Source organism: Melitaea cinxia, chromosome 3, assembly GCF_905220565.1.
Source record: "Melitaea cinxia chromosome 3, ilMelCinx1.1, whole genome shotgun sequence".
NCBI lineage: Eukaryota > Metazoa > Arthropoda > Insecta > Lepidoptera > Nymphalidae > Melitaea > Melitaea cinxia.
In genome coordinates, this window is record NC_059396.1 from 12065508 (window position 1) to 12187403 (window position 121896).

At 33.4% G+C, this 121896-nt stretch overlaps 7 protein-coding genes and 1 long non-coding RNA gene across 9 annotated transcripts; 3 read left to right on the plus strand and 5 right to left on the minus strand.

The window, feature by feature from the left end:
- Positions 1-10139: 10139 nt before the first annotated feature.
- On the minus strand, positions 10140-18101 carry LOC123669483 (5'-AMP-activated protein kinase subunit gamma-2-like). 2 transcript variants are annotated; one of them, XM_045603091.1, is made up of 2 exons: positions 17676-18101; positions 10140-12480 (listed from the first exon to the last, which is right to left on the minus strand). In XM_045603091.1, exon 2 carries the CDS (start codon positions 12406-12408, stop codon positions 10354-10356), a length of 2055 nt encoding a protein of 684 aa, XP_045459047.1. In that variant the 5' UTR covers positions 12409-12480; positions 17676-18101; the 3' UTR covers positions 10140-10353. The 2 variants fall into 2 exon arrangements, with proteins under 2 accessions (XP_045459047.1, XP_045459048.1); XM_045603092.1 differs by lacking the exon at positions 17676-18101 and adding an exon at positions 13286-13482.
- An 11964-nt stretch (positions 18102-30065) lies between these two features.
- Positions 30066-45445, plus strand: LOC123669174 (probable nuclear hormone receptor HR38). The gene is made up of 4 exons (XM_045602804.1): positions 30066-30165; positions 43070-43146; positions 43425-44856; positions 45089-45445. The coding sequence occupies exons 1-4, from the start codon at positions 30066-30068 to the stop codon at positions 45346-45348; spliced, it is 1869 nt and encodes a 622-aa protein (XP_045458760.1). The 3' UTR covers positions 45349-45445.
- A 3671-nt stretch (positions 45446-49116) lies between these two features.
- Positions 49117-52412, minus strand: LOC123669175. The gene is made up of 2 exons (XR_006745703.1): positions 52366-52412; positions 49117-49426 (listed from the first exon to the last, which is right to left on the minus strand). It is a non-coding gene; the product is annotated as an uncharacterized LOC123669175 (long non-coding RNA).
- A 1115-nt stretch (positions 52413-53527) lies between these two features.
- Positions 53528-57611, plus strand: LOC123669484 (vacuolar protein sorting-associated protein 52 homolog). Its single transcript, XM_045603093.1, has 7 exons — positions 53528-53779; positions 53854-53999; positions 54480-55047; positions 55514-55669; positions 55896-56014; positions 56419-56542; positions 56651-57611. Exons 1-7 carry the CDS (start codon positions 53528-53530, stop codon positions 57278-57280), a joined length of 1995 nt encoding a protein of 664 aa, XP_045459049.1. The 3' UTR covers positions 57281-57611.
- On the minus strand, positions 57607-74200 carry LOC123667575. Its single transcript, XM_045601458.1, has 13 exons — positions 74039-74200; positions 73746-73813; positions 73356-73494; positions 67931-68032; positions 65390-65555; positions 64972-65144; positions 62414-62452; positions 62303-62339; positions 59749-62208; positions 58998-59528; positions 58725-58904; positions 58214-58465; positions 57607-58022 (listed from the first exon to the last, which is right to left on the minus strand). Exons 1-13 carry the CDS (start codon positions 74108-74110, stop codon positions 57826-57828), a joined length of 4416 nt encoding a protein of 1471 aa, XP_045457414.1. The 5' UTR covers positions 74111-74200; the 3' UTR covers positions 57607-57825.
- A 10332-nt stretch (positions 74201-84532) lies between these two features.
- LOC123669176 (BTB/POZ domain-containing protein 6-B-like) lies at positions 84533-87366 on the plus strand. The gene is made up of 2 exons (XM_045602805.1): positions 84533-84652; positions 85946-87366. The coding sequence occupies exon 2, from the start codon at positions 85958-85960 to the stop codon at positions 87287-87289; it is 1332 nt and encodes a 443-aa protein (XP_045458761.1). The 5' UTR covers positions 84533-84652; positions 85946-85957; the 3' UTR covers positions 87290-87366.
- Positions 87367-91590: 4224 nt separating this feature from the next.
- Positions 91591-106666, minus strand: LOC123667587 (spermine oxidase-like). Its single transcript, XM_045601467.1, has 2 exons — positions 106494-106666; positions 91591-92896 (listed from the first exon to the last, which is right to left on the minus strand). The coding sequence occupies exons 1-2, from the start codon at positions 106568-106570 to the stop codon at positions 91591-91593; spliced, it is 1383 nt and encodes a 460-aa protein (XP_045457423.1). The 5' UTR covers positions 106571-106666.
- Positions 106667-115081: 8415 nt separating this feature from the next.
- Positions 115082-120711, minus strand: LOC123669485 (aromatic-L-amino-acid decarboxylase). The gene is made up of 5 exons (XM_045603094.1): positions 120449-120711; positions 119042-119276; positions 117386-117635; positions 117089-117237; positions 115082-116808 (listed from the first exon to the last, which is right to left on the minus strand). The coding sequence occupies exons 1-5, from the start codon at positions 120526-120528 to the stop codon at positions 116092-116094; spliced, it is 1431 nt and encodes a 476-aa protein (XP_045459050.1). The 5' UTR covers positions 120529-120711; the 3' UTR covers positions 115082-116091.
- Positions 120712-121896: the final 1185 nt, after the last annotated feature.

Consider the following 121896-nt stretch of genomic DNA (forward strand, 5'->3'; position numbering starts at 1 on the left):
TTATTTGCTCGTCGTTCGTAGGCAATAAAATACAATTTAATGCGTTAAATTCATATTTGATCATAACTACAAGTACCTATGTGATCTTGTAATATTACTTAAAAATCTATGCAGTGTATTAACAACTGTTACTTTTATGCGTCGACCACGAAACATCAACAGACTAAACAAGACTAACTACCGATGTGTAGGCAGAATTGTCTCACAATCACGTGACAACCTTCCATATTTATTTTGCCAGTGTCAAGTGACTGGTTTCACACGAGTGGGCCGCTTCTTACTCGTTTGTCAATTTGAATAGAATCAACAGTACATTACTACCTACTATCACAACACACTTGAGCTCTAATTCTTTTGAAAATTATACTATTAGGTCGAAGAAAAGGTTCATTCGTATTTTATATAGGAATTCGATTTTTAAATAAAAACAAGGTATGATTTTACAAAATTTATTTATATGAATTATTGGAACGAAGTTCCTTATGGCAGGCTTGATATTTGGCTGGGCGACCGAACTGAGAAAAGTGTGAGACTACAACCGTAAGAAAAATATATAACGGCAGTGACGTATCAGTCACACAACTGTATAATATAACGTATGTTAAACCGAACTCATTTAACATTAACGCTATAATTATTTGGTGTTTTTTTGGTAAAATAATGAATCAAAATAGCTATCGTTGGGGTGTAGTGTCTATTTGTATATTTCTTTTTTTTAGAAGTCTCCTAAAATTTGATAGTGTAATAGTAAAGTGACACAAAGAGCAAATGAATGAACAATACTAATAAGCCATAGATGAGAGTAAGGTTCATTTTATATTCAAATATTGTTGTAATTATTTCAAAACATGATAATATATTGAATATTTTTGTTAATAATTAAGCAGAGGTACAGAATTATGAAAAAAATAATAATCGAGCATCTTTATAAAAGGCAAAGTAATTTTATATTAAATGGGATAGCGTTAAAAGTGTTCAGGGTGAAATTGATATTCAGAAATATTCATAATATCAAATAAAACCTTTACAAAAAAACACTACTATAAAAGACCAAACAACAAAATTAAAAAAAAATCAAGAACTAAAAAATGTATAATAAAATTAAACATTTTTTTTTTCAAATTGTGTTGCTTCTATACTATCCAAAGGAACTTTGTTCCTACCTGGTGTCCCATGACACCACATAATTTATATATATATGGAGGTAGGAGGAGGAGTAGGATATATATATATATATATATATATATATATATATATATCCTACTAGTATTATAAACGCGAAAATTTATATATATGGATTTACACTACCTAGAGAATTCTGAGGAGACCGATTCAGGTGGAAATCTGATGGTGCAAGATCATGATCGTGATGATCTACATGCTGAATGCATTAAGACTTCCCAGTCACTCTCTCAATTTTTGTTGAGTGACTTAAGACATAATTATGTGTTCGGGCGTTGTCATAATGAAAGATCACACAAACGTACAACTGTTGACAATAGAAATCCGAATCGATGGTTTTGCTCGGCGGCAAAAGCTCATAATGAATCCCCCAAACGCCCTTCCAATCCCACCATACACTTCCTTACAGTGTGTCAACCTCTTTCTCTCAGAGTCTGTGCAACTTGACCGACCTTTGAATACGATCTCTTTCGTACTTTCCTAGATGATCCATTTTTCATCACCAGTGATCAATCTGTTCAAAAATGGTTCGATATAATTACATCTTAAGAAAAAATCGCAAATAAGTATACGGCTCCATCAGGTTGTTTCAGTGAATTCATATGGCAGCCATATATCCATATATATTTTTTTATAGCTAGCCTTTTTCAAATATATATAGAAACTGTTTTATGGTCAATTCTCAGATCTTCAGATATATCGTAACTAGTCAAATGTCGATCTAGCTCCACTTTTTGGAAAATGTCGTCATGTTTATCCGTAACTAGGTGACCAGAAATAAATGCATGTTCGACATCAAAATTTTCTGACTGAAAACACTTAAAGCAATTTTGTGCTACTTTTACTGTCACTACATTAGATCCATAAACGTCACAATTTTTTTCGCGGCTTGAATCGAATTTTTCTCTTTTTTAAAGTAAAACTTTAAAATGTACCGAATTTCTTCATTGAATTCACCCATTTTGGCAGATAGAAAAACAATTGAAAAGTAGAGGGAAACTGTTTTTTACTTTTTAGTTTCATCTTTAAAATATAACTCTTTCGTGGTATCAAAACCAGCTAGTTACTAACAATATAAACAAAAAGATTTTATAGAAATACGAAAAGACTTCTTCTCCGACGTATTATATTAACAGTAGATGTCAAAATCCAGTGTTTCAAATTAACCAACCTGACTCATATACAGCTGAGTCGATACAGTAATCCACTCTGCCTTAAAATGCAACCTTGAGACATAGTGGTTTGTTCCGGGTTTGGTCCTGTGCCCACAACCGGTCGCTGCGTCTCTGTCGTACAAGCTGCACTCATAAAATTGTCTACACATGATAAACAACTTTTAACTTTATAATTATACAAATCTGCCTTTAAAAGATGTTAAAAAGTTTAGAGACTTATTAGTGTGTTTTTATTGTATTGTAACTAAAAATATCTGTACGAAAATTGTACTTGGCTAACTTATTAAATAGATTGTTAGCTATTTTTAAAAAATATTAAAAATAAAATAAAAATAATTTACTACAAATAGGCATTGTGGTATAAACTATTGTATTCTGTATTATCTTTATAGCTGTGTATTTGACTTAATTTCACAGAAAATGAATCTTGGTAAGTTGAACTCAATAACTCCATCTCATCCGGAACTAATAGTTCCATCTTTATTTTAATTTCCGATTCATTCTATGTCTAGAATATAGAACTAATTGACTTTTATTTAGGTATTAAAATTTAGTTAGATAACCTTACCGAGAAAATGCTTAAATGTGCTAACAACTATTTCATGTAGCTTTTATGGAGTAAGTAAATAAATAAAGAGATAAATGTTCCTAAAACAAATATAGAAAACAACGAATTATAAATTACATTCCTATCAGCAGCAGAAGCCAGAATTGTTATTTATTTTAAACAAAAGTTAGCACTTTGGTCACATTTACAATAAAAAAAATACTTTGTTATTAACTTATTGACACTACAACTATCGTTAATAAGCCCAACAAGCTGACGTGATTACGATCTATTCAAGAGCAGATGCATTGGTCTGACAACTTCATGCCTGATATTTACGTAGAAAATATTTAATTTTTTTTTAGTTAACTATTTAAACACTATTTATTACCTATATTATTTTTATTGAAAAGAGACTTCTTAAGTTATCTGTTAAGAATCTTAAACTTTTACCTTGTCTGTTTAATTCAATCATAATTTTAGCATAAATGTATTTTTAATCGATATTTCCCATTTGTTGTTGAGGATTAGGACGAACCCTTCAATCCGTTATGATGATTCTAAGTGTCAATTACGTATATAAAGAATATAGAAAAAAAATCTAAAATGCTATGTATAACGTTTGCTACTTTCTATTTTGAAAAGGAGCACAAGGAATTACATAACCAACATAGTTTTTAAGAATTATTGTAACTGACATTTAAATACATATTTTACTTCAGCCTATCGCATTCACTGCTGGACATATACCTCCCCAAGTTCGCGGCAAACTCTGACTGGCGTGAACTCGTGTGTTTTGCCCATATTCACCACGCTGAGCAATCGGGTTGGTGACCGCAGGGCTGGCTTTGTCGTACCGAAGACAATGCTGTCCGTCTTCGGCCTGTGTATTTCAAAGTCAGCAGTTGGGTGGTTATCCCGGCATCGGTCGGCTTCTTAAGTTCCAAGGTGGTAGTGGAACTGTGTTATCCCTTAGTCGCATCCTACGACACCCACGGGAAGAGGGGGGCGAGTTTATATAAAACGCTTACTGTCTTTTGAGATTTTGGCATATAATTTTACTATCTTTTATCATTTTTATGACCCTTAGAGTAAAATAAAATTTATATCATATTTTTTTAATTTTAATTGATGTACCGCTATAAAATCCGAAAACGTTGTTTCATTAAAAGTAACATTTATTTATTTTACAGAATTTTATGCAATAAGCATAAAATTCTGGACAATTAAATATGACTTATTCTAAGTTGACACCAAAATATTAATAAATAAAACAAAACAAAATTATAAAATTAGGTAGGTACAACATTAAACTCGAGTGAAAAAGGCGACGTTCTGACGCGTCAATCGGTGCCATGATACTCCAATTTATGCAGACTACCTGCTTTTTTATATATAACTAGGTCAGCAACCAAGCGTACGGCTCACCTGATCAACACCAGAAGTGTCGCAAGCGCGTTGCTGACTGTATCCCCAATTCCCCCAGGAAATCTGATCACCTTACTCATGAACAGGAATACAACACTGCTTGAAAACAGTATTTATTAGCTGTGATCTTCTGTAAGGTCGACGTACTGCTTCAGTCGGGCTGCTCCATATTTTGAATAGGCAATTTCCTGCTGTGCCCTGCTTCACTTAAACTTGCTTGTTTAACACCGACCAAAATGATTCATTGATTAATATTTAATTCAATTGTAGGTACCTAACATGTTTGTTTCATTCACTATTATCATTTATTACAAAAACGGAATTCCTTTTTTTGGTCGATGATTTTTTTTAAACTTAAGTTGAATCATACTAGTCCATCATTAGTTCACTACTTACACAATTACTTTAAAAAAAATTTTGAAATACAAACAGTAGCTATTAGTACCTACTTTAATGCAGTCCAAATAAGTAAAAAATATTATATTACACATATACATTTGCTGTATAACGTTAGTATCTTAAGTCATCGCGATTGTCCTTGTAAATAATTTAACAGGTTTCTGCACCAACTTGTTGTCCGTTTCAAGTTCCGAAACAACAAACGAATCTCATATAAGTAATATTTTGATGCAGTCGTCGACAACTCGAACAAACTGTTGTTGAAAAACAATCCTTGAGACAAAGAAATAAGGAAAACGCTTCTTGCGTGGAAGCCTCAATAAAAATTCATTAATCATATATACAAAAATGTATGCAAAAAAGCTCTCATCATGGTCATATTGACGATTTGGTTGTGTTTACTTTATCTTATGACTGCCTGTGATTTCGTCTGGACATTGTAAAGCTAGTTAACTTGTTAATTAAACTTCAAAATGAACAGATATATATTCTTATAAATACAGCCTTTTTATGCATCGCACATAACACATTGAACACCTCTGTCTATATAATTATGTCCACTGAACTTATAAAACTACGAGTATAATTTATTTTTAGCTTGTTTGTAAATATAATAAACTTAAACTCACAATATACCCTAAAGTCTATGCAACAAATTAAATTACGTAATGAGTTATATATTTTAAAACCAAATTAAAAACATCTGTATGGCCAATACAACTGACAAACATTTTTATTGCCCATACAGATGTTTGACGTGGTCTGGGTGTTTGTGCAGTCCTTGTAGGTGTCCCCACCGTGCCCCGGAGAGCACATTAAGCCGTCGGTCCCGGTTGTTATCATGTACTGATACTGATAGCGATCGTTACTCATAAATATATATAGATAGGGAATACATCCGTCGACCCGCAATTGAACAGCGTGGTGAATTAAGCTCTAATCCTTCTCCTACACGAGGAAAAAGGCCTATGCCCAGTTGTGTGATATACAGACTGAAGCGTGTTTTACAGATTGTATGCTTATTGTTTTATCTAAAATAACAAAACATAGGTACTGGATATGTACAAAACACATTTTTAAAGTATATGCAAATATTTTAAAACCTGTTAACGCCATACAAAGGCTGGCCTATTTGCAATATCTTTATTGCTGTTTATAATTTTTAACCGGCTTCAAAAAAGAGGAGGTTACTCAGTTCAACCGTATATATATATATATATATATATATATATATATATATATATATATATATATATAAAGGTCACTCATCACGAAATCTACGAAACTATAACTTAATATAACTTTTAGATAGAGTCACGAAGCTGCGTGCGTTACGCTATTCCATGGCATATATTTACGGAGAACCATATTAAAAACTAAATCGCATGCATTATATTTTAAACATATTTACACTACAATACTATATTATTACTACATTATTTGATACCACAATTCTGACGAATTCAAAGAAACATTTTGTTCGACGCGACGCGTAGTTCACGCGGACGTAGTCGCGGGCAACAGTTAGTGTATTATAAAACAAAGTCACCAAAAGTGTATGTGGGCGTTTCCCTCAAAATTTACTGAACGGATTTTTCGGACTGAAGGTTTACGGAACGGCTAAGCCGATTTCGATGAGAGTTGCTCTGGAAGTTTCCTTTAACTTTGTGACACACTGATTTCAACGCGGGCGAAGCAGCGGGCACAGCTAGTCTAATATATAAAATTCTCGTTTTGCGGTTTTTGTAGTTAAACTCTTTCGAAACGACTCGACCGATACTCATGAAATTTTGTGTGCATATCGAGTAGGTCTGAGAATCGAACAACATCTATTTTTCATTCCCCTCAGTTATAGAGGGGGGGGGGGCGTTAAGAAGGTTAATAAAATATCGCACTACTGGGCATAGGCCTCTTTCTCCATGTAGGAGAAGGATCAGAGCTTAATCCACCACGCTGCTCCAATGCGGGTTGGCGGATATATATTCCCTACTACAAGTAACGATCGCTATCAGGTGTACATGATAACATCCGGGACCGACAGCTTAACTTACTCTTCGAGGCACGGTGGAGAAACCCACAAGGACTGCACAAACACCCAGACCACGGCAAACACCTGTATGGCCAATACAAATGTTTGTCATGTGCGGGGATCGAACCCGCATATATGGCAAAACAACGTTTACGGGGTCAACTAGTATATATATATATATATATTAATGTTATGTTCGGGGATAACTTCGTCGTTTATGAACCGATTTTGATAATTCTTTTTTGTTGGAAAGGAGATATCCTAAGTATGATACCATGATACGGAAACCAGGACCTGATGATGGGATCCCAGGAACTTTTTTCTTGGTGTACTGATTTTGATGATTTCTAATTTAATCGAATGCCGATGTTTTTATCATGTGGTCACATTTAAATTTCATCGAGATCTGATTCCAAATTTTGGAATAATCATTAATAATGCGTATTTACTTGACTATTTTTTCGTCTACCTAGGTTGTATTACTTGTCGATGTAATTGAAGTCGTTTTTTTTTTCGTTTTCCAGCAAATACTATATCTAACAATAAAAAGAATTTTTAAAAGAATCTTACGATTAATTATAATGATTAGGCGCATAAAAAATAGCTTATTTATTCATAACTCCCATTATGAGCCTGCAGAAATTTATATCGTACGAAATAATTATTACTTGCAAAATGAGCGTAAAAGTTTTTCATCACTTTAGCCTATTGCATATGGCGTGGCTATATGGCTGTATTCTTTACTGCCGTAGCCACGCAGCTTATTTATTTATTTATTTATACTTTATTACACACTTACAAATAAGTACATGAAAAAGAAACAAAAAAAATATACGGAATAAAGTGCAAAGGCGGTCTTATCACTGATAGTGATGTCTTACAGACAACCTGTCTATAAAGGTAACATTTGTAGCAAATAACAGGCACACGGTGCAATTTATTAAATACATAGTATAAGATTCATATATACAGTATATACAATACCCCAAAAACTATATGCCCATATACAGAAACGTACACACACACACATTTACATAATAATATAAATTAAAAAAATAATTACATACATATATAATACGAGTACATAAACAAATAGTTATTAACTAAAAATCTATACATAGAAATAAAATTTGAGCGTCTGTTTGTAATATTAAAATAATCGCTTTTTACTAAATGCTTGTATGGATGTATACACGGCACATATACCAAAATAACATTATTTACAATTTTTGTCTGTTTGTCTGTCTATCTGTTTGTTCCGGCTAATCTCTGAAACTGCTGGGCCGATTTTAACGTCACTTTCTCTGGCAGATAGCTGATGTAATAAAGAGTAACTTAGGTTACTTATATTTTAGAAATTTATTGATAATATGACTGCGAACTGAAAAATAACTTTTTTTATTAAATTCCACGCGGACGAAGTCACGGTCACAACTAGTAATGTATAAATAGCATACAAATAATTGATGACATGTCGATACATAATATTTTTTGACACGTCGTTTAAAAATACCTATCGACTCCACTTGGCGAATGTCTCGCAGGAGGGCCACAGCTTCCACAGTTTTACAGCTTTAACATAAAAAGATTCACTGTAACATAGACTATGGGATATAGGATGTTTGAGTTTTTGTCGACTCGAGATCGAAGATTTAACGTACTAGGGACGTCCGAGCCAAGAAAAGTAAAGCATTTTTTAGTTATGGGGGATTACTGGGATGGAAATGGATATAATAGAGAAAAGATGGAAGATATAAGTTACGGCGTTCTTTTCTTTTAAGCCAGTTAAGCTGTGCTCGATAATTTGAGATACGATCGTACTTTCTCAAACCAAATATGACTCTGATAAATTGATGATCATGTTTTGAAGGCGTTCAAGTTTATTAAGGAGAGTTTCAGATATCACATCAGAATAGCAGACATCAGCATAATCAATGATAGGGAAAAGAAGTGTGACGTGTGACATATATTTTGTGACATCTCAGCAACTTGGGAGTCTCGAAGAAAGTGTGCTGTCTAGAATAAGACATAGATTTTTAATACTGTCACTACTAATTCTAATTTCGAGCCATTAAAACAGACTAGAGGAAGACGAGAAACATTCACTTAAGATAGCTTTATAGAATTACATATTAAGGAAATTTGCGCCTTACTAGGATTTCATAAAAAAATAACACGTATATGATATGTATTTAAGATCAGATTTCAATCTTAAAGGACTTATTATTATTGTTATTTACACCAAGAACATATAATTGCAACACCCCTGCTGAAAATTCAAAATACAAAACGATGATTTGTATGGGAAGTTATTGTAAACTATTGGCACTGGAATATTTAATTTTTTGAATTATAACGTTTAATTAATGTTCGGCTGGAACATATAGTTGAATGTTTGAAAACGTTTGTTTCGTTAACTTATTTTTATTTTGTTTATTTTTAATACTAGTAAAATTTTGCTCAAAGATCCACGATAATAATTTATAAAATTCTTAAAAGTTTGATAATATGGAGATATAAAAAATTTAATTGTTTAAAAATAAATTTACTTAAATATCACTTCACACACTCACTTCAGCCTATCCCAGTCCACTGCTAAATATAGGTCTCCTCAACTTCACGCCAGACATTATGGCGCGAACTCGATGTATTTTACCCATAGTCACTACGCTGGGCATTTGGGTTGGTGGCCGCAGGGCTGGCTTGGTCGCACCGAAGACGCTGCTGCCCGTCTGCGGACTGTGTATTTCAAAGCCAGCAGTTTGATGGTTATCCCACCATCGGTCGGCTTTATACGTTCCAAGGTGATAGTGGAACTTTGTTATCCCTTAGTCGCCTCTTACGACACCCACGCGGAGAGAGGGGTTGGCTATATTCTGCTAGCTATAACTGCCGGCAACACACAGCGCCCGTAACCAACCAGACATATTAAATACAGAATTTAAATTATATGCTACCATTTTAAAGAAAAGTTTTGAGTGTATCAATAATATAATAATAATAATAATAATATCAATACTAATGTCGACTGCCACGACAGTGTAACAAGTTGTTTTCTGAGATTGATCTTTTTTCCACATCTAGAATTTCCTTTAAAAGGGCTGTAATAGAGAAATTTACTAGCACGTATGAATAATCTACAGTCACTTATCCATACCCACACCCACTTACATACAAATATTGACCATGTATATTTTACATTTTATATATTTATCATTTTGATTGTAACTGTGTTTTACTACCTCACCTCAACTTTGTCTACCTTAAAATAATGTAAAATCAGAAATTGGCTTTTGTTTGGATTTTCTGTATTGGTTTAAGAAACATAAAATGTAGCTGTGGATTTTTGGACAAATAAATAAATAATAAAAAACAAATGCAAGTGCTGCTAAAATACTTTATTAGTTTTCTTTAGCGATATATCAATATGGGTTAAACAATAAATAAGGCATTCATGTGGTGTCGATGCTACTATTAACAGTAAGTTATTTTACAGTATCATAAATTTTATTACAAGCAGAAAGCACATCTGAGATTAATACACTAATTGTATTTATATCTTTGGAATTATATTTAACTACGAATCATCATTTTTAATCTATATTTGATTGAGATTGTGGAATTTCAGCTGAATCTATATTATCACTAATATCCGTATCAGCTTTTGGACTAGTATCTTTTACTTCAGTCTCCAATTCACTTGTCGTTGCTACTTTAATATCATCAGCAGATTCATTGGACTCACAAATAGCTTCATTTGCCTCAGGTACATTTTGCGCTCTTATATCGGGTACAGTAAGAGTTATGACTTCATTTTCACTTTCTTTTAATGATTCGGGAACTTTATTTTCTTCCAATGGCCTAAATATTTCTTGGAGTGATGAAACTTTTTTCTCTACAGGAATAATCCTATTCAAATAAACTAAAATATCTGACAGAGAAACTATTCCTACTAACTTATCATCCTTATTTACTAACAATAGTCGATGACTTTCCGTTCTAACAATAATTTCCAAGGCCTCATATAAAGTAATACTTGACAAACATTTTTGTAGTTTTTCGTACCAGTCTTTCTTTTTGTTTCGTACTTCACCTATCGTTAACGATAAATTCAAATACAATTTTTCACTCACTAAATTTAATACTTCGTATTTAGCGTAAACATTTATAAGAACACCATTTTCATCTAAAATGGGCAAAGCTGAAATATCTTTCTCTAATAATAGTTGAAAAGCTTCTTTAATACTTGTATTATCAGTAACAGAAATAATTTCTTTGTATGTACCTATATTTAAATCGAGCAATTTTTTATGAAAAAATGTTAATTCTGGAAATTCATTTAGATAAACGAACAAGAACCGTAATATTCTTTTATGCGATAATATATATAACACGTCTCCCGATAGAGGATCGATCATTAAAAGGCGATGAACTCTATTTTTATTTAATAAGTTAATGGCATCGTGAAGTGATTGATCGGGACTAACACTACATAATGGTTTACGTGTAGGCCCTAACATCTTTTTCCAATTATGGAGCGTATGTTTTTCTAAATCATCCATTGACGAATTTTCTTTTTCAAAGTGTAACAAAATTCTAATAAAATCAGAGACAGTTATCATTCCTACAAGTAATTTTTTATTAGCATCCCACAACGGAGCTGATCGAATGCCATGGGATACCAAAGTAGGAAAAGTTTTTCTAACAGGAAATTGAGTGTCAAATATTATAACTTTTGCAGATTTAGGGAGAATTTCATAACACTTATGGTACTTGAAAAAATTCAAAAGAAGCCTTGTTTTGTCTCTACCGCCTAATGATATTTGAACAATAGATAAATAGGGGTCGTATTTCGGTAGCCCCCGAACTTCTCTAAACAATTGTTTAGCTTGTACAGGATCTAAGGAAGCATATGAATTTTTATGATAAGTCGGCGATGTTGTTCCTATTGAGGAACGACGTATTTGTTTTGTGTTCTTTTTCTTAACAGTTTCAGATGAATTCTGATCTACCTGAGGATGAGGCTTACTTCTGAAAATATCCATTACTCTTGTAATAGGGCTAGATTTTCTCGAAGAAACTCCCGTAACAGTATAATAATACTTTTTATGAGACTCCTTAGGGTCTTGTACATTTTGTTCCTCTTTTGAGGTTTCAGGAGCTTCTGCCGATTTAGTAGTCCCACCTAAAGCGCCTTTAACAGTCTGTATTACGGATTGATGTTTCTTAGAATCACTTTTCCTTCTTATTCGAAATATATCAAAAATAGAACTCCTTGGACTAGTTGATGTTCCGTGAAAAGTTTCGTATTCCTTTTTGTTCACAATTTCCCTATCTGTACTTGACGGCCTCGATGAATCGGCAGCTTTTTCCTTAAAGATTGACCTGACATGAGGTCGGGATTCGACACCACGTGTTCCAAAATGTATGGTATGGACATTACTTTGATGTACGTTTTCAGAGGGAACATTTTGGTCTTCTGAAGTTGATAAAGTGGTGACTACGAATTTTTTTCTTTCACCAACAACCGTCTGACTTTCATTCTGTAATTCAAGTTGATTTTTTTTCTTTTTATTTCTGTCTTTAGACTTTCCATGCTTGCTAGTGGATTCCGAAGACGCAGCTTCGTTTTCCAATATAGGATCCATGTTGATTTAATATTTATTTAAGTATTTAAATATATTACATAAACCATAATCCAGAAGCATCAATGATGTTACCTGTAATGAAAAAAAAATGCCATGAAAAAGGTGTTGATATTCTAGAGAAACTTGATAGTAGGAGATCCGAACTAAAGACGAACTTCACCACTGTGAAGCCTGTACAAAATGCAAACGTTGGGTTGTCTTTTATTTTTCTGACATAAATACTAGGTTGGTAGGTATAATCCGATATATTGGTATATAGTGATACTTGTTATTTTTAACCACATATTTGTCATCAACTATCTTATATAGTGAAACATAGGAATGTCATATCTTATTATACCTTCGTGAGCGTTTGACCTGTCTTCATACTGTCGGTTGGTATTTAATTTATTCTTTATAGTCATCGGTGCATATTTCAATAACAATATTTTTTTCAATTTTGAATTCACTATAGCCTGGCCAGGAATTTTTCAGCCAACTCTTTCGCGATACGCTTTTAACATACCAAAGTAGATGTAAAATGATTTTTATCCATTAAACAGATGATGGGTAAAGATCGTGTCTAGTACGAAACTTAAACTGATATGCACAATAAACTAAAATTAGAACTAATTTTCAAGGTAACGCGGTTGCTAAGCAACGCTGAGGTTTAATGCGTCAATTAAATGAACCACTACCGAATTGCCACTTCAAGAATAAAGCAACTATGATAATCTGATAATCGAACCCAGTTATATTTTAAAACAAAACTATACATTTAAATTCATGAACAAATTGTAACATTCATTGAATCACATGTGATAACCGGTCAACTAATCAATACTCGAATGAGGGTGGTGAGCCAAACACGCCACGATTACGTAAACACTTTACGTACCTGTTATAAATTCACACAATTTGTTCAAAAACATTGTAACAAAGGAACCAAACTATTAACGAAATTAGAAACATATAAGATGTATTAAAATAAAATTATTTTAAGTAACATCGCGTATAATTCACGGCGACTGTGAATGAACCGCCATATTGTTATTTGGCTGGAGAGCCGCGCGCCATCTGCTGACGGGTGGTGCAAAGATAGGGGAGTATATTTTGGACATTGGCAATGAAAAGCTCTGGTAATGCATTGTGCTCTTTAAATTTATTCATAGATGTCATTACAAACTTTAAAACATTTATGTTACAAATGTTGAACAATTTAAGTATTTTTGTAGTTTTCACATTGTCTCATAATTATAAGAATTTTCTTTTTTTGTTTCTCGATATCTCTTATGATTTTATATTGGTCCACTTTCTAGTGCTAACGTGGTAACGTGAGTGCTGTACTGTACTGTAAATAGTCTGATTTGCTTCTAAGCATTGTTTCTTACTAATTTTGAAATATATGAATAGGTATGTATATTATGTCCAGTACTTTTAGAGTTTCTTACAAAAAAGAAACATACTTTTTTATTTATAATATTAAATATTAGCCTACAAAACTAAGTGTTTAAGTACAGTCATATTATTAAATACTAGACTTTATTTTGAAAATAGAACACTCTTTTTGAAAAAAAAAGTAAATTAGTGAGTGATTTAAGAAATTTTATAAAAAGAAAATATTAATAAAAAAGCAACATGGTTATCTAAATTTAGACAGAATTTGCGTATCACGCATGCGTAAATATGATGACGTTATATTTCGTCACAAATCCGTGACGAGTTAATGTAGGAGCATCATACAAACGATGACGTCATATAGAAATGAGGGCTATCTGCGATCAATACTCTCCCGACGTTAATAATATTGAGTCCATGACGCTCGATTAATAGCGTCAGGGGAGTAGAAACGGCCTTTCAATCAACTACGGGTCGATAAATCACGTGTTAGAACTATTCGCACTATGCACTATTGCAAATTTTAAATACACAGGTCAATCGCTCACGAAGGAATAGTAAGATGTGAACTTCCTATGTTCCTATGTTCCAAAAGATTGTTGATAACCCGTGATAGATAAATAATTTTTTTTCATTTTTTTACGCTATTGTTATTACTGTACCTCCTACGTTTTTGGGATGAAGGCCGAATGTTGTACTTCTACCGTACGCATTTACTACATCGCTTACCATAAACCTCCATATTTGATACTAATAAACAACATCTAGTTTAATTAGAATATGTCTATTGATATACACAACACCGTTACAACACCGTATACAAACTGATTATTCTATCACCCATATGTTCCGTATAATAAAAAAATATATATATTACTAGTATTGTAACGCAAATCATGTTAAAATTCGCTTATTTATTAATTTCATATATTTTTATAGTTCTTTTAAATCATAAAAACGCTAGTTTCTTCAATTTAACAGTATTCAAACCCATAACCACAAAAGACTTGTAACATTCTTTCAATACATTTCATTACATATGATTGATGGTAAACAAAAGCAGTTATATTAACATAATTATATTCTGTCTTGTTACCAGCGTTGCAAAAGCTACCGATTTATTGGTAGATCTACCGATTTTGGCCCTTGTCTACCGATACACCGATTTAGCAGTGCTATCTACCGAATTTTTGAATTTTCTAAAAAGAAAGGTAAAATAATATTCTTAATACGGTAACAATAAAAGAAAACGGTAACACAAAATCAATGCACGGGGACTTCCCGAAATTCTTCCCACGACGTCGAATATGACCGTTCAAATCCGCGGTGTGTTAAAACAAATTGTACTAACACGTCATATAATAGAGTTTATTATTGTCTGGTGAGTATACAAGGGAAAATCCCTGAAGATAGCTTTCTTCGGGTTTGTTTCTTGAATTAGGTATAGGATTAGTGATGGATTATTTTTGGATTATATCGATGGATTAGGATTAGTATTCGGATTCATTATTGACATGGGAAGATTCAATTCGCATTTAACAAATTAAATGTAGTTGCGAAATTTTGTGAAGTGTTAAGCGAATTCATCGCTAATTTATACTTCTTTCACGGCAATGTGCTATTCTATTGCACCCACGGGAAGTCGGGAATACTAATAATCTGTTTCATTATTAGCAATTTTAGCAGTTGCTGCGAAGAATGAAATTATGCAATTATTATCTTTGATTTGTTTGTAATTATGATGCTTGTATGGACTACTTCTATAATTAATGTTTCTTAGTGATAAAACGTATACGCTTTTGAGTACTTTCTTTTTCTGTAATGTAAAATAAATATAATTATAAATGGTACAAAAGTTTGCACGCCGTTTAAGGTAGATTATATGAGACATTCTAACTAATAACACCTTATGTATTAACTATATTCATGCAAATAAAGAATTTGCTTTAATTTAACGGAACAAATTTAAATAAATGAACGCATTATTGACTTAAAATACTTTTGTTTTACTCCGAGTAAAAATCTACCGATTTCTACCGATTTTTCGGAGCCAAATATACCGATTTTTTATTTTACACTTTTGCAACACTGCTTGTTACAGCTTAATATATACCTATTTAATACTTTTAAACAAGCAATTTTAGTATATCTATATATGTATACGTGAAGAAAAAAAAATGTGTACCTTTTTTTACGGAAATTGCGTGGACGAGGAGTATGAAATTATTAATATTATTGTTAGTCCGAAGATTGATAAATTTTAAAAAAGGATCTTAAAAGGACCACTGGGCGATCATTAGTATGTATAAAATCTGAATCTCGGAAACGGCACCAACGATTTTCATGAACTTTAGTATGCAGGGGGTTTCGGGGACGGTAAATGGATCTAGCTAGGATTCATTTTTAGAAAATTTCGTTTTATCCCTATTTTTAGCTTTTAAAAAAAATTGGCTACAATATCATTAGAATACGAACGTTTCGCATTTGTCTATAAAATCGTAATAGCTCAGGTGGGAAATCGGCCCGTCGGGACCGACCAAGAAGATCCCGGTTCAAATCCTCATGTCTCCAGATCGATTATTTTTCCCTCTTTTTTTCTAATTTCACTCGTAATTTTTTATTTAAGTAACCATTTCTAATTTTTTTATTATGTCAGTAAGATCGAAAAATATTTTTAATATTTTATTATTGTGTAGGTAATTCCTATTTAAATATGATTTCCGAAAAACACGATTTACTAAAAATACCGAGCTAAGCTCGGTCACCCAACTGCCTACTAACATTAAATTCGAGAAAAGTAGATTAGGATTCTTTACATTAGTTTAGGTACTTTAACCTGTATACTAGAGGTACTTGTATTGAAGATAAATTATTACTCTGTTAAAAACGGCGCCGTCAGTTCGTCTGTTGTCAAAAAGAGATAAAATCGTCTGGAACTTTAAAACTAATGTACACAGCTGGTCATTCTAAAATCGCAGCTCATAACTACTTAATCCTGACATCTCTTAGGTAGCTACTTATCTTCGAAGCTGTTGGTGATAAGATGAAATTTATTTTTCTATCGTTGTAATAAACTTGAATAAATTAGTTTTGAGTGGAAAGATAAACCAGACATTATAGTTTATTTACGGAAATAATTTTTCAAAATTTTAACATGCATTTATTGAAACAAAAAAAATGTCCTTTTTTAAGTCATTATGATAAAAAAAAATTTAATTCGTAATTTAAAGTTCCAACATTATATTTTAATCCTTCGCACGTATAATCTAATCTTTGATTTCGAAGTAATAACGTAAAGATATCGGTTGTTTAGGCAATTATTCTTTGCCCTCAATCCTCTTACATACATATTATTAATTATTGAGGTCAGAAATGTATGGACAGGCGTAATAATTACAAAAAGTAAGGCATTTTAACATTCGCTGAATAACATGCGTTATTATTTTGTATAATAATGGCTTTAACAGATTTCAATCGTTTTGAATAGAAGTAGATAAGCGCTTTGAAAATAATGATGAATCAGCTGATATAAGACCGGGAATTACACGAAGGTCAGATATATTTAGTTTTTACAAATATGACAAATAAATGAGCTCAGTAAAGTGAAATGCAATTATTCGTTAAATATATTTTATAGTTTATATATTTTATACCTAGTACATTTTAATCATTTTGTTTTATTATACGATTTTTTTTAATTGTTAGTATTAGGTACAAAATATGGTATAATAAACATAATACCAGAAAATGTGTAACTTGTTTTATAAGCTGAATATACTTATTCATTATATCTAATTCTAAAATGATAACGCAAACGCCTTCATCACAAAGCAAAACATAACCTCAAAATGTACCATCTCGTTCGTTTGTGGTTACGTATATATACTTACAATAGTGATCATTCCGAACCCCTTTCGCAAAGACTATTTATGAACACTTCACGCACACATTCAGTTGATACATGCATATTGCACCAGTCCGAGCAATAGACCTGTTCGAGTGTGATTATAATTATTATAACACTAGTTCCTATTTCACACAGCGGATGCGCGGTTGATGTATAACATTGCCACTGGGTTAGTAATAGTCGAAAGCACTGTTTTATCAGTAAGGACCGCCATACCCAATTAGTATAATTTACAATCGCACTCAATGTTCAGACATGCGCTGACGGCATCGAAACAAGCTAGTCGCGTTCACGTAATAATTCTCTCGCGGGCCGCTGATGCCGCTGCGTTCGCGCTCAAATATGAGGCGTACGCACACAACGATCTCGCTCGTATATGAACTACAAACATCCTGACGAACGATATTATCGTGCAGTAGGTGCGTATCAAATATAAATGACGCGAATAAGTTGGTTTACCTTTGCGTGATATAGACTAATAATTATAGTAATTAAAAATAATAATCAATATTAATGAAAAATGTCCTTACTTATCGTATTTTATTCGCAAAGTAAATATTACTATTTTAATGTAATTAAAATCAGTGTATTATTTTAAATATAAAATTGTTCAATATAATTTCTTCCGCATTTACGAAAATAAACTTTCGTTGCCGATGTATTAACTATTTAATTAACTATTATTATTAATCTAAAAATACACGTATTGTATTTACACTATTTAGATACAAATAAATACTAAAGAGTGTCATCATATCAGTCAATTATTTGCCATTTTATACCTAGTTTATTTATTAAGTGAGTCGGTAACGTGCAGTGGGTGTATCTATCATGTAGTATCTACCTACATAACCTACATTCACATTATTTTACTGAGCAAAAAAATATATTTAATATTTATAATAACAATACCTAAACAAATATTTCTTTAACAACCCAACATTATATGTTTATCAATTCTACTGTGTTACGATGTTTTCTTCACATAATTATACCAAAATATTCATTCCTAGGTACTACGTGTGTTGAATATTACATAAACATGTATATTACATACATATGTAACATGCAACTGTAAGACATATTATTTTGAGGATATTGAAATTTCTAAAAAATGAAGTTTTATAATAATTTTGACACGAAACTCGTTTTTGAATTTTAATCAGATGCATCAGTATGAATACAATTAGAAGTCGATGTGCCGGGAGACCAGCGATATTAGCTAATCGGGCAGGCTAGGCTAACCATTCTGTCGTAGAAAGGAGTACTGCTGATAACTTCCTGTTCAATTATATTAAATTGCAAATACTAGACATGCGAACGTACCTTAACTACTTATTAGGTATAGTTTTATGGTTTTTGACTGAAAATTTTGTTGACATAAAATTAATAATAACATATAGGAATAATAAATATCACGTCACGTAAAATTTTACCATTTTGGACCCCTCCCTCCCCTTCTCCCCCCTAACAAATATTACGTTACAACAGTTTGAAACCCCTCTGAATTATATTTTTATGTGTATTTAACAATTAATTAATAGGCTTCTAAGTACGTTATGAGATTCTATTATCATGAAAAATATTTAAGTAGTGACAAGCTATGATAAAAATAAATGAATGTAAAGTAAAACACTTTTTGAAGTAAAACTTCTTTACGCACGCTTGACTTGGGGAGTAAGCTGGTAAATGCATGAAGAGAGTGTTACGAAAACTGTGATCAGGTGAGGCGAACGGAAATTGAGAGGGAGATATAAGTTTGATGGAGCTAAACGAACGCATACTTCTACAGCAGTATAGAAAAGTATCCGGTGAAAGATAATTACATGATTAAGTAATGTTTAAAGGATGCAAATTAAACAAATAAACATACCATCGCAAAGTTCTTTTATTAGACAATCACAAGATATTATTCAAAAACTTTTCACAACTATTCATAATTACTTATAACAAAAAGAAATGCGTATTTCATGATCATTTTTTCATCTACTTACATTTATCTCGCCGACGTTATTTGAAATCGTTTTTTTTTTTACACAATTATATATAATTTTTAAAAATATCCTTCTCGAGTTCAAGCTTTAAGTAATCATGAGCCTAGTAGTCCAGTACGAAGTTGAGGACAGACTCCGAACACGCGGGGTCGCAGTGAGATCTAAAGATATACCTATGACAAGTGAACCTATAGACATCGAATTCTTAGTGATAGTTTTCTGTTACCTATGGGTATGAATCATTAAAACATTCCCTAAGAATATTTCTTTTAAATTACGTTCAAACATATACGTAAATGAATGGCTTGAAAATTCTGTTAGCATATTTCAATACAAAAAGTGACTTTCGGATAAACTTAACTGTATACATATGTATGCCTTCAAACACCTGACGTATTAAAAGTGTCAAGTCGAAGATTTTGTACTTTTTAACCGACTTCCAAAAAAGGAGGAGGTTCTCAATTCGACTGTATTTTTTTTTTTTTTTTTTTTTTTTTTTTTTTTTTTTTATGTATGTTACATCAGAACTTTTGCCCGTGTGGACCGATTTCGACAAATTTTGTTTTAATCGAAAGGTTTTGTGTGCCAATTGGTCCCATTTAAATTTATTTGAGATCTAACAACTACTTTTCGAGTTATATCTAATAATGCGTTTTTACTTGACGCTTTTTTCGTCGACCTACGTTGTATTATACCGCATAACTTTCTACTGGATGTACCGATTTTGATAATTCTTTTTTTGTTGGAAAGAGGATATCTCTAGTTTGGTACCATGATAACGAAACTAGGATCTGATGATGGGATCCCAGAGAAATCGAGGGAAACTCTCGAAAATCCGCAATAACTTTTTACTGGGTGTACCGATTTTAATAATTTTTAATTTAATCGAAAGCTGATGTTTGTCATGTGGTCACATATAAATTTTAATGAGATCTGATAACTACTTTTTGAGTAATCTTTGATAACGCGTAGTTACTTGACTATTTTGTCGTCGATCTACGTTGTATTACTCGTCGATGTAATTGAAGTCGGTTTTTTTTTCGTTTGCGAGCAAACACAATTATATTTAAAGGTATTCGAAATTATTTCAATTCACAAAAAACTAACTTTTCGTTTTAGCTAAGACAAGTCGAATGTCGTAATTTTACCCGCCTTCTGTTTTTTGTCGGAGCAGTTCTGCTTCTATAGGCTATAAACGTTAAGAGCCATTTCACAATTTTACGCTCTGCAAGTTTAGGTAAATTTGGTCGCATCGCGCGAGTCGTACGAGCCGCGCGATCTTTGTGCTAGTACGTATAGTGTGACAACTAAAAGACCATCGTGATCATTTTCTGATGCATAATAAAAATTATAACTATGGTATAAAATGTTTTTTACATAATTAATTTGTTAAAAATTTCAAGTATGTTATATAACAACAGTCAATAAATTTAAAATAAAATTAAAAAAATCAATTTTATGAAACAATTTTTTTAAATTGATTTAGTTTTTTCAGTTTACGAATGAATCTAATATTTACGATATGAATAAAAAAGCATTTAATGACATCGACACCGACAAACATATTAATTAACAAATAACAAGACAAACAGATTGAAATGCCTATTTGTATTGATAGTGTGAGAAAAGAAAATTAAATTATACATTTGTTTACAGAAATTATCATTATATTATTTTACAGTCATTTTCGTAATATGTTTATTTTATTTATATTTTATTATGAAAGTATCAAATGCGTTTTATCCGCTATAACAACAGGCGCTTGGCGCGTGTGAGCGAAAGAGACGGCTGCGCAGAATTTGGCGTGGACCTTACCTCTAAGAGCGCTAGCGCTCGACTGATTTACCGGGCTTGATGCGTGGCAATATATACTATCTTTTTATTATTTAATATAAAATGTATTAAAAATAATTACATCTTTTAATTATTTTTTTTGTATTCCTTAATGATGTAAGTTTACTTTGATGAAGATAGTTCGTTAAAATTTCTTAGTTTTCTAAGAGAAATATCGCTTTTAAAATTGTACTTATTTGGAAAATATTCGTAACTTTAAATTTTTTTTATCGTTTAATAGAGATACAAATGGAATAAAAATCTATGATAGTGGACAACAAAATTATATTCCACATATTATGATATTTTTTTAAAATGGTTTCAACGTAGAGGTTATTGAAAAGTAGGACTTCAAAATATACATTGCGACCGTTTACCCAGGGAGGAGGCTGATGAAAAGGTTAATAATTTTATACACATAATATAAATCAAAATTCTGATCTGACTATGGACTACAACAAAGGGTGCTCTATTATATTTCAAGAATATAAATTACATTATTGCATCCAACACTGAGATTAACGACGTCAAAATATTACAATTTCGCGGATTGTTACCGATTTTTGTGAAATGGCTCTTAAATCGTAATCTAATTAATTACTTACAAATATTAGAAATTAAAATTCTAATAAACTGAGTCGTAATAACTTATTGCATATTTTATTTATTCTGCAACACTACTAGCGTCTAGTGTTTGTAATACTATTGTATAACGGCAATCTCCAAGCTTTGATGGATGAGCAAGACTTTTGTCGGCGAGACGGCGTAGCGATGGCATCGATTATAAGTAAAATTAGAATAACTGGACGTGTGCCCGCTGAGCGAGCAACAAATAGTACTAGGGCATGCGACCAATCGTAACAGCCATAAATATATGCAACGCGCTGAATGCGGATACACCGCGAAAGAAACAACCCTCTTTAGCTAAAATTATATAAAATATTTACTTAATTTAAATTACTGACAATGATAAAAAAAATAAGTTTAACAAACATTTAAATAAGTTCTGAACCCTTCTTAACCTGATCAAAATCCCTTAGATATAGAAAATTAAAGTTTGCAAAATTGATGTTCTGCGTTGAACTAAAGTAGATCATTGCAAAAAAGTACCAAATTTTATTCTATTAATTATATTTATCTTGAGCTTTCATGACACCTGCATATCTTCTAAACCATAATATTCCAATATATGTTGAACTCCAAATATGCAGAAGCACAGCGATCGATTCAGCCTGTAACAGCCCACTGCTAGGCATAGACCTCTTTCTCAATGTAGGAGAAGGCTTGGAGCTTAATCCTTCACGCTGCTCCATGGCAGGTTGGGGGATATGTTCCCGACTATGAGTAATGATCGCTATCACATATTTATTATAACAACCGACTGCTTTACACGCTCTCCGAGCACGGTGGGGAAACCCACAAGGAGGGCATCCAAACCGGAAAGAAATAGTTGTACAAATACAAATATCCTTCCCAAGCAGGAACCGAGCCCGTCAGCCAAACCGTCATTGTTTTATGCGACTACATGCACCACTACACCAAAACCACAATGAATTAGCTCCAAAGGAGATGTTCTGTAGAAGTACAATGATAACCATACACACCGGTATCAATAGCTTAATTAAGGGTACTAGAGTTATAAATAGCATGTTTTTTTTTTTCGAATTTAATCAAACTATACAAGCGCACTTTAACACTTTTAAGAATTACTTTAACTATTAAGTTTATTAAATAACACCCCTAAAAAGTCTAGTCACTAAAATTTATTCAAGTACCTTAATATTATTACCTACTTCATAGTTGATTTTAATGTTCATAATGTATAATTTATGATATAATAAATCCGTATCTTTTATGACACAATCAATAAATAATAAACTACGAGTAAGTGAAAGTGTCAGCACCGGAGCTTTAGTAGCGGAACAGATACACCAAAGGCACACATTTATTGATTGTTAACTTGAAAATCTGCAATTGAATAGTATTTTATTAGAAGCCGTAAATATGATAAATGTTAACCTATACTTAACCTTCATAGATTTGTAGTAAAATATTGATTTAGATTATAGATTTTTTATAATATAGATTAAGAATGACATGATAGGTAGCAATATCCAAATATTTAAAATTAATTGTCTTTGTAGTTATGGGTCGTTTGAGACAATTAATTTTTAATATTCACAATAACAAACATTTTTGCTGGTTAAAATATAATCTTATTCCTGAAAAATATTTTAAAAATAAAATAAATAAGTGTTTTATTGTGGTAATATGTGTGTGTAATTCTATATATTTATTTATATGTAAAATTAATGTTTTCAATTTTATGTGTTTAAGGCCTGGAAAAGAACAACCTTCGCATGCTCTATCAAAGAATTGGCAGCCCAACAAAATCGCTGATCCCAAAACTCATGTCTCATGAGTTAATATAGTTTTGTTACACCAAAATCAAAAAATTTATCACTACGTAGAACCAAAGACTTAAATATTTAGGTATAAATGATAGACCAAATTGCTTTAGTATTGTTAATAAGAGTTAACGGTGTGCTTGTCTTAGAAGTCAAGTTGTATAAATGAATAATTGTGTTTGCTAGCAAACGAAAAAAAAACCGACTTCAATTACATCGACAAGTAATACAACGTAGGTAGACGAAAAAATAGTCAAGTAAATACGCATTATCAAAGACTACTCCAAAATTCATCAGATCTCGATGAAATTTAAATGTGACCACATGACAAACATCGGCTTTCGATTAAATTAAAAATCATTAAAATCGGTACACCCAGTAAAAAGTTATACGGATTGTCGAGAGTTTCCCTCGATATCTCTGGGATCCCATCATCAGATCCTGGTTTCCTTATCATGGTACCAAACTAGGGATATCTCCTTTCCAACAAAAAAAGAATTATCAAAATTGGTACATAAACGACGGAGTTATCCCCGAACATAACTTAAAAAATATTATACGGCCGAAGTGAGTAACCTCCTCCTTTTTTTGAAGTCGGTTAAATAGATAAGTGGGTTTAGTAGGTATGGCTTTCATATTGGATATATGACTGAGTTTATAATGTAATGATAGTTTTAAAAAAGGAACTGTTAATTTTCTTGCCGACGCTTATCTTTAGAATCTGATTTCCTATAAACCTATTTTATAAAAAAAATTTACTTCCATTTAGATCCCAGTGAGAAATAAGAAATCTAGAATTTTAAATAAACTAGCAATACCCTTGCGAATAATTCGCACTAAATAAGTAAAAAAATTACCGACCGTCAGTCATGTTGACGTTGTTTCAAAATTAAAGCCGTCCTATATATAATTTTAATAATTAATTAATTTACAAAAACAAAAGCAATCATTTTTTTTTTTTTGTTGTGGATGCCGGTAGAGTAAGAAATTATCTATAAAATATATAATTTATGTGAAGTAATTGTGAGGTTTTTCTCTAGAAAAGGAGGTAAACATCTTAAACTTAGCGTATCAATATATAAGATTTAGAACCCAACGGATAAAAGTTTATTTTATTCTTTTTAACTATCAAATTACACTATATTCATGTCATATTTCTATTCGTAATTGTGAATTAAATATTGTAAGTAGTTTCTTAATTGAGGCGAAACTGTCCAGTCGTAATTTATGTGGGTAGAGTGATACAGGTCTACTCTTATGTTTAGGATAAACATAATCCACAACCGTTGAAATTGGCCCTTTTTCGATGACGCAAAAAAAATTATATTTATTAAGTAAATAAATTATAAATTTACTTATTAAAACTCTTATTTCAATATAAGATAACATTTTCTTATAATCAAAAGATAGCAATATAAACAAGCTTATGTAAGCCACAGGCTGGAATTGCCAGGTTATAAGTATAAAATGTTTTAATGTAACTATTTTATAACTAGATAAGTTTATGTGAAATTTATGACGTAGGGAAATAAAAACCTTAACCTCACAGATGACCACAATTCACTATTCAGTAATACTGCTCTCAAATAATGTTTGTTCTTTCCCCACCTCATAGAACAAGCCGTCAGTTCTTGTTGTTACCCAATAATGATCGCTATTTCATCACTTCAGCCTATCGTAGTCCACTGCTGGACATAGGCCTCCACAATTTCGCGCCAAAAATGGCGTGAACTCATGTGTGTTGTCCATAGTCACCACGTTGTTATTGAGGATTGGGACGAACCCTTCAATCCGTTATGATGATTCTAAGTGTCAATTACGAAATCAAAACATAGAAAAAAATCTAAAATGCAGTGAATAATGTATGCTAGATTCGTTGGTGGCAAACTCTGACTGGCGTGAACTCGTGTGTTTTGCCCATAGTCACCACGCTGGGCATTCGGGTTGGTGACCGCAGGGCTGGCTTTGTCGCACCGAAGACGCCGGTGCCCGTCTTCGGCCTGTGTATTTCAAAGCCAGCAGTTAGAGGGCTAACCCGCCACCGATCGGCTTTTTAAATTCGAAAAAGTTGAACTGTGTTATTCCTTAGTTGCCTCTTACGACACCTACCGAAAGAGAGAGTGGCTATATTCTTTACTGCCGTATCCACAAAGCAGAATCGCTATTAATCGCTATTTATAATATGTTAACCCGCAGTATGGATTACACACCAACCCTTCTTTTGTATAAGAATAGAAACTTTTGCTTAGTAGTATATATCTAGTAATGATATATTTTTGAAGTTTAGCGACGTAAGGCCCGAGGTATGACAAAAATATTCGAGGTGAAATTGTGTGAAACAATAACGCTAACCTGCCATGAGAAACCTGCCCATTTTACCACACAACGTCTTTTTCGAGAGAGACATAAATATATTTTTAAATATGACGGTAATTATTCTTAAAGACTAAGCTGCAGTCGCGTATCGAAGCTAACACACACTTTTTTTATTTATTATATTATATTTGTACGCGACTATTATGAGACGAAAATTATATCAAATGAAGTAGGTACATCATCGGGAATGCCTGCTTACGTACTCATATCAACGACGAGGAGACGCAATAGGTTTGACGAGTTTTCCGACGCGTAGGCGTTGCTTTAACACATCGATAGCTCTACATTACGCTTGCCTACGTAATAATCGATTCTATATACATCACTTTATATAACTGGCAGGATACGTAAAAGCTAACGGTTACATCTTGATTATAAAAATGTTGCTTTAATATTCTTTTTACAATTATAAAGTGCACTTTTACCAGTTTTTTTTATGTAAACAGCCTGGACTACTGCTTACTTAAGTTAAAACTATAAACCTATTCATAATTCATATAAAAAAACAAATCTTCATTCATATACTTTTTTTGACGTCTACTAATTGGTTCCATTTTTGCAAGGTAAAAAAAAACACCTCGAACTTATAAAAAATACTTAAGAAAAATATTTATAGAAATAAGCTTATAATAGTATAAAGTTTCTTCGTATTTTATATATAAATTATAAATTCAAGGTAAGATTTACATTATTAATTACAATATATACATATATTCCATTTTTTTCGATAACTAACCGCCATCTCCTACTCGGATTAGGTACAGGATTCCGTTGCTGTAGAAATTTTAGGACTTCTCATTAAAAAACTGCGACAAGTAGTTTTGACAGTCCTCTCTTCATGTTAACTTTACACTACCTAAAAAATTATAAAGAGACCGAAACAGATGGAAATCTGAGGGTGCAAGATCGAAGGTACATGATGAATACATTAAAACTTCCCAGTCAAACTCTCTCAATTTTTGTTGAGTTTTTTTTTTTTTTTTATGTCACTAGGTCGGCAAACAAGCGTACGGCTCACCTGATGGTAAGCGATTACCGTAGCTTATAGACGTCTGCAACAGCAAAAGCATCGCAAGCGCGTTACCGACCCAATCCCCAATCCTCCCAAGAGCTCTGGTCACCTTACTTACCAACAGGAACACAATACTGCTTGAAAACAGTATTATTTTGCTGTGATCTTCTGTAAGGTCGAGGTACTACCCCAGTCGGGCTGCTCCATATTTTGAGCAGGAAAATCCTGCTGTGCCCTACCTCAGTTAAAGTGCCCTACCTCAGTTAAGACAGCGGCTTAAGACATATGAGACGGGCGTTGTCGTGATGAAAGACCACGTTTTCTTTTGATAAATTTTGTCCGCTTATTCTCAATTTCTTGGTTAAGCCTCATCAGCTGTTGACAGTAGAAATACGAATCAATAGTTTTGCCCGGCGGTAAAAGCTCATGATGAATGATGCCCTTTAAATACCACCTTATTTAATTGATGACTAGCCCGTCGGCGCAGTTTGTAGTGGCCCTGCTTTCTGTTCCGCGGGCTGAGGGTTGGATTTCCGCCTAAGTTTGAGTGTAATATTTGTATTTATATATTTATATATGTATTATTTGTACGATTATTTATCAAAAAAATATACAGCTATACCAGTCGGCTGTTACCTGTAACACAAGCATTGAGTTGCTTACTATAGGAACAGACGACCGTGTGTGTATGTTAAAGATATTTATTTATATTTAATGTCAACCCGGGTTTCGCGATAATCTGTGCAGTTTGACCGACCTTTGATCACGATCTCTTTCGTAAGTTTTATCCACTTTTCATCACCAGTAATCAATCTTTTCAAAAATGGTTCCATATCATTACGTCTTCAGAGATAATCGTAAGTGAGTACACGGTCCATTAGGTTTCTTTCAGTGAGTTTATGTGACACCCATATATCGAGTTTTTTTGTATAGCCAGTAACTTTCAAATGGGTCAAAACTGTTTTGTGGTGCTGTTAGAGTAGAAATTAAACCTTAAATATAAAACGTTCGTTTATTTTACCTGATACAATATTAGGAACTCGTCTATTCAACAAAGTGGAACTGGGTCGGGTGACTAGTGATGAGAGTAAACTGAAATAGCATACTAGTGCATTCGATCTGGCGCTGCTAGCCGCCCTATAGATATCCTGGTGTGACGATTGGTGCAATCAATGCGGAAGCGAGAATGAGAGCGGGATGCGACACTCGTCACCGCTGCATTTGTCTATCGATGTGTTGAAACTAGTACATATATTATTATTCAAATTATATCTAGACTTAAAAAAATCTTTTTTTGGGTTCAATAGCATATATTTCACTATAGAGTAACATGGAAAAGTGTTGTATTATTACATTAAAATGTTTCTTTCCTCAATAAAAAGATAAGACTGTATTGTATTTTAAAGTTCATTTATATGTATTTCTGTTTAACAACTACTACTCTAACTGTTTTAATTACAAATATGAAATATGTAGGTACCGTTTTTATCATGAGTGCCGAAATTCACTAATAGACAACTCCCTCGTCTCGTTATGTATTGTTTTAGAAATAGTTATAACGTACTCAAACTTAATCTATATATAAAAATTAATGTTTGTCTGTATATCCTTTATTATAGAATCGTAAACTATACAGTTTATGACATCTGATTATGTCGTGATCTTGAGCAAAGTGTTGTGAACTAACACACAAAGGTTTCTGGGTTGGTAGGACCAAAAAAAATAAAAAATAAAGCGTAGCAACGCGCGCAGGGTACAGCTAGTTTCGAAATAAAACCGAACAAATCTTGACAACTTATCTGAACAGAATTTACTTTTTATAAAGTACTAAATTAAATAAAACAATGATCGATATGTTTGACATATTTTGACGCTTTGTTGTTTTAATATAAGAAACGAGCAAATGATTTATTATAATAAAAATTTCTTTACGCACGCTTGACTTGGGGAGTGTTACGAAAAGTGTGATCCGGTGAATATCGAGCTACATTTCGTATCTCATCATAGCTAGTTACATTTCGTATATCTAGACACAGTGCAGGTATATTATGCAGGCCTATTGCTAAATAAGTTTTACTTCAGTCGTGTGGTCTAAGGCACACTCGTTTTTTTTTATTATTGTAAATCAACAACGAATTGTAAATAAAAGTGGTAAATTAATAAATTTAAGTAAGATACCTTAAAATAAAAACATGTTTTTACAACTTACTTTATTATTTATTGGAAGTACAGTTATCTACTACAAAAGTTTTTACATAGCCATATATAAGCTTCACAGCGTATTAAAGTAACTCCAACAATAATTAAAACAGTTTAAGTACTCTTAATTTTATCGCAAATAAAAAGTTTACATAATAATTAGAAAAATGAGCCCCAATATTGACCGCGAAAAACGAGACAGATGAGAAGCCTGCGAACGCAGCGGGTAGCAACGATACCAGTGGCGACAGCGGCGCGGACGTACGAAAGCTCCGCTCCGTACTAGCGATGCCGTTAGCGCAGGTTCGGGCGGGCGGCGAGGCACGAGGCGGCGGGCGGGCTGTGGGAGGTACCGTTAGTGACGTCACTACTATGACGTCGCAGTTGTGACGTCAGGCGGCGCGATATAGCCACCAGCCTCGGCGGCGGCGGCCTCAGTATCGCACCGCCCGTCCGCTAGAGCGTACTTCCGCGCGCTCCTTTACAACTATCTCTACTACCGACTGCCTGTGAGTGAGTGCGCGTGCAGTGAGTGCAATGTGCTCGGCCGCATGAGGATCCTGCTAAGCGAACTAGGACTGTCTGGCGCGTGCCTCGGTCTGACCCTGGAGTCGCGCGCCGCTTCCCTGGATCCTGACAAGCCAGCGCCAGGTCAGCGCCCGCACGACGATACGCGTCCTTCCATTTCTGTGTTTATTTTCGCTTTCGTTGTGTAGAACCTCTGGGTGTTTAGACTTTATGTGGAACTGTCGTGACGATGGCCATCGGCTAGAATGCGAGGTGCGTTGCTGACGCCCTCCAGCCAACACTGTGGCCTTAGACAATTCCTTAACACACGTATGTACCTTTTATGTTTTTTTTTTTTTTATTTGCTGCATTATTTTCTTTTTGTGTTTTCTAATTGGTTTCACAAGTTTTACCAATATTTTTTTATTTTTTATTTATTTCATTTAAAAAATTATTTTTTTGCAAATAGGCTTTTTAAAAGATACCTTATCCAAAAAATTGTCCTGAAATACTCAACCTACAAAAACTAAATATTCAGCCCTAAAATAAATGTAGTTAATGATAAAAATAAAAGTATATTTTATTAAATCAATTACAATATGCCCACTTAAATGTAAACAAAGATAGTTTACAGTTCAGCTCACCGTTACCTACTGACCCATAAGTACCGTGCAACCTATTTGTAACCTAAAGTTCTTATTGACAGAAGCTCGATTAATCTTATAACTAATCTATAACGATTTTTTTTCTATAACGACCCTTTTTGCGTAAAAATAAAGTAGACATTTTATTACTTTGTTTTAAATATAAGAAATAAACGATTTATCTTGTCCGAAAATATAGTAACTTTATAAGGAAACTGTACAAAACTTTGATAAAACACATGTATACCTATCAAATTTTTTTCGGAAAAATTGAATGATCCGAATATCTGATGCTATGTATTTCAATAAAAAATTTGTTAAATAAAGGTTTTACCATATTAGTGGTAAATTCGATCTACGATTTTTAATAAGGAAATTTTTCGTAACTTAATCACATATCATTAAGACGCAAATAAAAAATATCTGCATGTATTTTTTTCCGATCGATATTTATTTGATTTTAAGGTCATTCATGACATAAATGCTCAATTAACACGACTGTTAACTAATATTCACACATATTTATAAGCATTTTTATCTTAAGCATATACATATAAACTATTCTCTTTTGTACACACTTCCTTATTATAAATTACCTAACAACAAGAGGTGCGTATATTACAGACGTATATTACAAATAAGTATTATACAAAAGTCAATATTTATATAGACAAAAAGTAAACGTTCATAACAGAATTAATTTTATCGAAAAACGTCTCATAGTGGGTGAAATATGTGCCCTCTTTTAAGTTGGTATAGCCGACAATTGTAGATTAACAATAATCATTTAATATATGTGTTCTATGAAATATTTCCAATAAACATTGTTGCCAAATATATAATCAATTTAGTTAAGTTTATCTTAGGTTCTATCGTTTAAATGTAATCCCTGCCTAATGATTAAAAGATATAATTTAAAAATAATACAAACATTAATATTAAGCGATGATTCAAATATTAATAGAATCTGAAAGCGTTAAAGGTTCGAGTAGTCGTCTTAAACTAATATTAAGAAAATGTTGTAATTTTCAAATAGTTATCTTGACAAGAAGCAATTTAATGAAACTTCTAGTGAGTATGGCGAAATTAATATTGTTTTTGTTATGCTCGCGGCAAGTTAGGTAATGCTAGTATAATATGGGATGCTTGTGTCGCGATCGCCTCCGGTTTGGAGCCGTCGGCCTCAGCCGAGTTGCCTTCCACTTGCCCAATAGGTTGTCGCAACCGGCAGACGTTGCACCTGCCAATAAGATGTGCCTCTGCAAATTTTCAATGGACATTTCATTCCACAATCTCATTGTGTCTCTAAATGCTTACAAACTTCTAGCATTCTCATACTTTTACTGTTCTCTAGCCCAAGTAAGTGATAAACGATTATGACCACTAAACAAACACCGATTTCCGGGAGATTCCGCGCCTCACAGCATCACTTTCACTTTTGTTATCACTCGATAACTAGTGGACATAAAAGGCATTATACATATTAGATGACTTAGCATATGGATTAAGTGGTTCTAAAAAATAAGAAAAAAAATCGATTCGACGAGAATATATAACTAATTTATGTCCGTCTAACGAATACGTTTGGGGCCAGAATGCAAATTTAATGACAAAACGTGGTTTTATCATTGCTATATTTGGTAGCATAAGCTTTGTACCAAGATTAAATATCTGAATGGTAGTGATTTCGTTTATCGCATTCTATAAGGGTAAGGATACGATGATAAGGCACGCTATCACCCGTCAGCTGTAGTGACGTAAGGGCTCAATAAAATCGCTCTCCCGCTGACGTCACGCTCGCACCACCCCAGGGAAAACTATCATAGCTTATTGTATTGAATCTGAAAACGCATTAAGGTTTCGTATAGATAAATAAAATACGTAACTGCTTAACTATTTCGTATTTAATAAAAACGTGCAAAATGTAATATCAATCTATATCCTTAATAAAAATAATTAAGTGCAATGGGTATGTTTATAACAATACTATAACTTACAAACAATATTCTAATATCTCAAAATACGGTACTCTGTCAAAATAATTTTTATAGTTATTCTAAGAGTAGAGCGGTATCAGTTATGACAATAGTTTTTGACTCATAATAAATTTCGTCCTAAAATAACTTTTAATAACACATATCATGTTGTCAATTTTATATCTGTGAAATACTCTTAATTATGTCAATTTATTAGCACAAAAAGAATTAAACATTATGTTATTAGGAATGTCAACGTATGAGTGATCTATCAAATGTACCTATATTAAAATAATCTTTTATAAGTACATATTTTATGTAATACTTAACGTAATCGTTTATTTCTTTTTACTTTCATTAATCAGTAACTTGCAGTTTCATTAAGTTAGTATACCTAAACAAAAAAAAATGCGCCAATTTATAGCGGCATATTTTTAGCCACATGCTTAGACTTGCTCTAACGCTTTTTGAGGCGGAATTACGTCACACCGTCTAAAAATACACGGGTGGTGTGGGAAAACAGCAGTGAGAGGGTGTCGAGGCTCGGTCCCTCGGCCTCGGCCTCCGCATCGAGCACCACCCGTGACGTCACAAGCTCGTTACGTCACGCATCGACCCGCGCCCCGTTTCAAGGACGCCCTTGGTTACCGGCTGCCGACTTCCTTTAACTTGTTACTACTTATTAAAACATTTAGTTCGCTAGACATTAGAACTTTCGGTAACGTAAATTTATTTACGACTACATATGTGAAACTGCGTAGCTATTTTTAAAGTTTGAACTTAAACAAAAATTACTAAAATGTTTGTCGATTTAAACTAAGTAAAGAGATACGTTATAATTATTCTTACTGTGTCAAAATTTAACAGGTTAAGTATATTGAAATAATCATCAAGTGGCTCGTAAGTTCGTAACAGACATAACTATACATATAATCAGAATTTAAAAAATGTCAAGTAACACTTGTAACACCAAACTTAATTTTAAATTTTAAATAATTTGTTAAGATATAATTTTAAATAAGTATTTATATTAACCTAATCGACGGAGGATGAATGTTTGATAAAAGTCAAATAAATAAATATATAGGCGCAGGCCAAAAATAATTATACGAATCATAATAAATAATACACAGCAATTTGCATTTACTACTGGTCGCCTAGTGGTCAAAATTCGACCATAATTAATTTAAATTATAAGTTTAACATTATTAAGGTTCTATTGTCAAAGACTATACTTCTACAATAATAAACAAAAGAGTACCTATATATGCGTGTGTGGGACAAATACGTAGTAGTGTGTGTGATGTTTTTTTTTTTAAATATTGATTTATGTATTTTTTATGCATACTTTAAAATAAATTAGCATTCTGCACTCCTGTTCTATATAAACTATAAGTGTGCGAAAATTCATACTCCTCCGTTCGCGCAATTTTTGTAAAAATGGGTACAAAGTTTTTACTTCAAGAATTAATATTTAGATATTTATCGTAAAACGTATTGCGTTATTCATTTTCGGAATGAAGTCAAGAAATTGTACAAAACAAGTTTCCTCTTATCACGTTCTTAGATGATTAGACACATACACGTAAATAAATTCAAATTTATTCTTCCACGGTATTATAATGTTCTTAAATATCCACTCATAGCGGCGGCAAGTCTGACATCAAGGTCGCTATTAATAAAGCTTGATATAATATATTTAACGTTTTATTAAATATTTGAACATTATTTTTATTATATGCAATATACTGTAATTGATTTAATTTTATAAATAGTTATTATTGAATTATTTTCGTAGCTTATAATAATGAATACAATCAAATAAAATATTATGTATGTATAACAATTATATGCCATAATAATACATTTATTAATAATTCATAATTGTGTTTGCTCGCAAACGAAAAAAAACCGACTTCAATTACATCGACAAGTAATACAACGTAGATCGACTAAAAAATAGTCAAGTAACTACGCGTTATCAAAGATTACTCAAAAAGTGGTTATTAGATCTCGATAAAATTTATATATGACCACACGATAAACATCAGCTTTCGATTAATTAAAAATTATCAAAATCGGTACACCCAGTAAAAAGTTATGCGGATTTTCGAGAGTTTCCCCTCGATTTGTCTGAGTTTCCATCGTTAGATCCTGGTTTCCTTATCATGTTACCAAACTAGGTATATCTCCTTTCCAACAAAAAAAGAATTATCAAACTCGGTACATTCAGTAAAAAGTTATACGGTATGATACAACATAGGTCGACGAAAAAAGCGTCAAGTAAAAACGCATTATTAGATATAACTCGAAAAGTAGTTGTTAGATCTCAAATAAATTTAAATGGGACCAAATGACACACACCGCTTTTCGATTAAAAAAATAATTGTCGAAATCGGGCCACCCAGTCAAAAGTTCTGAAGTAACATACATAAAAAAAATTTGAACCAAAAATAAGTCTCAAAGAATGTGTACGTTACGTAAAAAAGTAATTCAATAATATTAATATATAAAATTAAATAATTATGTTTTTACGCTAACCACATTACATGGTTTTTTATTAAGTGGCGCCGCAAATACAAACCTGTAGGTACTCGTATAATTTTACAATACCGCTTGTACCGATTCGACTGATTTCTAACAGGTTTTGTATGATAATTACTATAACTAAATCTGAATGTAAATAAAACCTATTTCGTTAGTTGAACTTGGGATAATCTCAATGTGTTAAAAATAATTGTCAAAAAACAAATCTGAATTAAGATGTACACAGAATATGCAGTTAATAAAAATAACTAGGTTTTGATGTTGATTTTAATCAAATATCATCAAAAATGTTGTTTTTACAAAAAAAATATATCATCATTTAACAAGAAATAAATGAATCCTCAATTGCAGAAGAACATAGCAAGCTATTATAAAGACAACCAACAGTAAATAAATTTATATGCGAAATAGAACATTAAATTTAAGTGTTATTAAGTAATTACTATTCTATTTATAGATACTCATGCACAAAATTATCGTTTTAATTTACATGAATAACAAAATAATTTCAAATAAATAATAAGTAGGTATAATATAAATAAAAAGAAATGCATTGAGCACGAAAAAGAGATACTTGATAAAATATAAACTTTAATAAATAGAATGAGTTTAATCACTTAGTTTTAGTACTAACGTGTTGTTACAAGTTGGTCCAAATGTAGTTAGTTACCATAAATATACATATATAATTCGCAAAATATATTCAAAAATTGTTGTACACGTGTCGAATTAATTATATGTAAATATATATCACAAACGCTGGATATTTATGCTAAATAAATCCTTATATAGATATTATGCTCTAATAAAATCATTACATATTAGAGAGATATACGAGTCTACTTCGGAATTTAAAACGCTGATTCGGACAAAAAATTAATTTCGAAAACTATCAATATATGAAAAAAAAAATAGTTTACTTTATATATTTTTCAATATTTTACTAGTATATAAAAACAATACTAAGTACTTATTATATTGCAAATAGGTACAGCGAGTACACAAATAAGTTTTTCCACTTTCGTGCGAAAGCTATTACGATATTACGATAAAAAGTTAAAAGAAGTCACGGGAAAATTCAGAAATTTTTGTGATCTTTCGACACGTCTTAAATATCCACCCCGTTTGTGTGTGTTACTTTTTATGGATTTGCGTGATCCCAGAATGACCCTATCGATCTACAATTCCACCAGTAGGTAGTAGGTGCTGAGGGAATGCTGATTGATGAAAGAAACGTCTGGTATAAATGATAACCCTAGAAAAATGTTGTAATAAAACGATGATCGTACATAAGCAGTAGTACAAAAACCTAGTTACAAACAAAATACACAACTGAAGTGAATGAACTTATAAATAGGGATTACCCCGCGGGATCGCGCTCCATTTTCGGCCTGCGGGATCCCGCAACTCAAAAAAGTGGATCCGAAGGTCCCGAATGTTTCAAAATTAGTCCTAAATCTTCCGGGTAATACGTCAAGAAATAAAAATATATGTAGTAAATAGTATGTAGTCATTATAGCTCGAGACAACTAGGGGTATGGATAGTGCGGTTTTCTGACACACACTGACAGATGTGCTGATCTAAGGGGAAAAAAGAAATAGAGAAGCAAAAAGAAGAGAGAAGAGAAAGAAAAGTTTCGTTCAACAAGAAAAAAAATACTAAATAAATAAAAACACCAACCGAAAGGACTATGCGAAAATGTTGAAAAATGACATTACGTGCTTTGTGTCTGACGAAATCAGAGAACTGTACCTGACTGGACCTTGACTATGGCGGATTAATTAGATTTTATAATATTATTTTAAGAGTGCGAGAGTGGAGTGGTCTGTTTCAATCTCGCGGGATCTCATTAGTCTCATACACGTATAAGTTTAGAAATTGAAAACTAGTTTAATGTTAAAATTCTTTGCATTTTGACAATTGCTAAAATTAGTAAAAAAAAATCGAATACAAAAGAGCTAATAATCATTCATACAGAAAAAAAATTAATTTTTTCATATAGAATTAGTAAATTGTTTTTGATGCGAAACGCTAAGACCTATTGGATGGCTTTCACAATATTTAGCTGTCGGGAAACGCTGTAGGTCCATATAACGTCAGTGTGACGTCACGCAACGCGCGCCCCTAACCACGTCGCCCATACAGCTGTGAGATCGACCGCTGAAATTTATAGCACGCTCTTACTACATAGTACATCAAGTTTAGCAATCGAAGCTTTACATCATTTCTCTGCAAACCACTGTTTTAAAGCTTAATTTTAATTGTTTGTTAATAACTTTTTAATCATTACTTTATTTAGTATAAAATTAAACATCATCCAATTTGTAATGTCACACAAAAATGTGAAGCTTTTTTCCAAATACAACAAAGCTTGAGCTTAATTAAACATTGATTGCGTATTTAGTTTTTTTCGAATTTGGTATTATGGTGTACAAAAAGCTGTCGTCATCGCAACGTTAAAATGAAAAAGTAAACACACAGCTTCTTTCATCGCTCTCAAAGAAATTAATGAATTCTTTGATCTTCTATAGAAACTTATATATTATACTTATTATTATATATTATACTTATTATACTTATTATTAATACTAGTAAGTAATTAACTACTCTAATTTTTAAATAATTTAAAACAAGTAAGTCTGTACAACATACAATATCATACAAAATTTACAAATGGACTGCGGTTGAAGAGGGCTAAATTTACTTTAATAGGATTAACTAAATAAAAGTTATTAAACAAACCGATACTGATATTCTAAGTACTGTAAGTTGCAATATTAATTACTTGATAGATTTTAATTTCTAGTCATATAAAGCAAAAGCTTAGTAAGCTATAAATACAATTTATAAAGTATTTTAAACAGAATAATATTGAACCGAATTCAGCAGATGTGTTTTGTTATATTTACTTAAATAGTTTTTTAACAAAACAAAAAATATCATAATATATTAAATTAATATCCTGGTCAAAGATGACTTAAATAGTTACTAAGGATTACGCTCCTGGTGTGGATTTAATTATATACATAGTGTCAAGTATCAAAAAAAACCGTATTTTCAAGAGGCACTTTGAACAGATTTCTCTGAATTGGAACATTTTGTGTTACGAGCCAATATTTATGTTAAGCCGTTAACCTTGAAAACGTTTTCCACAGCAAAACTTTGACATCATTTTAGTTATTACTTTTTAAGTAATGTCCATTTTTCAATAAAATATAATTTTTAATGCAAAATATTAACCGATTTTAAATTAAAAGCTATTTTTTACGAATTTCCCTGTTATGTTTTATTATTATTGAGTCTCAAAAATCAATAGCATTCATATCAGAGCCACCTGTTGAAAATACGTACTACCGCTTGCCCAGAAAACCTTTTCGAAGCAAACCTCTCGCTCAACTTGAATGTGAAAGTCCAACTCTACTAATAGATGTCGTTATGAGCTCTACCTTTCGATTTCAAAACAAATGCAACTTATTTACCATTTAAATACTAAAACAAAAGAATAACATATTATTTAGTCATTTAATATAAATACTTGTATTAAATGACTAGCTGTGCCCGCGACTTCGTACGCCTGGAATTTAACAAAATAGTTATTGTTCAGTTCACAGTTATAAAAAAATCTAAAGTAAAAGTAGCCTAAATAAGTTACTCCTTACTACATCAGCTATATGCAAGTGAAAGTCCCACCAAAATCGGTCCAGCTGTTTCAGAGATTAGCGGGATCAAACAGACAGACAAAAACTGTAAAAAATGTTATTTTAATATATCCATATAAATTTAGTAAAGAGTGGTTATTTTAATCTTACAAACAGACACTCCAATTTTATTTATTTGTATAAATGTAAAAATGTTGGTAATAAAACTTATTATTCTAATGACTATGAATTCAATAATAATGATTTATCATCGTCAAATAATGCTCAAATAATAATGTCAAATAATTAAATTGTGTTTAAATCTGTTTCCAAAATTATTATATTTAAAAGATGGACTAATGAAAGGTGAGAAAAACCAAATGCAAAACACACAAATACAAAAAGCTACATATAATTATTTGTCGAATTAATTATAATCGCCTGAGTACTTGACTACACTTGTAGTAAAACAAGTAGCCTACGTAAATAACAAAACTTAGAAAGTAGTGATGGTAGAGCTACACATTAACAAATATGTATGTAGTACGTGTACTCGTACCACTTTAGTATTTCATGAACTGAAAAATATTAAAAATATATCACGTAGATAACGAACATCTTTGTTATAGACAAATACTTGAAATAATAGTCAGCGTCATATTTTATACAAATAAAAATTGCGGTCTGCGGTCGAACTCCTCAGAAATGGATCGACTATGTAATTTTTATATAAAAAAATGTATATATTTGGTAGTTATGAGTTTTATAGTATATACTTTGATATTTCACACCGCTACAACGGGGTTACGGTCCCTATCTAGATTTTTCTAATTTTTTTTTATAAGTCATATGACTTCTAAGTGTAACACTAACTTGATAAACGTTACTTTGACTTCTAGAGTGACTTCCACTACTGAGTGACTTACAGTGACTTCAAGTGAAAAATCCCTATGTCTGTGCTGTGAATAAGAAAATATTTTTAAATGAATCACAGCAATACGTGTTTGCAATACGTGTTTTGCATTATGCAAAAAACTGATCAAACGCGACTGGGACTCGAATATAAAGGATTCTGTACCAACAAAAATATGTTGGCGCAATTTTTAGTGATCCTGCTTTCTTCTCCGGGGGTTGACTGTTTGGAATCCGCCCCAAAAAATTTTGTATCTACATTTTTCAGTCGGCTGTTATCTATAACATAAGCATTAAATTGCTTAACTTAGGAACAGACGACCGTGTATGTGTGTTAAAAGTATTTAATATGTATTATTATTATTTATTTTAACATATAGTTCTAATTATTCCCACTAACGACGGATAAACAGTTTGAAAATTTTAAATATTGATTGTAGTATTGTTTAGTTGTGCGTAAACATTTCATTAAATTGATTTTTTTTTTAAATACCTTAAATAGAAGAGCTTAAAATTAAAAATATTCATTTCTATTTGTGATTAAAAATTTTAAATACACTTATTGCTTTGGTATAATTATGATAAGAAAAGTTATTTTATGCCTTTACATAATACTAACTATGACCCGCGGTTTCAACAACATAATTTTAAAAACATAACCCTCGTCGGGATATGTACGAACCAAAATAAAAATAATTATGTTTATTAGCAACCGAAAAAAACTGACTTCAATTACATCGACAAGTAATACAACGTAAGTAGACGTAATAATAGTCAAGTAAATACGCGCTATCAAAGATTACTCAAAAAGCAGTCACAAGATCTCGATGAAATTTAAATAAAACTACATGACAAGCATTAGCTTTCGATTGAAGTGAGAATCATAGAAAACGATAAACCCAGTGAAAAGTCATGCGGCTTAATACAACGTAGGTCGACGAAAAAACCTTTCAATTAAAACAAAATCATCGAAATCGGTCCACCTATTCAAAAGTTCTGATGTAACATACATTAAAAAAAATACAATCGAATTGAGAACCTACTCCTTTTTTGGAAGTCAGCTAATAAAGTTCAATTCGGATCAGTAGTTCCTGAGTTGATCGTGTTCAAACATACAGACGAACAAACTCTTTAGTTTCATAATATAAGTATAGATTACAAATCATCTAATCACATAACAATTATACATTACTTCTTGATATTAAACATATTGTATAAGTTTCGTAGACAATTTAATAAAGAAATAAATTTATTGGATATTATTTGTAGGTACTTAACGTAACTTATACTTAACTAAAGCAAGAAAAATCATTCTGATATTCTCACTTTTGTTCTTCCCATAACTTGTTACACAAACAGCTCACATATGCAGTCCGAAAGAAGATGTATCTAAGTAAATAGTTTTTAAAAGCTTTCGGGGTTTTTGGATGAGCAGATTCTTTGCCTTACCATTAAATTTAGGATACATTCTTTCTTTAAGATTTCTGTTTTTTATGTTATGCAAAAAGCTAGATTTACTTTGATAAATTTTAGTCAAATGATAGTTTTGTCTGAACCGGATGCATACTTTATGCAAACTAGAAACTATTTATATCAAAATTCTAATAAAATATCTATATATAATAACTCATATTATAACACAATTATTGTCATTTGATTTAAGGTAATATAATTATGTATGTGTGGGTCACAAAATTTTATATATTTACTATATTTTAAGAAGTCTTATAGGTCTTATTAGTTTAGCAGATTTCGAGTAATTTTACTCGAGATTTAGCAAACGTATACACAGACCTATATTTATTTAATTTTTACATTTAACCCAAAAACAATACAAAAAAACTGATAAAGAATTGCAAACCACTAGACTAGGAAATAACGTGTTACGAATATGAAATGATGGAATGTGACAACAGAATTTTGTGCATTAAATATGTTTAATGTTGCATTGTAATTCTTTTAAAATGTATTGTAATTTATAAATAATTAAATACTATTTAAAAGATTAATTCCTATTTGTTACATATCAATCGAACAAGCCTATGGTATAATACTCAATGTAATAATAAACATATTTACTACAGTCCAGTCGTCTCAGGCAAAATTAGGTGAATATCTTAGAAAATCGACTTACCCTACTGGGTTAACACGTAACAACTTGTATTTTGGCATCCTAAAACTAAAAAATAATTGGATGGTTGCCTCCCATGATTCTCTGACCGCGCGCTTTCCGCCCTCTATCTCGAAAACAGTTTAAGGTATGAAAAAATGTTGAATACAAAAGTTGTAGAGAATTTATTTCCCTGCGATATTAGTGATAAATACAAATAGTACTCTATAGTACGTATTTATTTAAACCCATAGGAAATGAAATATATGCAGAAAATGTATTAAAAAATAATCGATTTTGTGACCTTTGACACCTGACTTTAAAAATTGCGACCATCCAATTATATGTGAATTTTGAGAATAGTTTTAGGATGTCAAAATATAAGTTTTTAGGTGGTAATATACTGGGTAAGTTGATTTTCCGAAGTGGCCCCCTATACTGGACTACTATTTGTTTAAAAAAAATGATTGTAAAATAATAATAACAAAGGCATTTTACGTTTTGTCTATAACTTAATAAGACAGAAATTAATGGTTCTTAACATAATAGAAACTGCAAATGCCAGTGATTTCATAACCTCCCAAGGGATCTATCGCCTTTTCGCCCCAAAAATTATATACGGTTTATGCTATTTAATCTTCAATCCTAAAGTTGTTGTCCTATGGTTGAAATTAAAATAAAAGCTGGGGAATTGTTATAACTTTTGTAATAAGACTTGGTTGAGGTGTATACATAGGATTCAATTTTCGGGGCGTGGCGAATCAAGCACCGTGACACAATGTATTCAAACTGACAATATTAGGCTGCCAAAATTGCTGTATAAATTATGAGACCTTTCTTTTTCGTTGCCATTGCTTATCATCGAAGGGTAGCGTTCAGTCATCACTACAACCCTGCAGAACTTATTGATTTGACAATTACGTGTGGCTGTGTTTAAGTCGGAATCAAAGTATGTTCGCCGAGGGTAAATATAAATCATGCATGGCTTGTATGGCGTGATAGTTCAAAGTCCGGTACCGTCAACACGCTGACCAGCCTTCCGCCGCATTCACAATCAACCCTCTGTAGCTGTATCGTGATTTCTGTTATCAAAAGTAACTTGCATTACGCAGCAAAATGCTATTGTCGTGATTAAACTTAGTCAAATGTAATATGATCCTATCATATATATTATGAAGAATTAAAAGCATATGAAGTAAACATACCACCTTTTGTTACAGGGCAGAGCGCCGTTGAGCCGCGCTCGCCAAGCGCTTTCTCGTCTAACTCGTCCAGCATGCTACTGCTGCAAACACACGTAAGTTAAAAGAAAATAGTTTGTTATAGGTACATTAAAATACTATGTACTTTTCACTAATTTATTTTCCTATAAAGCCATAATGGTTATATAATTTTTAAATTCGAAGTCATTTATAATTATAAAATCTGCACTTGAAATAGGCGGTATCAATATTAAAAAATCATTGTAAAACGATTGATTTGAATTGCACGCCATTGGAGCGTCACGACCGCCCCTGTCATTGTTCCGCCTACTATAAAAGTAACGCCTTGTGTATCGATTTTTTTCTATTACAGAGCAACTACGGTACGTCCTTCACTGATTTACTGTCGCCGCAATATCAAGAAGACTCATCAGAAATCTTAGAAGAAAATTTAGATCCATTTCCTGACGTCGAATTTCATGCACCAGTTCCTCCTGAAGTTAAATCTCATCGTACAACTCCAGTGAGTGAAACTCCGTCACCTACACTCGGACCAGCCTTACCTAGTTTTGAAGAAACCTATTCAGTTCGTTATCCAAAACAAGAAATGGCAGAATTTGGTTTAAAGATGGATGAAGACTGCTACAATGTCAGCGCATATTCTCATCAAGGACATGCTTCGACTCAATTATTATATCCATACCATCAGCCACCTTTACCCTATGTACCGTCACCTTACTACGCACAAGCTCAGCAGTGCTCGCCAACCTTTGATACTGGTGGAGTAACTAATGCTCAAGATTCCTATTCATTGCCACCATTTTCAAACTCTGTGGATTTACATATATCTACGGATCAAAGTGCCCGACAGCGAAGATCATCATTACCAGTTCAAAGATCTGAATCCAGTAGTTCTAACGAAAGTCCTAAGCTTCACGGCAGTAGAGTTCACTGCATGCAAGCATCGGCCCCAAGCTCTGCATCTAGCTCACCAGGCGGAGCACCGCAAGAAAATACAGCGTCACGAGCTGCACCCACATCACCTAGCCAACTTTGTGCCGTTTGTGGAGATACTGCTGCATGTCAACATTATGGCGTGAGAACGTGTGAAGGGTGTAAAGGATTTTTTAAAAGAACCGTTCAAAAAGGTTCTAAATATGTATGCTTAGCTGAAAAATCTTGCCCAGTCGATAAAAGAAGACGAAATCGATGTCAATTTTGTCGCTTTCAGAAGTGTCTAGCCGTCGGTATGGTTAAAGAAGTGGTCCGAACCGATTCACTGAAAGGAAGGCGGGGTAGATTACCCTCTAAGCCAAAATGTCCACAAGAATCACCTCCGAGCCCGCCGATTTCGTTAATAACTGCTCTTGTCAGAGCTCATGTCGATACTTCTCCTGATTTTGCCAATCTTGACTATTCCCAGTATAGGGAGCCAAATCCTATGGAGCCTCCAATTGCAGATTTGGAAGTAATTCAGCAGTTTTATTCGTTACTGACAACGTCTATAGACATGATTAAGATTTTTGCTGAAAAAGTACCAGGATATGGTGATTTATGTCTGGAGGACCGCGAACAATTATTTGCATCAGCGCGACTTGAATTATTTGTGTTACGCCTCGCATACCGCACTCGTCCTGAAGATACAAAACTTACTTTCTGCAATGGACTCGTTCTTGATAAACGACAATGTCAACGGTCTTTTGGAGACTGGTTGCACGCTGTGCTTGATTTTAGCAACACTCTTCATTCAATGGATATTGACATCTCGACCTTCGCCTGTCTCTGTGCACTAACACTTATTACAGGTATTTATAGTTCATTCGTCTAATTTAATATTTTATTCATATAACGATAATTTGAACTAAGAAACTCTAATCCCAATTTTTATACTACAAAAGTTTTAATTCTATTTGGTAACTTTTTATTTAATATACGATTTTTAAGAACTTTAAAAATAAAATTATAATAGCATCAATATAAACCAAATAAAAACTAATCTCAATAGGTTCATTAAAATACATTTATTTTCTTTCTCAGAGCGACACGGCTTAAAGGAGCCTCACCGAGTAGAACAACTTCAAATGAAGATTATAGGATGTTTGCGCGCTCATATGCCAGGCGGTGGGAATACCAACGCAGCAGGTGCTCCACACTTTAGTCGCGTCCTTGGAGCACTGCCCGAGTTGCGATCACTGTCTGTCCAAGGACTTCAACGTATCTTTTACCTTAAGTTAGAGGACTTAGTACCGGCGCCTCCTCTTATTGAAAACATGTTCCGCGCCAGCCTGCCATTCTAGGCGCCTCGCACGCTTTCCCCACACTGACATCCCGAGGACCAGTCCTGCCTTCAGAACGCATTCTCTTCTAGAGCCGACTCCATTATTTTTATAAGTGTTTACTTAGATTTAAATATTTTTCTAGAGATTAGTAGAACTCTACAGGACACGATCTCCGCGGAATCGGTTTATGCTTGTTGTATGAAATTTAAATATTATTAAATCATTTTAAGTAAGAAAATAATCTTATCGTGTAAGTCCTAATATATTGGGCACTTATAATTAAGCTTAATTTATTATAAATGTATATTTGTGTGTGATTCCGTTTTATCTTATAAAGGTATCTATCTATATAGTAGTCTGCATTTAAGTTACCGTTCGTAATCAATGGCATCTCGTCGTACAAATATTCCTACGTTATTTACTTGTGTATTATTAAATAAGAAAAATCTAGTCACAAGACTTACAAATGTTAAAAATTTGGCTCGTAAACACCGAATTTTATAGAAAATTTATGAATAGTTAAGGTATTTGTTGATATCTAAATAATTGTGGTGTGGAAGAAAGAAGTGATGATTAGTCTTGCTAAAGCGTTCGGCGCTCCAGCTCCGTGCGTATATTACGCGAAGGGCAGTGTCGACCCCGACCGCAGATGGCAGTTACCTTTTAGGTTTATATTATTTTATAACTTTTTCATAGGATGTTAATGTGAATTGTTAAAGTAAAAATATACATATAAAGAAAGAGAAAAAGTTCAGCATTAAAGACTCTCAAATCCAACGTGTCTTAAAAAGTACCTTTTTAGATATGTAGCTTAAGAATCCCTGATATAATCGTTACTTTTTTAATGAAATGTAGTGTTAATCACTTTAAACATATCAATATACTTTTTATAGCTATTATAGTGTAATAGCGTAAACGAAACATAGAATTATTTTTACGCACATAATATTTGACCCTGCCTTTAGAAATAAACATTTTAATTTGACCATAACGAAAATAAACTAAATTTTAGTAATTTAAGAATTTATCAGAACTTTTAAAAATTACTTTAGTAATTTTGATTATTCAACTTTATCGCTAGTAGTAGTTGCTACCGTATATAAAATTAATATTATTTCAAAATTTCAGTATAACGTTTAAACAAAATGTACTTAACATTTTAAAATATATAATAATATATAACGTAATTCAAATTAAGATCACAAACTTTTCGTATAAAAGGGTATAAAAAGTAGATGTAGCATTTTTAGGGAATAAATAAATCGCGTGATAATTAAATATTATTATTTTGTACTTGCATATTATATATATTTTATAAACGTTGCCCATGCTGAACTTTTTGCTCGAAAATCAATGCTCCTTTATATGTATTAGTTAATTTTATAGATTTATAAGAATAATTAATAATTATTTTGTCTTTTATAAAATACTGTGGCGTCATTTCTATGTTTTAACACATCAAACTGCACGAATCAGATGCCTACCTACTTGTACTAAAAATATTGTTCATATTTGTCTAAACTGATTAACGCCGCTATAATCTTTCTGTATTTAAAAACGTAACATAGGTACTCCTAGCTTTTGCGAAAAACTTGGTTGTGCTTTCATATCATTACAAAACATATACAAAACTAGCAATAAGTATTTTTATGAAAGATATCATTAATACCACATCTAGGTTATAAAATACAAATTATTTAAAACTAAATAACTTTTCAAATACATTCCGAAAATCATTTATTATTTTAATAGAGTCGTTGAATACGAATGTGTCGCTTCATTATAATTAGAAAACAGATAATATAATTATCCATTAACACCACGAAGTAGGTACGCTCTGAATAAAAAAATGAATTTTTATTTCGAAATAAACATGGATCATTTAGTATGACAGTTCTAAATTAAGCTTTTAATGAACTTCCGATTTCAATTGCATTTCTTTTGTCTCTATATAAATTGATGTGCTTTTGTTAAATTGTTTCTTTGTAAATATTTCGTCACAATTATATTGACGCATAAGCGTTACTTATAATATGTTTTTTTTTCAATATACACCCACCAACATTGTCCTTTATAAAAAAAAACTAAAATAATACAAAATAAAATAAATAAAAATAGTACAAAAGTATAAAATTAAAGAAATTAAAAACTATATACTAATCTTAAGTAGGATAAAAAGCGGACTAAAGCCGAACAGCCTTATCTACAGCAAACGTTAAATTGTACAAAATCAAAAAACAGCGTTAGGGTAGATCGATTTGAAACATAGTTCACATTTACTTATACATACAAACAAACATACATACATTAAAACAAAAGAACAAACATCCATACAAGAATAAAAACATATCCATATTTCATGGAATGATCTCAATAAAGATAAACCTAAGACTTTTTAACCGACTTCCAAAAAAGGAGGAGGTTCTCAATTCGACTGTATTTTTTTTTTTTTTTTTTTTTTTTTTTTTTTATGTATGTTACATCAGAACTTTTGACCGGGTAGACCGATTTCGACAAATTTTGTTTTAATCGAAAGGTGGTGTGTGCCAATTGGTCCCATTTAAATTTATTTGAGATCTAACAACTACTTTTCGAGTTATATCTAATAATGCGTTTTTACTTGACGCTTTTTTCGTCGACCTACGTTGTATTATACCGCATAACTTTCTACTGCATGTACCGATTTTGATAATTCTTTTTTTGTTGGAAAGGGGATATCCCTAGTTTAGTACCGTGATAAGGAAACCAGGATCTGATAATGAGATCCCAGAGAAATCGAGAGAAACTCTCGAAAATCCGTAATAACTTTTTACTGGGTGTACCGATTTTGATAATTTTTAATTTAATCGAAAGCTGATGTTTATCATATGGTCACATATAAATTTTATCCAGATCTGATAACTACTTTTTGAGTAATCTTTGATAACGCGTAGTTGCTTTACTATTTTTTCGTCGGTCTACGTTGGTATTACTTGTCGATGTAATTGAAGTCGGTTTTTTTTTCGTTTGCGAGCAAACACAATTATATTATTAAACGAAAAGATGAGAGAAAAAGTAAGTATTGAAAGGCTGTGGGGTGTGTTTACTGCAATACAACTTTTTAACCTGACTTTTGAAAGAAAGTTTAGAAGGAGAGTTTCTGATGCTAAATATTATAGCTATATTACTAATATTATAGTAAATATTTAATAATAATTGTGTTTGCAGGCAAACGAAGAAAAACCGACTTCAGTTATATCGACAAGTAATACAACGTAGGTAGACGAAAAAATAGTCAAGTATTACTTTACGCATTATCAAAGATTACTCCAAACGTTGTAATCAGATCTCGATGAAATTTAAATGTGACCGCATGATAAACATCGGCTTTCGATTAAATTAAAAATCATCAAAATCGGTACACCCAGTAAAAAGTTATGCGGATTTTCAAGAGTTTCCCTCAATTTCTCTGGGACCCCATCATCAGATCCTGGTTTCCTTATCATAGTACCAAACTACGGATATCTCCTTTCCAACAAAAAAGAATTATCAAAATCGGTTCAAAAACGACGGAGTTGACCCCGAACATATATATATATACGGTCGAATTGATTAACCTCCTCCTTTTTTGAAGTCGGTTAAAAAGAAAGAAAATTAGAGGGTTTTATCATATCAATTTACACGGTAACTTTTAATTCTACGACTTTTCGGACTACATTTATCCTTTCTTTTAAACACTTTAATGTTCGAGTCCAAAAGTATCTATCGAAATTATAAAAGCTAGCGCTTTTAAATAAAAGCTTTAAATTTATTTATTGAAAAACAAATTTTATTAATTGAATATTCATATTAGGCAATCTTCTTTTTTTGACCCAGAGGATACCAATACCAAACTGAGGCCTCCAGCCCAGGGGAGCCGGTGGGTATGTCCGATTCGCACAGACTAAAACCTCTGGGGTGTTTCTTCGACACGCCTGGGTGGAATCACGAGGACGTGGTTGCGCTTCCGCGATCCCGCTAGCGGTTAGCACTCTATCCACGACCCTTCATGGGTAGGGTAGGGTGTTGCTGCTAGGACGATGTACTGACTCAGGACATCTCGAAACACCGAAGGCTCCTGCAACAAGACATTTCGAATAATATTAATAGGTCCCTAGCAAATGAAATAAAATAAAGCAAAGTTCAGCTAACTTAAGACAGTTAACATGAAAAGTAAAGGACGACGCAGAATAGAACTAATATTTCCAATCACTATTCGACACAAACTGAGGCGAGTTTTTCCGTTTAATACATATACGAGTACTAGTAGGTATCCCATATTGAAAGAATATCCCTTCTTAGTCTGCTGATGGCTCCGCTGTTGCAAGCACAAACGAAATTCTCGATCCCTGGGCTTGGCACTTTAATTACCTCCTAAATGTAAACCGATTAGCAGGCACAGACTTCATAAGCCCATCAATTAATAATTTTCCTCAAATCAGATGACCAAATAACTTTCGAGGAGGTAATTCGTGTAAAAAATACCCAGCCAAATCTACCCGTTAACATTGATAACATACCTGGTAAGTTATTTATTCTTAAGGGGGTGATAGACGTGCGAGTAAGTTCGCGAACTTGTGGCTCGATGACCTTTTTTGCTAGTGTGTCACCCTAAGTACGCGTACTTTAAAACCGCCAAGTAAGTTCGTTGGCGATCCGACAAGTTTGAAATTTTGCTCGTAACCCGCCTCCGCTCGTACGTGTGGCAGCACTGTGAGCCGCAAGCCGCCATTTTTAACCGACTTCCAAAAAAGGGTTCTCAATTCGACTATATATTTTTTTATGTATTACTGTATGAACTTTTGACTGGGTGGAGCGATTTCGACAAATTTTCTTATAATCGAAAGGGGGTGTGTCTCATTTGGTCCCATTTAAATTTAGTTGAGATCTAACAACTACTTTTTGAGTTATATCTAATAATGCGTTTTTACTTGACGCTTTATTCGTCGACCTACGTTGTATTAGACCGCATAACTTTCTACTGGATGTACCGATTTTGATAATTCTTTTTTTGTTGGAAGGGGGATATCCCTAGTTTGATACCATGATAAGGAAACCAGGATCTGATGATGGGATCCCAGAAAAATCGAGGGAAACTCGAAAATCCGCAATAACTTTTTTCTGGGTGTACCAATTTTGATAATTTTTAATTTAATCGAAAGCTGATGTTTATCATGTGGTCAAATATAAATTTTATTAAGATCTGATAACTACTTTTTGAGTAGTCTTTGATAACGCGTAGTCACTTGACTATTTTTTCGTCGATCTACGTTGTATTACTCGTCGATGTAATTGAGTCAGTTTTTTTTTTTCGTTTACGAGCAAACACAATTATTTCCACTTGCTACGACCTTTATTTTTTGGATTTCTTTTGAAATTATAAATACCCACCTTTATTCTTAGATTCGTTAGAACCTTAATTAAAAAAAAAATAAGTATTTCAGTCTAAATGTAATTTTTACGCCTTATATCCCATAAACTTTTTTGTCAAATGAGATGTAAATTTAATATTACATACTTAATAAATTAGTAGACATACGGATTTTTATGGTGACTTGTCGGGTATACTGCGGAAAGTCCTTTTCAGTGGTGAAATGCTTGCCAGAACAAGCGCTTTCTTTCGATACCTCACACGACTCTCCAGTCTGATCTTGGGGACATTTAAAGAACCAAGGTTTAGACCTACATGCGATTTCACATGGCCATAACAGCAACAGTTAAGACATTGGATTGTGGGTTTCGACTTGAAGGGATGGGTGGTATGAGTTATTTTTTTCAGGTAACATTTGCCCTTTAAAAGTTAACCTCGTAAGTCCTGTGCTTTATTAACACCAGTAGTCATATCTGCCGGCTGTACTATACCAAGTACAAACTAACAATAATGCTTCAGACCGAGACAAAATTATGTCGATTTTAGGCAATTTTTGAAGTGAGGGTTCGTTGTGTGTATTTTTTACGGTATGTTTGTGATGTATAGCACCTTCTTAAAAAGGAAATAAATAAAAATATTTTGTACTTGTGGGAGTACATTAGGTTTTAACACAGTATAATAAAATAATATAAAAAAGTTAAAAGGTTTTATTTCGTATCAAAATTAAATATTATTTTTGTTCTAAAAATCACTTACTAGTATATATTTTATTTTATTACAACATAAACAATATTTTTCTTCTAGAAACATAAGATACTCTCCCTCAAAGACAATATTAGCATAATTTACTTTTATAAACCAGAGGATAACAGTATCACTATTCTAATTATCGAAATAGGATAGAGGACAAAACAATCTTCCTTACGTGGTAGTTTAATTGACATCTTATTTCAAAATCACAATCAAGTAAGTATACGAGATCAATATTTTTATAAACTAAAGTCGGCAAGATATGGTTTTTATTGCTTATTATTAATTCTCTTGTTGATGGAAGGCCCTGTAACAATTTCTTGTTGAAGATATTCCGGTATTTGGATATTGCCATATAAGAGTCGCATTTTTGATGGTACAGGCACTATATGTCGGTATGTCGTGCCCTTGAGCTTGTACTTCTACCACGGCCACGTCCAACTCGTTGGTCACGAGCACTTTGAGTACGACCAGTAGATCCACCTCCACTTACAGCGATTTCTATTTCTCCACCTTCAGATTCCGAGGACAGGTTTAGGTTAGGTCAGGGAGGTCAGGTCAGACACATCTTCATCATCCGAGTCTTCGAACTCCGAATTATTAAGAAGTTCTGCTATTTGTATTTCGTCAAAAGCTACAAATACGAGAAAAAACAGTAGTTATATAGACCGAATGTACCACCTCAAGTACAAATTATAAACAGTTATTTATGTAACAAACGCCTAACCTACCATGTCAAGTACAAATTATTTTGACTGATCAGGAACGACTCTAAATATATAGTTTTCTTACAAATATTGCTTGTTTTACAATATTCATAATTTAAAAGTACTATTTCATTTCAAAAACAATAGAAAAAAACAAATGATTTAATTGATATAAACAGATAATCTTACCTCGTGTTAGCCGACGAGCCGACGGCGTGGTCATCTTGCTAAAAAGTGACACTAACACTGACAGTTGACGTAACCTGTCTAACATGACAGAATTGACTACAGAGTAAAGAATTATAATAACAGTAGCAGTATTGGCGATGTAAAAAAACTACCCGGTAAATGAGCAATCCCTCATTTGTACTTGGGTAAGTACATTAGGCAGTTACTCCATCTATGTAGTACAAATCTCAGGTCTGAACTGTTATCGTTAATTTGTACTTGTACAAGTACGCGGGGACTTACGAGGTTAAGAAAACAGATCGTTTCGGAATAAATGTTATATCCTCCGTTGGCTTTTGGCTTTGACAACTTAACAACAGCTAAAGGGGAGATGAGACGAGTTGAGTGAGAGTTCTTTCATAGACCAGTCTACGGGAATGCCTTTAACTAAACCTATTCTTGATACGTTATAAGTAGGCACAGTTGACTTATATTTGCACAAGTCTAGTACAGGCCTACAAGATTTTTCATAAGTCGTTGGCATCTTTAGTAGATGTAAACTCTACCGAAATCCTATTACGGCCTACATTTTTGACATCGTCGTACTGTACCAATTTTGTAGATGGGCAAAAACTATACAAACTTTAACGCACGTATGGTAGTTCCAAACTCAGGGTCAGCTACCTCCCGTGGAATGTCGATTATGAACGGACCCTTGTCATCATTTGAGTAAAAGGAAGAAGAAGAGTCAAGGATTTGTTGATCCACGAAACCACCGGGATCCGGGGGATCAAAGGTCGATTAATGTCCATAGCTATTTGTAAAAATAAGGATAAATAAACCCAAACAGTTAACTATTTACACTATTTTTTACAATATAAAAAAGTAGGTAATGTAAATGTAAACCAATGCTCTCTCTCACACGTGTGTTAACCACAGCTTTAGTCTTAGTATTAATATTTCGTAGTTTCAGAACGAATGAATGACGTTAGTCAGGTTTGACAGTTGACACATTATAATAGAATTTTGTTGTGATGTAAATTTGATAATTATTTTAGTATGATTAGATAAATAAAAAGCATTTGTTGAAATGTTAATTTAATTACATACTATATTATTCAATTATACTTATTGTAAATAAATCGAATTAAGTGTAGATTTTCTATAATATTGAAGCGTAAATATGTCCGAACCGGGAGATGTGACCGTAATCCTAGATAAAAACCTAGAAGATTTGGAAATTCAAGAAGTTCTTAAAAATGGTACTGACTTAAGAGAATATGCTTTACAAATTGACAAAAGTATCAAAGAAGCTGAGAAAAATTCTGTTGCGGATTATTTGAAGGAAAGCGAGAATATCGCATCACTTCATAATCAAATTGAAGATTGTGACTCTATTCTTGCGAAAATGGAAAGTATGTTATTGGTTTTCCAGGTAAGCAATGGTAATAAAGTAATCTGTGAAAATACTGGTGATATATTTTGTTAAAAATTTTCGTTCTATTTTAGAATGACCTAGGAAGTATAAGTAACGAAATAATAAGCTTACAAAAACGCTCTGTAAATATGTCTGTTCAACTTTCAAACAGACAAGCTCTGAAAGGTCCTTTATCGTCGTTTATAGAGGATATAGCTGTATCTGAGACACTCATTTTGTAAGTACATGATATTTGTTACAATCAAAATTTTTTGAATTATCATTTTATATGTGTCTTATAGTACAGTACTAGTATTATAGTAATTAGCTATTAGGATAATACAATTGTTTTGGAATGCATTTTCTGCCTAAAAGAGATGGCAAAAAACTCAGTTTCATTTCTTCATAACAGTTCACAAAAGTGATAGTTATGTCAGAAATGAATTGCTGCTGCTTTAATTTGCTTGTCGATGATTATAAAGATTTTATCTAACAGATAATAGAACACATTGATAAATTGCAAATGCTAATCCAAAGGTTGTACTTTTAAATTATATTAATTTAAATAGACTTCATCTACTTCCCCTAATTGTTGTTTCAGTTTTAGTAACTGAATTGGGTATAAAGATAGTGCTAATTTACCTGTTAACATCTGCCAGCTTTATAGTGATAGAAAGAATATATAGTCATATATAATATATTTGTTACCATGTTTTAGTGGCATCAATAATGTTCCTGTTATTGATAAAGAATTTATGGTCCAGTTAGCAATTTTGAATCAAAAATTAAACTTTGTTAAAGAACAAGATTTCAAAGAAACTAAAGCCTGTCATGATGTGAAAGATGTTTTAGAGAAATTGAAGATAAAAGCGGTATCCAAGATCAGAGCCTATATATTGGAACAAATATATAAATTTAGAAAACCAATGGCTAATTATCAAATACCACAGAATGCTATGTTGAAATACAAATTTTTCTTTGAATTTATTTTAGCAAATGAGCGTAACGTAGCACAAGAAATTTGTAATGAATATATTGATACTCTAAGCAAAGTTTATTATTCTTATTTCAAATCTTATGCTTCACGGCTGGATAAGCTGAAATATGAAGAAGTGCCCACTAAAGATGACTTAATGGGAATCGAAGATGGTTCAAAGGGAGGGTTCTTTCAAAAGTCTAATTTAAAAAATAAGAGCACTATATTTACTATTGGTAACAGAGGTGATGTTCTTGCACAACAGTTAGAAGCTCCGATAATTGTGCCTCATGTACAACAAAAAACAAAGGTACAAAGAGAATTAGTTTTACCTTTTTTATTGTAATAAATTTCATCATCATCATCATCACAGCTTATTGCAGTCCACTGCTGGACATAGGCTTCCACAAGTTCGCGCCAAAAATGCATGAACTCATGTGTTGCCCATAGTCACCACGCTAGGCAGGCGGGTTGGTGACCGCAGGGCTGGCTTTGTCGCACCTAAGACGCTGCTGCCCGTCTTCGGCCTGTGTGTTTCAAAGCCGAGAAAAGCGGTGTTGAAGCGGTGCGAAGTGTTTAAAAGCGGTTAGATGGTTATCCCGCCATCAGTCGGTTTCTTAAGTTCTAAGGTGATAGTGGAACTGTGTTATCCCTTAGTCGCCTCTTATGACACCTACGGGAAGAGAAGGGGTGGCTATATTCTTTGGTGCCGTAGCCACACAGCACGTAATAAATTTCGAAAAAACATCTAATAATTTATCTTTATTTATTTTCAGTATTCTTATGAGGCGTTATTTAGAAGTCTTCAATATGCTTTAGTAGACAATAGTTGTAGAGAATATTTGTTTACAACTGAATTTTTTCATGTAAAAGGAAGTCATGCCCAAGAATTATTTGACAGGATACTAGGAAAGACATTATCGTTGCTTGTAGTAAGTTATCATTGAAAAATATTTGTACTATACCGTACCTCTGAGTTCATTCATAATAAAATTTGTGGAAAATGTAAATTTCTAATTCTTAAGTTTTTACAGGTAAAATTGTAATGAACCGTTTTTGTCAATAATAATCAATAAAAAGTATTTCAAGTCTTTATTTCTAAAATTTGTCTCTTTGTATCCTAAAATCATATTTAAAAATTTTTTATTTATTTTTCAGAAAAACGTTGAGAACTATGTTTTAGAATGTTATGATTGTCTTGCACTATTCTTGTGTATACAACTTATAAACAGATATCGCTGGATGTGTCACAAAAGAGCTGTAGCAGCTTTAGACAGGTAAATTTTAACCTAGCTTCACCCTAAACAATGAACCATAGACTACCGCCTACCTTTAGTTTCAGTATCTCTCTTTAACATGTGCAAGTTAAATTTGACGAGTTATATTTTTCAAGGTTGAGCTTGATACAATGAAAAAGCTTGCCTTTCTTCCATTTATATTATTTGACATTAAAACTACCACAGAAATTCAGTATTTGTAAAAAATTCCTACCTAAGATGATTTCAAAGGTCATATCCTAAGGCCCTATCATAAAAAGACAAAACATTACTACTAGTCTTCCATTAAGTTGAATATGAAACAAAAATATTATTTAAATTTAAATAGTATTACTTAGGGACCCATATCTAATTAAACGTGTTTAATTTTAAGAATTTCAAATAACTTAAGTTATTCATTTTAGTTACTGGGACTCATTATTATGTTCACTGTGGCCGAGACTAGAATTTGTTTTAAAGTTAAATATCCAGAGTGTTAGGGATTGTGACCCAGCCAAATTGTCAAATAAAGAAATGGGACCACATTACGTAAGTATTATTGTAATAAAAAAAATTTTTGAGACCATAGTAGTCTTATGTTTTTGATCACTTTTATTAATTAAAAAAGTAAAATAAAATTGAAAACAATAATTTCAGATCACTCGAAGATATGCTGAATTCTCAGCTGCTATGTTAAGCTTAAGCGAACAATTTCCATCTGAAGAGCTAAGCAATCTATTATTAATCCTTCAAGACGAAGTACATTGCTTCTTATTAAAAATGGCTGCCGAATTTCCACAACGTATACAGCAATTAATATTTTTAATCAACAATTATGACATGGTTTTAAGTATATTAATGGAGAGAACAAGAGATAATACAAAAGAAGCTGAGAGTTTCAGGGAACAGTTACAGGCAAGAAGCACTGAGTATGTTGAAGAGATACTTAGTCCTCATTTTGGAGGCCTGATGCAGTTTGTTAAGGAAGGTGAACAATTACAGGAAAGTGGTAAAAAAAATGAACTAGCAAATTTGGAAAAAAAGTCTTTGTCACTTGTTACATCTTTCACTGGGAGTTGGAAACAAAGTCTTGAAGAAATACACAGAGAAGTTCTTGTATCGTTCCCGAATCTCGTGACCGGGTCGGGCTTACTACAAATGGCCCTTACAAACTTTGTACAGTATTATCATAAATTTGTTAAATTATTAACACCTAATGCTCGAACTCAACTTGTTAATATTCATGTAATTATGGTAGAAATTAAGAAATATAAAACAAATTATTAATTATTTAAAATATTTATCAATATATCAAACAAGAGTTTCACTTTTGTATTTCTAGTTATAATCAACAGTGTCATTTCCACTAATATTTATTTTTGATCTACATATATAACTATGAATTACTAATTTTAATAGAATAAATATTGTTTATGCAATCTTTTTGATAACATTTATAATTCATTTAAAAGCTATAAAAATGTTCTTGATTTTCGAGATAGAATAATGGATTGTGAAAACTCTCATCATCGACTCATGTGAAGTCGTCTCCAGAAAAAATTACAACTAAAATTAATTAAAAAGTTTATTTCAGATGGAATAAAAAATATATATAAATTATCTTGTTTTTAATACAAAACTTCTAAAATGAAGTCAATTTTACTCACATCACAGAGAATAGAATGGTAAGATTGAACATCTGACCATTAGTTTTATACATGTACTGACAATAAAGCAAACAGTCCTCAAAGTAAAACTGAAGTGTTTTACAATTATTTAAAACTTGTATTATTTAAACATTTACTTCTAACGTAAAACTTAAAACTATTTTTTTACAATGTTAGTCTTGATAAAATTGTTTTCCATGCTTTGATGTTTCTTTCTTGAACATAATCTCGCAAAAGTTCTTCAAATTCTGATGATACATGTTTTGGTGACCAAGTCAGCAACCCTTGGTTTACTCGACTTTGATTGTGTTTATTCATGTATATTAAACTCGTAAAAATTGCTTCCTTCATACTATCAACGGCTAAAACATAAAACACAGTATTATTAATTATGATTTGAAACAATTAACATTCTAAAATTAAAGAAAAATAAATTGAACAGATTTGTTTATCATCATTCAAAGTATATGTGCAAAACCAAAAAATACTAAATGCTTAAATCTACATGATTGTTGTAAATTGTAACTTGTAATAAACATAAAATTAAACTTACAGTTTTCATCCAACATATTAAGTAACTGATTTACTATTATTTCACAATGCACTTTCATATCAACAGGGTATGGCTTCATCAGAGGTCCTAGCATTTCTATACAAAACTGTTTTATTGTTATCGGTGTGTCCTCTTTTTCTATCATGGGCAAAAGTATATTTTTGATGATATTTTTTTGACACCACTTTGGTCCTTGACGCTTAGCAAGAATTATAAAAGCCATTCTTAACATTTTTTTCTCTAATTTTATATCTGTAAAAATGTTATTTTTATTACACATTTTTATTCTATATATTTAATTTAATTGTACAAATTACGAATTATTTCCATCTTTTTTATTCCGTGATAGTGCACGAAATAAGTTTATGTGTCACAAATGCAATGCCAAACCTACCCCTACTGTAAACTCAGTTTACCCCAGGAAATCTGGCTCCCCTATGCACCAAGGAAACAGCACTTTAATTCAGACCTAGTTGAACAAAACATTTCCTGCTGTGGAAGTTATTCTTACCTCGTAATTCCTTAATAGAATTTCTGAACATCTCCAAAATTTTTGTTTCATTCCAATCTGTCATTTGGTAAAAATATTTTTTATTCAATATAAATCTTATATCTTGTATTCTGTTTAATTTATCTTCACATTTATAAAAGTGTAAGAGATAAACTAAGCATGTAACTAATGGAGTTTTTGCTGCAATTATAAAAAATAGATGATTACTTTAAAATATATACACATATTAATGATAAATATTTTACCGAAAATACATATACAAAAATGTCTTACCTATACCCATATGTGCTAAAGGCAAAATATGCATCCATACATCCAAGCAATGCTTAATAAGTGGCACAACTTTAAATTGCAAACAATACATGGCATCCAACAGGAACATTCGTAATCGATTTTTTAGACCAAAATATCGACAAAGTAAAGCGTAAAAATGTGACAAACTTTCAATAACGTCAAAATCTGGACTCTTATTTAATTGATAAAGTGAAAATTCTATCTGTGTAAGAACCACATTAAGGGTATTTGGTTTTAATATTTGTAACTGTCTCATAATAAATAAGAGAACTTGTTCTGACTTCGTCATAGGTGGGGCAGGAGGTGTGGACACTTTATTAAATAGTTCCTGTTTCCTTGCCGGATCTTTTAAATATTTCATGAATCCAACTTGAAAGCTTTTTGAATTCCAATTTTGCTGTATCTCTTCAACTAACTTGGTCATAGCTGTTTTAGCCTCATCTGCAGATAATTCTATGATCTTTTTTATATCTTTTTCTAACTTTTTACATATATTATCTGAAATATTGTCTGAAAAAATATAAAAACATATTATATTCTTTTTTATAATGTATAGATATAATTTTCGTACAATATTATTAAAGTGTATAAATATTACAATCATTTTATATATATCATGTTAATATACAAAAAAATTTATACATTTATTTCAATTTTTTTTTAATATTGACAAAGTCAAATAAACTTAATTTAATCATCACAAAGTAAATATTTCTTACTAAAAACTCACCGGGAATTTTTTGAGCCGAATATTTAATTTTCACTTTTCCAAATTTTCCTATAGCTTTACAAAGTATGCTATCTTTTGGATGATAGCATGGAGAAGAAACTACATCAGTATTTTGCTCTGTGTTTGTATTTAAATTGCTAACTTCATTTTCTTCACTAGATTTATTTATAGTTTGATTTAGTTTATGAATATTTTTATTTGTTTCAGTTAAAGACAGTTTCCCGTTAGCCTCTTTAGGTTGTAAGACCAGATTATCATCCATATTTAAAATTGTATCATCAACATTTGTATGATTCATACTAAGTTTTCTTGCTTTTTCACTACGTAATATTCTTTTGCTCTCCACTAATGGGTCATCTGAGGCAACACGCTTTAATCTTCTTCTGCCTTCTACTAGTTTATTACATTCACTGGATATCTCTTCGGTCACTTCTGACATTGGTTCAACACCTTTATATATTGCATTGTTGACATCTACATCCATTGTCAAGTCTTGTTTAATTTTGCTACGACTTCTAGTGTTTATGAGGCTTCTTGTTGGTGAATCTGCATTTGAAATACTACATTCTGATTTTTTAGGACTTGTAGTCATTATATCTTTCTGCTGTTTGTCTTTTTCTTCGTTTTCCGGTAATTTTGATTCCGACAAATCAACAGAAGGTTGTTCAATAATACTAATGTCATTTATATCTTCTTCATTAGACTTGCCTTTTAAATGAGCCCTGTTATTATTAAATTCCTTATTTTCAGACTTTTCAATATCAGTTCCTACTTTTATTACTTTGCCAGACTTATCACTGACTTTTTTTAGTTTTAATTCAGTCATTACTTTTACAGCCTTTTCATATGCAGATTTATTATTCAGTATTATTTCGGCATCATTTTTACTAGATTTTATAAGTACTGGTTTAGCCTTTGAGCGTAGTTTACGTATGGGAGCATTTATTTGTTTAATTTTATTTTTAGGTAAAAGTTTTTTCTTGAATCTGTCAAGCTTACTTAATTTTTTACATTTTACGTTTTTATGTTTGTTTTCAATTATTACTACATATTCTTTCTCATTGTCACCAATCTCATCATCTTCAGGCTCCAGGTTTTCTACAACGGTTTCTCTATTATCTAATAAAGGACTGTCTTCTTTGTCATCTCTAGTGATGTTTCTTACTACCCTATTTTCTTCTTTTTTGAATATTTCTTTTGAATTCTCAACTTGAGATGCTGTAAGTGATTCTGTATCTTTCCTCGTCTGACATATTACTTCTTGAGTAGCAATACTTTCTTCGGGAGTATTTGGTGTTACACAAATTTCTTCAGCAGACATATGATTATTATTTTGTTCACTATCATCGTTTTTAAATATTTCTTGTTGACTAGAATGATCAAATATTTCAGAGTTAACTACATGTTTATTCATATGTTCACATAATTGTTTTTCCGAGTTTTCAGGCATTAAAAATTGTTTTTTTAATATACATTTTATACTCATTATCTCTTTGGATAGATCAGCTATGCTAGTCTGAAGAGCTTTATTTTCTTCTCTTAATTTCATAGCTTCTGGACACACCTTATGTTCTTTAATTACAGACGATTGTTTTACTGGTGATTGTTTACTAGTCGACTTTTCATTTAAATTGATGGGAGTCTTTGGAATAGGTGTAAGTATTTTATCGGTTAAACGCATCGAATTTAAAATCATCTCAATTTCACAATCGTTACTACTTTCATTACATAACTTTCTACTGTTATTTAATTCCAAACATTCTTTTTCTTGGGATCTACTAATAATCTTGCGTTCACATGTACTTGGTGAGCGCTGATCGGTGGTATGTTTTAATTCATTATCAGTTACTAAATCTTTAGTTATTTTTGTTTCAATACTATCACATAACCTTTCTATTTCTATGTTAACATCACTTAATACTATAATATTGTCATTACTGCTATCTTGAGCGTTTTGAATGGGAGATGTTGCTGTATGTATTAACTTTTTATGGCGAACATCAAGTTCTTTGAATGCTACTGGACTTGTTGATTTATCAAGTTTTTCAGTAACAATCGAAGTATTTGTTGCAACATCGACTAATTGTTTTCTTTCTTTAATGGTCACGATTTCTGTGCTAATTGGGATATCAGTAATAAAGTATTCTGTACTATTAGAATCTGTTTTATTTAGTGCGATTGTGTTATTATCACTAAGCAATGCTTCATCATCAAACAAAATAGGACTAGTTGCAATATCTGCAAATGCATGAATCATTGTTGGACTGGTACAAGCATCCACATAAACCCTCCTTGATTTAATTTTATTGCAATCAAATGGGCTATCATTACAGAAATAGTCTGGACTATTAATACATTTCTCGCCATCTGAAAAGGCTAAGGAAGAACCGCGACCTGTATCTTCGCTAACTATTTCATTACTGAAAACTGAATCGCTATCTTCATTTAATCTCAAGACATCTAAAATTAAAAGTAAATTATTATACTACATACTTTAGATATAAGTAATATATAAATAATAAATTTTACTATTAAAATTGTATTATTATCTTACCTTTTTTAACAGGAATTTCATTTGATTTAACTTCATGCTGAAAAAAAAAAAACAATATTTAGTTAGTATCACTAAAAATATTTTAAAAATTAAAATACATTTTAGTACTACCATGTCATAGTTGACAAAATAGACCCACAATATTCGAATAATGGCGTATTATGTCAGTATTAGACTTGGGTAACTCGTGAGTGAATGATATAAATAAAACATATCTTTTCAAGTGAGCTAATCTCTCATCAGCTTTTAAATATATCTCTAGCTCACTATGTTTATAATTCATTTTCGAGTTACTGACGTACGAGAGTAAACGAGACTGAGCTAGCCACTCGATCGGACGAAGGCGCTTATCATGCGAAAGAGAGAGATAGTTAGCTATGGCTCTGTATCTTTTCGATTCATATTAACAAGCGAAAAAGTATTTTTATTGACAACATGGCCACGTTGGCGCTGCGATTACAGCCATGGATTGTACCTGTTGCGCTGGCGGTTGCGGGTTCGATCCCCGCACATGACAAACACTTGTATTGGCAATACAGGTGTTGGCCGTGGTCTGGGTGTTTGTGCAGTCCTTGTGGGTCTCCCCACGGTACCTCGGAGAGCACGTTAAGCCGTCGGTCCCTGTTGTTATCATGTGCACCTGATAGCGATCGTTACTCATAGTAGGGAATATATCCGCCAACCCGCATTGGAGCAGCGTGGTTGATTAAGCTCCAATCCTTCTCCTACACGGGGAAAGAGGCCTATGCCCAGCAGTTGGATATTACAGGCTGAAGCGTAGGTTGCATTATAAAAATAAATCTAAGCAACAGTAAGCGCCGAGTGAACATTCACTGAGCTAAATAAGCTGAAGAGCTAAATGAATATATATATCCTAAGATTAAAATCATATATATCTCTCTTTTCTTTTCAGTGATATAAACTTAGCAAGGCTAGTCAGTATTGAAAAAGGATTGACATATATATTTATTGTCAAATATAGGTGTCACTTATAGGTGCGTTCAGAAAATTATTTTGTGTAAACTAAGGTAAATATATATCAAGCTACTTAAATATACAACAAATGACAAATAAACAAATGCCTTAATAATCGTCAAATCGACTGGTCTCACTGAATCATTCCCAATTATCCTGTCAATCCAGCCAGATTCAGTATATTATATAAATGTCTACGTCGCGAAAGTGTAAAATACATAAGTATGATTTATATAAATCTATACTAATAAAGCTGACCCCGTAAACGACCCCCTAACAAACTTTGTGACACGAGAATTTTATATGTAAGGCTATTATAATATTATAAACCTGAAAAGTTTGTTTGTTTGTTATACGCGATATTTTCAGAAACTACTGGTTCGATTTGAAAAATTCCTCTAAGTTGGATAGTCCATTTAAACAGGAAGGTTATGCTTTAAAAAGACGATAGACTATTTTTCACAGAAAGAAAAACGAGGATTTATTCCACATACATTAGCTTTTTTTTTAATATAGACTGCTTTTATTATTTTAGAAAACAAATCCACACGTATTAGTTTGTTGGAATGTGTCGATAGCCCCATATAAACATTATTCATTTTTTAACCGACTTCCAAAAAAGGAGGAGGTTCTCAATTCAACTGTTTTTTTTTTTTCTTTTATGTATGTTACATCAGAACTTTTGACCGGGTAGACCGATTTCGACAAATTTTGTTTTAATTGAAAGGTGGTGTGTGCCAATTGGTCCCATTTAAATTTATTTGAGATCTAACAACTACTTTTCGAGTTATATCTAATAATGCGTTTTTACTTGACGCTTTTTTCGTCGACCTACGTTGAATTATACCGCATAACTTTCTACTGGATGTACCGATTTTGATAATTCTTTTTTTGTTGGAAAGAGGATATCCCTAGTTTGGTACCATGATAAGGAAACCAGGATCTGATGATGGGATCCCAGAGAAATCGAGGGAAACTCTCGAAAATCCACAATAACTTTTTACTGGGTGTACCGATTTTGATAATTTTTAATTTAATCGAAAGCTGATGTTTATCATGTTGTCACATATAAATTTTGTCGAGATCTGATAACTACTTTTTGAGTAATCTTTGATAACGCGTAGTTGCTTGACTATTTTTTTGTCGATCTACGTTTTATTACTTGTCGATGTAATTGAAGTCGGTTTTTTTTTCGTTTGCGAGCAAACACAATTATTTTTTTAATCAAGTTGTTAAACAAATGGGTTCTTTATTCGAATATGGATGACATGAGACAATATTGTTGATGAGTCAGATAAATACGCTCCGGTCAGTGATAGAAGAGGTCTAGTAGATTTATAAACATTACTCATTTAAGACACATGTAAAGTTGATTTAGAGTTGCTGACTCTTGGCACTGAAAGTGCAGCATGAAGCTTATCCGGACCCAGGGTTAGCACAAGATGTTTTAGTATTATGCTTCTTGGTGCAGAAAACAGAATCAAAAAATTATGAAGTAAATTTATAAATGCTAATTGCTTGCTACTAACTAGAACAATTTTGAAACACTTCCTATAAGTTTATATATATTAGCTGTCTGCGCCAATAGTAAGCACTTTGTCAGCATGTCTAATATCAGCCTAAATGATAGCCATTAAAACCCAACATGAGTAAAATTTCACAGGTTGGCTACTGAGGAATGAAACTATAATTACCTCCTGGGGTTTATTTTCCAAAGCAGCTTCAAATGGAGACAATGGAGAAGGAGGTACACTATCAAACAAATCATTTTCTTCACAGCTACTTTCAGATCCAGCATCATGTGTCTTTATACTTTTTACTTTTTCATACTTTTGCAATACTAATTTACAACTACTACGTAACTTTTCTGTAAAACAATTTTAAAACACATTTTTGGTAATTGTTGCTGATAATAAAGCTAAACACTATAATTATGATTTGCAAAATTAAGAGTCAAACATGCTTTTGAAAGCTTACTTTGAAAAAAAATTTTGATTTTAATTTGTTCACCGTTGATATAATATAAATAAGTAAGCTTAATAACATCCACAGTAAGTACATCTTTATATCAATATGAACCACATATAATTATCATTCTTTATAAATACTTACTTTTACCCAGCACAATATCTCTTAGAAGACACAGATCACTTAAGAGTGTTTCATTTTCTTTTTGTAGATTCAAAAGATTTTTTTCATTATCCTTAAAATTATTCTTTTCTAACTGGTTTTCAACTTTTAAACCTTCAATAGTAGTTTCATGTTCTTTGACCAACATCTGCAAGAGAACAGAATAATATATTTATCTTAATACATTTTACATTTTTGATGGATAATCAAATTTAGCTTGCTTGTTTATTAACTTTTGAAATATTTAAAGGAACAATAATTAGTTGAGATAGCTTAAATGACAATGCATACTTATCATCAGAAAGAATCAATATATATTATAAAACAAAGTCGCTTCCCGCTGTCTGTTCCTATGTATGGTTAGATCTTTAAACTGCGCAACGGGTTTTGATGCGGTTTTTTTTAATAGATAGAATAATTCTAGAGGAAGGTTTATTTTCATAATACATGCATAATATAGTACAGAAACACTGATAATTTTCGAGGTTTCTAATGTGATGTCGTAAATAAACACATTTTTTGCGCCTACATTGCAAACGCTGGCTGAACCCTGCGAGAGAGATCAAAATAATGTACTACAGTATTGTATACCTTAAAAAGGTCTACAAAAAATTCTGCCATGGTATATGTCTATCTCTTAAGGATAACCCACAATAACCATTTTTTATCGTTTCCTTTTTACCAGAAATAATGGCTTATTTTCGAAGCGATTTTAAGCAATACAGCATTAATGCTTATAAAATTAAGAGCCATTTGACAAAAATCAGTAACAATCCGCGAAATTGTAATATTTTGACGTCGTTAATCTCAGTATTGGATGCAATAATGTAATTTATATTTTTGAATTACAATAGAGCAACCTTTGTTATAGTAACATAATGAAAGTGGTAGCTTTACTTCTACAAATATAATAATTTATTTTTAAAGTTTTGATTTGTAAAATGACGATTCGAAAGTGCTCTCGGAGCCGTTTTTGATTTTGCTTTTGAATCAAAATTTTGATTTATATTGTATGTACAAAATTATTATTAACCTTTTTGGATCAGCCGCCTCCCTGGTCGACATAAATACTTTGAAGTCCTATTTTTCAATAACCTCTACCTTAAAACTGTATAGAAAAATATGATAATATGTGAAATATGTTTTTGTTGATACATAATGCAGATTTTTTTTCCATTGGTATCTCCGTTAATCCGTAATAAAATTTTAAAGTTACAAATATTTTCCAAATAAGTACAATTTTAAAAGCGATATTTTTTTAGAAAACAAAGAAATTTTAAGGAACTATCCATACCAAAGTAAACTTACATCATTTAGAAACATAAAAAAAATTATTACAATATTTAATTATTTTTAATACCTTTTGTATTAAAAATAAAAAGATAGTATATAATACCACGCATCAAACCCAGTAAATCAGTCGAGCACCTGGGCTCTTAGAGGTAAGATCCATGCCAAATTCTGCGCAGCTGTCTCTTTCGCTCACACGGGCCAAGCGACTGTTGTTATAGTCTGATAAGCCGCATTTGATACTTTCATAAAAATATAGGAAAATTACTGTAAAATAATATAATGGTAATTTCTGTAAACAAATTTATAATTTACTTTTATTTTACATTATCAATACAAATAGTCATTTAAATCTGTTTGTCTTATTATTTTTAATAAATATGTTTGATTGCTCCAGATTTTCTGGAGCATTATAAAATGCATTAATTTTAATTAAATATTCAATTCATTCGTAAACAAAAAACTAAATCAATTTAAAAAAAATGTTTCATAAAAGTTATTTAAAAAAATATTTTTTTATTTTAAATTTATTGGCTGTTGTTATATAAACATACTTGAAATTTTTACAAATTAACTATATAAAAAACATTTTATAACATAGTTATTAATTTTTATTATACATTAGAAAAAGATCGAGATGGTTTTTTGGTTGTCACACTATACCAAGTAGCACCAAGATCGCGCGGCTCGTAACACTCGCGCGATGCGACCAAATTTACCTAAGCTTGCAGAGCGAAAAATTTGTGAAATGGCTCTTAAGTACCTTAAATACATTGTACATTTAATAGAGAACAATATGGCCTTTTACATCATATAATTTAAATGAATATTTTCGAAAATATCACAGATTTAAAATGCAGGGACATAGTGGTTGCGGCGGTACTTGCCGGAGGGCCGGCGGGGCGTGCCTAATAAATAATAATAAAAATAATAGCGGGTCGAAGGCTGCTTTTCACCAACCACACCGATGTGATATCCTATTTCAGTATATTTATTGTATCTCATTGTAAATAAACATTTATGTTTTTATAAAAAATAAATTCTTCAAACCTAACCATCTCAGACTAGAACAACACTTTTAAAATAATTTAATGCTTAATTTGGGTTTAACAGGCGGTACACACATTAAACAATCTTGAAAGGATTCAAGAATCTTCAATAATTCCATTAGATAATTCTCATTGGCCTCATACCTTGGACCACGGAGTGATTTATTCCTTAATAAATATTTACCTGAAGTTGATGAGCATGGGACTTCATACCTTCTACTTGGCTTTGTGCTAAAAAACAATTGGATTCTAACTCTTTCTTTTCGTTTTTTAGTAATTGTAAATCCTGGAAGAAAAAACAACAAAATTTACAAACTTAATTCATATTGTGTTTTAAAACATTTGAGTTAAATTCATAGTATACAGAATGTTCGAATCCTAAGTAATGGTGTAAATGGTGGTGTATGTTTCGCATGAAAAAAAATTGCCCAGCTCATTCTTAAATTTGGCTTTGTTTAAATAGATGACACAGCTACATTTACAATAAAAAACATTCTACAAGAAAAATAATTAGTTTCCATATGCGGTTCTTTAGTTGTATGCGGCAGTTAATAATAATAATGTATTATATTGACGTTTTTTAGGGCTAAGAAAAATACTATGGTTATGCAGAAGTACATTGCCAGAGTAGCTTGTATATTAAGACAAAGTAAAATTTAAAAAATTTGCTAGGATTTATTTTTATATGCAACATTGACTATAACTCTTACAGATCTCCATTTGAAGGAACATAGTTAGGAGTCAAAGTTACATATTAAATTCGCAATTTTACTTGAAATAAGACTACGAGCTTTTAAATATATATTTAAAAGCGTACTTGAAACTCTGGTGTTTTCAAGAGTATTTAAAAATATTGAAAACATTGTCGCTGCACTTCATCTACACAAATAAATAAAATTAGTGTCTTTTTGTAATATTAAAATAACCACTTTTTACGAATTGCATATGACATACATGGTACATATACCAAATAACATTTTTAACAATTTTAGTCTGTCTGTCTATCTGTTTGTTCCGGCGAATCCCTGAAACGGCTGGACCGATTTTGACGGGATTTTCATTGGCAGATAGCTGATGTAATAAGGAGTAACTTAGGCTACTTTTATTTTAGAAATTTATTTATATTATAACGCTGCAAAGTGAACAATAATTTTTTTGTTAATCCACACAGCCTAAGATGCAGACAGCTAGTTATATATAAAAGGGGATTAAAAATTTTAATATGTTAACAATTATATTTTGATATGGTGCAGTCATTGTAAGGATAGATATCATGTCATTTGCACGAGAATTTCAATGCAGGATTTCACTTTTATGACATCTGAAACCAAAAATATATGGATTTGTGATTTATACCGGTGTAAACTGCCCAAGGATGGGGATAATTCTAACACTCCAGTACACGGTTCCCCGGTACCAATGAAGTTTGTTACTCAAGACCTAGAGAGAATTAAGGTGGACCATGCTGCACAATCTGCTAAATTGGATTCAATGATTAAGGAGAATCACATATTACGTAGTATGAACCTGTCTTTATCAACTTGTCTTATGCAGGTTGAACAGCAAACACTAGCCTCTAACATTGAAATACAGTGCGTTTCAGAGAATAAGCATGAAAATCTTGTTAATACAGTGCAGCAATTGGGAAAAACTGTTAAATGTCCTATTGCCGATCAAAATATACATTTTTGCGCTCGACTAGCAAAACTGAATGCTAAAAGTCCTCGACCGTGAGCTATTTTAGTGAAATTTAGTAGCCCTAGGCTGCGTGACGAATTCATAGCGGCCACGATAAAATTCAATAAAAATAATCCGAACGACAAACTCAATACTAGCCACTTGGGTATTGCAAGCATAAAGAAAACACCGATTTATATATCTGAAAACCTTACTCCAGAAGGAAAAGCTCTTCATGCTGCGGCGCGGATAAAAGCGAAGGAGCTAGGATTCAGATTTGTAGGTTCGTGATGGAAAAATGAGGGCACAAGTTACGTGTATATTCGCAATCATGAGACTGAGTAATTTGTCATAAGGTGCCGCTAATTTTGACTGTTATATTTTTTTTTTCACAGGGCACACTAGAAAGTGTTTCTGTTTATTATCAAAACGTGAGAGGGTTAAGATCAAAAACTTTAAGTTTATTTAACAATGTAATTTGCAGCTCATATTAAGTGATTATTATGGTTGAAACGTGGTTGAATGATAGCGTTTTCGATTCGGAAGTTTTTGATGATCGTTATATAGTGTATATACGCGATCGTGAAAGTAGTCTCTAAGAACGTTGGTGGCGTGCTAATTGCAGTATCGAAACAATTTCATCCTACACGACACTACAACTTTGAATCCAATTGCGAGGATCTTTGGGTTTCTATAGAATTTAATAAAGATCAGAGTTGCTCGGAGAAGGTTTCCATATGCGCAGTTTATATTCCTCTCCCCGTACAAAAACATATATTAAAATGCTTTATTGATAACTCAAATCGTGTCTTGGAATCACTTGATGGTCGCACTCTTATAGCGGGTGACTTCAATCTCAGCAGTATTAGTTGGTCACAAGAACCTCAGGGTCATCTTTCAGCAGCTCTCCCTAACAGTCTTTTACAGAATATGTTATTGGATTTTCTATCTTGTAATGACCTAAGCCAGTTCAACAATATACTAAATATTAAAAATAAAATCTTAGATCTAATTCTTTGTGACAATCCAATTCATGGTGTTTCTTCCTGTATTGATCCGTTGACTTCTCTCGACCCCCTTCACCCCCCATTAATTTTTTCATTGAATTTTAATAAATCTTCGACCTTGCCATTTAACTGTAATGTAACAAAATTTTGTTTTCATAAGGCTGACTGCGAAAATATAAAAATTGCTCTCAATGAGGTCAACTGGAAGGAGATCTTAAGCGTTTGTCCCTTTTGTCGATGAAATGGTTGACAAATTCTACGAGCAGATTCGAATTTTAATTAAAAAATATGTGCTTAAGTCTAAACCTCGCAGCAGTCGCTACTCGGTCTGGTTCACTCCATGTGTTATTAACTGCATCAAAAAAAAAGTATAAATACAGATTGAGGTTACGCAAATATAATAATCCTCGCGATAAACTAACTTTCGACCTTTTAAAAAGATGCGAAAAGCTGTTGTCATCTGCTTACGCAAAAATACTTGGAGGGACTTGAAGCGGAGGGACTTGAAAACATAAGAGGGGTAAGAGTTCTTATCCTTCAAAAATGAAACTGGGTAACCCCAGCGACTGGGGATAGAGTCGCTGTCAACGGAACGGATATTTGTAATTTGTTCGCGAGGCACTTTTCTTTGGTTTACGGTAAAGATACGAAAACAAAATTTTCATCATCAAATATGGACCCATTGTGCAGTAATAATTTTCCCAATTTACTATCTTTTTCTGTGGACGAAGTTTATAAAGTGTTAAAAAGACTTGACCCTTCTAAGGCGGCTGGTGCAGATGGTATTCCATCTGTTTTTGTCTCTAATTGCGCTAGTTCTTTGGCTTTACCGCTAACATTAGTTATTAACACTTCGCTTCATACCAGCACATATCCAACTTTGTGGAGGGAGGCATTGATTTTGCCATTGTTTAAGAGCGGGGATAGAGAGGTCAAAAATTACAGACCAATGATAGAGTCATTTCAGTTTTCGCTAAGGCCTTTGAATTACTCATCTGCCCTATTATCACATGGCATTTTAAGCATCATGTAGCAGAGGAGCAACACGGATTTGTGAAGGCTCGTCCAACAACCACGAATCTTGTTTCCTTTGTTGAAGACATTACTGAGGCTCTTGATGATGGCAAATCCGTGGATGCAATATACACTGATCTCAGTAAGCCTTAGACAAGGTTAATCATGTAGTTTTAACGAATAAACTAAAAAACATTGGCATAGAGGGGACCACTGTTGGCTTGGTTCCAATCATACCTCACAAACAGAACATCGACTGTTGTCGTTAACGGTTATGCTTCTTTTCGATTTGCCGCTCGTACAGGTGTACCTCAAGGTTCCCATTTAGGACCTTTATTATTTAACATATTCATTAACGATATCAGTAGCTGTTTCACCAATTCGAATTGTTATTTATTTGCTGAAGATCTTAAGGTATTTAGACCAATCGGTTCCAATGCTGATGCTTCAGTTTTGCAGGGCGACTTAAACAAATTGGTATTATGGTGTCAAAGCAATGGCATGGTCAGTAATACGGATAAGTGACAGGTAATTTCTTTCTCGAGAAAGAAAACCACGCTGAGAAGGTCTTACTTCATTAAGGGTAGCATTTTATCAGAGGTGTCTCATGTGCGCGATTTGGGGATAATGCTTGGTGATCGACTCCATTTTCATGTACATATTAACAATATTGTCAGCAAAAGCCTTAAGACCCTGGCTTTATAATCCGCAATTGTAAAGATTTCAAAATGCCCAGACAAAAAAGCCCTAGTTCGTAGCAACTTGGGAGTGTGGTAGTGTCGTGCGGAATCCTTATTACGATATCTACTGTAAAAGAATTGAAAAGGTACAGAAAAGATTCCTACAGCACCACTCCTTTTATCATGATATACCTAGGTCGCTCAATAGTTACGAGGAAAAACTAAAGTATCTTAAACTTCCACCACTTGTGAATCGAAGACATCTCTACAATCTTGTGTTTCTGCACAAGTTGGTGAATGGTGTCATTGACAGTTTTTACTTATTAAATAAATTAAACTTTCATGCCCCTTCAAAAGCAGCAAGACCATCTTCATTTACTCGTTTTATTGAAAAATTCACCCGTACTCGTCAGGGACACCATTCACCAATTAACAGTCTGATGATGAGTTTTAATTCGTTTTACAAATCGAATTGCAGAAAAAAACATTGCAAAAAAGGTAAAACAACCCGATTCTAATGTTTCTATTGACATTTTTTCGAGTAACTTATCAATATTTAAATATATAATAGCTGATGATTTTTTTTAATTGCATGACATAGTTCTTTAATGTTTTTTTTTTTTATTCTCTAATTATTACATCTTTTTTTTAATTTATGTAAATAGATTTTCAATTATCAATTTTAGATTATATTATTTAGTTTTAAAATAACTGCGATTTATTCATTCACGTTAATTTAATTTTATAATCAAATCATATCAAATTGTTTTTCATTTCAACTGTATGGTCGATTGATCGGGACTTTATTTAACTATGTTAGAATTGTTTTTTAATGTATTGTAATTACTAACGTTTGTTATAATAATCTTTATGTATACGTGCTTAAATTAATAGATTGCTTATAACACCTATAATTAAGATAACGCTTACCTTTTAAGATACTTTGTTTATGATTATATGTGTATATTGTCAGTGTCTATCTTGTTGGTGTTAAATAAATAAATAAATAAAAATAAAATATTCTGTAGAGTAATTTTTTTGTTTGTTTGAACATACTAATCTAGGGAAGTACTGGTTAAAATTGAAAAATTCTTGTCCTCTTAGATAGTCCGTAATATAGAAATAATAATAAGGGAAAGCCTATAAATAGAAATCAAATTAACGAGGGTAAAGCCGTAGCCGTAGGGTAAAGTAGTAGCCGGTCAGGCTAGTATTAAATATGCATTCCTACCTTCTCTAACTGGGCACATTTTTCTAAACTCTCCTTATAGTCTATGCACACTTGTTTACACTCTTCTTTTGCAGCCAACAACACTATTTCAGTTTGTTCCAATTGTTCTTTTTTTCCATAATACTTTCTAATTAATGAACTGAGAATAACAAAAAACAATATTTAATAAACAATTATTTGCGAAATTGTATGACAATATTTTTTATTAGAAATTTAGGGTAGTATAATTATTCAATTATTTGGTTAAGAAATGGATTCATTGCATTAAATATACGCGCATAATGCAATAATGGCTCACAAAAATTAAAATATTGGTGATTAGAATGAATTTTTAGGAAAAAAATTCAAAACTACTACAATATACTATACTATACTATAATATAAACATACTCAGTAGCAACTGTTTTCTTTTTCGCTAAAAGCACAGCTTTTTTCTGCTTATCAAGTTTGCAGTCATTCTGAAAAAGAAATGTTACATTCGGTAACGTTAATAATTAACATCGACAAAAACACTAAATTTAGGTTCCAATATAAATGTTTAAGGTAAGTTTTTGTTGCAATACATATTACGAATACGAAAAAATTAACACAAAAAGTAAAATAAAACAATTATATATTACTAAGTAATAAAAATAAGACGAATTATTTAAACTAAATAACATTTAATATAACCTAAGTCTTACCACTACATTTGACGATTGTTGTAGGAAATTTAGATCAAAGTCAAAAAATGTTTCTTCAAATGAAGAGCCCATTGTAAGGTAGGACTACTATGTATGAAATTTGGAAGTTTTCTATTTTCATTTTCAGTTTTCACATAGTAATAGCTTTTATTACAGTTGTCATTAGACGTGAGGCGTATTTATTGGAACAGATAAAAATAACAGGTATTTGAAAGTAACAAATAACAACTGTTATTCTGAATTTGAAATAACTGTTATCTAAAATAACATTAAGTAACAGATACGTAAATATCAAATACTTATACCAAATACTATTGTTACTTGTTACCGCAACTGTTATTAGCAGTCTGTTATTTCTCGAATAACATTTCTTATCTCACTCTAGCTCATAAGTATCGCGCCTTGCAAAATAGAGAAACACCTAGTATTTTATTACACAATACACATATTTACCTCTCAGTTGCACTACAATGCCTATACCATGCCAAAAAGGGAAGCACCTAGTATTTATTACCCCAAAAATATTAACTCCCAAATGTGGTCATGTTATGTATTGTCTCTTATTCGGATACATTGTAAAAATTGTAGTGCCATATTGTGTGTTACTAATAAATAATATTTTATGAATCAAGTACTGTAAAACCAACTTTATTATTTAAATATAAGTATTTTAATATATAAATATTGTTAAATAAAATATGTGTCACTCGTTTGAAATTATGCTGTGTATCCAAACGTTGGCTCATCCCGGTTTGACATGATTGGTTAATAAATTAACCTTGTAAATTCAACTTTACGACATAAATAATAAGAATGATATTCATTTGTGATTATGATTGATAATGTTTAAATTTTGAAATTCCTCTTTATTAAAATTTCTTAATGGAACAAATTACAAAGCGTTTTGAATATTGGAAGTGATAGAAGAAATTTTAAGATTCTTGTATTTCTTGTTTTTAAAATTAGTTTAATAGTTAGTTAGTCAGTGTTGTTAGTTAGTAATAGTTAGTTACTTAGTTAGTGTTTATATTCATTGTATACCTATATAGTTTAGATTTCGATTAAAAATATTGTATTGTTAGTTTGTTTTCTTATTATTTGTTAGGACTTAGGTTTAGGTGTAAAATTTTTACCTATTTAGGCATAAAAATGTCTTTCAATAAAAAAGTGAGTGAAACATCGAAATCGGTCTACCCAGTGAAAAGTTCTGATGTAATACATAAAAAAAAAATACAATCGAATTGAGAGCCTCCTCCTTTTTTGGAAGTCGGTTGATGAAGGGAATTGTTCAGTTTACAATGTACAAGAACAAAATTCGTTATCCGCATAAACTTAAATAACAGGCTGTTATTTTATAACAGGTATTGATATCTGTTATTTTTCCATAACAGTAACAGATATAACAGGTAACATGTTTCACCTGTTATAGCCCACGTCTAGTTGTCATAACACCGGGCGCGTTCTCGACTTCTCGTTTTTTTTTTTTTTTTTTTTTTTTTAATTTATTGAGAGCTGGATTTGAGCCTTCGCTCTAAACCGTACAAATTTTTACAATTTTATTATATAATTATAAACAAAAACTTCTACACTTCAGTTTTTTTTTTCCATAATATATGTTCTCTGTTGTCAAACATATAAACTTGATAATGGTTTAAAAAATCTTGGGTTGGCTAATATTTCTTCTAGACGGCGGGGAGTATTTATTTTATTTTCTGAGCAAATTTTATTTATATCCGAAGCCAGGATTAATCTATGCAACTTCAATGACTCGCATTTAAAAATAATGTGGTTTATGTCGGCGTATGGCTCACTGCATTTAGTACACTTAAAATCTTGAATAATTTTTAATTTGAAAAGATGAGGGAATTAGACAATTTCCAAATCTCATTCTATTAATTATGGAGATAAATTTTCTTGATTCACAGCTGATGATGTTATACCAGGGCTTAGTATTGAAGTCTTTTTAATTTTAGCGTACCATTGTCCTTTATTCTGCTTTGTTATGATCCAATAATCTCTCAAAAATATAATAATTCAGTCTTTGATGATTGGAAAGTAATCTGAGAAAGGTGTTTTAACAACATCTCTGTGGTCCTCATCATATCCTCTTTTTGCAGCTTAATCAGCTTTTTCATTACCTGATATTCCTCTGTAGGAGGGTACCCAGGCTAGCTCAACGTAAACATTTCTCGCATTTAAATTGTACAGTAAATTTCTAATCTCAAATACTAAATAATTTGTTTTAAAGGTTAATTTACAGCTATCTATAGCTAGTAAAGCGCTTTTGCTATATTTCGCAGTAAAAATTGAACAATTTTTGTTTAGTAAAATACATTTTGTACAGCCTAAATTACTGTCGAAATATGCTGCTTGCATGCTTCGATGTAGGCTGTCGAGCGATGCGGAGCAGAGGGGAATGACTCGCCTTAGGTATCTCAAGGAAAGAACGCTGGCTCGCCGAGATTTGAATGTTTCGCTGCTAATTACTTCTAACGACGATATCTCAAAAACTATTCATCTGATTAATATAGTATTTAGTTATAAAAAGAGAAGTTAGATTACGTGGCCAATAAAGAAAATCTGTGGCAGTGTGGCTTGACTTATTGGGCGTGTAATAAATCGAATAAAAATACTCAAGACTTGGCCTAAAAGTCTAGATACCAGGCCATAAACTCCAAAAAAAAAAAACTTATTAGGCGTGTTCCAGTTAATGCCCGCGCATGGATTGGAGTAAAACGTTAATTCAATATGGATTCGCGCAGTGGAACGCACTGATTATTTCCCGATAAAAAAAAAATTAAAATAATAATAATTTATTATTGATTTATTATAGCTCATTAATTCTTTCGGTTGCCATCTGCGCGTGTCATGCGCAGTCGATATGTATAAATAAAAATATTCAATACTGCCATTTTCCCAATTTTGATTTTGATTTTTCTCAAAAACGAGGACACGCGCAAACAAATGTTATTGATCCTTTTTTTCATAAATTTTAACGCACAAACGATTAAGTAAAACTAAATTATCATAAATTATAAATTCATAATTCTGGGTGCCAACTTCATGAACCTGCACTACCAGTATTAAGAATACACTTTAGATCATCTATCAAATCATATAGATTTTTACCCCTAGTTTTAGTTAAAGTGCATCCAAATGCTACATGATGCGCATTGAAATCACCTGATATTATATATGGTTTAGGGAGACTGGTTATAATATTTTTTAATTTAAAAATATTAATTTAATTTTTAAGTGGACAATATACACATAGAATAGTTAAAGGACCGACTTTTGTATCAACAGAAATGGCAATCGTTTGAACATCTTGGAAATTTGGAGTTGAAAGTTGGACATATTTTATAGAACTTTTAATTAAAAGGCTACACTACCATGTTCATTTTCAGAATTTTTAAAAATAAAATCATACCCAGGCATGTAAAAGTGTGACTGGGAACTTTTCAACCATGTTTCATTTATTAAACATATATCTATTTCATTATCAAATAAAAGTGTTTGTAACAAAGGTTTTTTATTATTAACTAGCGACCCGCTCCGGCTTCGCACGGGTATAAAATATAATTATAGCCTATGTCATTCACTGAAAAAATGATTAAAATCGATCCATTAGTTTTGATTTATTCATTACTGCCCGTGGCCCGCTCGCGTTAACTTTAGAGTAAAAGCCGGCCGGAACCGCCGCAAACGCTACGTACCGCAATTTTTAAATTTGTAATATCTTCGAAAATATTCATTTAAATCATATGCTGTAAAGTGACATATAGATCTATATTAAATCAACAATGTACTTAAGGTATTTAATTAGATAAGGATTAATGCTGTATTGGTTAAAATCGTTTTCAAAATTAGCCATTATTTGTCGTAAAAAGTAAATGACAAAAAAATGTTATTGTGGGATATCCATAAGAGATAGACATACACTACAGCGGAGTTTTCTGTAGACCTTTTTAATGTGTACAATACTTAGTACATTATTTTGATAAATCTCGTAGGGTTCAGCCTGCGTTTGCAATTAAAGCGAAAAAAAAATAATTATTTACGACATAACATTAGAAAACTCAAAAATAACAGTATTTCTCCACTATTTAATGGGTGCTATTATACATATAAACCTTCCTCTTGAATCATTCTATCTATTAAAAAAAACCGCATCAAAATCCGTTGCGTAGTTTTAAAGATCTAAGCGTACATACATGTGCAGGGACAGAGAAAGCGACTTTGTTTTATACTATGTAGTGATACTTTGTATATTATGTTGTACTAGTTTTAAACTATCCATTATTCAGATAAGTTTTTAATAAAATTTTTCTTAATATGAGATGTGGTCTTAATTGATTCAGAAGTTCCTAATGCTACTAATGTTTTTACTATTGAATTCATGACTTTTGTATATTTACAATATCTGAGATATTAAAGTTATCTGTTTTTATTGGTTGGTTGGAGCTAATTCTATATTTTTATTACTGTCAACTTTTCCTGTGTATTTCTGTATGCTACTCTTAGGAAGAGCTGGAAAGTTAACAAAATCTCTATTTATAGTAGCCATTGCATAAGATTGCCTATGTTTTAATATTCTAGCTGCTGTTATTGGACAATCTTTTGAAATAGCTAGATGATTTTCAGAGCAATTAGTAGTAGTAGTTTACATGAATGATTTTCAGAGCATTTAGAACAAACCTGTTCACTACGACATATGTTAGCTGGGTGATTGAACTATAAACATTTAAAACATTGTAATACTGGAGGGATATAAGTATGTACTTTATATCTCCATCCTTCTAATAAAATATATTCAGGTAGAAAAGTACCTGAAAATGTTATTGATATGGTTGATAATGGGATTAAATTACCTTTTTCGCGTTTCATGAATCTACGTATTCCAACAACGTCTCTATCACAGCAAATTTTTTCAAATAATTCCTTGTTTCCTATTTCTTTCGGAATATATCTAATAACCTTTACACTTTCCACAGAGGATGCAGGTATGTATGCTCTTAAATTATGCTCTAATAGGCATCGGGATTTTAAAAAGTCGTTTGCTAAAGCTGCCTGTTTGAAATATATTTTAATTTTATACGAATTAATCCTTGCTCTCTCATGAAACCCCTTGATATTTTTGAAATATTTGCAGAGGTTTAAAGGATTCATATTGCCAAGTTTAATTTCTCTATCTAAATGTTCAAAATAAACCACAAAGTCGCCATTTGAGCTGTTGTCTGGATATTGTCTTGTATATCCATTTTTAGTGTATGTCTTATACTTATCTATTGTTGGAGTTGTAAATCTTCTTTTTTTTCCTGATATTGACTTAACTGATCGCTTCTCCTCATCTCCATCGCTTTCTCCTTGCATTTTTATTATTTTTTTTTAATATTAAATACTATTAAAATTAATTATATTTATAGGACGATTTTAAGAAAGGCGCGTTTCTCTTCCCGCCAAAAAAGAGAATCCTTGATTTCTCGTCAGTGTCAGTGTGACCAGATTTCATTTAACGAATCTACTTCTTGTGGAAAAACTACTAAAATCTACCAAAAGAGAACGAAAAAATACTATATATACTCTTCACCTACACCGTCAATATATCATCTCCTTTGCCCTAAGGTTGCCTGGAAGAGATTGCTCTTAAGCAATAAGGCCGCCTTTTGTACATTTTTTTTTTCTACAAATTATTGCTAATGTTGCTTGCTTATTTTATTTGTATGGTGTACAATAAAGTGTTAAATAAATAAATAAATAAATACTAAAAATCTATTATTACATTTCTTCGCTGTTGTGCTACAACGAAGAAGCATAATATTTTTCTCTTGGTTATAACGATAAAACAATAAGATGAACAAAGAAAATACCATTAATTAGATAAATCAATGTTTATTATTTGAAATTAAAATCTACAGAAATATAGGTATTTTTAAATTGTGATCGAGTTATAATTTATTTTTATATAAAAAATTCAACAGCTGAGTGGTGAAAGAAATCAATGGACTCAAACAGCTTTATGACAATAAAGCTGTTTGAGTCCATTAATTTCCTTCACCACCCATCTTACTTTTTATTAAAATTTTGTTTTTCACTCGGAATTAATAGCTGTGGGAAGCCCCTACATTCCGAGTACAATAATATTCAATCCTTAGTACCTATGAAATACGGCTTAAATTGGCTTGTTTAATAAGAGGCTCATATGATTTTTTTCGAGACGTTTGCCATCTGAAGGAAAAAAGTACCAGAATAGTTGAAAAGCGTGAATTCTGCCAAAATATACCAAATTTAGTTTTAGCTACTAGATACTGTTACCGGTACCTCGAAATCTACCAAAAAAGTAGAAATCTACTTAATCTGGTCACACTGCTTTTCGTAAATACAATAGGTAAATCGCTAGGATCTAGGATGAAGTAGAGTATACTTGATCCATGGCTAGGATGAAGTATGTATACTTGATCCACGGGTAAATCGTAATTCTCAGAAAGTGTTAACAGTCTACCAGAAAATTTTTCCCGTCTGATCGACACTGCCGTGAAATTATCGTGTTTTCGTACACCTAACAAAAAAAAAAAATTCAAGTTTTTAAGTAAATTACATTTAGTTGGCCAAATAAAGGTTGTTACTTCAAATTATCGTACAAATACTAATCAACAATTTTCATCAATCGGCCAAATAAAAACACAAACAGGCAATAAAAGAAAAAGATCGTTGCTTCAAATTCATAATTTGTGGAGAAATCGTTGCCTTTCAATATTTCAGGACACACAGAATTATCGTACATATCGCCTAAGAACAATTTACTTCATAACGGATGCGGCTTTATTTAATATCACTTGGCCACGTTTTAAATGATAAAAAATTGTAAAACGCTCTCCAGAAAACTTAACAAAATGAGATAGACTGTTCTTCATATCAGGTTTCGATTTGTATTATAATATTCATAAAGTCTGGCTAACGAAAGTAGAAATTCGATTTTTTTTGCAAACTTTTTACATGAAAACACTCAAGTGTTTCCACCATCAGGTTTTTGGATTTGAGTATATCAAGTGGAAATCTACAAAAGCTCAAAAGACGAAAATATAATAAACTACATACAATAATAAAATACATTATGTACTATGTGAATAAAATATTATATATAATAGAAAGATATTTCCTTAAGTGTTATTCATAATAATGAAGTAAGTAGGTACGTGTTGATGACTATTATGAAAACCAATGCAAAGCCTCAATTTAATCGGCAAGTTAAATTTTGTAATAATAATTTAAGAATTTCGGTGATTCCCCTAAAAATTTGGACGAATCGGAATCGAAGTATAGTATCATAGCTCACTGAATTTAGTCTCACTTTTTACGATTTTTGAATTTTTATTTGTTATTTTTAAATATTTATTGTTAGTTCGTTATTGTTGGAATCTAAAAAGTGTTTGTTCATCTTTTATTTATTTATTATTAATTAAACAAATGTTCACTCCTAAGTTGCCCCCCTAACTAGATATTTTTATTTATGTCACTCATATTAATTAATTTTTATTAATAATCATTTGTTCGAGCACTATCGATGATTGTTTGATCATAAAAACAATTAAATTGTTGATTATTAATATCTTTTATCGGAAGATAATCCGTGCAGTTTCACTTAGCGAATTCATATTGAATTAAATTTTACACCTTTGCCTTTAGTGGAACACGCCCAATAAGTCTAGCCACAGATTTCTTTATTGGCAACGCAATCTAACTTCTCCTTTTATAACTAAACAACGGGAAAACGAGATAGTCTCTAATAAACTAATTCGTCTTTTTCACAACGTTAACTAAACATTCTATAGAAAGCGTCAAGTTTATTTTGGAAGGTATCTAACGGACATTGCCTTATGCCTCAAAATGGTCACAGAACGGAATAAGCTTACACCGACTGCACGTAGTCTTATTTGCCCTACCCTGCCCCCCCCCCCTTCCCCAGAGTGTTCTTTAGAAGCCGGAGGCGCGAAGGGAGGACTACTCCTAAAACTAACTATAATACATAATTTTTGGCTTAGCCACTTCGCTTATTAAAACAAAATAATCAGTCTCATTAGCCGATTAATTTTATCTGCAACCGACGCAGTATACTCTAAGCATAGATGAAGTAAAAAAAAGTAGATAATGCGCGGCCTTTGTTGTTAGTGAAGCCACAAAACTCGGCTCCTTCAAGTAAACACACGCGCTCACGCACACATATGCATCAAACTACGCTCATTTTCGTTAGTATCTCACGAGGCCTCGTACAGTAACTTTGCCTATAAAATGCCGTTCTTTTGTAATTAAATGGTGCAAAAACAATACTAAAGTGAACAAAAAGTCTGAAGAAATATCGTTTCACACGTAAATACATACAAAACTTTATATTTTTTGTTATTCCAAAATAATATTGACGTTATTCGGAACTTATAATTTCTATGCCCCGAAATGACGTACCGAGGGAGTGTTACCAGTAATTTTTATTTCCATTAGCCCAAAATGCGGGTAAGTAAATTGTAGTCAATCATAGAAAAATAATTAAGTAGAAAGTGGACATCATTATTGTGTTTTTTTTTTATCGTGTGATTTTATGTTTTACCTAAATTGAAGTCAATATGAATTTTTAACTCGTTTTTGTCTGTTTAAATTTGTGAATTAACTACTCATATTTTACTACTATATATCAGGATTTTAGGTTTCCAACGAATATTTTAATAGGAGATAGATAGAATAGGTAGCTGCTGTGCGACTGAGCTGAAATGAACTACAACGACAGCCATCCTCATCTAGTGTGGTTTGTTCAAACCATTTTGATAAAGCTGACATGTACGGTACAAAACGTGGACTTCGCAGAGTACCATCACGTTTATACTACTACTTACTACTAGGTATTTTAATGTTGAATTTTTTGTTCTAGGACCTACCGGATGAGTCTTAAATTAGTCGTTAACCAAGATCTTTGATACACCTAGAAAACATAAACTAAGAGAAAAGTTAAAAAAACAGGAACTTTATTTAAAAAAAAAAATGTAAAAAAATTAAATCATTACAGCAAAGAGTTAGACGTCTTTAAAACAGGAACTTGCCCTTCAGAGAAATCATCAATTACTTAAGAACGCAATTTTCATTGACACAGATTTATATAATTCATTAAATCAAAACATGGCTGCAATAGATTTATTTAACAATTTGAAGCAAAAAAGGAGTAAATATATTTAAAACTATAAACAGATTTTTATTTTCGCATACCCATTTTACATAATAAAAATTAATTGTGTTTAATCCCATTTAATAAAATTTTCAGGGACTTTTTTTAAAAAGTGTCAACACTTCACTCACTCACACATATTTAAAAAAGTGGCTTCACTTTTTTGTTCTAAGTGCGTTATCTATTCTTTTTACTTGATCTATGACTCTAAAGTATTGTTGAGAACCAAATTTACATCACTTATGACATTTGGTTGGCACTTTTTTGTTGTTTTTCCTAGGACACAATGAGCAACGCCCGCGCTTAGATATTGACTGATGCACCGTCTTTTTCAAATCATGTGCTTCACGGAGCCATTTTTTTTATTTAGGGACAGAAAGCTGCTAATACTATGCTTTTAGTGACTTTCTACAAGTGCTGCTGCCAATTAAAAAAAAACTTGTTAGCATTCGATCTGTGTATGACAAATGCGTTGACGCCAGATAACTTTAAAAGATGACAAAATATAGCCAGATTTCTATTTCTCTTCCAAAATTATTACTAGTGCAAAGTTGTTCATTGCAATCGACATCACTTTTGCCACCGATGATTCAGATTATATAAGTTAACTATCTGCGACCTCTTCAATTTTACTACCAGAATCACGGGAACTATTCACAGCGTTGCCGTTTACTAATTTGTCTTCCGAAGCAGAACTAGCTACACCTTGCTCATTTTCAGACACCTCCCAGCCATTCCAATAACTGCCTATCATTAGCCACTTTAAAAATCAATAACTGAAAATAAAAGGAAAAGTCTGTGTAAATAAACACAAAAATAGGTAAATTAAGTAGCCGGTATATAAAAACATATATATTAATATAAAAAAAATTACCAATTTACAAATATAAACGAAGTAAACATATAAAAATAAAAACTTACCTCCGCAAAAAAATCACGTACATGGTCGCATGGGGTCAGCGCTCTAGAAAAAAGCGACTAGTGCATATGCGTAGATGTTCTGGAAGCGACTGATTTGCCTATCCTAAGGGAAGTTAGGAAGCTAGAGTGAGCGTGGGCGCGCTCAAATCTCTCAAAGATATATATTTTTCAATTTGAAGTGGCCGTGACCCCATGCGCCTAATTAAGGGTTAAAATGAAAAAGATCAAAAATCGTAAAAAGTGTGACCAAATTCAGTGAGCCATAGTTGGGAGTTTCTTCCGAGATCAACCGTGACAATGAAGTATCACCTCTTTATCTTTATGCACCATACCGTACCATAGACGAACTGTGTATTATCTTTGTCTTTACCTTCATGCACTCATGTTTGTTTAATGTTTGTTTGCAAACATCCGTAACTATATCAGTATTAATAAATTTAATTAACAGATACTTCGTATTCCTTTAACTTTGTATCGTCAAGGTAAGTACATCAATTCGTTTAGATGTTTAGTAATCATAAGTTTTTTTAAAGTTCTTGTGATGTTAAATTTTTTATGTTTATAACTTCATCCCTGGTCATGTTCCAAGTTCAAGGTTGATATCAACGCAAAACAGGTCTATAAAATGAACCGTTATTCATATACAACTAGTTTTAAAGAATCCTAGTAATATTTATATACATATATTAAATATAGGCGAACTTATGACAGTTTGAATTTTTTTTTAATGTAACGTAAGTCGGCAAACCCATACAGCTCACTTGGTGCGGTAAACGATCATCAACTATCATGCACAATCCCGGCGAGAAATTTATGAGGTTGGGGGGAAAAAGGGCGCCCGCGCCTCCGGCTTAAAAAAAACACTAGAGGTAGGGCAGACCAAGACCGACAGTGGGGTGCTCCGATTCGGTTTTGGGTATTTTTCGAATTTCTATACCTATATTCTAGCACGCAGTGTTACTAATTTTATTAAAATATTATGTCTGACGCGTTATTTTGTTTAAAAGTGTCTATTTGTCAGTCATTAAAGGTCAGTTCGTATTGTATTTTGATCTTACAGTAAAGATCGTTTTTACGTAAATTTGTTCGAAAATAACGCGTGATAATCGCAGTATGGAGCAAGAGTACACTTACCGCAACACCGGAATTAAGGTAGAGTCAGAAATAACAAAAATTTAACCTCCGATAAAAAAAATCTACCTGTATTGTACCGAGCTCTGTTCCCCATACTCACCAACAGGAACACTTCTGCTAAATAATAATGTTTTTAAACTACTGTGGTCTTCTGTAAAGTCGAGGTACTACCCCAGTCGGGCTGCTGCATATTTTGTGCAGGAAATTTCTTGCTGTGCCCTACCTCAGTTATAATATATTGTTATTATAACTAACTTGTGCACTGAGACGTAACACTGTGTGGCTACGGCAATAAGAATATAGCCACCCCCTCTCTTCCCATGGGTGTCATAAGTGGCGACTGAGGGACACAGTTCCACTACCATCTTGGAACTTAAAAAGCCGACCAATGGCGTGATAACCATCCAATTGCTGGCTTTGAAATACATGGCCGACGACAAGTAGTAATGTCTCCAGTGCGACAAAGCCAGCCCTGCGGTCACCAACCCGCCTGCCCAGGGTGGTGACTGTGGGCAAAACACATGAGTTCATGCCATTTTTGGCACCAACTTATAGAGGCCTATGTCCAGCAGTGGACTGTGATAGACTGAAATGATGATGATGATGATGAACTAACTTGTATTTGTTTTATTGCTTTTCAGTTCGATTATAAAATGAGTAAACTCAGAATCAATAGCTTATACGACAGAGTGAATAAATTATTGGTGTCATATGAGTGGAGTGACTGCTGTTTTTCAGTATGTGGTAAAAAATTTAAAGCTCACAAACTGATATTAGGTATCAGCAGTCCTGTCTTTGAGGCTATGTTTTATGGCCCTTTGTCAACAAATGAAGAGGTAACCATTACAGATATCGAACCAAAGATATTTCAGCTACTGCTTAATTATATTTACACCGACAAAGTCAAAATCCAATCAATAGAAGAAGCATATGACTTATTGTATGTCTCAAGAAAATATATGTTTGAATATCTCACAGAAATATGTATAACATTCATTCAATCTAATATAAGTATCGACAATGTAGTATCTGTGTTAAACTATCCAGACCACATGCAAGACAACCTACTGGTTTCAACAGCACTAAAACTGTTTTGTCAACACGCAGAGTACCTTTTGATGGAAAATAAACGTCACATAAACTTTACATGTATGCAAAACATTCTAAAATGCAAAGAAATAAATATACTAGAAAAAGATCTGATAAAGTATGTGTTTGAATGGACTTCATTTTATTGTGAACAGAATGATATTAAAAATAGTTTTCAGAATAGAAGAGATATATTAACAAAAAGTGATTTAATGGAGTTACTAAAATTCTTTACACTTTCCTTAAAAGAATTAGAAGAAATAACAGATTGTAAAGACAATCTTTTGTTAAGCATTGAAAAAGAATTCTTGAAAGAAGCCATAAAATGTTTTAACAGTTTAAATAAAAATGTAATTAGTCACTTTGATAATATGTTATTACCAAGAAAACCAATTAAATTGCAGTGGCGCCTGTGTCACCGTTCACTGATAAGATCTGAATCTCCTTTAATTATTGATAGTACAAAAAATACAATACACACAAAAATAAAAGCAGATAAATCTATCTTTGTAAACTCTTTAAATGTATATTCAAGAGCAGCACCAGTTAGCAACTATTGTTACAATATACAAAATATTTATTGTGAAAAGTTTACAATCTCAGTTATGTGTGAAACAGAAAACAAAGAAATAAAGAAAATTGTCTTTAAAAATGATGTAAAGTATGATACAAATATAGATATCGAATTTAGTGAACCTATATTTATTAAAAAAGACTCCTGGTACAAAATAACTTTTGTTTGGCCTCGGCTAAACACTTTTTCCTCATATGTATATAGTGTAGAAAGTAGAGATACTATCTATAGTAATGGTAAAATAAAGTTTGAATTTGATGATTTCTCAACTATTTCTGATAATGGAGGAAGTTTTCTCAGAGGATTAAAATTTTGTATGTAAAATATTAGTTAAAAAGTATCCAACTTGGTTTATTTATTTAACATTTAATGATTAATTTTTCTCAGTGGCATATAATTAATTTTAATTATTATTTAGATTTAATGAAATTATATTCATTGCATTTTAATTGGCTATGTTTAAAAAATAATATGTAAATGAACAGGAAAGTTAATAATATGTACATGTTGTGTATATTAAAGCAACTTCTAATAAAAAAGTATTTACCAAATAATAATCAAAATGTTAAGTACCTAAGAAAACTGAATTTTGTAAATAATCTCAATTTACTGTGTGTTCTGTATTATTTTATTTGAATAAATAATAATTAATACATATTGATGTTTATTATATCTTTCCATAAATTATCACTTAATAAATTATAAAATATTAAGATCTAAAAAAAGGTCATCAACCTTTTTATCGCTATTTATATATCGCTCGTGTTATTGTAATATCTGTTCGATAATAATAATATGTATTTATTTATTTGAGACGCAGTCAATTTGTTAGGTACATTAGAAACTTATAACTACGTTTATACTTATAATTTCTAGCTTCCGATGAGACTCCTGTACTAAAGATTATAGTTATATATATTAGATTATAGTTAATATATTAGATTATAGTTATATATATTAGATTATAGTTGAAGCTGTACCCAGCGGCAAAATAATAGGGAGTCCCATCGGTCGACTTGGTCGACATGTCGTAAGGATGGTGTTCGATGATCCGCGTACTCGTGCCCATAGCGAGGCGCTCCGCTTTCTGATTGTCGCGTGGAAGCAATCGGTACGCGCCTCAACGAACATAGACGGCGCGCTATAGCAACACGGCAGACCGAACATCTTGAACACGTTGCGCTATAGACTCGCTGCGTTAAATCGACCCACCGACTGCGCAGTGAACGTGTAAACGTTTGACAGTAGGCTTTGAAAAGTGTCAGTTTGACTTGTGTACTACAGCGCGCAAATCTGTGAATCAAGATGTATACATCTGAGTCCATGAGCCACTCCGTACTCTCCGCACATGTGAAGCAACTAGTCAATGCACCGATCGACGGGTTCAGCAGCACTATATCGTCTGCGTAGCTGATATTATTGATGCACGTCCAGCCTACATTGTATACTATGTAGACGTTGCTGAGCCCCCCGATCAGTTTATTAATGTACAAGTTGAAAAGCTTGGGTGAGGTCAATCCCCCCTATCTTATTCCACATTCCAACCCGTACTCGCCCGATCGCGAGCTAGCCCATTTGACGCAATTCCTCTGGTCGTCATACCAATATTTAAATATTGATATGACATCGGGAGGTAGAGTGTGGCTCAATTGGTGAAGCTACCTCTACGTCAGATATGTGGCAGAATGCGATGGTATAATATCTCTAATAAAAAAGAAGAATTGTTGCACTCGCTTGCATCGGCATATGTTTCTAGTTTGCCTCCAATTTTAACTTCGAATAATCCATTACTGGACGGTAAGTTCACACTTAGAACTCTTAAATTGCATTTTTTTTAAAAGACACGGTTCCAGGTGGCGACAATATAACATATACGATGATTTTCAATTTACATAAAGCCGGGAAATTATGCCTTCTAAGCATTTTTAAGCAGATGTTTCCCTTGCGTAAAGTTCCTTCGTAATGTATCTCTTTTTTTTGGTATCGCAGGGAACTCATTTACGAGTGATATCCAGGACGCCCGGGTAGGTCAGTAGGTAGTCTCAGACCGTATGTCGGCGTCAGTACTTGGGCATGCAATAGCGATCAAACCCCTACGGGAGCCATCAGCCGCTTTAATTGGAGGGTCCCGGATCCGTAGGCAACAGGATCCCTTCAACGAAAGGCTGGCCTCGGTGAATAGGCCAGACTTCTCTTCCATGGGGACTGTCCGGCTCACCTCTGAACAATCCCGACGACGCCGTGTCTAGCAGGACCGGGTTCCCATCCCGGCCCGACACGGGCGCAGGGGCGTTACTGGAGGCACATTGAGTAGCGCTTCCTACGCAGCCCCGTTTATCACATGCGGAGGGAGGCCTCGTCGGCTGCCTTCTCTCACCCGCTCGTCATCCTCCTTCTAGGACATTACTGTCTCGCAGAAGGAGACTATATTCCAGGACTCGTCATCACCAAGCATCGCGGTGATGACGCTCAGGAGTGACAAGTCTCCTGCGAGGATCGTAAGGTATCCCTCATCAATGGTATGAAATCCGCAGTATTCGTGTAGTTCCTATTCCTAAATCTAGCATGAATCATGAAATTAAACTTATTCCGATATCACTTATTTCACGTATCTGTAAAATAATTCATCTCATGATTAGTAAGCGTGTTGAATTTTTTTATTATTATTTGTCCATAAATCCAAAAAAAAAACACACCTAACTCGTCTTATTCATAAGCCTGCCGCGAAAACTCACAAGAGTTTATCTGGACAAGCAGCCGCGTTGCATACCATATTATCATATCCGCACCGTACCATCTTATCTTCTATATATATTAATACGTGAAGCAAAAACTTTGTACCCCTTTTTGCTTTTTTTGCGTGGACGGAGGAGTATGAAATTTCATACACTTATACTTTATATAAAGAAGGTGTGAGAACGCTAATTTTTTTTTTAATTATGCATAAAAATATATTAAATCAATAAAAAAAAATACGCTCACTACCATGTATTTGACACACACGCATATTATACTATTTTGTTGATAGTTAAAGTTTGTAGACAAATTGAAAAATTTAAAAGAGGTTCTTTATTTTCATTATTTTTGGCTTTTATTTTAATTTAAATTTTTAATTATGGTCGAAGTTCGACCACTGAGCGACCACTAGTATTGATAATTTTAGTATAGGACTGTTCAGTTCTTTGCTTAATGGATTTTAGTTGAGCATGTATCAAAGTATACATAATTATGTAAAATATACATAAAAAAGAACATAGTCGTAGGTACTTATTAAACTTTTTTAAGTTTCGAGAAATTAATGACATCTACTATCCCCCAAGGTTTAACAGCATAACTTATAATTGATGTAATTTAATCTAACTAGCTTTAGTTATTTTGTCCAATTTATTATTGTAGTTTATTAACGTTAACAAAATACTGACTTGTCGTTGTCATTTAACTTGTTAACATCCCTTAACCAGTTAAATCTAAATAAATTAGAACGCCTGTCTGTAGGGCTTCCTTTAACTCGTTGATTTGAACAAGGAGTTTAGAAATTTTACTTTATACAGTGACATGTACCATTGTTACGGTGCTAAGTTCAATGTTCAATATGTTGTGTTTGCCTCTGAGTTGAAATTGACTAGCCCGTTGGCGCAGTTTGTTGTGACCCTGCTTTCTGCTCCAAGGGTTGTTTCGATTCCCACCTCGAGTCTGGGTGTAATATATATTTATTTATATATGTATTATTTATAAGTTTATTTATCGAAAAAAAAAAATATGTAGCTATACCAGTCGGCTGTAACTCAAGCATTAAGTTGCTTACTTTAGGAACAGACAACCGTGTGTGCCTTTTTGTATATATTTATTTATTTATTTTATTTTATAATGAGTTTATAGACTTTAGCGCTAGAATTTTTAACCCAGCGGGGGAGACGGGTGAACTAGATTTATAATTTAGCTAAAATTATAATATCTATAAATCTAAATACTTACTTTATTATAATTTTTGACTTTAACAACTACCTACTGAACGGATTTTCATGAAGTTTTCATCATACAGCGTGATTAATAAGGAGGGCTTAGATGTACTACTAGTCGGTTCTAATAAATTAAGGTAAACTAATATGGTACCTAAGTATAGTAAGTTATGATTTTGTTGAAATGTGACGAAAATTGTTAAAAACATTGGAATTAAATTAAATCGTTTGAAACAGTAACACGTTTTTACACCTTTATTGATTGTGTACGCACGACCATAGTTATCATGATCTTTAGTATGAAACATTCCATCAAAATTTAACTGCAACCAGAAAATCTATCCAACACAGTAAAGATATGGTAGATATGTACGAATATAGTTATTGCTTCGTGTTAGTGTTATTGCAAACAAACGTGCCTACCACCCTAAAGAATTAATAAAATCTATATATAAATGAATGTTTGCCTGTATGTCCTTTAAGGAATCGGGAACTATGCATTTGATCATGTCGTGATCTTTAGCAAAGTGTATATAAGCTCACAAAGGTTTCTGAATTATTACGACTAAAAAAATAAAAGCGTAGCAATGCGCGTAGGGTACAGCTAATAAATTATAAAATATATCATTTTTATTAAAAGTAAAATAAAAAACATTAAAAAAAATTAACAACGCGGAGGACCTTCGAATTTCTTAGTTAATTGTATAATTCGTTCTGCTTCGCGGACACCACTTAATCTAGCACCATGGACGGTAGCGAAATGACCAGGAACAGTTGCTTCTCCAGCAAATAAAAGAATGGGAGGTTGCGAATCACAAGGCCCAGGAACCGGAGTGCCAAGTTCACATTGATGACTCACAGTTGAACAACAACTCATATATGAATAAGATCCACAAAAATGAGGATCCAGTGCCCATCTCGATCGCAATAACATTTGTGGATATGGTAGACATGGGTTACCCGTAAATCTTCGCAATAAGCTTGTCAAACCTTCTGCGACATCATTTTCTGGCATAGACTCCATCACTGCAGCTTCTTGTCCCGATATCCATGCGCATAAGACATGTTTACTACCTGGCATTTCGTCAACGGCACACACGCCACGAGTCCAATCGCATCTACATTGTAACTCTTCGGCTGACCATGCAAGTTTTAAATTGCCTTCATGACAAACCCAGTATGGCTCTGCGTATTCCAAAAATACCTTATTACTTAGACCGTAACCTAGATTACAAATAGCATCTAATTTACACGTTGGAAGAGGTGGAGCAAAAAGCTTATCAGCTTGACATTTAAGGCATCCCAGGGAAACTGTAATAATAACATAATCAGCGTATAATTCTTCACCATCACAACACTTAACTAAAACTCGGCCTTGCCCCGTTTGACCCTTACCCCAACGTATAACATTTACTGCTTTATTGTAACGAATACAGTTATCAGGTAAACCTCGCAACAAAGGTGCAATTACTCCGACATATCCTAATGGAACCCGTACGCTTCCACCTGGTAACTCAATATAACTACCATATTGATCAGCACTAACAAGAGATAAGTCATCTCCGCATTTATTTCTTAATATATTTGTTAAGCCAAACATAACTCTAGCAGCATCATATCTTTGATCTTCTGGAAAATTGTGTAACTCTTGTTGTATCCGTAATCCTACGAAGTTAAGGAGTGTACCGTGTTGTCTTTCACAGCCAAATCGAAATAAATTTGCAGCCTGTTGCTCTATTTGTCTAAAAGTATGATATGCCGTTATTGTTACTGGTAAATCTATTGCACGACCTTCACTCGTGCAAAATAAGCCTTTCGTTGAATCCAAACGCTGCAAAGGAGTCTGCAATAATCTGTCTTGCGAAGCTAACGTATACACAGAGTTAGGTAAACAAGCTCCATAAATCCATTCAGCGCCCATTTCAATAATGGCGTCACCCAACCAACAAGAATGAATTCGTCCTCCTGGTCTGAAAATATTTTTTGCATTATAAATTGTAAACACATATATACAAATAAATGAAATTGGAGTGTCTGTTTGTAATATTAAAATAACAGCTTTTTACAATATGCATATGGATGAATTCAGTATACATATACCAAAATAACATTTTTTGTCTGTCTGCCTATCTGTCTTGTCTGTTTGTTCTAGCTAATCTCTGAAGCGGTCGGGTCGATTTTGTCGGGACTTTCACTGGCGGAGTAACTTGGACTCCTTTTATTTAAGAAATTTATTTATTTTATAACTCTGCGAACTGAATGACATCTTTTTTGTTAAATTAAACGCGGACGAAGTCACGGGCACAGCTAGTAATTAATATAATTAGTATCTTTCAGTTACAATAATCACAAATTATGTAGTTGGCAAGAATACAAAACAAATTTTGGTTATTATTGTTTTCAATCGACTTCAAGGAGGATGTTCTCATTTCGACTACATTATTATTATAAAGAATGTCACTGAACCCGCTTAATATATAATAGATACATATAATCTATAATCTATATAAATAAAAATGAATGTTGCTAAGCGCATAACTCGAGACTGGCTCCATCAATTCGGCTAATTTATTTTTTGTATGTTCCCTAAGGTCCACGGAAGGTTTTAATACAAAATAAAAATACTATTAACTTCTGACAGAACGAAGTCTGTCCGAGCAGCTATTAAGTACAATAAATATTATAAAAATTCACTATCATTGTAATATATAATTATAACATTACTAGCGGACCCGGCAGACGTTGTCCTGCCCGGGAAACAGCTACCAAATTTGATAGCTTACATAACGATAGCAGCGCCACCAAACGGATCCAATTGAGATAAAAACTAACATACTTTCCAAGTCAGACAAAATTACAGATGCTTACAAAATTTGATAAAAATTGATTCAGTAGTTTTAGAGCTACATACAGATAGCAGCGTCACCTACCGAGTCCAATTGAGATAAAAACGACCATTCCTTCCAAGTCAGACAAAATTACAGATGCTTACAAAATTTGATAAAAATTAGTTCATTAGTTTCAGAGCTACATACAGATAGCAGCGCTACCTACCGAGTCCAATTGAGGTATAAACTACCATACCTTCCAAGTCAGACAAAATTACAGATGCTTACAAAATTTGAAAATAATTGGTTCAGTAGTTTCGGAGTTACATACTAATAGCAGCGCCACCTATCAGGTCCAATTGAAATAAAAACTACCCTATCTCCCAAGTTGGACCAAATTACAAATGCTTAAAAAATTTGATAAAAATTGGTTCAGTAGTTTCGAAGTTACATACATTTAAAATTTTCATTGTTAACGCCCACCCCCGTAATCCTTATTGGACAGGAGTTATCCTAAAATCCCTTCATCGATCATTTCTACATCATATATTGGAGATTCGTTGGAGTCGATAGTTTAAAACGGGAATTTTCCATTGTTAACACCCCCGCAACAATTATAATAAATAGGTAATGTGAAATAGCTAGTTAATACCATTTTTACTGTATGTAAATTAAATTAAAATGCGGTCTACGAATAAGATCAATTTAATCATTATTAACTTACGTAAAATGCTTCCTAATATAATATATTATTTAACATGAACTTTATTGAATAGCAATAAAGTTCAAATTCACTCTACATTTTAGTAAAAAAACGTTTGTATGGGAAAAAGAAAAAGGCTGTTTTTAGGGTTTTCACGGAAATTAATCGAATTTTTCTCGCCGTAAAAATCATCCTTGGACTTCAACGAACATTTAAAAAAAAGAATTGGTAAAATTGGTCCAGGCGTTTTGAGTTATACGCTTACGAACACATTTTACGATTCATTTTTATATATAAAAGATTATTATTATATAATTATATACATACATTAATATTATTATTCTGGATGCCACTCCACCCGCTTAATATATAATAGATACATATATTATAATCACTTCTTATATAAATAATATAGTAATTTTACTTACACTTACATATATAAATATAAGCGGGTAGAGAATTACACCCCGGCAGGGAGATCAAACGGCCGGGGGTTAGGGCTGTAGGCTGAGAAACCGGCGGACAATCCTAGCAGAGTCAAGTAACACCACCTTTTGCATCCTGGCTGCGAGCGAACCGTCCCGGATCCCCAATTGCCTTAGATGGTGAGTGAGGCTAACCGGGATCAAACCGTTGGCAGATGTTACGATAGGGATTATTTCAGCGGACCCCACATCCCACATGTCGACAATCTCGTGCGCCAGATCCAGATATTTACGTTTTTTCTCAGTCTCGGCTTTCACGAGGTTCTCTTCATGCGGGACGGTGATGTCCACTAAAAATACCCTCGACCGTGCCCTGTCCATCACCACGATATCAGGCTTGTTCGCCAGTATCGTCCTGTCTGTGGCGATAGGCAGGTCCCAGTAGAGCCGGACTCCGTCGCGTTCGAGTACTGGCACCGGTGAGTATTGGTAGTACGGCATCCTTTGTTCCAGGAGACCATACATAAGAGCAAGCTCTTGGTGGAGAATCTTGGCCACTTGGTTGTGTCTGTGCAAGTACTCAGTATTAGCAAGCGCGGAACAACCCGAAAGCACATGCCTGAGTGACTCACCGGGATGACGACAGGCTCTTATTTCTATTATTATTATTATAGGCATCTTATTATTATTTCTTTTATTCAATATATATTCTTATATCTAAGATTTTATTTTTGTGTTACCCACATTAGGAATTCTAAACATTTTTGAATATCATATCAAAAATTGACCGCTCCAGCGGGGTTCGAACCCGCGTCTCCGACGTACCGTGTCGGCGCTCTAGCCAATTAAGCTATGGAACGATACACCCGCTCGAGCGAAATTTTCGATATGATAGTTTTAACTTACGGTTTAAGCGAACCGTGGCGCCGTCTATAGTGAGCTCTTTACAGAAACCCGTAACTATTCAAAGTTTCATATTACAATGAAAATTTTTGACAAGAGACGACACCGTGCTATTTTTAATATCTAAGATTTTATTTTTGTGTTACCCACATTAGGAATTCTAAACATTTTTGAATATCATATCAAAAATTGACCGCTCCAGCGGGGTTCGAACCCGCGTCTCCGACGTACCGTGTCGGCGCTCTAGCCAATTAAGCTATGGAACGATACACCCGCTCGAGCGAAATTTTCGATATGATAGTTTTAACTTACGGTTTAAGCGAACCGTGGCGCCGTCTATAGTGAGCTCTTTACAGAAACCCGTAACTATTCAAAGTTTCATATTACAATGAAAATCTTTGACAAGAGACGACACCGTGCTATTTTTAATATCTAAGATTTTATTTTTGTGTTACCCACATTAGGAATTCTAAACATTTTTGAATATCATATCAAAAATTGACCGCTCCAGCGGGGTTCGAACCCGCGTCTCCGACGTACCGTGTCGGCGCTCTAGCCAATTAAGCTATGGAACGATACACCCGCTCGAGCGAAATTTTCGATATGATAGTTTTAACTTACGGTTTAAGCGAACCGTGGCGCCGTCTATAGTGAGCTCTTTACAGAAACCCGTAACTATTCAAAGTTTCATATTACAATGAAAATCTTTGACAAGAGACGACACCGTGCTATTTTTAACCGACTTCCAAAAAAGGAGGAGGTTCTCAATTCGACTGTATTTTTTTTTTTTTTTTTTTTTTTTTTTTTTTTTATGTATGTTACATCAGAACTTTTGCCCGTGTGGACCGATTTCGACAAATTTTGTTTTAATCGAAAGGTTTTGTGTGCCAATTGGTCCCATTTAAATTTATTTGAGATCTAACAACTACTTTTCGAGTTATATCTAATAATGCGTTTTTACTTGACGCTTTTTTCGTCGACCTACGTTGTATTATACCGCATAACTTTCTACTGGATGTACCGATTTTGATAATTCTTTTTTTGTTGGAAAGAGGATATCTCTAGTTTGGTACCATGATAACGAAACTAGGATCTGATGATGGGATCCCAGAGAAATCGAGGGAAACTCTCGAAAATCCGCAATAACTTTTTACTGGGTGTACCGATTTTAATAATTTTTAATTTAATCGAAAGCTGATGTTTGTCATGTGGTCACATATAAATTTTAATGAGATCTCATAACTACTTTTTGAGTAATCTTTGATAACGCGTAGTTACTTGACTATTTTGTCGTCGATCTACGTTGTATTACTCGTCGATGTAATTGAAGTCGGTTTTTTTTTCGTTTGCGAGCAAACACAATTATTAATATCTAAGATTTTATTTTTGTGGTACCCACACTAGGAATTCTAAACATTTTTGAATATCATATCAAAAATTGACCGCTCCAGCGGGGTTCGAACCCGCGTCTCCGACGTACCGTGTCGGCGCTCTAGCCAATTAAGCTATGGAACGATACACCCGCTCGAGCGAAACGCGGGTTCGAACCCCGCTGGAGCGGTCAATTTTTGATATGATATTCAAAAATGTTTAGAATTCCTAATGTGGGTAACACAAAAATAAAATCTTAGATATTAAAAATAGCACGGTGTCGTCTCTTGTCAAAGATTTTCATTGTAATATGAAACTTTGAATAGTTACGGGTTTCTGTAAAGAGCTCACTATAGACGGCGCCACGGTTCGCTTAAACCGTAAGTTAAAACTATCATATCGAAAAAATTTCGCTCGAGCGGGTGTATCGTTCCATAGCTTAATTGGCTAGAGCGCCGACACGGTACGTCGGAGACGCGGGTTCGAACCCCGCTGGAGCGGTCAATTTTTGATATGATATTCAAAAATGTTTAGAATTCCTAATGTGGGTAACACAAAAATAAAATCTTAGATATTAAAAATAGCACGGTGTCGTCTCTTGTCAAAGATTTTCATTGTAATATGAAACTTTGAATAGTTACGGGTTTCTGTAAAGAGCTCACTATAGACGGCGCCACGGTTCGCTTAAACCGTAAGTTAAAACTATCATATCGAAAAAATTTCGCTCGAGCGGGTGTATCGTTCCATAGCTTAATTGGCTAGAGCGCCGACACGGTACGTCGGAGACGCGGGTTCGAACCCCGCTGGAGCGGTCAATTTTTGATATGATATTCAAAAATGTTTAGAATTCCTAATGTGGGTAACACAAAAATAAAATCTTAGATATTAAAAATAGCACGGTGTCGTCTCTTGTCAAAGATTTTCATTGTAATATGAAACTTTGAATAGTTACGGGTTTCTGTAAAGAGCTCACTATAGACGGCGCCACGGTTCGCTTAAACCGTAAGTTAAAACTATCATATCGAAAATTTCGCTCGAGCGGGTGTATCGTTCCATAGCTTAATTGGCTAGAGCGCCGACACGGTACGTCGGAGACGCGGGTTCGAACCCCGCTGGAGCGGTCAATTTTTGATATGATATTCAAAAATGTTTAGAATTCCTAATGTGGGTAACACAAAAATAAAATCTTAGATATTAAAAATAGCACGGTGTCGTCTCTTGTCAAAGATTTTCATTGTAATATGAAACTTTGAATAGTTACGGGTTTCTGTAAAGAGCTCACTATAGACGGCGCCACGGTTCGCTTAAACCGTAAGTTAAAACTATCATATCGAAAATTTCGCTCGAGCGGGTGTATCGTTCCATAGCTTAATTGGCTAGAGCGCCGACACGGTACGTCGGAGACGCGGGTTCGAACCCCGCTGGAGCGGTCAATTTTTGATATGATATTCAAAAATGTTTAGAATTCCTAATGTGGGTAACACAAAAATAAAATCTTAGATATTAATAATTGTGTTTGCTCGCAAACGAAAAAAAAACCGACTTCAATTACATCGAAGAGTAATACAACGTAGATCGACGAAAAAATAGTAATACTTTGTTCGTATTCCATATAACGCGACATTATAAAATTGTAGAATTATATAATGTTCTACTGTTATTTCTAACATTTTGTTAGCGATTGTAGGCAGAAATTTCATAAAAGGCCCGTCGTCGATTCGCGCGAAGCGCTGACATCGCTTATCACGGCGGGTTTTTTAGTTGAAGCGGATTTATATTGAATTACGGTTTATGTCTTTTTTATTAAAAATATGTAATGTTCATGTTTTCACACAGCTCCGATGCACGACTGGAGTTTACCCCTTTAGATCAACTGTCTAAATAGGCACAAAAAGGCTTACTAGTCTAAGAAATATATTATTACTGTATCAAATTGTAAATAAATTAATGCAATAACGCCATCTATCGGAACCTAATTGCGTTATTAGAAAACGTCTGAACGCCATCTCTAACAAGGTCATTCGTTCAGTAGATTTTACTGTTCAATTTTTTCATTCCGGGGCCTTAAATGAGAATCGATTCTTAAGGAGAAAACTCCAAAAACAGTCAAGTAAATACGCCATATCAGATATAGCTCAAAAAGTTCGAGTCAAATCTCAATTATATTTAAATGGGACCACATGACAAGCACCACCTATCGATTAAAAAAAGAATCATCGATATCGGTCCACCCAGTAAAATAGTAATGAGGTTAATATAACGTTGGTCGACGTAAAATAGCCAAGTAAATACCCAGTATTAGCGATAACTCAAAAATTAAAAGCTCAAATATATTTATAACGAATAAACTGCTACTCTCTACTCTAGTGGAATATTGTAATTTGATCGATAGTGAACGAAGTAATTTCATAACATTTTGATAGATGGCGTTGTGGCAAAGTATTGAACATGACCACAGTCGTTTTAACATCGTCATGTAAATACGTGTCATCAAAGATTACTCAAAAATTGCTCATTATATCTCAATCATATTTAAAACGGACGACATGACAAGTATTAGCTTTTGATTTATACAAAAAAGATCAAAATCAGTGCACCCAGTAAAAAGATATAACGTATAATACAACGTAGGGTGACGAAAAAACCGTCAAGTAAATACGTAATATTAGATATAACTCACAAATTACGAATCAAATCTCAATTAAATTTGAATGGGACCACGTGACGAATAGTAGCTTTTAATTTATATAAGAAACGTCAAAATCGGTGCACCCAGTAAAAAGTTATGAGGTATAATACAACGTAAGGTGACGAAAATAATGTCAAGTAAATACGCGTTATCAAAGATTAATCAAAAAGTAGTTATCAGATCTCGATAAAATTTATATGTGACCACATGATAAACATCAGCTTTCGATTAAAGTAAAAATTATCAAAATCGATACACCCAGTAAAAAGTTATTGCGGATTTTCAAGAGTTTCTCTCGATTTCTCTGGGATCCCATCATCAGATCCTGGTTTCCTTATCATGGTACCAAACTAGGGATATCCCCTTTCCAACAAAAAAAGAATTATCAAAATCGGTACACCCAGTAGAAAGTTATGTGGTATAATACAACGTAGGTCGACGAAAAAAGCGTCAAGTAAAAACGCATTATTAGATATAATTCGAAAAGTAGTTGTTAGATCTCAAATAAATTTAAATGGGACCAATCGGCACACACCACCTTTCGATTAAAACAAAATTTGTCGAAATCGGTCTACCTGGTCAAAAGTTCTGATGTAACATACATAAAAAAAAAAAAAAAAAAAAAAAAAAAAAAAAATACAGTCGAATTGAGAACCTCCTCCTTTTTTGGAAGTCGGTTAAAAATAGCACGGTGTCGTCTCTTGTCAAAGATTTTCATTGTAATATGAAACTTTGAATAGTTACGGGTTTCTGTAAAGAGCTCACTATAGACGGCGCCACGGTTCGCTTAAACCGTAAGTTAAAACTATCATATCGAAAATTTCGCTCGAGCGGGTGTATCGTTCCATAGCTTAATTGGCTAGAGCGCCGACACGGTACGTCGGAGACGCGGGTTCGAACCCCGCTGGAGCGGTCAATTTTTGATATGATATTCAAAAATGTTTAGAATTCCTAATGTGGGTAACACAAAAATAAAATCTTAGATATTAAAAATAGCACGGTGTCGTCTCTTGTCAAAGATTTTCATTGTAATATGAAACTTTGAATAGTTACGGGTTTCTGTAAAGAGCTCACTATAGACGGCGCCACGGTTCGCTTAAACCGTAAGTTAAAACTATCATATCGAAAATTTCGCTCGAGCGGGTGTATCGTTCCATAGCTTAATTGGCTAGAGCGCCGACACGGTACGTCGGAGACGCGGGTTCGAACCCCGCTGGAGCGGTCAATTTTTGATATGATATTCAAAAATGTTTAGAATTCCTAATGTGGGTAACACAAAAATAAAATCTTAGATATTAAAAATAGCACGGTGTCGTCTCTTGTCAAAGATTTTCATTGTAATATGAAACTTTGAATAGTTACGGGTTTCTGTAAAGAGCTCACTACAGACGGCGCCACGGTTCGCTTAAACCGTAAGTTAAAACTATCATATCGAAAATTTCGCTCGAGCGGGTGTATCGTTCCATAGCTTAATTGGCTAGAGCGCCGACACGGTACGTCGGAGACGCGGGTTCGAACCCCGCTGGAGCGGTCAATTTTTGATATGATATTCAAAAATGTTTAGAATTCCTAATGTGGGTAACACAAAAATAAAATCTTAGATATTAAAAATAGCACGGTGTCGTCTCTTGTCAAAGATTTTCATTGTAATATGAAACTTTGAATAGTTACGGGTTTCTGTAAAGAGCTCACTATAGACGGCGCCACGGTTCGCTTAAACCGTAAGTTAAAACTATCATATCGAAAATTTCGCTCGAGCGGGTGTATCGTTCCATAGCTTAATTGGCTAGAGCGCCGACACGGTACGTCGGAGACGCGGGTTCGAACCCCGCTGGAGCGGTCAATTTTTGATATGATATTCAAAAATATATATTCTTATGATTACATTTTTAAATATATTATTATTATTATATTATTATTATACTGAATGTCACTCCGCCCGCCCAATACATAATAAATACATATATTATAATAACTACTTATATAAATAATATAGTAAATTGACTTATACTTACATATATAAATATAAGCGGGTGGAGGAATACGCCCCGGCAGGGAGATCAAACGGCCGGGGGTTAGGGCTGTAGGCTGAGAAACCGGCGGACAATCCTAGCCGAGTCAAGTAACACCGCCCTCTGCATCCTGGCTGCGAGCGAACCGTCCCGGATCCCCAGTTCCCTCAGATGGTGAGCGAGGCTAACCGGGATCAAACCGTTGGCAGATATTACGATAGGGATTATTTCAGCAAACCCCACACCCCACATGTCGACAATCTCGTGCGCCAGATCCAGATATTTACGTTTTTTCTCAGTCTCGGCTTTCACGAGGTTCTCGTCATGCGGGACGGTGATGTCCACTAAAAACACCTTCGACCGTGCCCTGTCCATCACCACGATATCAGGCTTGTTCGCCAGTATCGTCCTGTCTGTGGCGATAGGCAGGTCCCAGTAGAGCCGGACTCCGTCGCGTTCGAGTACTGGCACCGGTGAGTATTGGTAATACGGCATCCTCTGTTCCAGGAGACCGTACATAAGAGCAAGCTCTTGGTGGAGAATCTTGGCCACTTGGTTGTGTCTGTGCAAGTACTCAGTATTAGCAAGCGCGGAACAACCCGAAAGCACATGCCTGAGTGACTCACCGGGATGACGACAGGCTCGACAGAAGTCGGGAGTGCCATCCTTCAGGACGTGCTTTCGGTAGTTGTTCGTCTTGACCACCTGATCTTGTATTGCACAGACAAAACCTTCGGTTTCCCCAAAGAGGTCGCCGAATCGCAGCCACTGCACGGAGGCCTTACTGTCCACGTGTGGTGCGTGAAGCGCCTTGTAGAACCGTCCATGCAGTTCCTTCTCCATCCATACGGTCTCCCGGTCAGAGGTGCTCAGTACGACCGGTTTCTGCCAGTTCTCTTTGGCCAAGGCTAGGGGGGTTAGTCCTTTGTCACACATTGAAACGTCACTATGCAAAGCGCTGTCCCGTCTCGTTTCAAAGTAGGCCCTGAGGCTGCACACCTCGCGGTTATGCATAGTCTTAGCGCTTAACATGCCTCGACCACCACACTTCCGCGAGATGTACAGTCTCATGACCGACGACTTAGGGTGGTGCATGCGATGGTGCGTCATAGTTGTGCGGACTCTTCTGTCCAGGGCGTCAAGTTCGGTCTGAGTCCATCTGAGTATGCCAAAGGTGTACAAGAGAGTGGGCATGACCCAAGCGTTATAGGCTCGGACCTTGTTGGCTCCAGACAAGTAGCTCCGAAGAACTTTTGTCAGCCGTCCAAAAAAGATTTCACAAACTGCCTGTTTCATGTCCACTTCCTTCACCCCTATGCATTGTGACATACCCAGATACCGGTAAGATTCAGCTTCGGAAAGGGTCTTGAATGATGTTAATTCGAGACTAAGCTGCGACGATTGAGTCACCTGACCCCTGTCCACATGCACGACCGCACACTTATCCACTCCAAGCTGCATCCTGATGGAACTGCTGAACTCCGTAGTGATTTTCAGCAGTTCCTGCAGGCGTGCAGCGTTAGGTGCCAGCAATTTGAGGTCGTCCATGTAGAGAAGGTGGGAGACTTTAGTACCTCCTCTCCGAAACTGAAAGCCTGTCCCCGAACGCTCCAGCAGGGTGCTTAGAGGGTTCAAGGACAAGCAGAACCATAGTGGACTCAGGCAATCACCCTGGAAAATACCCCTCCGTATCCTGATTGGGTCATCCGCACCCGTCAGTCGCTCGCCCTGGAGACATAGGATCGTGCTCCATTGCCCCATACATACTCCGAGGAAGTCTCGAACTGCCTGGTCAACCTTATACAGCTCGAGGACCCTCAGGAGCCATGAATGAGGTACCGAGTCGAAAGCCTTTTTGTAGTCGATCCAGGCGGCCGAAAAGTTCCGACGGTTGCGTCTGACAAGCTGGCCCGCCACAGAGTCGATGAGAAGGAGCTCCTTTGTACCGCGACCGCCTCCACGACATCCGTTCTGAGCTGCAGACAAGATATTAAACTCACCAATATGTCGTGAGATCTTACAGCTCAGAACGGACGTCAGTGTCTTGTAGATGGAGGTCAGACACGTTATGGGGCGGTAGTTAGTGGGATCTGCGGTGTTGGTGGACTTAGGAGCTAAGTGAGTGATCCCGGTAGTGAAAAGGTTCGGGAGTGTCTTCCGATCTATTGCCTCTTGGTATTGTCGAGCCAAGGTCGCATGGCAGACCGAGAGCCCTTTCAGCCAGTAGTGATGCAGACCGTCGGCCCCCGGACTTTTCCAGTTCGGAGCCCGCCGGACCGCACCACTGACGTCCTCCGTAGAGATGGCGATTGGGTTCATCGGTTCGATTTTAGCACATGCGTCCTGAACCGCCGCAATCCAAGGGCCCTCCTCGTGCTCCACCTCCCCTGACCATATGTTGCACCAGAAGGCGACGAGGTCAACCGTACTCGGTTTTAGGGAAGCAGAGCTCGATATCGGGTTCTCCAGCTTTCTATAGAACCTTTTCTGATCACTCACGAAGAGGCGATTTTGTCGAAAGCGCTCAACTCTCTCAGAGTACCTGCGAATGCGCTTTCCCCATGCCGCGATTCTCTGCTTCAGGCCGTCGATGCGCTCCGTTAGTTTATCGGCTATGTCAGGCTGATCGAGGCTGATGCCTAGCCCGTTGAAGGCCATTCTAACAGAGCGCACAATCCTTGGCCTTGTGTTGCCCGACCTGAAAGCTAGCAGCCTACCAATGAGGGCCCTGGCCAGGTTGATACGGCGTTCTATTCTCCTCTTCCAGGCTGGTACGTCGCTATTCTTATGAGTAGCGCGTCCAGACTCCTGGGTCTTGGCTCCGACAAGGCGGTGCACCGCTAGAGCGGCGCCGAAGAGAATAGAACCCGTATCCTCCAAGCTGAGGCTGCCTTCCAAATAGGGCGGCAACAGTCTGTTGGCTGCCTCAATGGCATTCCGCGTCGCGGCATTGAGGGGGAGGCGAGAGAGTCGCGGTCTCATTTCCAGAGGAGCGCCTCGAGTCTCGGAAATCGCCTCTTGCAAGATCCCTCTCATCTGTTCTACTTTTTGGGCGACTGCTCCCTCTGTGATCACCTCCACAGGCGCTTCGCTACGAACGCCTTCTTGTTGCGTTGACATTTCGTTGCGCACCGTGGACACGGGTTCGACTTCAGGAGCAGCCTCACGTCGAAATCGTTCGAGCTCGGCGGCGTCAAATATGCCCTTTCGTTGGATGTACCGAGCTCGATCTGCCAGGTTCTGTTCCGTAACAGTTAGCGTAGGCTCAAGCTGTAGGAATTCGGGGTGCATTACTGCCCGGTAGCCAGTCCGCCCGGTTTCACGTCCTACAGCCCTATAGTACGCACGCATGACACTCTCGTTCATTTTCGGTGTCCATCTCATGCGACGTACTCCACCAGCGGCGGGCAACGAGTACTGAGTCCCTTGGGACTCTGTCGTCGCCAAGCCAACTGGTGGGGATGGTGGATAACCCGACCGGTCAGGTGGTGGTGCCGGTCGGCGGGGTTGGCTGGCGGCCCGCATGCTGCCACGTCCAGCGCCAGCTCCAGACGCGCCCTGGCGTCCCCCAGGCAGCGGCCCTATGCGCCTTTCTAGATCATCCTCCATCATTGTATTTTTTTTGAGTGCTAATATACTCACTTGGAGAGGCACTCACGCTCTCCAAGGAGGCTGCGTAGGTGTTATGCAGCTTTTGTTGCCCTTAGTCGCCTTTTACGACAGCCTAGGCGTAGGAAGGGGTGGTCCTATTCTACTCTGCCGGGAGCCACACGGCTATTATTATTATTATTATTATTATTTTACTTGTGTTATCTCAAAACTTTTGACTGGGTAGACCAATTTCGATGTTGTTTTTTTTTATGACCAAAAGGTGATGCTTGTCATGTGGTCACATTTTAATTTAATCGATGTCTTACAAGTACTTTTCGAGTTATATCTAATAACGCCTATTTACTTGACTATTTTTTCGTATACCTACATTATATTGTTTTGACGATGCATTAGCGCAGCGGTCACAGCACTGGCTGTTAGGCTGGCGGTCGCGGGTTCGATCCCCGCTCATGACAGACATTTTTATTGGCCATATAGATGTTTGTCATGGTCTGGGTGTTTGCGCTTTTTTATTGTGTGTGTTTCCGGATCCCCTTGAAAATCCTTGAAAATCCTCCGGCCGTTGAGTGTTAAGCGTTTAACTACTTGTTATTATTTATTTATAGTATTACTGGTCGATTTAATTATTTTATTATATTCTGGTTAGGTATGAAATTTATTTATATATTTTATTTATTTATTTTTAATGGAAACAAACAGTATATAATATTTTTTATAAAATAGCACACATTTGGAAAATCATCACCAGAACAGTTTCCAATGACTAATAAATAATATATAATAAGTACGTGGCGTAGATACGCCTTAAAACCAAGCAAACTTACACGAGTTAATGAGATTAGAGAGAATGTGAAATTATTTAATTTACAGATAACATTAAAAATATAATAAATAAAACAATTGTATGGATCAAGAAGAATGTGAGCTATAATTTAAAATTTAAATTAAAAATGTTAAAAGAGTGATAATAATAATTATTTGATTAAAATATTATTAAAAATACAAAGTTTAGTTCTTGATTTACCTTTCCTTTGCTTCCAAGACCACAAAATTTCGGATCCCACATTGAGTAAGTCTATTCGCAGCCGATAAACCTGCCATACCAGCGCCGACAATTATTACACGAGGTTCTCGACAAGATGGGTTGATACTACATGAGTCCAATATGCATTGTTGTCGTCCCGCCGCGCTTACAGCGGTGCTTGAATTTCTACATTTTTGTTTAATATAAATTTCTGGTTTCTCTGTGACTAACAGTTTCCAATCTTTAAGCCATAAATAGTTTACACGTGGTAATTTCATCTTCTTCCATTGAATTAATTAATTTTCAGCACAATATTTTAAAATAGTTTACCATAACTACGTAATTTTGTTGAAATATTTTAATGTCTTAAAGACAGTTATGTACATATCCATAGATAAAGAAGATTATAGTATTACCTTCTTTATATAGTTTGTTTAGCTGAAAATATTATACGCTTGCAAAACACAATTATTATATACTAGCCTCCCGGACAGTTCGTTTTGTCAAAATTTAATAGTAAAAATAAAATAAAGCATTTTTTTAAGTATTAAAATTTTCCGTGGGCCTTATAGAATACACAAAAAAAAATTTGCCGAATTGGTCGAGCCATTCTCGAGTTTGCGCTTAGCAATTATTTTTATTTATATAGATATAATATATGTGGCCTGAGAAAATATAATATGATCATATTTCATATTATCAAGCTTGGCTGAAATGGCTTAAAATAAGAGACCGACGTAATTTACATCTTCTATCTTTCCTCTACTCTATCCTTTTCCGTGCTAACTCTATTATTTACTTTAAAAAAAAACCCTTCACTTTTCTTAGTTCTGACGTTTCTAGCAATATGCTAAATCTTCGATCTCAAGATCAACAAACTAAAATTCCCTATATTTACACCACAGCCAAAGCTATAGTGAATCCTTGACAATTACAGCTATAAATAAGACTGGAATTCCCCTTCCATGGGATATACCTCTGCAAACATATGTTTAATTATTTATGTTATATGTATGTATTAGTATTAAAAAATCTTTATTTTTATATTAAAAGTAAATATCTTTTTTTACGTATAATGAGTTATTTAAATTTTATTTACTTTTACTTTGCGAGTAGTGCCGTAACGTAGCATGGGGGCCGAGGCGGGGGGGTGGCCTCGGGCGGTAAATTTGAGGGGGTGGCAAAATGAAAACAAAAAAAATTTAAATCCTGCCTATCGACAGCGTAAAAGTAAGCGATAGAGAGAAAGCGAGATGAAGTCGAGTGCCATCGAAGTGCAGTAGCAATTCTACGTTCTCACTAATAGTAGTAAAAACTTTAATACAATCGTTACCACACAACGTGTTCAGATTAATCTCTATCACTATATCGGTAATATGCTAGGCATGTCGTTAGAATTTTAGTAAAACGCAAACTGTCAGACGCGTTAGTGCGTCGACGCGTTGGCGCAACTGTCACTGGTTTATGGCTGTTACGCTGACGGTTGCGGGTTCGATCCCCGCACATGACAAACATATGTATTGGCTATAAAGATGTTTGCAGTGGTCAGGGTGTTTATGCAGTTCCTGTGGTTCTCCCCACCATGCCTTGAGGAGCAGGTTAGGGCCCGGACTCATGTCCACAGAGACGGCGTCGTACCGATGCTGTGGACGGGTCGCACTAGGTGCGCCGCGCGCAACTTGACAGTTGATATTTCGCTGTTTGTGTGCTCGGGCGTCCTTTCCTGGATATGGATGGCAAAAAAGTTTTTCTACTGATGTTACTAAGACGACGAATGAAAAAGAAACAGAAACAGAGAAAATTTGAGTAAATCCATAAATTTATACAATGAACCAAGACGGAGTTTAACTATTTCAAAAGCAAAAATGGAAGGTTACCTATTTCAAAAGAAAATATGTAGCGCCAAAAATACGAGTATGTAGGCATGAGAAATTATTTGAAAAACTACTTTTTTTTTTTTTTTTTTTTTTAAATATATAGACTAGCGCTTGACTGCGATCTCACCTGAAGGCAAGTGCAGATGCAGCCTAAGGTGGTGCGCGCTTGCCTAGAAGATGCCTATTCACTCTTGATTTAAAGATACCCAAGTTATAGTTCGTTGGAAAAACGGAAGCCGGAAGGGCATTCCAAATTTTTGCGGTGCGTATTAGGAACGAGGAAGCAAATCGTTTAGTGCGAGGTCGTGGGATTTCAACCACATAGCGGTGCAGATTCATGCGATGCCTTGCGGTTCGGTGGTAGAAAGGTGATGGTGGAACCAAATTGTATAGTTCTAGAGCACACTACTTACCAAGATAGCAAGCACCTCGTTCACAAAAACAATATGTGTTCAGAAAACTTGTTGATCCTATGGAGATGCTTGGTTTAACAATCGGGTGAGAAATTAAACGAACTTATCATAAATCAAAATATGTTTATTTATTACTAGCCGTGAACGCGACTTTGTCCGCGTGGAAATTAACAAAAAATTATTGTTCAGTTCGCAGAGTTATAAAATAAATAAATTTCTAAAATAAAAGTAAGTAGCTTAAGTTACTCTTAATTACTCATCTATCTGCCAGTGAAAGTCCCGTCAAAATCGGTCCAGCCGTTTTAGAGATTAGCCGGAACAAAAAGACAGACAGACAAACAGACAGACAGAGAGACAAAAATTGTAAAAAATGTTATTTTGGTATATGTACCGTGAACCGTGTATACATCCATATGCATTTGTAAAAAGCGGTTATTTTAATATAACAAACAGACACTTGTCGCGCGTTAAATAAAATTATCTAGAGAGTAATTATATTTTTAACACGATGAACAAAAATAAAATAAAAGAACTAAAATACTAAAAATAACAGATTAATTTATTATAAAGTACACATACTTTTTGTTAAAAAAAGTTAACAATCTTTTATTATTATTAAAATTAAAATTGTGAACACCCAACTTATAATAAAAAAAAAAAACTATAGCACTTAATTAACAAAGGTTCGACTTATACCTGGCACATGGTTGGAGGTTAAAAAAGTCACTTAGCCGATCATGCTCCGAAGCACCATGTGGCACCGCCCGTAGCACCACCTTGCACCACGTGGTTAGGCTCACGCAGCTCATCACGATTTCAGGCGACGCAAACAAGCTTCGCCGACCGCCACAGGGTCGGCAACAATAGAACCGCGAACGTTGGGCAAATTGTCTCGCCACGTGGACAGGCCAGAAGCATACGGCACCGCTCGTGACTGCCACGCCAAGGACACCAACAAATCGCACCCTGAACCTGGCCGTGGCTGGAGACGAAGGAAAAGGAGGAGCTACTCGCCCAAAGCGCTTATATACTGATGAGTTAACCCTTACTCACCTGATCTCCACCAATGGCCCCCATACGCAAAACCACACGTCACAAGAACCACACTAAAAAAATGACAACGTTTAGCAACAGAAAAGAGCAATTACGCGCCAAAACAAATCAGTAACATTATATATGTTACACACTCCAATATTATTTCTTTGTATAGATTTGTAGTGTATTTTTGAACATTGTTTAAATTCTGTGACAACGGCTTGATGGAATTTGAATTTAGCTATCTCTAGAGCTGAAAATTATTTTGTTAAATATCACAGCACACGGTTCTTGTTATTTTGTACAAAGTAGAATAACTTTTTTGCGATCCATATCTAGACAAGCACGTCCGAGCACACAAACTGCGAAATATCAACTGTCAAGTTGCGCGCGCCTCACCTAGTGCACACCGTCCACAGCACCGTGTTACGGCACGATGCCGTGAAATGTTACGTCACGACGCCGTCGCCGTAAAACGATACAGCGCCGTGCCGTGTTAGGCTTCGTTCACACGGCATTGTCCTGCACGTTTTTTTGCAGTATACGTCTTAACGTATAAATAGTGACTATACAACGTCCACAGATCCATTCACACGTCGATTGTACTGCAAAAAAACGTATACCACTTACGTTTAAACGCATACTCAACGGACTTGTCAAGCAAATCGAATGAACTTTGACGTATTCGGTTCGCAGTGGCATATGGTATAGCTTTGTCTCCTTCACACGACACGATGTAATACGTTTTTTATAATAATAATTTTTTATAATAATAATTTTTAATATGTAATAATAAATAATAATTTTTCAAATGTTATCGTTCGCACAGATTTTTGATTAATGGGATGTACCCAAAACCTTCTATTTTGACGGCGGCGAGACCGGTGGCGCCTTCGATACCAATATAAAAGTACAACCAACCGTGGATCCATCAGTGACGTCTACTCACTGTGGCAACTGTGTGAAAACTGCGGCTATTCGTTTTTACACGAATAAAAATTTACCATATGAACACCAGGTTGACTATACGTTAAATAATTGTGTTTGCTCGCAAACGAAAAAAAAACCGACTTCAATTACATCGACGAGTAATACAACGTAGATCGACGACAAAATAGTCAAGTAACTACGCGTTATCAAAGATTACTCAAAAAGTAGTTATCAGATCTCATTAAAATTTATATGTGACCACATGACAAACATCAGCTTTCGATTAAATTAAAAATTATTAAAATCGGTACACCCAGTAAAAAGTTATTGCGGATTTTCGAGAGTTTCCCTCGATTTCTCTGGGATCCCATCATCAGATCCTAGTTTCGTTATCATGGTACCAAACTAGAGATATCCTCTTTCCAACAAAAAAAGAATTATCAAAATCGGTACATCCAGTAGAAAGTTATGCGGTATAATACAACGTAGGTCGACGAAAAAAGCGTCAAGTAAAAACGCATTATTAGATATAACTCGAAAAGTAGTTGTTAGATCTCAAATAAATTTAAATGGGACCAATTGGCACACAAAACCTTTCGATTAAAACAAAATTTGTCGAAATCGGTCCACACGGGCAAAAGTTCTGATGTAACATACATAAAAAAAAAAAAAAAAAAAAAAAAAAAAAAAAAAAAAAAAAAAATACAGTCGAATTGAGAACCTCCTCCTTTTTTGGAAGTCGGTTAAAAAACGACTTCAAAAAAACGTGCAGGACAATGCCGTGTGAACGAAGCCTTAGGGTGACGGCGCCGTGCCGTGGACATAGAGCCGAGCCTTAAGCCGTCGGTCCCGGTTTGTATCATGTACATCTAATAGCGATCGTTACTCATAATAGGAAATATATCCGCCAACCCGCATTCGAGCAGCGTGATGGATTAAGCTCTGATCCTTCTCTTATATGGAGAAAGAGGCCTATGCACAGCAGTGGGATATTAGAGGCTGAAACGTTATATATATAATAAGGACAAAATCGAAAAAAAAATTCAAACAAAACCTTGATCGTGAAACTCATTTTAAATCTGTCAGTATTAAGAAAAGAGGTAAGACTACTGTACATTCTTTTAAATTTACTCAGATATCTATTGCCAATATCTATGGCTATTGCCAATCAGTGCAGAAAAGAAAAAAGATTTAATGGACTTGATGCAGTTAGTTGATGAGCCATTTCGTGAATTCTATGTGAATTTCAAGATTACGAACTGTGTTCCCTCAGATCCTGATCTGGACGTGGATAATCCAGAGGCCTATGCCTAGCAGTAGGATATTACAGGCTGAAGCAAATATACCGGTCAAAATAGACATTTACAACTTTTGGTAACCCAGTGAAAAAATGTTTAAATTTGCCATAGATGTGTGTTAAAAAGTGTGGCTTTAACCACAACATACCAGAAACCATTACCTTAAATTTTCGGTGGGCCTCGGTCAGCAAAAATTCACGCTACGCCACTGGAGTACTGTATATATGTATATAAAATATGTAGTTAAAATAAATAATTTTTGTACTTTATTGTTGGTTTTGATAAATTTTCTATTAGTGATAAGGCCTACTTTGGACCTTTTAAAGTTATAATTTTGTATTTCCTTATGTAATTTCAAATCATTCCATAGTATAAAACAAAGTCGCTACCCGCTGTCTGTATGCTTAGATCTTTAAAACTACGTAACGGATTTTGATGCGGTTTTCTTTAGTAAGGAAATAGAGTGATTTCAGAGAGATATTTTTTACATTGTATAATACATGCATAATTAATAGTAGAGGAAAACTGATCGTTTTTGCAGCCGTGCGAAGCCGGGGGTCCCTAGTGGACGATAAAGTGTTGAATAAATAAACAAATATTCAGAGGTAATCCCGCCCTTCAGTCGAATTCCACCATCTATGGTGTGAAACGTATACAGCGTATGTAAGCGTACCTCGTAGCTATTTTTTTTGGAACGAAGTTCCTTACGGCAAGCTTGACATTTGGCTGGGCGACCGAATTGAAAAAAATGTGATACTAAAACCGTAAAAAAATATATAACGGAAGTGACGTAATATCAGTCACACGACTGTATAATATGACTTTTGTAAGACTAAAACATTACTAATAAACTTTTTTTTTAATTATTTATGTAATTTTATACTGTCGACAAAAATAAATAAAGACATATGTTTTTTTATTTCACTTAATAGTTTGAATTATTATTACTATTATTATTTTGTTTGATTTATTTTATTTTACTTTATTTGTTATTTTCTAAAATACTAAATTTCCTAAATAATTTTATGTACTTAAATAAAACCAATCAACAAAAATTAAAAAAAAAATCAAGAACTAAAAAATATATATAAAATTCAACATTTTTTTTTCAAATTGTGTTGTTTCTATACTATCTAAAGGAACTTCGTTCCTACCTGGTGTCCCATGACACCACATAATTTTTCAATTTTCTTTCATGAACAAAATAAAAGGTAGGTACTATATCTAAAATATTATAAATCAACTACCTTATACAAAACTACTAGAAACTTAATAATTTAAGTCGACAAATCGTGTTTTCATTTTTAACCGACTTCAAAAAAGGATTAAGTTACTCATTTCGACTGTATATATATTTTTTATATAGGTTCGCGGATAACTTCATCGTTTATGAACCGATTTTGATGATTCTTTTTTGTTGGAAAGTAGATATCCCAAGAGTGGTACCATGCACCAGCTCAAATTTTTTGCTCAAAATTAGTTACCTCAGTACCTAAATTAATTAATACCTCAGTTTATTTAAATATGTTTGTAGTATATTTAAATATTATGTTCTTCTATTTAAATTTCTAATTATATAATTAAATATTGAAATTATAATAATCATTAAAGACATTAACTCCGTTCTAACACCAAACAGATGACTATAATGTAACAAAGCACAGAAAAAAATTAAATGACGTAAAGTGTTTATGGAAATACTTAGTAATTATTTAAATTTAAAAAAAAGTACCTGTTTACAGTGGCGCATGGGTTTTTGCTGCCCCATTTTTTATTTTTTTACAATTTTTAACGGAGCTATATTTCTTAAAAAAAATATACAATACAGAACAATCAAGTATTAGTCAACTTGCCTGTAAATACCGGTTTTTATAGCTATTAGGTGTATATGATAACAACCATTGGTGATTTTGCCGCCACCAGCTAGGCATTATTGCATTCCAGTCTTCTTGTCTAAAATTCCAGTATACCTCAAAACTACCGGTCTCTATTGCTACTCTCATTCCACTACTCATCTCAATGAAATTCGAAGAATTGAATATCTTTTCGTTCGTCTTTTTACGCTTTTGATAGATTAAATTAAAATCTAGTAAAATTTAAATCTTGTGACGTCTTTGTAATACATCATTATAGGTATAAATAAATAAATAAATACATATGTACACAATACACACACGGTCGTCTGTTCCTAAAGTAAGCAACTTAATGCTTGTGTTATAGGTAACAGCCGACTATAGATAGCTACAATTTTTTTTCAATAAACATACTCATAAATAATACATATATAAATATATAAATAAATATTTATATTACACCCAGACTCGGGGTGGGAATTGAACCCACAAACCACGGAGCAGAAAGCAGGGTCACTACAAACTGCGCCAACGGGCTAGTCAATAGCCAATAGTATAGCAATATATTAGTGTTTTTGGGTTAGCAGTTAAAGTTGTTAGTGTTCATAAAGGCATTTTAATCATTCGTCATCGGAATATCTTATAAAATTAGGGGAATATCAATTGCGAAAAAAGTCGAGGATAAAATTAGTGTATAATAAGTATAATAAAACAATTACGATTCTTCCAATGTTTATTTTTTGGTTTTCTAAAAATATTTCTGACATTTATTAATAGTTACATATAAAAAAAATTACAAAAATTATCATAAACAACAATAAATATACCTGATTATTTATTTTATTTATAACGTACAAACATTGTAATACAACAACGAGGAACTCAAATCTGAAGTTGAAAAGTTAAAAAATTAAATATATCGACTTAAGACTTAACAATTCACGTAGACGTTCATATTGATAAAATCAATCAAATATCGAATGTGTTAAAAAAACCACATGACAAGCATCAGCTTTCGACTAAAACAATAATTATTGAAATCAGTAGGTATATTACCCAGTGAAAAGTTATGCGGTATAGGTAATACAACGTAGGTCTACGAAAAAATAGTCAAGTAAATACGCAGTATACGATATAACTCGAAAAGTACTTGTCAGATCTCATTTCATTTTTAATAATAAATAAATAAATAAATTCTTTATTTGATCAAATAATGTACAATTTCATAAAGAACACACACATGACACGCACGACCTTTCGATAAAAAAAAATCGTCGAAATCGGTCCACCCAGTCAAGATTCTGTAAAAGTCGGATAAAATATAATGTTTTGCATTCTAACAAAACAATTATTATGTGTTGAATAAAACACACATCGTTGTATGAAGAAGCAATATGTGAATTTCTTCTTTATATAGGAATAAAGCTTAACATTTATCAAAATCCAGTTTAATTTTTACTTTATTCAACCACCAGAAGGCGTGCCATAAACTATCACGCGCTCGACGGCTGCCATGTAACCTCATAGCATTTGTAAATTTCATTGAGCCAACAATGTAATTTTAAGTCAGTAACAATAGTAAAATTTAAAAACTTTTTAAATAATAACATAGTGTATTCAAAATTTACAACTAGGTGTTCGACGAAATACTTATTATATTTATATATAATTTCCAAGTTTCATTAAAAAAATAAATAAAATAAAATATTCTGGTACTGAAACCCATCCTAATTATACATCTTGGGAGGATGAAGAAGGTATCTAAACATCCACAACTTAAAAATTCTCTAGAAGACAAGTAAACACAACACAATAGCAGGAAATGACCTTTTAACAGTAACAAAAGACAAAATTTAAAAATCTTATTAACGTACTGGAACATATAGCATGAGATAATTATCAATAGTTATAAATTCCCAAATGTTTCTAAGTTTTTTTAAGTACATTATATACGCAATTTTATCTTAGCATTTTTATTGCTATATTATATTGAAATTATTATATAGACAATTCGTGCAGCTATAAATTATCCGTTTAGCCACATTCTACATGAATACACACGAAACATTTAATATAATAAACATTTTTATACGTGTCTAACAAGAAAATACTAATTATTATTCATTGGCCTTAATATTAGCTCTAAAATCATTTAATATTGTAGACATCATTGTACTAGAGTTTGAAAAAAATTAATTTTGTGCGAGTACTTCATCAGCAGCAGCCTTAACTTCCTCCCAAGAAACATGAATATCACTTTCCTCGGAGTAACGTGAACAAATTGCTAGCCTTAGGAAAAAGACATCATCAACTTTAGAGGGCACCAGATGAATCTTACCACGACCGTTAATACGTCGCAACAATTCTTCGTTTTTATCATTGTTACCTTTTAGACGGAAACAAACAAGGCCCATTGTTACTTCTTCGAAAATTTCAAATCTTTCATCTTCGAGACAAAATTTTTCGAAAAGATGTGCCAAAGCTATATGTTTACGAATATGTTTCTGAAGGTTTTCGATACCGTACAATCTCAACACAAACCAAAGTTTAAGTGCGCGGAAACGACGACCGAGAGGTATCTGCCAATGTCGGTAGTCTGGAGCAGATCCCTGTTGATCGTGTTTCAAGTAGAGAGGATCAACGTTAAAGGCATCGACGATCCAACGAGGTTGTTTGAGCCACATAGCGGAGCAGTCGAAGTTAACTAGCATCCACTTATGAGGGTTGAAGTTGAAAGAATCCGCTTTCTCAACGCCTTTCATCAGATAGCGATATTCCGGGCAAATGAAAGCAGATCCGGCATAGGCTGCGTCGACGTGCAACCAGATCTCATTTTCTTTGCACACGTCACCTATTTCATCCAGGCAATCGAAAGTACAAGACGATGTGGTGCCAAGTGTAGCCACAACCTGCGATTGATTATTAGTAATATTAATAAATATATTATAATGTTATATAGTAATTTATAGTATATATATATATATATATATATATATATATATATTATATACATTATTTACTATCTACAACTTCAAACTTTTCCCTTGTCAAACTTAACAAAGTTTCAGTGCAACCAAATTTTTCATCAAACAATTTTCGCATTTATTAATTATTTGAGTACACAAAATTTTGGTGTAAATTTTAATATTTGTACAGTTGAAATATTTTTAAATTCAAGTTATTACTCACGTAGAATGGTATAAGTCCATTACGTTTATCTTCATCAATAGCCTCTTTTAATGTATCACCTCTTAGACGTCTTTTATTATCCGGCTTCAGCGTACGAAGCTTAACGCCACCGAGGAGACCGGCCCGCTCCACTGATGAATGGGCTTGTTCTGAAAAAAATTAATTTGCTATATTTTATATGGGTTAAATTTAAAATTCTTATCTATAAATAGTATCCCATAAGTTAGAAATGCAACGTCTATCTATAATCTATTAAAAATATGAAGATTTATTAATACAATACACAATCACACTTACTGTTACAATATCCAACAAGTTTGGATAGAATTTCAAATTCAGTCCACTCAGGGTGTTGCTCTTTTACTCTTTGCATAACGCGAGCTTTTGCTCCAAGAAGAGCTACTAAGGTAGCTTCACTGGCTGTGCCTTGGATTACACCACCAGCTTCTCCACCAGAGCGAGCTAAAAATTCATCTGGAAGTCCAATCATTTGGCCGAGCCAATCCAACATAACGACTTCTAATTCCGTGCATGCAGGACTGGCAATCTGTAAGCAATTACGATTATAAAAGGACAAGCTCATCACCTACTATTAACAATAAACAGTAACATAATTTATAGTAAGAAATATATTGATGACCTTACGACACAATTTTATATGTTTGCAATATAGTTAGGTCACGAACTGTATGAAGAAAAACAGCCAACCTATCCGCCAACCCGCATTGGAGCAGCATGGTGGATTAAGCTCTGATCCTTCTCCTACATGGGGAAAGAGACCTATGCCCAGCAGTAGGATATTACAGGATGAAGCGAAGTGAAGAAAAACAGACCAAGAAAGAAAAAACACGTAAATTTATTTAAAATCTTGGTATATCCGTATGTATTATATTATTATAGTATTTAAAGACTCAATCGCTGGGCAAAGGCCTCTTCTCTTATGAAAAAGAAAACCAAGAAAAGAAGAAATAGTAATAACAGACCACTATCTGATCCTAGAATTAGATATCGTTTCACGTGTTTTATGCATTAAGAAATTAATACAGAAATGATGAAATCATTAGCATAAAACAACTTTCGATAGAATTTCATGTGGTTAGACGTGTGTCATTTATTTACGCTTAATTATTTATTAGCTTATCTTGTTTCTAAACTACTGCTTCTAATTGACTGACTGTTGTATATAGATTAAAAATAGTACGAGTATATGCGGCCTAATTTATTGCTTCTCGCTTGTATCTAACATGTCAGTTGATAAAATAATGCATCATCAATCATCAGCACAATAACACTTCTAGAGTCAATTTTTTTTTATATTACAGTTTTAGAAGCTTAATTATTTCTATATACATAGATGGACTTTTTTTTCAAAACTATTGTAACAAGTTTGAAATCAATGTATGAACATGTAATCTGCAATGAATTTTGTTGTTAAGTAATTTATTATTTGATATGTATTCGTTTACGTATTATTAAAATTGTTTTGTATTCGTACTTGTTTTCCTTGTCCGCATTTTTTACAGCAACTAGTTTGCCATTGACATTGGTTCTCAGAACGCGATGTAAGTTATTCTGAATATTTGTTATCCAAGAGGACAAATATATATTAAAATTCATTGACATTCATAATTAAAATATGATTTAAAAAACGCAAATAGATGAGATTGCAACAAGGCTTATGTCCTCATAAATACCTTTTATAACTCATGTCGGATTCGAAGTACAATTATTATAAACGCAGGTTCCATAAGTATGTTTAGTACAATTCATTTTTTTAAGCTTGAAGTAATAAATTGTTTAAACAAAAAAATGTATATATTATGTATAAGAAAAAAGGTCTCGTTAGTTTTTTGGGTCGCTGCTTTGTTGTATTATATATAGTATAAATTCAATTTAATTTGAAGAAAAATATTATGAAACATGTTAGCTAAAGATAGATAAATAAATTGGTACCCAAGTAAATCCAATACAGGCTATAGCACCGCTGAGCATATCAGCCACGATGGCGGGATATGAGTTAGCCGTGGGGAAGTAGGCGTGGAATCGCGGCGATTGCCAGTGGGTTACCCCAGACATCACAACCCGTTCGATGTCATCCATCACAGCGGTCCACGGTTCCGGCTTCTCTGGTGCTTGATCAGGAATCAATGGTCGAAGGTAACCTGGTTTTACAGATGGCACCACTTGCCTGGAAAATTTATAATATCAGTAATTAAAAAAAAATATAACATATAAAAGGTTTATCTTAAACAAAATTATTCATTTTCAATTTTGTATGAGGTATATAGCGTAAGCAGTTATTCCGAAGAATTTTATTGTACAGAAATTTACCGCTGAATTACACAAAAGTTCTTATTGAAATGTACAGAGCGCATGCTTTGACGGGAACAAAATGCATACTGGTTTTGATGATTCAAAAATAATAATTTCGATCTTAGAAGTAACATAAACTTTTACAACGATAAAGAAGACCTATTTGAAAGGCTTAATGAACCAATATAATTAGGAATTATTCCAAAGGTAGGACATATGGTGCTGTTTGAGCTAAAGACGACAGACGTTGAACAATCTCGATCGATTGAAGATCGAATGAAACGTTTTCTCGTCTACGAAGAGCTATTTCAACGATAGAAAAGGAATGTTTTTTTTTTAGATCAAAATTTTAGTAGCGATGATAATATATTTTATGATAATTTTAATGTTCGTAAAAAATTAAGGAAAAGCTTAGCGAAGCAACGATATCGCTCGCAATGTAAGTAAATTATGGTCCTAAAGTATTTTTTGCATTTGTGGTGAATCGAGTTCTAAAGCAAATATGGCCTGTACATGAGCTGAGACACATACGATGCTTTTTTGCACCAGAAAGCTCAGTATATTAATTCTTTTATATCTTTAGATGGCACACTTACTAAAAATAACATTTCTACTAAGATATCAAAAAAAGAACAACTTTTGGATAGCATTACTCTTCGTTTTCCCGACGTGGAATTCGAATAATGCTAGATAGATGGAATAAAAGAGAGGTGCAATTTTTTGTATATACCTAATGATCGTATTTTTATATTTCACACCATAATTAAAACAGCCAGAAATTATTCAAGGAGTGGTAAAATTTTAATAGATTTCATCCGCAAATTTCAAAAAAAATAAATTAGAACGTTTTTAAGTTGCTGTGGGTACCTAATAGTAAAAAAATTTAGTTCTCAACAAATTTACCGCTGATCTGATTGTGGATGCCAAAGAAGTTGTTGTTCAGTTACTCAAAGTAAGTTGTTTGAAAAGCAAATGAAAGTGTGACAAACATTTTAGATTGCAAAACATTATTGTCGAATCTATTGTTAATACCCAAAGACATACTACCTATCACGTATATTTTCTAAATACTCGACGATGTAATCAGTCATCGCCTTGGCGAAATCCTTGAACTCCTTAGCCTCCATTGGTTCTGCAAAATGTGCATAAGAGTTAATAAAAGCCAAAAACAAAAATTTATATTCTATAAATCTATATATTGTTCATCTATACTACATACATAAGCACCAATAAAAAGCAAAACGAAGACATTAGCTAATTCTATACTGATCTTCTACATTCAGCAGTATTGAATATAAATTTAAAAATATTAGGAAACAAACCAAATCTCAGCTTTAAATTCGGATCCGACATGACAGACCTTTAAAAATAATTCCATTCTTTAAATATTAGTAATAATAATAATATATGATTAGGTATTTATTTGATAATTAAATAATTATATTTAATTAAAATGGTTCAATTGTTATACAAAACATTTAAAAAAATCTGTTAAATATCTCAATGCCGAGAGAACGGCGCAGAAGTAGTTGCACAACTCAACGGACAAGTGGTGCGAGGTTACCTGCAGACCTCGTAAGCACATGGGTAATGAACATTATTAGAATCTCTTTTGAATCGTATTTCCAAATTTAATGTCATTAAACTTGGCCACTACATTTTTTTTTTACACTACTGTGTGTAGTTACGTAATAATAATTTTGATAGGTATGTATTAAAATGAATGCACATTTTTTTAATTATCGGTATACGTCAAATAAAATGACGTAGGTAAATAAAATTATATTTTACAAGCTGACCTCGCAAATTTTGTTTTGCCATATATGTTATTAACCCCTTTAACATTATAACTTAGGGGTATGAAAAATAGATGCTGGCCGATTCTCAGACCTACCCGATACGCACACAAAATTTGATAAAAATCGGTCCAGCCGTTTCGGAGGAGTATGCTAACTAACATTGTGAGACGAAAATTTTATAGGTATATAAGATTGTATATATACGACAAACATTTAATTGTAGTTATTTAAAAATATGCCAATTACAAACTACACTGTCAAACTATTGTTGGAAAAAGTCATAGCTATATTTTATTTTCGTAAAGCTGTCTCCAGTTGAAAATTTTTAATTAAATTGACGTAAAATAATTTTAAAAAGGTTTATAAATATGTTGAATTTAAATGGAGACTAATAATTGTACTTGGTCGCAAGCGAAAAAAAAACAACTTCAATTTACATCGATAAGTAATATAATTCTTTTTTTTTCAGTAATATTATTATATACGCATTATTAGGTATATCAGAATACGATAATATTTAAATAGGATCGAATTACAAGAACCAATTGTCGATAAAAAAAAACACATTGAAAAACAGTCAAATTGAGAGTCCTTTTTGGAAGTCGGTTAAAAGTAATATAATAGTGTCCTTAAATATTTGCACCTACGTGAAAATTAAAATCTTACAAAATGATATCTTACAATATCATGATAAAA

Excerpts from the sequence above, each read along its gene's own strand:
- LOC123669483 (XM_045603091.1), bottom strand. The coding sequence starts at position 12,408 with ATGGATCCTATATTGGAAAACGAAGCTGCGTCTTCGGAATCCACTAGC.
- LOC123669174 (XM_045602804.1), top strand. The coding sequence starts at position 30,066 with ATGAGGATCCTGCTAAGCGAACTAGGACTGTCTGGCGCGTGCCTCGGT. Across the intron at positions 30,166-43,069 it reads TCCTGACAAGCCAGCGCCAG|GGCAGAGCGCCGTTGAGCCG; the intron begins GTCAGCGCCCGC and ends CTTTTGTTACAG. Across the intron at positions 43,147-43,424 it reads TGCTACTGCTGCAAACACAC|AGCAACTACGGTACGTCCTT; the intron begins GTAAGTTAAAAG and ends TTTCTATTACAG.
- LOC123669484 (XM_045603093.1), top strand. The coding sequence starts at position 53,528 with ATGTCCGAACCGGGAGATGTGACCGTAATCCTAGATAAAAACCTAGAA. Across the intron at positions 54,000-54,479 it reads GTATCTGAGACACTCATTTT|TGGCATCAATAATGTTCCTG; the intron begins GTAAGTACATGA and ends ACCATGTTTTAG. Across the intron at positions 55,048-55,513 it reads ATGTACAACAAAAAACAAAG|TATTCTTATGAGGCGTTATT; the intron begins GTACAAAGAGAA and ends ATTTATTTTCAG.
- LOC123667575 (XM_045601458.1), bottom strand. The coding sequence starts at position 74,110 with ATGGGCTCTTCATTTGAAGAAACATTTTTTGACTTTGATCTAAATTTC. Across the intron at positions 59,529-59,748 it reads TTCGGCTCAAAAAATTCCCG|ACAATATTTCAGATAATATA; the intron begins GTGAGTTTTTAG and ends ATATTTTTTCAG. Across the intron at positions 58,466-58,724 it reads TTCTATTAAGGAATTACGAG|ATATAAAATTAGAGAAAAAA; the intron begins GTAAGAATAACT and ends ACATTTTTACAG.
- LOC123669176 (XM_045602805.1), top strand. The coding sequence starts at position 85,958 with ATGAGTAAACTCAGAATCAATAGCTTATACGACAGAGTGAATAAATTA.
- LOC123667587 (XM_045601467.1), bottom strand. The coding sequence starts at position 106,570 with ATGGCAGGTTTATCGGCTGCGAATAGACTTACTCAATGTGGGATCCGA. Across the intron at positions 92,897-106,493 it reads GTCTTGGAAGCAAAGGAAAG|ACCAGGAGGACGAATTCATT; the intron begins GTAAATCAAGAA and ends AAATATTTTCAG.
- LOC123669485 (XM_045603094.1), bottom strand. The coding sequence starts at position 120,528 with ATGGAGGCTAAGGAGTTCAAGGATTTCGCCAAGGCGATGACTGATTAC. Across the intron at positions 119,277-120,448 it reads TTAGAAAATATACGTGATAG|GCAAGTGGTGCCATCTGTAA; the intron begins GTAGTATGTCTT and ends TAAATTTTCCAG. Across the intron at positions 116,809-117,088 it reads ATGGACTTATACCATTCTAC|GTTGTGGCTACACTTGGCAC; the intron begins GTGAGTAATAAC and ends AATCAATCGCAG.